The sequence below is a fragment of the Haliotis cracherodii genome, unplaced genomic scaffold (genome assembly GCF_022045235.1).
Source record: "Haliotis cracherodii isolate W230 unplaced genomic scaffold, xgHalCrac1.p SCAF_1, whole genome shotgun sequence".
Lineage (NCBI taxonomy): Eukaryota > Metazoa > Mollusca > Gastropoda > Lepetellida > Haliotidae > Haliotis > Haliotis cracherodii.
The window spans coordinates 73,096,110-73,239,978 of record NW_027266264.1 but is presented as its reverse complement, the minus strand read 5'-3'; the positions used below and the strand labels follow the sequence as shown (position 1 = coordinate 73,239,978).

At 41.8% G+C, this 143,869-nt stretch overlaps 9 protein-coding genes and 1 pseudogene across 10 annotated transcripts; 4 read left to right on the top strand and 6 right to left on the bottom strand.

Moving 5' to 3' along the window:
* Positions 1-9,528: 9,528 nt before the first annotated feature.
* Positions 9,529-13,120, bottom strand: LOC139468363 (vitamin D(3) 25-hydroxylase-like). Its single transcript, XM_071250280.1, has 4 exons — positions 12,549-13,120; positions 11,688-12,206; positions 10,887-11,327; positions 9,529-10,421 (listed from the first exon to the last, which is right to left on the bottom strand). The coding sequence occupies exons 1-4, from the start codon at positions 12,937-12,939 to the stop codon at positions 10,240-10,242; spliced, it is 1,533 nt and encodes a 510-aa protein (XP_071106381.1). The 5' UTR covers positions 12,940-13,120; the 3' UTR covers positions 9,529-10,239.
* A 16,922-nt stretch (positions 13,121-30,042) lies between these two features.
* On the top strand, positions 30,043-31,768 carry LOC139468353 (iduronate 2-sulfatase pseudogene; annotated as a pseudogene).
* A 6,533-nt stretch (positions 31,769-38,301) lies between these two features.
* On the top strand, positions 38,302-68,067 carry LOC139468345 (uncharacterized). Its single transcript, XM_071250257.1, has 19 exons — positions 38,302-38,342; positions 38,954-39,111; positions 40,918-41,029; positions 43,345-43,430; positions 44,070-44,161; positions 45,740-45,851; positions 47,056-47,162; positions 47,681-47,807; positions 48,335-48,455; positions 50,850-50,935; positions 51,678-51,826; positions 52,608-52,667; positions 54,373-54,534; positions 55,670-55,798; positions 56,226-56,340; positions 57,172-57,315; positions 58,178-58,350; positions 63,943-64,037; positions 67,443-68,067. The coding sequence occupies exons 2-19, from the start codon at positions 38,976-38,978 to the stop codon at positions 67,657-67,659; spliced, it is 2,223 nt and encodes a 740-aa protein (XP_071106358.1). The 5' UTR covers positions 38,302-38,342; positions 38,954-38,975; the 3' UTR covers positions 67,660-68,067.
* Positions 68,068-71,526: 3,459 nt separating this feature from the next.
* Positions 71,527-83,516, bottom strand: LOC139470743 (uncharacterized). The gene is made up of 6 exons (XM_071253059.1): positions 83,217-83,516; positions 81,497-81,661; positions 79,324-79,571; positions 74,771-75,041; positions 73,241-73,413; positions 71,527-73,023 (listed from the first exon to the last, which is right to left on the bottom strand). The coding sequence occupies exons 1-5, from the start codon at positions 83,470-83,472 to the stop codon at positions 73,268-73,270; spliced, it is 1,086 nt and encodes a 361-aa protein (XP_071109160.1). The 5' UTR covers positions 83,473-83,516; the 3' UTR covers positions 71,527-73,023; positions 73,241-73,267.
* Positions 83,517-85,351: 1,835 nt separating this feature from the next.
* Positions 85,352-98,170, top strand: LOC139470549 (uncharacterized). 2 transcript variants are annotated; one of them, XM_071252917.1, is made up of 3 exons: positions 85,352-85,691; positions 95,127-95,279; positions 96,120-98,170. In XM_071252917.1, exons 1-3 carry the CDS (start codon positions 85,394-85,396, stop codon positions 96,362-96,364), a joined length of 696 nt encoding a protein of 231 aa, XP_071109018.1. In that variant the 5' UTR covers positions 85,352-85,393; the 3' UTR covers positions 96,365-98,170. The 2 variants fall into 2 exon arrangements, with proteins under 2 accessions (XP_071109018.1, XP_071109042.1); XM_071252941.1 differs by lacking the exon at positions 85,352-85,691 and adding an exon at positions 91,927-92,229.
* Positions 98,171-102,889: 4,719 nt separating this feature from the next.
* On the bottom strand, positions 102,890-106,935 carry LOC139468336 (uncharacterized). Its single transcript, XM_071250244.1, has 3 exons — positions 106,663-106,935; positions 105,126-105,263; positions 102,890-103,701 (listed from the first exon to the last, which is right to left on the bottom strand). The coding sequence occupies exons 1-3, from the start codon at positions 106,928-106,930 to the stop codon at positions 103,496-103,498; spliced, it is 612 nt and encodes a 203-aa protein (XP_071106345.1). The 5' UTR covers positions 106,931-106,935; the 3' UTR covers positions 102,890-103,495.
* A 2,243-nt stretch (positions 106,936-109,178) lies between these two features.
* On the bottom strand, positions 109,179-109,710 carry LOC139457442 (uncharacterized). The gene is made up of 2 exons (XM_071238840.1): positions 109,508-109,710; positions 109,179-109,317 (listed from the first exon to the last, which is right to left on the bottom strand). Exons 1-2 carry the CDS (start codon positions 109,708-109,710, stop codon positions 109,179-109,181), a joined length of 342 nt encoding a protein of 113 aa, XP_071094941.1.
* A 2,288-nt stretch (positions 109,711-111,998) lies between these two features.
* On the top strand, positions 111,999-119,986 carry LOC139457431 (uncharacterized). The gene is made up of 8 exons (XM_071238832.1): positions 111,999-112,038; positions 112,786-112,860; positions 113,306-113,365; positions 113,535-113,594; positions 116,250-116,318; positions 117,042-117,340; positions 118,738-118,842; positions 119,510-119,986. The coding sequence occupies exons 1-8, from the start codon at positions 111,999-112,001 to the stop codon at positions 119,984-119,986; spliced, it is 1,185 nt and encodes a 394-aa protein (XP_071094933.1).
* A 2,205-nt stretch (positions 119,987-122,191) lies between these two features.
* LOC139457421 (putative uncharacterized protein FLJ46204) lies at positions 122,192-122,605 on the bottom strand. Its single transcript, XM_071238824.1, has one exon. The coding sequence runs from the start codon at positions 122,603-122,605 to the stop codon at positions 122,192-122,194; it is 414 nt and encodes a 137-aa protein (XP_071094925.1).
* Positions 122,606-127,986: 5,381 nt separating this feature from the next.
* LOC139457410 (uncharacterized) lies at positions 127,987-137,748 on the bottom strand. Its single transcript, XM_071238814.1, has 8 exons — positions 137,631-137,748; positions 136,808-136,885; positions 135,682-135,741; positions 134,000-134,059; positions 133,756-133,821; positions 131,158-131,456; positions 129,614-129,718; positions 127,987-128,541 (listed from the first exon to the last, which is right to left on the bottom strand). Exons 1-8 carry the CDS (start codon positions 137,746-137,748, stop codon positions 127,987-127,989), a joined length of 1,341 nt encoding a protein of 446 aa, XP_071094915.1.
* Between the last annotated feature and the right edge of the window lie 6,121 nt (positions 137,749-143,869).

Sequence of the window (143,869 nt, the reverse complement as noted above, 5' to 3'; positions counted from 1 at the left end):
TTATAGTGATCAGCATGTCCGATGTCCGTCTGTTATCTGGAGCAACACCTATACCCTTGCTTTTCGGATCAGTCTCGTGGTGCACTGATGCCTTTTGATGATTTTTTTTTTTTTAATTTTTTTTTTTTATGTTTTCATGACAAGTTGGACTTAAACTGAAAATGGGGGTGTTGCTCGTTTCCTTGTTTCATGAACAGGTTGACTCTCAGAAGCAGTGTTCAGTCCTTCTCACGGATGTCCAATGTTGGACTCTTGTTAAAAAAAGTGTAAGCGGTCGGTGTTTATTGAAACCATCACATCAAAAAGGAGTATTTGTTACCACCATAAATGTTTCAGACAAAAGAATATTTCTTGAAGTCATCGATCAATTAGTGATGTCTTAGAAATATTTCGTTACATATTTAAGCCAGAAGAAATCTGCAATTTTGATGATTCCTGTGAGGCCTGAGAATCCATGGTGGAATACTGTAGTCTAATGTTGCGCACACTTCAATCATTGTTCCGGTTGTGGAGCAGGGCATGTCCATTGGTGTTTGCAGAGTTTGAGACAATGTTTGTCCACAAAACTGATAGAAATTCGGATACATGCTGATACATTTTGGGGGGCACGGACGGCCCAGTCGTCTAAGGCGCCACGATTCGCTGTGCAGAGTTGCGTCCCTTGGGCACGCCAGAAACCTATGATTGTGGGTTCGAATCTCGGTTCGCCCCGATTATGTTTCTAGATTTGTCAGCACCATACCCGTACTCGAGGGTTTCACCGAAATGGGAAACGTCTAAGACCTGCATCACTTCGGGCTTCCCTCCCACATTAAGCTGACACGCCGCGATATAACTGGAATACTGTTAAAAGCGGCGTTAAACCCAACTCACTCACTCACTGATACATTTTGGGTGTCATTGTTAGTGTGAGTGATGCTTATTTGGGAGGACCTGTTGAGCATGGCCTTTATCAAACACATACCAGCACAGTCTAGTGTATATCTGAAAGGGTGCCATCTGCTCTTAACTGCGAAGTACCGATACTTAACTATTCTATTTATGACAAACACCTAACAACAATGAGTCTTGTTACTGTGCCAATCTCATTAAAATCAGATATTAGTTCTCGCTACAGGTAAACAAAGATCTGAGGACATCCCATTACGGGTCACGTCAGACCGACCTTGCGCGAACTTGGACCGACCAATGGAATGACCAATCAGAAGGCAGCTTTCTCGTGCTTTACGGCACTAATTTCAAATTGGCGACCACGCTTCGAAACATATTTTGGCAAATTCTCGATTACAAATCTGAAACCTGAACAAAAGAACATTCTGGAGTGGGTAACAGATGGTCTAGATTGTATGGATTCAGTCGTTAAACCCGTAACTATCGTTCCGGGTTAAAGTCTTCGAGGTTGCATGATTAGAAATCACATTACGACTGTCACTTTCATAATCTGGTAAGCGATGCTCTGACTGGTCGGATGAAAGGTCGTTCTGACGTGACCCCTAATGGGATGTCCTCAGATCCTTGTTTAGCGGTAGCGAAAACTGAGGTCTGATTTTAATGAGATTGTTACTGTGCCGTCTTCTTGTCAGTCAACTATTGGGACAACGTCACCTTGACATGAGTGTCTTGGTGGTAATGTTATATAATCATGTCAGAGTTGTAATTTTTTTGTTTGTTTTTTTAAAGCCGCATTCTGCAATATATCTTTTTATTTGTTGTATGTTCATTCAACCAACTTCAGCCACATGAGGTCGGTCTGTAAACCAATTCTGCACCTGACAATCCAGTGATTGACATAATTATTCACCGCAGTTGGGATACGATGACATGCAACTCAGCGAGCCTGATCACCCGATCCCGTTAGTCACCTCTTACAAATTGATTTCTGAAGACCAATGCTAACCCGATCCCGTTAATCGACTCTTACGACAAGCATGGTTTGGTGAAAACCATATTCTCACCCGAATCTACACATTTCGTCATGTGAGTACAAGACCGGGGTAAAATGTCCAGGTATAAACAGTTCCAGTATTGAAACATGCAGATTTAGAGGTCGGTGTATGTTTTAGATATGCGAGTAGCGATTTGTAAACACGTGGATGTTGAGGTCGATGTATGTATTAAATAATGGGTGTAGTGGATGTAAACACGCGGATTTAGAGGTCGATGTATGTTTTAAATAATGCGTGTAGTGGATGTAAACACGTGGATGTTGAGGTCGATGTATGTATTAAATAATGGGTGTAGTGGATGTAAACACGCGGATGTAGAGGTCGATGTATGTTTCAAATAATGCGTGTAGTGGATGTAAACACGTTGATGTAGAGGTTGATGTATGTTTTAAATAATGCGTGTAGTGGATGTAAACACGTGGATTTAGAGGTCGATGTATGTTTTAAATAATGGGTGTAGTGGATGTAAACACGTGGATGTAGAGGTTGATGTATGTTTTAAATAATGCGTGTAGTGGATGTAAACACGTGGATGTAGAGGTCGATGTATGTATTAAATAAGGCGTGTAGTGGATGTAAACACGTGGATGTAGAGGTCGATGTATGTATTAAATAATGGGTGTAGTGGATGTAAACACGTGGATTTAGAGGTTGATGTATGTTTAAATAATGCGTGTAGTGGATGTAAATACGCAGATTTAGAGGTCGATGTATGTATTAAATAATGCGTGTAGTGGATGTAAACACGTGGATTTAGAGGTCGATGTATGTATTAAATAATGCGTGTATTGGATGTAAACACGCGGATTTAGAGGTCGATGTATGTTTTAAATAACGCGTGTAGTGGATGTAAACACGTGGATGTAGAGGTCGATGTATGTATTAAATAATGCGTGTAGTGGATGTAAACACGCGGATGTAGAGGTCGATGTATGTTTCAAATAATGCGTGTAGTGGATGTAAACACGTGGATGTAGAGGTTGATGTATGTTTTAAATAATGCGTGAAGTGGATGTAAACACGTGGATGTAGAGGTAGATGTATGTTTTAAATAATGCGTGTAGTGGATGTAAACACGTGGATGTAGAGGTTGATGTATGTTTCAAATAATGCGTGTAGTGGATGTAAACACGTGGATGTAGAGGTCGATGTATGTATTAAATAATGCGTGTAGTGGATGTAAACACGTGGATTTAGAGGTCGATGTATGTATTAAATAATGGGTGTAGTGGATGTAAACACGCGGATTTAGAGGTCGATGTATGGTATTAAATAATGCGTGTAATGGATGTAAACACGCGGATTTAGAGGTCGATGTATGTTTTAAATAATGCGTGTAGTGGATGTAAACACGCGGATTTAGAGGTCGATGTATGTTTTAAATAATGCGTGTAGTGGATGTAAACACTTGGATGTAAAGGTCGATGTATGTATTAAATAATGCGTGTAGTGGATGTAAACACGTGGATGTAGAGGTCGATGTATGTTTTAAATAATGCGTGTAGTGTATGTAAACACGTGGATTTAGAGGTCGATGTATGTATTAAATAATGCGTGTAGTGGATGTAAACACGTGGATGTAGAGGTCGATGTATGTTTTAAATAATGCGTGTAGTGTATGTAAACACGTGGATTTAGAGGTCGATGTATGTATTAAATAATGCGTGTAGTGGATGTAAACACGTGGATTTAGAGGTCGATGTATGTATTAAATAATGCGTGTAGTGGATGTAAACACGTGGATGTAGAGGTCGATGTATGTATTAAATAATGCGTGTAGTGGATGTAAACACGTGGTGTCAAGTGTCCGATTCCTACTATATCATAAGCATGTGCTTGCTTTTGTATCCCTATCAAATAATGATGATACCAGGTGTTCGCGAATACAATTTATAAATGGATACATGGAAGTAATGTTACATATGTTTCACACTCCGCATTTCTTGTTATCAGTACCTCTCGTTTATATATTAAGGTATGTTATTTGTGTCAAAATGTATACAGCAGTCACCATATAATTGTGCAACTTTGGAGTTTTAGCACGTAATGCACCTGCAAGATTCACGCATTATATAGAATACGTGTTACGTCTGCTATAACTGAAGTGTTTTATAAACCGTCTAAATCCAAGCAATACCAGGAAAACAAAACAAAAATTCGGGATACCTTATAGTGAAACAATAGCTTAGCGGTATGCAATGAATTTAAAGACAACGTTTGAGAGAAAGACCACGTGCAGCAAGCAAACAGAACACCCTTTCATGACCGACCCTGAGTGTGTACAATAGAACCAAATCCGACAGACATTTTTCATCTCTCTTAAAAGCCGTAGAACAAATCTAAAACAACTTTGATCAACAATTTTATGGCTCTTACACACTATCTATGAACTATAGGAAACAGGTGTACAATATATTTTGCCTGCGAACATGTGCTTGAAAACGATATTCATAAAATCAATGTGACACCTGCTGATGAATATATGGCACAAGTCAAAATAAGAAATTGCACCGGACACAATTGTTACTACCGATGCGTCAAATCTCTTCTCTATGTCTACCACAAAATCTTTTGAAATCAAGGCTGAGGCTTTGAATGTGTAAGGGGGCAAGGGCGGCCCAGTCGTCTAAGGCGCCGCGTTTCTGTGTGCAGAGTTGCGTCCCTTGGGCACACCAGAAACCTATGATTGTGGGTTCGAATCCCGGTTCGCCCCAATTATTTTTCTAGGTTTGTCAGCACCATACCCGTGCTCGTGGGTTTCACCGAAGTGGTAAACGTCTAAGACCTGCATCACTTCGGGCTTTCGTCCCACATTAAGCTGACATGCCGCGCTATAACTGGAATAATGTTAAAAGCGACGTTTAACCCAACTCACTCACTTTGAATGTGTAACCATAGACGGACTGTGAGGAAGGCCTGGAACAAATATATTTGAGGAAACATTCCTGTACCGCCACATGTTACATTTGTCCAAAACATGTGGCCGCAAAAGAGAACCCTGCAGGGTATCAATGACGCAACTGTATTAGAGTGAGTGAGTGAGTATGGTTTTACGCCGCTTTTAGCAATATTCCAGCAATATACTCATGTCGGGAATCGAACCCGGGTCTTCGGCGTGACGAGCGAACGCTTTAACCACTAGGCTACCCGACCGCCCCCAACTGTATTAGAAGAGTGACCTTTAAGGGGGAAAACTGTTTTTCCAGCTGTTGTAAAACACTTTCTTAACAAATGTAACATTGCAAATAAGCTTGCCTTATTTCTATCCGATTCACCAGCTGCACGGAAACTATAAACCATATTGGTGCACAATAGCCACCCCAGCACCACCAACAACACGACAGACACCGTTGTGGGGATATCGTGTACAGCAGCTGGGGCAGGCAGACGATAAACTTTGTGAAATTATCACATTTTATGTCGAGAAGACCCTTGGCCATATACAGACGAGTTGGGAATACTCTGGCTACTGAAGACAACAATTTATAAGGCTATTGCCAATGGGTATACATACACTATATCATGTTGTGACTCATTATCAAATATTTGTGTCTTAGAAAATATCCACAGCATATAAATAACTTGCGTGGTTTATCTTGTTCTGAAAACACCCAACCTCCAACACATGCTTCATACTCATAATTCATTATTGCAATCTTACTAAATTGTAGAGCCGCCAGAATGATACTGACACCTGATCATCAGCAGGAACCTAACATTTGTATTTGATGTGCGTGTGTAGTATGTTGCAGGCAGTAAAATTGAGAGAGGACTTTGATATCTAGACCCCTCCCGTTTATAAATGCTGGATCCGCCCTTGATAACCCTTGTCACGAAATTGCCCTTGCTCAGTGTTGACACAGCGCGAACGATATCATTATGCTAGCGAATGAGGTTAAAATGGGGATTGCCTAAATAAAATGTGCACTGTGTGACTTTTCTTTCCAGCGTGAGCAAATTGGATCAGGGGCTGCAAGCATGTTTGCAACAGAAGTGACCTAATTCTAAGCTGACAGCTCTCCCCGACTCTGGCTTGCATTTTTGCACCCGTTTCAAATGTCAGCTGGGAATACGACAGCAGGCAGTGAGTGAGTGAGTGAGTATGGTTTTACGCCGCTTTTAGCAATATTCCAGCAATATCACGGCGGGGGACACCAGAAATGGGCTTCACACATTGTACCCATGTCGGGAATCGAACCCGGGTCTTCGGCGTGACGAGCGAACGCTTTAACCACTAGGCTACCCGACCGCCCCGACAGCAGGCAGATTGCACAATGCCAATTAGTTCAGCTACTCGTCTGGCTTGTACAGAACGGGGTCGGTTGTTAGTCAAAGGGCCGTAAGAATATGGAAACCTATAAGGGACAGAATGAAGTCATGATCAGGAGCAGTTCACATAATGGTCACAGTGGTTTATACCTGATATCTCTGGTGATATGAGCTCAAACGCATTGTATTTGGTTTAAATACATACAGAAAGGAGCTATGCATTACCTTGTAACGTAAGAGGTGGATGCGGTGCTAAGTTACAGTAGAAGTCACTCAGAGACAATACATGGGAGTGGAGCACCAAGGCAATAGTATGATCAGGTCGGGAAACTGAGTGAGTGAGTATGGTTTTACGCCGCTTTAGCAATATTCCAGCAATATCACGGCGGGGGACACCAGAAATGGGCTTCACACATTGTACCCATGTCGGGAATCGAACCCGGGTCTTTGGCGTGACGAGCGAACGCTTTAACCACTAGGCTACCCGACCGCCTCAAGTCGAGAAACTGACTCAGACAGGTTGCTAATCATGTCAACAGTGTCCCTTATTTGTGCCAGGATATGAGGGATCCAGGATTCTTCCCTAGGGTCTGTTTCAGCTCCGTACCCGTTTGATTGTTTCACCAAAGTGGTAAACGCCTACGACTTGTTTCACTTTCGTATCCCTGCTTCATATCATGCCGTAATATAGCAAATATTTACATTTAATCTGTGCAAATAATGCGTCCTGCAAAAAGCTGATGATAGATAGCAAGTACGTTTTAGGACATCTTCCTTTGCAGTTGACGGCAGTGCTTCCTACCACCACAAACACATCACTGATACTGACGATTGCATAGAAATGGATTCATGACTCAATTTGAAATTCTGTAGGAAGCATAGTACTCGATTATTCACTGCACACCAAGCTGTTTGTCCACTAATCACATATATATGTTTAGGAAACTACTGAAAAAGACCCTGATCCAGTTCAGCAAATGCTCCACTGTCAACGTTCAAGGTTCCCCGTCAACAGAGAAGCAGTGAAAGCTTTTGTCTGTAATTGAGTCGAATTGCAGCGGTTGCTGGTCTGAATGTTGACTGAATGTCTAGTTGGCGTCCTCTTTCCTTTGTTCGACTTTGCCCGACATTTGGAGCAAAAGAACTGATCCTGACGAAGCAAAACAACTTTACATTATACTGCATGTCACGTACGGTGCTTAAGGCAAGCCGACTGCACAAGGACACATTGACACATAATGATATAGTGTATGTACACCTATTGAAAATAGCTCTATGAATTGTTGTCTTCAGTAGGAAGAGTATTCCCAACAAGTCTGTATATAGCCACTATACACAATATTTTAAACATACATCGCCCTGTAAATCCAAGTGTTTACATTCACTTCATGCATTATTAAAAACATACATCGACATCTACATCTATGTGTTAACATCCACTTCACGCATTATTTAAAACATATTTCGACCTCACATCCACGTGTTTACATTCACTTCATGCATTATTAAAAACCTACATCGATCTCTACCTCCACGTGTTTACATCAACTACACCTCTTATTAAAAATTTACATCGACCTCTACATCCACTACACGCATAATTTTAAACAGACATCGACCTCTACATCCACGTGTTTACATCCACTACTCCCACTTTACTCCCAACTGACTGACAATTATTTCATGTCAGACGTGTTATTTGACTAGTACATGTGAGCCCTAGTGAAGATCTTGGTAAGAATTGGTCTTCAGTAACCCATGCTTGTCGTAAGAGGAGACTAACGGGATCGGATGGTCAGGCTCGCTAACTTGGTTGATGCATGTTATTATGTCCCAATTCCTTTGATCGATGCTCACGATGTCACTCAACGGATTGTCCAGACTCGAATATTTACGGACCGCCGTCATATATAGCTTGAATATTGCTGAGTGCGGCGTTAAACAACAAACAAACAAACATGAGGGTTGCCCTTTTGCAGATAACGTCTTCAAAGAGATGATATTGTGTTTCAATGAAAGTCATAACGTATGGTAACTTCGTTTTGCACCATTCCTATTTGCAACATATCCACTGGGCGTAGACGTCGATTTTCACCAATCCGTGACATTGCGTGAGCGTTATTTTGGTGAAACAAACGTGTTTTTACGAGCACCTGGCAGCTACATAATCGCATGGACAAACCACGTGTGTGAATATCATGCTCCCAACAAACACGCAAAGATCAAAATTGCAAGCCGTGGATTAACAGCGATATTGTGAACCACGACCTAGACATCGAGGAGATGTCTTCATGAATATGTTTAGAGCGATGGATTATTTAATTTCAGTACCTGAAGAAAAAGTTGTTTATGCTTACGTCACCGTGACTGGATGATTTAATGAACTGGAAAAAATCCCATGACAAATGCAGAAATGAAGGTGATGGGTAAACCCCAAACCAGCGGTTTTGTTCACGCATGTGCAATGCATAAGGTGAGGTGAGGTGACATGGGGTTTAACGTCGCGTCCAAGATTATTGCAATAACATAGCGACGTGCATGCACGTGTGTGTGTGTGTGTGTGTGTGTGTAGACTTGTACTAGTCCATACTGATGCCGATTCATAGTGCTAACTCACTGAGATACCATGCCGCAGTTTAACACGCATACCCCTTCCAGACGAGTCCGAGCCGACCAGACAGGGTAACAACAAGTACCATCTTTTTATGTCTTTTGGTAGGTCGCGGATCGAACCACGGACCTTTCGCTCTCCGGGCGGACGCTCTACCACTAGACCGCGGAGGCAGTATGTGCAATGCATGAAAAGTTACAGTCAATATGTGTATAACATGCTTTATTCATGTGCAACTGAACTGCACTCTGGGTGTTGAAAATGCGACATATTTACATAATTTTATCTCCTCCACCCTTCCACCTCCAACCACCACCGAATGTGTGGACTGTAGTTAGTGCTTGAGCGCATACTGCGACTCGGGACACTTGTTTGTATTACCGGGGTACATCAGGTGACCCAGTGTATTTTACTCGAGCACAACCCTGGGCTTTTTATCATGACTTGCGCACTGGTAAAGTAGGTCACAACAGGCCCCGTACTGAGTCTCAAAGTTCATCTCTCTTTCTCTCTCTGTGTGTGTGTCTCTCTCTCTCTCGCTCTCTCTCTCTCTCTCTGTGTGTCTGTCTGTCTCTCTCTCTCTCTCTCTCTCTCTCCTGGAAGTTACACTACTTCATAACATTTACTTTTCTCTTTATTAAGTTATTACATGCTAAGATACAAGAGACAAGAGAAAGATAGTAAAAGGTTTTAATTTCCGAAATCTTGCGAAATCCAGGCACAGGAAATCTCTGTGGATAAAAGATATTTGTCACAATACTCCTATACGAGATTTGAAAACTACGAAATACCAGGTTGCGACGGGATTTCAGGAGAACACTTTAAAAAGTTCAAAGGATATATCTCATCCATACATGTAACTCTATTTAATGAAATACTCACATCTGGCAAATTTCCTAATGAATAGAATGATGTAAAGCTATAATCTGTCCGTAACACAAAAAAAGGTTCAAAAAGCCCCTAAACAATTACAAAGGAGTTTCTTAACTGAACGTTTTATGTGTCACAGAATGTGTGATTGCCAAATATACTTGTAAAGCCAAGTATACATACACAGAGTAATGGCTTAAATATTTCCGGGGATGATATCTCTTTTAAACCAATAAAAATGAAGCACACATTCTCTTTCATTTTACAATGTGTTAAACCAGGACAGTCGAAGCAAGACATCAGATATTTTTTCCGAACTGACACTGCTCTTATACTGAAATATACACTGATGATTGACATTGTTATCATGACCATCGTTGTGACAAATGTTTTGTCATATAATGCTATATTGTACTTACACGCAGATAAACTACAAAGTTGTCATTTGGACATCTCAAATTTCTCAAATAAAACCAAAATTCGTTTCACATGGAACCATAAGGTGGTAAGCAATGTATCCATTCTAAAACGGTGGCTATCCTCTCAAATGTTCCTTGGAATGGCTTTGCACTTGAAAGGGGGAGCATTATTGGCAATGCCCATTATTCCTATCAGTGGTTGCAGCGTTCCACTCGGAGGGACGAACTTGAACCTCTGAATCAATGTGGTAAGAATGAGGAACAGTTCCATGCGGCCTAGTGACTCCCCAGGACATGCTCGGCGTCCTGCAAACCAGAATAACACGAGGAAAGATCATTAAATGATGTACACGAATGACATATCTTTTGTTTGGCAGAGTTGTGGGTTTTGACTACACATGTATGTTTCATACATTATTAGTTCATGTTGTAATACATGAAGAAAACGAATGATGGTCGACTTTATTGTCTCGGTTAACATGGTAATGTCTATATGCATAGTGTGTGCAATAGGGACAACTTTTCTCAGAAACTACTGCCATTAAACAAAAAACAACCAACCAATCCTTATAGGACTCTTGTTTATAGGTCACTACAATATGAACAAACTCAATTTAACGTGCCATTTGCGGAGGGTAGTGATAACGCTGTTTCCCAGATTTGAATATTGAGTTTGATACATGAGTTCTCACGTTAAATATTCTATTGCTTATTATCATTAAAAACGTTAGGCAGCAAAAAACGTTGATACCATCAGCAAAAGATTCTTACCAAGAGAAAAAGTAACTAATTCATCCCTCTTTCGGTATTTTCCTTCATGGTCAAGAAAGCGGTCAGGTCTGAAATTTTGTGGATCCCCCCACGTTGCCGGATCATGAAGCACAGAGTTCAACATAGGGATAATAGTGACACCCTTGGGGAACGTGTAGCCATTGAACTGGACATCGTGGGGGACTGTGTGTGGCACCCCTGCGGGTACCATGTCTGCGTGTCTCAGGACTTCTGAAAGCGTGGCTTCTACGTAAGGAAGGCTGGTCTTGTCCTTCATGGAGGGTCGTCTGCTTTGCCCGACGTGTTCTTGGATCTCCTGGAAACACTTCTCCTGAACTTCCGGATAATGAAGTAGGTGTAGTAGTGACCATTTGATGCTGTTGGCATTATCAAACGTTCCGGGTGCGAAGATATCAGTCAGAACCATCGATAGGTGACTTTCTAAACAGAAATGATAATGCATTAATTATTAAGACAATGCACAAAATGTATGACGATGGATGGATTCAATGACTTTTTCATTTCTTCAGTTTTTTAAGGTTTTCGCTGATGGATCTTTATGCTTAGTATAAAGGTGCAATCGGAAATTATCTTTAAAAAAGATACAGAATTGTCAAATAAAAGCGATAAAATTCTTAGAGTTTGAAATCCAAAAGGACATTGTATGATTCTGACTAAATCAAAAGCATCAAAGACAGGTGTTTTCTTAAAGCCGTCCATTATACTGAAAATATTTTTTTCCCATTTGCATATAAATGTATACCATAAATACACTAACTCATAATACATAATTCATTTTACCATCAAAAGTCTCGTCTCTTTGCTTGCGGTGTCGCACCTCTTTGAGGAAAGCGGAGGTGAAATCTTCAACGGGTTCATCTTCGTCGTAGTTGTTGACGTGTTCCTCAATGTGTTTAACTACTTCTTTCTCCAGTACTTTGATGTTTCTCATAAGGCGTTTATAGTTAAAGAAATCTCCCGGTAGAAATCTCACAACTGGAAACACATCCAAAACGTTAGCAGCTCCTAAATCAGAAAACGTCTCCTCTAATGCGTCTAGCAGCCTGATGAATCGTGGGTCATTATATTCATAATGCTTTCCGAAACAAAGGTCAGAAACGATATTAGACGTAGCATTATGGAGAAGTCGTTTACAATCAAACTCATTCGAACCTTCATCCTCAAATGCTTTCAAAAGTTTATCCAGTTCTTGCTGTATTTTCTCTTCTATGGTTGACCTTCCCACCCCGAACTCTCTGAGAGTGGTGACAGCGAACTTTCTCATGTCTTTCCATGTAGAACCGTTGGTGCTTAATATTCCTATAATATAAAGCATATTTACATAATGTTATTTGTTGACATCGTCATGGAATGATGAAGCTGTGTGGTTCTTCTGGGTTTTTTTTATATATTTATGATATATACAATATACAATATTGATGGGATCCTTTAAGGCTATACTAGTTGAAGATATACTTCTCGAATTTAATATTTACGAAGTAACCTTCAGATCCCTACTCCCTTCATTGTATTGGAAAAATACCTTGTTCAACACTACATTCCTACGAAGGCTTCCCGCCGTGATATTGCAGGAATAGTGCTAATATCGGCATAAAGTACGCTCACACGCCACTACATACACCAAAATCTACAGTTACCTACCTTTGTTGTGACTAAAGATATCCGATAGGAAGGAGTGAGGCCTGTCTGAGAAAACATCAGCGTTCTTGACAAGGGCCTCTTTGTGGACTTTGTAGCCGTTTAGGACGATGACGGGCTTGTGGAAGATGTACACGCTGAAGATGTCGCCATACTGACGTCGCAGTTTGCTGAAAGCCACTCGGGGATCGGCATCCATTTGAAAAATGTTGCCCACCAGTGGTAGAAGAGGGGGGCCGGGGGGAAGTCCAGGGGCACGCCGCGTTGACAGCCATAGAATTAGTAATACAGTGACAAACACTAGTATCAGAGATGTATTGAACATCAACAGTCCCGCCAGGAGTGCGACAGCAGCCACAATGGCAGCATTGCTTTGATTTAACATGGCTGCCATGTCTAGTTGCCGAATGAATGTAGCTTATGTCGCTGATGCTTTTTGTAACCCAGTGCACCACAGTGTGCCCTCGAACTGACGTCTACTCGGAATTGTTTGGTCGACCGTGTGTCACAACCGATACAGCACTTCTGTCAAATATCAAATATCGAACTTGTGTATAGTTATTCAGATGGTCTTAAATGGTATTTAAAGTAACAGCTCCTGGGTCAGGCCATAAGTGGTAATGGTAGGGGTAATAAATTTAGACTCGTCCATTGAAACTGCCCCTACCAACCCAGGCGATCGCCATGTTTGTTTTCTCTTTCTTTACAATGTGTCATTTATAACACTAAAGCACACATCTCGTTATGCCAGCTTTAGTATGCTACATACATATTGATGTTTAACCTTACAGTATACGTGTGATATGTATGTTTTAATGTCATTTTAATGGATTCAGTAGGGTCCAAGCTTAACAGAACATATATCCACAACGAATATAATGGAGCCTTGTTGAATTAAATAAAACAAATTTCATCACAATTTATACTTAATTAATAGATGCTTACATACTTACTTTATTGCATCCTGTAATGCATTCAACATTTTATAAGCTTCGTCTGTCAGGCATTTAACAATCACGGTATCACAATTTCTACTTGATAAATTTATTACATGCTGCAATCCATTCAACAGTAACACAAGCTTCGTCTGTCAGGCATTTAACAATCACGGTATCACAATTTCTACTTGATTAATTTATTACATGCTGCAAAACATTCAACAGTAACACAAGCTTCGTCTGTCAGGCATTTAACAATCACGGTATCACAATTTCTACTTGATTAATTTATTACATGCTGCAAAACATTCAACAATATTGACAGTAACGGGTGACCTCGCCCAGGTGAACACTCCCAAGTCACCAGTATGTCACGTGATTACGTTGTCAATCGAGCGGAGTCACACAGAACTACTTCAGGGGAATTCCTTATTGTCTAAAAATGACATTAAAAATCATGAGGGACAACTGACTACATCGATTCAGGCTTTGAGGCCAGACAGATCATATTTGTCGAAATGAAGCGTCTATTCGAAGCTATAACAGGGAATGCTCGACTTACCAAAAGAAATCTCTGAGCTCCACACCGCCGTGTATAGCTTCGGGAAATCCAATCGCGCCGCCTCAAGCGGTAATCCCCGTCATCAGCAGCCGTAGTATGACTCAAGCACACGCCCAAAGTTCACAGAACGTTAACATCAATCCATTTTCAGCATCAGCATCCTCTGGATTTCTTTCCAATACTAAATTTTTCTGGGTGCTCATTTCAAGTGACTGAATTTCCGTAGCCGCCATTTTCTACCGTTTGTAAAACCAAGGGATGTCATTCCAAATGGAATGTTTGGGACGGATGACGTCACAACGTCACGGCTCCCCGCGTTGATATGGTTCGCTTTAAATAATTAAAGTTTGACGTTTAATGGATAGTTTTGTTATAAGTTATAACATAGCTTTGCGCATCATGGAAATTGCTAACGTGAGGCACTGTCTTCATCAGCCGATGAACGTCAACAAATACAACTTCAATCCTTAACCAAAACAAGCTTCGCCTTTTAGGCATTTAACAATCACGGTATCACATTTTCTACTTGATCAATTTATTACATGCTGCAATACAGTAAAGATGTTTGAGCTTCCCGTGTTAGGCATTCAACAATGTATTTTCGATGATCTGATTATTCACGTTCCTCATAATAAAGAAGTTGACATACATACCTGATGAAGGAGTAAGTAGAAACTCAGAAACGTTGAGTTCCTGATAATAAAGAAGTTGACATCATACATAACTGATGAAGGAGTAAGTAGATACTCCGAAACGCTGAGTTTCTCATAATAAAGAAGTTGACATCATACATACCTGATGAAGGAGTAAGTAGTTATTCCGAAACGTTGAGTTCCTGATAATAAAGAAGTTGACATCCATACATAACTGATGAAGGAGTAAGTAGATACTCCGAAACGTTGAGTTCCTCATAATAAAGAAGTTGACATCCATATCTTCCTTATGTGTATCACTCCGAAATGCCTTCTGTTGTATCTTGCTTTGGTTGACTGTGTTTCTAGATGTGTATGGAAAGCTACAGTCGTGCAGATAAACAGAACATGCTTGAACCGACACTTCCAGTCCTGCGTTGGGGAGCCGACACTGTACGTGTCAATACCATGGATAATCCAGCATGTGAAGAAATATCTATTTCTGTGGAAAAAATGAAATTGTCTGTCACAAAGATTACATTCTTGCAAGGTTTGTTTTCATAAAGAGAAATATTTAGGCTCATAGTTTTAATTTAAATGTATCTGGTCTATCCCAATTGCGTGAATCGATGCTCATGATATCATTGTCTGGTCAAGACTCGATTATTTACAGACCGCCGTCATATGGCTGGAATATTCCTGATTGCGGCTTTAAGCAACAGACCAACCAACTAACGGGATCGGGTCCGAGTAGTGCAGATCGAAGCTCATGAAATCAATCACTGGATTGTCTGGTCCAGACTCGAGTATTTACAGACAACCGACATATAACTGGAATATTGGTGAGTATGGTGTTTAACAACAAACAATCACACACATATAGAGCATTATATTCTCGGACGCGGAGTTGGTTACTAGCATAGATGATATGTTTGGTCTTACATAAGCTCAGACATAATAATACAACATCTGTCAAGTCATGTGTCACGTTTTACACTTAATCACATACATAGGAATGTAAGCAATAAAATTATTTCAATAATCATAAGAAATATTGAGTCCATTGTACGTTTCCGACTATTTTCATGAGCATGTTTATAAATCACTACAAATTAGTGTTGACACCACGTGATCGCCAAATGGTGATCGTATCCTGCCCCATCAGTGGCACCTGTCACAAACACATGCAAAGGCAAGTCCAACGTTCACCTGAACAACCACGAGAACAAGTAAAATTGCGAAATTGCATCGGACATATTTTTTGTCACTGAAGCATAAAAGTTTGAAATGTCCTCTACATGTCAACCAGAAAAGGTTTTAAAAGATTTACTGAGGACTGGAATTATGTAACCCTGATCAAACAACTGTGAGTAGTATAATGCATTGCCTGAGTCTTGATATAGCTTGCTATAATAGCATTTCTTGAGTCTCGTGTACATAAGATGGTCGGAAGTCGTCTGTTCGGAGTGTTGGTATACCATGCTCATGTTATGGTCGAACGGTATGACCCGTTGAGATTGTTGAGTGGACAAGCCAAAGAGAAACTCAACGATGGCATCAAGTTCATACATCGAAAGAAAATGCAAAGATTGGGACTTTGCTGTCGAACAACTGACCGTAAAGAAAAGGCTAGGAAAATATGTCCACTGCGACAGGACACAAAGACCGTATATATACCAAGCGCAAGCCCGAGTACTGGGACACAGAGCTCCTCAACAACAGAAGATCCACATGATCTGCTATCAACCAGGAGATTACCAGCACGGATGCCGCCTGTATGATCAACCCAAGAGATGTCACCCTCAGACCCTTCGAGGCGAGCTCCACAAACGTGAGTGAATGATTAAGTAGGGTTTAACGCCGCTTTTAACAGTATTCCAGTTATATCACGGCGTATCAGCTTAATGTGGGAGGAAAGCCCGAAAGTGACGCAGATCTCAGACGTTTACCATTTCGGCGAAACCCACGAGCACGGGTATGGTGCTGACAGACAAAATCGGGGCGAACCGGGATTCGAACCCACGATCATGGTTTTCTGGCGTGCCCGAGGGATGCACTGGGAATAACGGCGCCACAGTCAAACGGCTGTCTGAGCAATTTCTATGTAGATAGTTGATATTTGAAAATACATCGAAGACCGAGGGTTGTACACGAACTTTCAATCTGTAAAATCCTGTACACCATGCACGCTACTGGTGCAGTGTATCATTACGTGTTCGAGTTACAAAGACACGCATTTGGTGAAATACTGCCCGTACACCATTGTCCTAGACGTGTAAAACCAGCTGCACTTGGATCTAATTCCGACTGAACTACTCTTCAAAGCGGCGTTAAACACTCTCACTCACTCACCCACTCACTCACTCACTCACTCACTCACTCGAGCTTGTGGACCCTTCATAGATGAATGTAAGGAAATCCAGAACAGTTCTGAAGAGGATGCAATCTGATTGCCTTGTGGGAAGCAGCCATCTGTTAAAGGTTACAGGATGTCGGCTACATATAATATGTTGACGAGAGCAATTTACACCCCGGAGACACATTCGCGCATTTGATGACCTATAGCACCAACTATGACCTATATCACCAACTGTGTACATTACAGTCAAGTGACGCTTGGCGTCAGGGAAGGCATTACAACGCTTGTCATGTGGTAGATGCGTGATCAGGGACAGCAGTTGGAGAATGTGTGGGGTCAAGCCTGCAATGAGTCTTTGCTTTTCTTTGCCGGGCGTTTACTGGTCCAGACATCTTGTCAAATGTCTGTATTGGGCCAGACACATACGTAAACACATGTCAAGGCAAGACAAAACGAACGTGCACAATGAAGGGGGAGAGGGTCTTCAGGTTTAATCTTTTGTCACGTGTACAAGGTGGAGGGGAGAGGGTCTACAGGAAACTCCTTTGTCACGTGTACAATGTGGAGGGGAAGAGGGTCTACAGGTAACTCATTTGTCACGTGTACAATGTGGAGGGGAGAGGGTCTACAGGTAACTCTTTTGTCACGTGTACAATGTGGAGGGAAGAGGGTCTACAGGTAACTCTTTTGTCACGTGTACAATGTGAAGGGGAGGGGGTCTACAGGTAACTCCTTTGTCACGTGTACAATGTGGAGGGAAGAGGGTCTACAGGTAACTCTTTTGTCACGTGTACAATGTGGAGGGGAGGGGGTCTACAGGTAACTCTTTTGTCACGTGTACAATGTGGAGGGGAGAGGGTCTACAGGTAACTCTTTTGTCACGTGTACAATGTGGAGGGGAGAGGGTCTACAGGTAACTCTTTTGTCACGTGTACAATGTGGAGGGAAGAGGGTCTACAGGTAACTCTTTTGTCACGTGTACAATGTGAAGGGGAGTGGGTCTACAGGTAACTCCTTTGTCACGTGTACAATGTGTAGGGGAGAGGGTCTACAGGTAACTCTTTTGTCACGTGTACAATGTGGAGGGGAGAGGGTCTACAGGTAACTCTTTTGTCACGTGTACAATGTGGAGGGGAGAGGGTCTACAGGTAACTCCTTTGTCACGTGTACAATGTGGAGGGAAGAGGGTCTACAGGTAACTCTTTTGTCACGTGTACAATGTGGAGGGGAGGGGGTCTACAGGTAACTCTTTTGTCACGTGTACAATGTGGAGGGGAGAGGGTCTACAGGTAACTCTTTTGTCACGTGTACAATGTGGAGGGGAGAGGGTCTACAGGTAACTCTTTTGTCACGTGTACAATGTGGAGGGAAGAGGGTCTACAGGTAACTCTTTTGTCACGTGTACAATGTGGAGGGGAGGGGGTCTACAGGTAACTCCTTTGTCACGTGTACAATGTGGAGGGGAGAGGGTCTACAGGTAACTCTTTTGTCACGTGTACAATGTGGAGGGAAGAGGGTCTACAGGTAACTCTTTTGTCACGTGTACAATGTGAAGGGGAGGGGGTCTACAGGTAACTCCTTTGTCACGTGTACAATGTGGAGGGAAGAGGGTCTACAGGTAACTCTTTTGTCACGTGTACAATGTGGAGGGGAGGGGGTCTACAGGTAACTCTTTTGTCACGTGTACAATGTGGAGGGGAGAGGGTCTACAGGTAACTCTTTTGTCACGTGTACAATGTGGAGGGGAGAGGGTCTACAGGTAACTCTTTTGTCACGTGTACAATGTGGAGGGAAGAGGGTCTACAGGTAACTCTTTTGTCACGTGTACAATGTGAAGGGGAGGGGGTCTACAGGTAACTCCTTTGTCACGTGTACAATGTGGAGGGGAGAGGGTCTACAGGTAACTCTTTTGTCACGTGTACAATGTGAAGAGGAGGGGGTCTACAGGTAACTCTTTTGTCACGTGTACAATGTGGAGGGGAGAGGGTCTACAGGTAACTCTTTTTTAACTGTAAAGTGTACAATCAGGCGGGGAGAGGATGTGAAGTAAACTGTTATGTCACGTGTACATTGTTGCGGGGAAAGGATGTGAAATAAACTGTTATGTTACGTGTGCAAGGCGGTGGGGAAAGAGTCTACAGTTAACTGTTATGTCACGTGTGCAAGGCGGTGGGGAAAGAGTCTACAGTTAACTGTTATGTCACGTGTGCAAGGCTGTGGGGAAAGAGTCTACAGTTAACTGTTCTGTCACGTGTGCAAGGTGGTGGGGAGAGGGTGTACAGTTAACTGTTATGTCACGTGTGCAAGGCTGTGGGGAGAAGATCTACAGTTAACTGTTATGTCACGTGTACAAGACGGAGGGGAGAGGATGTACAGTTAACTGTTATGTCACGTGTACAAGGCTGTGGGGAAAGGGTGTACAGTTAACTGTTATGTCACGTGAACAAGGCGGTGGGGAGAGGGTGTACAGTTAACTGTTATGTCACGTGTGCAAGGCTGTGGGGAAAGGGTCTACAGTTAACTGTTATGTCACGTGAACAAGGCGGTGGGGAGAGGGTGTACAGTTAACTGTTATGTCACGTGTGCAAGGCTGTGGGGAAAGAGTGTACAGTTAACTGTTCTGTCACCTGTGCAAGGCGGTGGGGAGAGGATGTACAGTTAACTGTTATGTCACGTGAGCAAGGATGTGGGGAAAGGGTCTACAGTTAACTGTTATGTCACGTGTGCAAGGCGGTGGGGAGAGGGTGTACAGTTAACTGTTATCTCACGTGAGCAAGGATGTGGGGAAAGGGTCTACAGTTAACTGTTATGTCACGTGTGCAAGGCGGTGGGGAGAGGATGTACAGTTAACTGTTATGTCATGTGTGCAAGGCGGTGGGGAGAAGATCTACAGTTAACTGTATGTCACGTGTACAAGGCGGTGGGGAGAGGACGTCAGTTAACTGTTATGTCACGTGTACAAGGCGGAGGGAAAAGGATGTACAGTTAACTGTAATGTCACGTGTACTTTGCCATTTTCATCTAGTGCGATTATCATATCATAATATGCTCGTGGATGTCGATGAGACTGCATACCGAAAAGCCAAAACCAAGAACTTATACATCAAGTAAAATATCTACCACAGATGGGATGTCTCCAGTACCACCCAGAGCCACTCGAGCTGAGGTATACTTAGATTTACTTAGATATCGATCTACACAATTCAGGTACAATGACATGCATCAAGCGAGCCTGACCACCTGATCCCGTTAGTCGCCTCTAACGACAAGCATAGTTGCCTTTTACGTCAAGTATGGGTTGCTGAAAACCTATTCTACCCTGATCTTCACGTGGCTCAGTCAGTTCCTGCAATAAGGGGGAGGTCGGGTAGCCTAGTGGTTAAAGCGTTCCATTCGTCACGCCGAAGACCCGGGTTCGATTCCCGACATGGGTACAATGTGTGAAGCCCATTTCTGGTGTCCCTCGCTGTGATATTGCTGGAATATTGCTAAAAGCGGCGTAAAAAACATACTTACTCACTCACTCCTGCAATAGGTTATTGGGTACTGTGTACTTCTGCTGACACTGATTTCCAAAGAGATTTAAATAAAACTGAAAAGATGCATTGAATTTCTCATAACCATTAGAATATTAAAAAACGACAGAATGAATAGCATGTCAACTTATTCTGTTATGGTTTAAGCAAGTCAACATTTGGTGCCCATCTTCTCAAATGCCCCATGGTATGGCTTTAAAGGGCAACTAAAGTCAACACAGCAACTTTGCAGATTTTTGTACTTGAGGACAGACCTTATCACAAATGCTTGACTCAAATTAAATTTGAAATACGGAAATAGCGTGAAACAGACGACAAAAAACTACCGGCGAAATCGTCCCCAAAACAAAATTTTCTTCCACGGCGGGGATTCCCCTTCCTGGAGGTTAAAACGGGTTCCCGGTGTTTGATTTCAATGATGGGACCGGCGCCCATTCACCCGATCGTGGTGATTGGTAATACAATAGGGGATTAAGGAGGGGCATCACACATTTGACACAACTTATTGGTTAATTTCTCACAAAAAATATCGACACAACCTAAATGGTGAACTATATTCACATACACTGTACTGAATGAAAACTTATTTAATATTTATCCATGAGTGAGTGAACATATCAATAATTTAGTACGATTTGGGCAAAAAAGTAATTGCAGACAAGAAACAGTATTTTGTATCGAGATTAGGTGATGAGTGGGTCATTGGGGATTTGAATTATCCCTTACACCCATCCAATACCCTATGTAACACAGGGTTAGAACTGAACTCACAAGGGCTACTTGCCCGGGCAAAGATATATGCCCGTAATTTTAAAACAATGGGGGAATTTGTAACAGCCCGCCGGAATTTGTTACCTCAACTTTTATTTCATTTGAGCATGAGTAAAGTTTTGTGTGGATCTTTGTATGAACTTTGCACAGCCATTTGCCGATCTTACTTGCGTCCCACCGGGCTTGCCATCTTTGGGCAAAAGAGGCTTTGATTTTGCTTCTAACCTCTAGTTTACTGAAGGAAATATGCTGTATCTCCGCTTTGTCTAAAACTAGCCTCGCCAGTGTGTCTGCTTTTTTCATTTTCATGAATTTCTATGTGATATCAACACAGCTCCATCTGTCGCCCTTGGTCCGATAGTTGTGTATATTCGTATTGAATATTAATGACTGTGTTTGGTCTCGAGTTTGAGTTTCTGTCGCTGATGGCTTTAAGTGCTCTTAGTGAGTCTGATAGGATGACTTCCTTTGTTTCCGGTAGTTCCGGTATGAGTTCTAGTGAATCATGAATTGCCTCCAATTCAGCAGTGATAACTGACTGACCATCAGGCAGGTGAACCGAAGGTGTTTGGGGTTTGGAGCTATGGATATGAATCCCGTAACCAGTACTGTTGTTGAAAGGATTCTTGGATCCATCAGTGTATATATGGGCCCCAGTTGTCCCGGGTAGTTACAATTTTAGCGGTAGCTACTGATCGTAGTAGGGTTGGGTTTTCTTTTTTAGTGACTTCTGATGTTCAAGCTGTGTCGATTTTGGGAGTTTCTAAAGTCCCGGGTGGGTGTAACCTTGAGTGACTTTCTGGTGGCTGAATGTCATCACAATTTGACTTCGGGTGAGTTCATGTATTAATATTCAAGAGGCTTTGGTGGGGGATTCTTCCGAGCTAGGGCTTCATCTCGGATGTTTTTGTCTTGCCATTTCGTTTTCACAAATGGGTATGTCCCCAGAATGATAATATTGCCTGCTCTCTTCTCAGTGTCAATTGGAGTTCTCCTGTTCCTACTTGAAGTGCTTCTAGTGAAGTGATCTGATAAGCGATTTGTAGATTTGTAGAGGTCCAGCTGAGTGTCCCTCAAGGTACCCCAAGACGTGCCTGAAATTGCCTGCAATACGTTCAGGTCTTCATGACATCTGCTTTCCACATATTCTATATGTTTGCTCCTAGTGAGGTGTTGATCATTCCTAGGATCACTCCTAGCAAACTTGCGGATTTTTCGAATTTGATTGGTTTGCCTTTTATGGAGAGATGAGGTATCATAGCCTCTTTTCCCCAGCGTTTAAAATTTCCACAGTTTTTTTCACTTGAAAGAATAAACCCCCATTTATTGCACCATTGTACTTCGCCGTCCAGTGCTGCCAGGAGTTTTTTCGGATCTGTGAAACATATATCCAAGGTAGACGTTGGTGCTCTACCGGATATTTCTCTTATGACAACACACAAGTCCGTCTGTGGGTCCACAACGTTTATTCGTGATCTTAATATGTCTATATAACTACATATATAGTAGTATGGCCAAGCAGGATCTCTGAGGCGTAAGAGTGCCAACCTGCCTAGCCGCTGTCCGAGGGTCAAGTCCCCATCACAGAAAGCGTACTATCTTTAACCCTCACTGTCAGACTGCAATGTATCGTGTTACGTTACATACATGGTCAGCCTGCAGTATCCCGCACCTCATCCACAAAGTTCAGCTTCAGTGGCCAACCGGCCATTCTCTGGCATTAATTACAACCCGCTGACCCGCACATGACTCTGTGCTGCTGGCCATGGTAATGATACCCCAGCTGCTGTTATAATTTGTATTGGCAGCACTTTGTTTATTTAACTAGATATAATCAACTTACTTAATTAAGGGAAGATATAAAACGTATATACACTCCCTGTTAAAATATATAGACTCCCGGTTAAAACCTATATACCCTGCCAAACTGCCTATGATACATATCTGTGTTTTCCCACATTGCTCCGTCATCAGCGAATTTAGAAGTTTGGGTTAGAGAGTTGACATGATCAAATAGATCATTGGTCATGATAAACAGGGTTGGGCTAATAATACTGCCTTGTTACGTGCCATTTTCCAGTGACTGTTGATTGATTGTTCCCTGTCTTGCAGGAAGCTGTCGATGAAATTTGTCATGTTCCCTCCTACTCTATGTTGTGCTAGTTTTGTGAGGAGTCCGTCATACCATACCATGTCGATGGCTTTTCTGAAGTGTGATTGTGTGTGTGTGTTTGTGTGTGTGTGTGATTGTGTGTGTGTGTGTGTGATTGTGTGTGTGTGTGTGTGATTGTGTGTGTGTGTGTGTGTGTGTGTGTGTGTGTGTGTGTGTGTGTGTGTGTGTGTGTGTGTGATTGTGTGTGTGTGTGTGTGTGTGTGTGTGTGTGTGTGTGTGTGTGTGTGTGTGTGTGTGTGTGATTGTGTGTGTGTGTGTGTGTGTGTGTGTGTGTGTGTGTGTGTGTGTGTGTGTGTGTGTGTGTGTGTGTGTCCGCAGTTTAACTTGGATTCCCTACTCCGACACAATATAGGATTAGTGTTTTAGGGGCAAAGATGCCTCAGTTTTTTTCACTTGAAAGATAAAAAACAACCATTTATTGCACCATTGTCCTACTTGGCATCTTTTCCCTAAAAAAACCTAATAGTAGGTCAGCAATGAAGGACAACAATATAGCATGCATGTTACTCCCGAGAGCTTTTGATTACCAGAGAAAATGCGACGTGTCCCATGAAACGATGTAATTTATTCGCAGACAGCTGTAAAACACTCATCTGCATTACGTGTAATGTTTATTTCAAATTCGGTTTGCAAAGCGCTCCAATTGTTGTGTTGTATAATCGCCGACAAAGTAGCTAAATAGAGCAACGCATGAAACGTCGGAATTTAAAAGGAATAGTCTTTCTGTTTTCTATGGAAGTGTATTAGTGCCACAGTCTGAAAGTCTAAAAAATATCCTCTACGTAGAGGATACTTACATCTCCGTATAAGATACTTACATCTCCGTAGAGGACACTTACATCTACGTAGATGATACTTACATCTACGTAGATGATACTTACATCTACGTAGATGATACTTACATCTCCGTAGATGATACTTACATCTCCGTAGATGACACTTACATCTACGTAGAGGATACTTACATCTCCGTAGAGGGTACTTACATCTACGTAGAGGATACTTACATCTCCGTAGAGGATACTTACATCTACGTAGAGGATACTTACATCTACGTAGATGATACTTACATCTCCGTAGAGGATACTTACATCTACGTAGATGATGCTTACATCTATGTAGATGATACTTACATCTCCGTAGATAATACTTACATCTCCGTAGATAATACTTACATCTACGTAGAGGATACTTACATCTCCGTAGATGATACTTACATCTCCGTAGATAATACTTACATCTCCGTAGATGACACTTACATCTACGTAGATGATACTTACATCTACGTAGAGGATACTTACATCTCCGTAGATGATACTTACATCTCCGTAGATAATACTTACATCTACGTAGAGAATACTTACATCTCCGTAGATGATACTGTTATCTTCGTAGAAGATACTTTCATCCTTGTCTGTGATATTATAATCGTACGTATCGTTACTCAGACAGTGATATTGTCTTGTGCACTTTCGTCCCCAGTTGGATACAAACATTTATATTTTTAATAAAGGTGATTACTTATTTACAGTTAATTTAATTAAATCTTTGGTAGCTTGTTGGTTGGTGTTTTTTCAACGTGTCAAACTATTAGCGCTAAAATAAAAACACAAACTGCAGAATTGTACCTTAAGTGCTTTATAGGATGATGACGAGTATTGGTTTGATATTGGTTTATAGTATGAATGATTCTCATCCCTTCATTTTGACGTTTTACCTCTTAAACGTAATTTCCGTAATGGATAGAAACATGAGGATCAACATATTCATCCGGCTTTAACCAGGTTGATATATAATTTCGCTGAATAACTTAATAATGACCTATAGCTGTTTATTTGTTTGTAGTTTGGAGAACATTTTGTCCTCTCTTCTCTATATTACGGTTGTAAGAGTGTGTGTCATTCTCCAGTAACCTTCACATATTGAAATGAAGATTTACTTTATGCAATGTTTAGATAATACCTCAGTTAAAACATGTCAAGGTAGGAAGTCAAAGGTAGAGATGGTGTAGACTATCCACGATCATGGTAGTTGCACAGACACACGTTTTTGAGAACGTGGTAGTTGCTCAGTCAGAGACATTATATACATGATCATGCGAAAAATACATGTACATGAATATGAAACTGTCTACTGAACAGGAATGGGTTTTTTTGTGTGACGTAAATCAGTGTGTTGATATACCTAAGATCACTGGGCATTTGGGCGCCATATAGCTGAAATATTGCTGGGTGTGGCGTTAAACAACAATTAAACAAACGAACAAACAAATCATATACATTTATATGCGGAATATGTGTAGGGAGAAGACTCTGTGGCTAAACAAAAATGTATGCATGGTATTGTCATAGTTGTAAAATTGGTCATGTTTTCCTCAATATTTATATAATAGTTAACTGTGGTTATAGTCTTTATTGTGTTATATTAAGTTAAATGTAAGGTGCTGTTTTCAATCAGTCTCACATGTGAAGGTCGCAGCTATCTAGAAAATTACATAACATCCTTGGAGCATGGTCAGTATTATCTATCTGTACGTGTCTCAGCCTCTATCGCAATGAGCGCTTGTCACACGTTTGCTGATACGTCCAACTCATATCAATATTTTCGGACTACTTCATCAATTATTATTCAACTTATGTGGACATCACTTGGTCAAACTTCTTAGGCAAGCCTTAATCCCTATTCTCGGCGCACGAACTCAAATTTTCGTATCAAGCTGATAATTGAACATGCAGTAAATTCGTGACCATTCAAGGTGTCTAGAGTATATATACTGGCTAGCCCCGGGGGTACCTCACTGTCGAGAAATCCCCAATAAAGGAGCTGGCCATAGACACTTTGTTTGGTTTCTTTGAAGGTAAGTCATGTTCACCTTACTATTTCTCTTAAGTTATAAGTTAAATTGTTTTATAATTTGTATCGTATATGGAGCAATATTACCAGCTGTAAAGATGTTTAATCTTATGTTATTGACCGTGTATAAGTGCAAATATATTATAAGTGAGTTGTATCTATTTAACGGACTTATCTGTCAAATGTACGTGCGTTAGGTTTAGACAAAACTATCGTTTAAGTATTAACTCCACAGTATAACATATATTGAATATCAAACATGTTCCGAGTCGGAAATAAGATGTTAACATTCGGGTGTCGTGGTAGCAAGCTGTGTATTTTATCTGCGTATTGATATTTTAGTGTGATTCAGTTATTTTGTATATGTGAAAATGTCGCGTAAATGCAGACGAACTATTTCACTTTGATCAGACCTTTTATATCACACGAGGTATGTACATTATCTTTTAATGTAAGGATTCTATGATGAACCATACATTGCATGTATTACTTGTTCATAAACAGAATCCAGACTGTTTTAAATAATTTTTATATGAGTTATTTGATGGATCTAGCCTGGCAGAAAACGTTAATTTCTGTAGCTAATATATGATGTATTCACATCACAAATATTTATGCTAATAGCACAACTAAGCCAGAGCTAAAATCAGTAATAATATCCATGTAATCATTTAGTTAATCTGTTAGCGATGTCCAAATAAGATAGGTAACGCTCTTGTACTTACATAGGTCTGAGCATAATGCATTTGTAACACAGCTTCAGCAAACATGTCTACATTACGAGCAATGCCTAAAAATATACATATATCCATATATTATACCATTCAGTAATGTGAATGGACATTTGTTAATGGGCCCGTTAACTCAGTGTATGTGGATGCTACCAGATACAGTTTGTTTGCTCCGGTAGTTTAGATGAATTATAGATATGGCCTTCAAGTATAACATATACCAGCATAAAACAATGAATGATATTTGCTCAGAAGTACAGCCAACGCATGTTGTTATTTATATTTAAATCTGCGTACATTCGATACCGATATTGGGTTTAACTAGGTTTATACGTAAATAAGACATACCTTATGGCAGTCCCATTTAGCAAGGCGTAATCATAATTAGGAGTGGCTGAAAATAAGTATCACATAAGATCATGTAAGCTTTGTTCACAGGTATCTTTGTAGACTGACTTTAATATTGTTATTTGTAATTGGTTGTTTTATCACTTAGCCCATGATACATTTGTATATCATGACATTTACACTCTTATGTATAATCATTGTTTAATATCACGCACTATTGTGATAACTGCTTCTTTTATGGAAACTGTAAATGTTCAATATAACTTTGTACTTTATATGTAAAAATATTTCTTATTTTAAATGTGAAATGACTGTCGAGAAATCCCCAATAAAGGAGCTGGCCATAGACACTTTGTTTGGTTTCTTTGAAGGTGGTGCCCGATCCCGAGCTAATTCCCCAAGGCTAATTCTAGATATTGTGACGGTTGGAATACGAAAGTGTCAAACCATCATAGTATAAACCTTCATCGGGCACCGCTGGATATTGCAAACATCGTCGTCACTGAATATATACAATGCATTATACAATATAAGGTACACAAGGAGGACCTGAGACGATGGGAGGGAATATCCAGCCTATTAAACATTACTGTTATATAATGAGTGTTTATGTACGTGATGTAACATCCCCACTGTGTAAACAACTCTGGTCGTTATCAATAACAAGCACTGGCATGGATAACACGTTTTTATTTACTCACATACTTACACCGCAACGCGGGACATGTTCTTCGCCAACAGTGTGAATCGTACAGCTGAGCATCGCCACCGACAAGTTGGTGAAATGTTTATTATTCACTCATTCAGGACATTATCCAGACTCTCTAGATGCTCAAACACACCGATGTCGTGATTGACTGTATTTATGTAGAGAGTATATATCAGAGTTACACTCTCTGATTGTACTACTACTAATTATACACTGGCAAGTTCCATCTATTCTACTGAGATCTCCTTTCTGGTCCAGTGGATAAGTAGAAATTTAAGAGTGTCTGTCGATCCCCGGCCGCGTCACACCAAACTACTTGTTGTTTCCCGGCATTAACGGGTTAAATCAAGAATTGGTCGGCTCGTAGTCAGTATACTTACTTATCTCTCCCTCATGATGAGATCTATTGGTAAGGTAGTTCATATAAGCAGGACTGTTGTGAAGGAAAATTATATTCTAGTAAATGTTTTCTAAATGTAAGGATGTTGTAATGATTAAACGGGCCATTTGCCCGACTTGGAAATATGACCGCACATATAACCACTGTTACCCGTAGGGTGCTGCCGCCTACCTGGTCAGATCAGTCCAGATTGCGAGGTAAGAATAGTTCCCCATTATCCATGCTGGTCCCAGGAGGCGACCCAAGGGATCGGGAGGACAGACTCGGTGACCTGGGTGCCGTTGTACACGACAACCTTAGCGCTACGACTGTCGTAAGTCTATGTTAAGATCGCTTTGTACAACGGCACCCAGGTTGATTTTGATTGTCACCGAACTCCGACCGACCCGATTGTTTCCAGGCCGTCGTCATATATAGAGCTTGAAGATATATTGTCAGATTATGTCTTATATATGATATATAACTTGTATAGATATATTTTCAGGTTATGTCCTGTATATAATATATAACTTGTATAGATATATTGTCAGGTTATGTCCTGTAAATGATACATGTATATGAATTGTTTGGATATATTGTCAGGTTATGTCCTGTATATAATATATAACTTGTATAGATATATTGTCAGGTTATGTCCTGTATATGATACATAACTTGTATAGATATATTGTCAGGTTATGTCCTGTATATGATATGTAACTTGTATAAATATATTGTCAGGTTATGTTCGGTATATGATACATGTATATGAATTGTTTGGATATATTGTCAGGTTATGTCCTGAAAATGATACATGTATATGAATTGTATAGATATATTGTCAGGTTATGTCCTGTATATGATACATGTATATGAATTGTATAGATATATTGTCAGGTTATGTCCTGAACATGATATGTAACTTGTATGGAGGTATTGTCAGTTTCTGTCCTGTATATGATATATGAATTGTATGGATATATTTACAGTTTATGTCCTGTATATGATACATAACTTGTATAGATTAATTGTCAGGTTATGTCCTGTATATAAGACTTATTCAGACATTTTGTCAGGTTATGTCCTGTATATGATATAAGACTTATATAGATATATTGTCAGATTATTTGCTGTACTTGTTAATGATATATTTATTGTATAGATTTCTTGTCAGATTATAACATATTGTCAGATTGTTCTGTATATGATATAGAACTTGTATAGATATCAAGTAACTTGTTCCATCTCGTAATTGATAGTTTCGGGATGTGCGTCTCCATCGCCTGTATTTACACATCAAAGTTAAACTAACACGCACAGTCAATAACACTGCCACCGATAAAAGACCCAAAACAGCTCTGGTAATTCAATTTGCGAGAAAGTTTTATATTTTCAGCACGATCGTAAGCACGGTTCATTGTAAATAATATTCTTAAGAACATTAAATAGTCGATCCTTTCCTTTCAGGCCATCCCTAAGCACACAGGGACATGCACGGCCCATGACGTAAGCAGCCACCACTACTAGAGTTCTCCCCAAAACTGGCGAGCGTAGTACACTCCCGCTGTCCCACTTCATACTGGCCACTGATGGAAGCATGACGAACATATTCCGTCGCTCTTGAACTTATTGAAGTAACACAATTTGAAGAAATGCTACGTTTCATACTCTTGACATTTTTGTGCCAGTCTGTTGCAGAACAACCAAATGTCTTATTTCTGGTAGCAGACGACATGCGCCCAGACATTGAAGCATTCGGCCATGTTGACGGCATTGTCCGTCCCAAGATGCACACCCCTAATTTGGACAAGTTAGCCGGAAGGAGCCTGCTGTTAAAAAAGGCCTATGTCCAGCAAGCCTTGTGTGGACCAAGCAGGACATCACTTCTGACCAGCAGACGACCGGACACAACTCGGGTGTACGACTGTAAAACGTACTGGAGAACCTCAGGCGGTAACTTCACCACTCTCCCGCAATATTTCAAGGACAATGGATACAGAACAGTTGGAATCGGGAAAATATTTCATGGCGGCAAATCATCAAATAATCATGACCCCATGTCCTGGTCGGATCCTTATTTGGACGCACCTGATAAATACAAGAAGGACAAGCTGTTGATGAATGCTGTAAGTCAAGGACGGTTGAACAAACAACCTCTACAAGATACTTTGGTAGCGGACCATGCCATTGGTGTGATACGTGACGTTGCGTCTAAGGCCAAAACTGGTAAGCAGCCATTTTTTCTTGCTGTTGGCTTCCGTAAGCCTCATGTGCCGTGGACATTTCCCGACAGATTTCTGAAATATTACCCACTTGAGGACATTCCGATTCCGGATAATTATTATGCGTCAACTGATATGTCTAAGATTGCATGGCACACATACAAAAACATGGGAAGTTATAAGGACGTCAAAGCCTACAATCTGAAGAAGGTCGGATCATTCAATTTCACGTTTCCTCCAAGGCTAACTCGACGCCTTCGCCAGGCATATTACAGTGCAGTCAGCGCCACAGACTTTGAGCTCGGGCGTGTTATCAATGAACTTGATCGGCTAGGTTTATCAAAGAATACTATCATCTCCTTCTGGGGGGACCATGGCTGGCAGCTCGGGGAACACGCTGAGTGGCAGAAACAGACTAATTTTGACCTGTCGACTCATGCGCCGATGATGCTTCGCATACCAGGGAAAACAGACCGTGGAATAGTGTCAGAGGAGCTGGTGGAGTTTGTTGACCTGTTTCCCACTCTTGTTGATGCTGTGGGAATTCCAAAGCTTAATACATGTCCCAAAAATTCTAATAAGGTTCGACTCTGTACTGAAGGTACTAGTTTTCTACCACTGGTCGACAAACCCAAGCAAGCGTTGAAGAAAGCCGTCTTTTCTCAGTATCCGAGTGAAGGCCGTGGAGTGATGGGCTACACAGTGACAACCAAGAGGTACAGGTACACAGAATGGGTGCCGTTCTTTGGTAATCCCCGGAGACCAAAGTGGTGGAGTGTGAGGGCGGCGGAGCTGTATGATCATCAGGTAGATCCGGCGGAGAATGTGCAGCAAGCTAACAAGCGTTCAAAGAAGAATCTGCGGCTAAGTCTTAGAAGGCAGCTGCGAAAAGGATGGCGGGCAACCACACCACAGTGAAGCAGAATGCAGGCATCCTACTTCTACAGGAGGACATGACTTGATGGAATATTATCATTTGACAAAACGTCTGGATGAGTGTTTGGATATCATTAAAACAGTTAAGTTTGCTAAAGATTTTGTGTGATTTTGTCTAAATACTTAAATGACCATGTTTTGGTTGTTTGTTGTTTAACGCGGGACTCAGCAATACTCCAGCAATATGATGGCGGTCTGTAAATTGTCTGGTCCAGACAATCCAGTGATTAATCTCAGTAGCATCGATATACGCATTTGAAACAGCGTGCCTGACCACCCGATCCTGTTAGTCGTCTCTTACCACAAGCATGGGTAGCTGACAACAATTCTAACTTCAATGTTATAACGACGTCTTAATGTCAGGCAAACAGTTATTTATCTGACTATGTCAATCACAATTTGGTTGTTTCTTAATGATATCTTATTCAATCTTTTATCTATGGTAACCTCTCGGCGTGCAAGCAAATTGTATATTTCAGAGACCTTTCTTAATTCCTAAATTACTTGATAATGTCACCATATAATTACTGTACACTTCCAAGCGTCTGCTTAGGAAATATTTCTCTTACTTGTGCTAGTACCAAAACCGCTGTTCTCTGGAGCGTGATTTTTGTCTCGGTGTAATTGCGTTGTTTGTAAGTAAACTAGTTATGTGATTTCACGATAATTCATACCATATCTCATTGGTCTGGTACATCAGCTTAATGTGGAAGGAAATTTCACATAGGTCTTTATAGGTGACAATCTGACAATAGGTGTTATAACTTGGTGAAACCCACGAGCATGCGCATGGTGCCTACAAACCAAGAACTTGGGTATTCGAACCAACGATCATAGTATCCTGGTACACCTAAGGGACGTTAAAGTGCTCAGCGAATTGCGACGCATTAAAAGACTGTGTCATCATGTGCCCCAAGAATGCATGTCTGCTTAGCCACTGACCTGCACCTACATTATGTGACGATTTATTGAATTCCACTATGAACATAACATTAAGAAATAACTCACGTAGTAACTTGAAACATCAAGGGACATGCTGGGATAAACAAATAAGCTTCAGTCAAATAGACCTCACGCTGTGTAAACTTTGAAGGATTAATGTATGCCATGAATGTTTTTTCAATGGATCAAAGACTTGGTACACACCTACTCGAATTTCATTCAACCCTTAAAAATTACTCTAGAGTGGTTTAATTCACTCTATAATGCTTTCAGCCTAAGCTCAGGTCACCCACCTACTACTAGGCCCAAAGCACTCACTCACTCCGAGCCTCGAATAAACATGTTGCATGTTGGCTGCGGTTGGCGCCACCCAATGAAGTATTGTGTTGTTGGTTATTATTTTATGCTTCTTTGAGTTAAACGAATCAGAAGGTAATCCATTCAGCTTGTAGCGTGCTGCTGTCAATCAAATGTCAGGTCACATCACCATCACTGAAGATGACATCGCTCTTTCTTGTAATGCACGTGATAGTTATGCACGGGTCACACGGACGACCGTTTGTCTGTCTTACAGACACTGATGCAAATACGCGTATATATCAAATACAGCCCATGCAAGTCTATATTGTTTGGCAAGTCTAGATTACTGCAGTGTCTGAAAATGAAGAGTCACTGGGCACACTTTTATTACATTTTTATTAATATACCTGAACAACTTTTTTTTCTGTACGACATGTTCATTTCAGAGCCTAGATGTTAGTCTAGGACGACAGCTGGAGACCGCATGTCATTTTGTTGAGGGATGATGGGATCAAATTTCACACGCACGCACGCACGCACGCACGCACGCACGCACGCACGCACGCACACACACACACGCACGCAAAAATGGAGCCTGGCGAGCCATCGATGTAACCACCAGGCTGCCCATCCTGCCCCCAGTTGCTTTATAAGGAGGATAGAGGGGTTCTAAAGTATAGTTGTGTAATGTGTCTCCACATTACTGGGGCCGGGGGTACTGCCATATCAGCCCGCGGAAACAGTGACAATTTGTGGCGCAAGTAAAATCTCCAACTTCTACCTGTACTTCCAATGCAAAATATTTTACAACACACGAAAACAAAACTAAACTTTAATCACTCTTTTCTTTTGTAGACAGACTTTACAGTCCTTGAACAGGTTCAAATGCGATGTATTTATTACGGTTTGATATTACATAGCAGTAAATGTATTATCCACGATCTTTCCTCTGTTCATTGTTTCCAGTCTAAACATTATGGACGTATTTCTTTTCATCAGTGTAATACTGCACACATCAAAATAAAAAAAAAAAATAATAAAATATAAGAAAAATCTTATGTTTTTTTCGTGTTAAAACAATGGCGCCAAATTAAAAAAAAAATCAGATTGTATATTTTCCAGGATCTACTGAAGACTTCGTGACAAGACACTGGCACTATGGGGACATATAGGTCTCTCTCTTTTAGTCACTTTGTTTTTGGATGTATTAATTCTAAACCGGCAGGTCGATGTAGAAATAGGAAATTGTATTTCAGTAAGTGTTTTACATGATGTGTGAAATGAATGGTCGATCAGGTGAGATGAATAAAAAAGATTCCTTGGACTGACAAGACAAATGGTTAGTGGTTGCGTATATACGATTAGTTTATTTCGGTTAAAAGGTCCTCATGGATAATGGATAACAAATATTATTTGAACTTTGAGTACTACAATGTATCAAAGTAGTTAGAGCTAGGCATGGAGATCGGAGGTTGGAGTCTTGGGTGTATTTAACGTGAGAAGATTGGAACATCCTCGCCAGTCTATCTCTGTGATCAGCACTGTCGTCTTAATATGGGAAGTATTTTAAACGTATGCCTGTACAGATAGGCACGATCTCTCTCTAGTGTTTCCTTGTTTGTTTGTTGTTTAACGCCGCACTCAGTAATATTCAAGCTATATGACGGCGGTCTGTAAATAATCGAGTCTGGACCAGACAATCAAGTGATTGATATCACGAGCATCGATCCACGCAATAGGGATCGATGACATGCATCAACCACGTCAGCGAGCCGGACCACCCGATCCCGTTAGTCGCCTCTAACCACAAGCATAGTCGCCTTTTACGGAAAGCATGGGTTGCTGAAGATCTTCACGGGTCCTCTAGTCTAGTGGATAAAACGTCTGTCGGGAGAGCGGCAATGTGAACGAGTTATTGACAAAACATCTCACAAATGTATGATGAAATAGGACTATATATGTGAAACAGGGACACACAGCTGTGACCTATATCAACTGTGTTTCCTGGATATGTGTATTTCAGTGTTGATGCATGTGGAACTGCTTCCTGGGGAAGACTGTCGGATGGAATATCCTTGTTGGAAACCAGGACAGTGCCTTATGTTTGTATCATCGATACTACATTTAAGAAATCACCGTTATGTACTGCTAGAGATGTACTAGTAGGCTGTGTGTACAGCAACCCAGAAAATTCTCCCTGGTATAATAATAAGTACAGTAACTTACGGTTATAACGAAGTCAAAGGGACAACTAATTTTAAATCGTTATAACCGCAGTTCGTTATAAGCATACATACAGCACATATACAGCAAATAGCCAACAGCCAACAGGACCAAAAAATAAGTTATATCCGTCAGTTCGTTATAAGCGTGTTCGTTAGAAACGTATGGTACTGTACATATAGCCATTGTGGTATGTCATTATTCCGAGGCGACTTAAATGCACGAACAGGAACCGAGATAGATTTTGTAGATGATATACCATGAACAATTTAGAACTTGACGATTGTGACTTTCAAAATGCTACTTAAATATATGCAGTGCTTTTAAATTAACTATTCTTAATGGCCGCTGTGGCTCTGATGCGTCCGTGCCAGACCACACATTCATTTCACCAACAGGAGCCAGTGTTACTGATTATGTAATCACTTCGAGTGATTTAATTGTTTCCATCTTGTTCCGTACCCGTGAAGATCCGGGGTGGAAAAGGTCTTCAACAACCCATGCTTCCCGTAAAAGGCGACTATGCTTGTCGTAAGAAGCGACTAACAGGTTATGGTGGTCAGACTCGCTTAATCAACGTTTGATAAAATCTGTGTAAACTTTTCACTATTAGAGTATTTATTAAAATTAGTAACTTTAAGACTACAGCGATTCAGAAGATCAGCCCTCACATGGTCGTATAAAGGGCAGATAAGTAAAACATGGATCTCGTCTTCCACCTGTCCTGTACAATTAAAGCAATATCTCTCTTCTGGTGGTATGTTTGTGTAACGTCCAGTCTCTATCTTTATTCTCCGCATCTGAATTTAGCTAGAGAGCTCCTATGAGCACGGTTGAGACGATATTCCACGTATTTTTCTGTGCTGTAGATTTTCTTAAACAACCTGGAGCTTCTTTGTTTGTTTCTTCCACGGTTTCCTTTCTCCAACAATAATTTGTCCCTCAATTTAGACTTATATTCAAACATAAGGCGTTCTTGCACCGTTGCAACAAATAACTTTGTTTCAATTTGGGTATTTATGCTTGTCAAATGTCCCAGGTCGATTCTCTCTAGACATGACGTCACTTTTCCATTCCAGGTCCTCTTGCAGTTGTTTGACCACACAAATATCTTCTTAGTTATTCTTCTGTTTGGAGTGTTGACAAGTCTGGCCCAGTGTCTTGAGACTGTTGTCCATGATCTGATATATGGCGGGATCCAACCTACTTCTCCATTTATTGCAATGTTTGGTGCATATTTTCCAAGTCCAAGGAAAATCGAATAATTCGATTGTGGATAGCATTGACAGCAGAATGCTCTGTCGTTCCCCATATTGCCGACCCATAGTTTAAAACCGACCATACCATAGTGTCGTATAGTTTGGTAAAAAGGTTAAAAGGCATACCACCAAGTCCTTTAAATTTAGAAATTAAAAGTCCCAGGAATCTATTTGCGGATTTCGCCGCACATTTAGCCATTGCGTTATAGTCTAGGTGTTCGTTTAATAGCACACCGAGATAATGATACGAATTTTCAATCTCTAAAACGATATCACCACAATAGAATACGGTTGCTGTTCTTGGAATGCTAGGACCTCTAAAGTGGACAATCTTGGATTTTTGTGATTAATATTATCTTATTATCTTCACACTAAGTGTTCAGGGCTGATAAGAGACTTTGCAAGTCTGCTGCATTTTCTGCCAATAGAACGATATCTGCATAAGCTAAAGCAGCAATATTTTCCTCTCCGATTTGAATTCCCTTTCCAAGCTCGTAGATGTTCTTTAGAAAGTCATTAATATACACATTTAAACAACAAAGGTGATAGAGGACATCCCTGTTTCAGTCCTCTGCTCACAGGAAACCACGAAGCACAGAGCATTTCACATTGTCATATAACGACTTCATGGCTTGAAACATTTTCCCTCCTATTCCCGATTCGTTTAACTTTCTCCACAACCGATACCGACCTTTCCTATTCTTCTCCAGAACTCGTCTCTGATTTCGTTACACATATTTACCAGTTCCTTGTGTACCCGACTTCTATAGTGTCTTTTCTCTCGTTGAACACTCTTGCCAAACGCTTTCCTCAAACAGATCGATATATCGGTGTTTTCGTTGTTTATATCTATAGACATACCACTTGCTTCACACCACTCCCTTTCTGCTGAACACATGTCATTCCATTTCACCGTCAGTCTCTCATTCCACCACGCCTGTCGGTGTCGGCGTCTTCTATGTCTCTTTCCCTCGGTTATGAAGACTCTCTTGGGTGGAAACTTATCTGACATTTCCTGGATGATGATATCAACACAGCAGTTCTAAGCGTTATCAATACACGCTTGGTCCTTAACTGAATTTTCAAGTTTGTTTACTACACCTATCAACATTTCTTTTACATCCTCTGACTGTAGGAAATTAGCTGGTATTTCATCTGTTATTGGTTTATCATGAAATTCCGACGAATCCGTTTCACTCCCATTGCCATAAGCAGATAAAAATAATGAAAAGATTTTAGAAAATGACACTTGTTCAACCTGATTTGTGTCTCTAGTTGTAAAATCACCTATATATACGCCAGTGACCCTCAGACGTTACATCAGAGACCATATAATATCTATTATATGATCTCTGGTTATATTTAATAACTATGGCTCCAGCACAGGGCCACGAATAGCCATACTATACTGACTGTACTGATTACATTTAAAAAATGTAATCAGTACAGTCAGTATAGTATGGCTATCCGTGGCCCTGTGGGCTCCAGTGACAATTTAACGACAACTTTAACACATTGTATGAATTCCAGTTCGAATAACTTAAATTGACACTTCAAAATACCATGTCTATGTACAACAAGATATCTGACTCTTTTTGAGAAAAAATGTTTTCGCTGAAGCGATAGAAATAATGTTTCGCTATTTTCTATGACTTTGTACAAGCGCATAACAACAGCAACAATTTCAACAAAGGAAAATCTCAATTTTATTAAATCACGGGGTAAAATGTTTTTAGGATACATGTATATAGTACCTCTCAACCATAAAAACCTAACTTGGAATTGTTTCCGGAAGGAAGGGCAAGAATGAACCCTTTTAAAATCTTGCGGGGAGGAACGTGACAGCCAATCAGAGTCAGTTTCCCTTTAACCCTCGGTCTCATTGCCCCGGAAGTTGATTCATCGAACCCTGAAGCCGGTAAATGTACGTATTCCGGACATCATGACACTAGTGTGGCTGTTGAGCCTGAAATACTCATGACAGTTCAATGTACAAAACAATAATGTTATTTTCGTGATGTTGCTATGATAAATCGATTCTCTAGTTCATTTGCAAATTAAATATTTCGCCACGTTTAATGTTCGGGAAATCGCAATAAGCAGGGGCACGTAACTCTTACCTTCTTAGCACTTCTACTTGAGTTACAAATTTGTTGAAATTCAACTAAAGGATTCAAGTTCCAATGCATCTTCAACATTTTTCTTTTTCAAATAGCGAATTTTTCATCAAATTGACACTTTATTGACCCTATATTGACAGTATACTATTATTACGAAAATGAATGTTTGGCATGTTTTAAACACATTTTAGCCTTACTTATAGCTATATCTATAGAGATATGACAGATAATTCAGTTATTTTATTGGCCCAAAATGCAAGAGTAGAAAAACGGAAAATATTCTTCATAACGTGCATTCAGGACGTTTAGCTTAGTATGTTGTCCGATTTTTACTTGGATCTTTGATAGAACTCTATAAAGTAATGATATGTCTTTTTTATTACATCTAAAGTGTAATATGGCCGTTTTTCCATAGACCTGATGGGAAGATATAAGTGATGTCCCTCATCACCTGCGCCCGAGGGCAGTACTTGTCACAACTGATTGCCAGGAAAATATCAGGTTGCCATAGAAACAAATTTCTGACACAACATAAACACACACTACGTCATGGATCAGCTGATAGTGAAAATGGTATGTATAATGTGACGTTATAATTTTGTTTTATAATTTCCATCGGGGGCATGGTGACCCAATCACCTGCATTTTGCTGTTGAGTTGTGTCCCTTGGGCACGCCAGAAACCTATGATTGTGGGTTCAAATACGATTATGTTTCTAGGTTTGTCAGCACCATACCCATGCTCGTGGGTTTCACCAAAGTGGTAAACATCTGAGACCTGCATCACTTCGGGATTTCCTCCCACTCTAAGCTGACACAACGTGATATAACAGGAATACTGTTAAATACTGCATTAGACCTAACTCACTCACTCACTATAACATTCATCCTACTGGGGAGCATGAGTGGTCTTGGTCTGAGGCAAGGCATTGTTTAAAAGGGGAATCCTTGGGTCCTTGAAGTTTGAACCTATCATATTTGAGGATCCTATGGCTTTCAAACACTGAAGTGCAATTGTCTGTGCAGAGTTGCATCCCTTGGCCATGCCAAGATCTGCTGATTGTTTCTTGGTGTGTGTAATATCTGTAATTGAAACACAGAAGTTTTAAACTAGCTAGTGTATAATATTATGATAGGCCAACAGATGTCCGCTCTTGTAATGTGATTAGTTGCAGGTAAGCGCAATCACGTGCTGTTATGTAACATGCGACAGTCTTGAATAAACGGCCGGTCAAGTGGCAGACTCGTCTCCCGACTCCCGCGTTTGTCATTCCTCCCTGAGAACCCAACAGTTTGTCAGCTTTATATCCATGTTAGTGGTTCTATTTCTAACACTAAAGCGGTGTCACTCCCTCATGTTAGTGGTTCTATTTCTAACTCTAAAGCGGTGTCACTCCCTCATGTTAGTGGTTCTATTTCTAACACTTAAGCGGTGTCACTCCCTCATGTTAGTGGTTCTATTTCTAACACTAAAGCGGTGTTACTCCCTCATGTTAGTGGTTCTATTTCTAACACTAAAGCGGTGTCACTCCCTCATGTTAGTGGTTCTATTTCTAACACTTAAGCGGTGTCACTCCCTCATGTTAGTGGTTCTATTTCTAACACTAAAGCGGTGTCACTCCCTCATGTTAGTGGTGTTATTTCTAACACTTAAGCGGTGTCACTCCCTCATGTTAGTGGTTCTATTTCTAACACTAAAGCGGTGTCACTCCCTCATGTTAGAGGGTTCCACCAAAGTGGGCAACATCTACGACCTGAATCGCTTCTGGATTTCCTACCGCAACAAACAGCCATGCTGTGAAGAAACTGAATCACTGTGGAGCGGGATGTGAAGGTGGCTTCAGACGACAAACTAAAGTTTGCCGATATATGTTTACAAACATAAATTTGTGTATATGGACATTGTGAAAACAGTATGTGAAGTGTCTATTCTCTGCAATATTTTAGACAACATTCTTGTGTTATCAAACTTGAACTTGATGTTTGCATGGTTGTCAAACATGTTGGTGGCTTACAACCATTCAGATACTGCAAAGATATGAAATGATTTTTAATTACTTCTGCTACAAAATGGCATCCTTATTTGAGGGAAATGAAGAGAAATTCAGTAACAAGAACATATAATTTTTGTGTGAAAACACAAGTTGGTAAACTTTGTGATGCTTGCCAACCGATGTTTGCCATCTTATGTTGCCCATATGAAGTTGCCTTTAAAATAAACCCTGCTTTCTCGATTGCTTCAAGAGACGGACAGTCATGACAATGGCCAGCGTAGTCTGAATGCTGCAATAGGCGCCCATGTCTAATATTTGGATAGATAGTCTAAATAGTGGATAGTACAGCTGAATCTGAGTTGAAGACCTCACCATGTTCCTTTCAGGTCTGCTGCAGGTGTCGAAAGAAGTTGATGATGCAATGCATTCTGGGAAAGCTGTGGTTGCCCTGGAGAGCACTATCATAACCCATGGCATGCCTTACCCAGACAATGTGTCGTAAGTAGGAGACTATTTGGTAGAGGTGAAACGATACAGCAAGGTCACTATACGATATACATTACGATACAAAGGTCACGATACGATACATATCGTGTTATGCATAAGTAGGAGACTATTTGGTAGAGGTGAAACGATACAGCAAGGTATACGATACAGATTACGATACAAAGGTCACGATACGATACATATCGTGTTATGCGTAAGTAGGAGACTATTTGGTAGAGGTGAAACGATACAGCAAGGTCACTATACGATACACATTACGATACAAAGGTCACGATACGAAACATATCGTGTCATGCGTATTTATGTCAAATCACAGGGAAATGTCTTGACTATAAATATTTCTGAGCAGGATGAAAAGGGAAAGCTAGCTGTAGACACATGTTCATTGCAGCTGTTTTTAGAAGTGAACTTAATTACAACACAGTTTGCAATTTTTGACTGACAAAAACTCTGGGGTCCTTAAACGAGCTGTAATGTGTTTTAGCAGGTGTATCCTCTTGTAATGATACAGAAAAAAATGTATCGTGTATCACATATGTATTGTGAGGGGGGTCATTATGACCGCTGTCTGTTCTAAAGGGGTCAGGGGCAGTGGGGTAGCCTCATGGGCGGATACACAGGGGGGGTGCGGGGGTGCGCACCCCCCCTTTTTATTTCGAAAAAAATCTTTATTTCTGTATAAATTACCACCAAAGACAATAAATAGATCTTAATTGTGCACCCCCCCCTTTTAAAAAAAAGCTGTATACGCCCATTAGTCTAGTGGTTAAAGTGTTTGCTCTGCACACGCTGAAGACCCGGGTTCGATTCACAACATGGGTACAATGTGTGAAGCCCATTTCTGGTGTCCCCCGCTGTGATATTGCTGGAATATTGCTAAAAGAGGTAGGGAGGTGGGGAATTATGACCACTGCCTGTTCTAAAGGGGGTCAAAGGTGATGAAGGGGGTCATCATTGTCGGAGAATCTATTTTTTACCCATGATACTGATTTTTACATTCTGCACACATTTGAGATTTTAGGTTACAATGAACTGCATACAACACGTATGTATTGTAGATATATACCACTCAACATTTGCTAAGGACCACACATTTGACTAAAGATGATTTTCTTTGTCCTTAGCAAATGGTACGTAGTATAGTTAAACAATAATGTATCAAGGTTTGGACAAGCATTTTCACATTTGTAGCATTTAGCCGAAGTGTTATTAATGTGGCAATACAATTTATTGTTACCTTATACCTATCAAACCTCAATATATTTTTTTGCCACTGTCCAGTTGCACAGGCTACATCATAATTCACTTGTCGCCTCAGTTCAGTTTCTGTCTGGATTTCCAGAAACATGCTAGTCATCATTTTCAGGTGATAAGTAGTAATTCTGAAGTACTTGTCAGTGATATTCAAGTTGTTTAAGAAATTAGTAAAAACAGATCTGACACCGATTGACAGATGAACGATGTATGATCAACCTGGGATTGTTCAATCTCATTAAAATCAGATATTAGTTCTTGCTGACGCTAAACAAAGATTTGAGGACATCCCATAACGGGTCACGTCAGGCCAACCTTTCACGAATTCTGATCGACCAATGGAATTACTGACAAGAGGTCGACATTAGCCAATCAGAAGACAGCTTTCTCATGCTTTACGGCACTAATTTCAAATTGGCGACTACGCTTCAAAACATTTTTGGCAAATTCTCGCTTATAAAATTGAAACCTGAACAAAAGAACATTCTCGAATGGCTAATATATGGTCTAGATTATATAGATTCAGTCGTTAAACCTGTAATTATCTTTCGGAATACCCTGCTTAAAAGTTTTCGAGGTTGCATGATGAGAAATCACATTCCGACTGTGACTTTCATGATCTGGTAAGCGACGATCTGATAGGTCGGATGAAAGGTCGTTCTGACGTGACCCCTAATGGGATGTCCTCAGATCTTTGTTTAGCGGTAGCGAGAACTAAGATCTGATTTTAATGAGATTGGGGATTGTTGAAGTTGAAATGAGGATCATCTGAATACAACTGTTTGTTGTCCAGTTCAAGGGGAAATGTCATTCACCAATTTGAAAGATGGATCAAAAGTATTGTTGTGAAACTTAAATTCCAAAGTGCATCCAAATATATTAAGGAATATTCTGGCACACTTGTAAAAACATTTTTAATTTTATCCCTACACTAAAATACATGGTTATATCTTAGCTGTGCACAGCTCATGCTGAAACATTGTTACAATTTTGTACATCAAAGGTGAATGATGGTCCCTTTTCCAGGAACATTTGCATGTGTTTAATTACAGAACAGCACAGGCAGTGGAAGATATCATACGTCAAAATGGCAGCGTTCCTGCAACAATAGCTGTTATTAAAGGACGGGTTCATGTGGGTGAGTAGCGTTACTCTCCAGATAGTGTTCAGTTTCCATAGGAGTGATCAGGGTAAGAACTGAGCCTGGGCCAGGTAACCACTTTACATAGCACGAGCATCAGTCTATACTGTCGGGGCATGATGACAATAATAGTGGTTTGTTTGGTTGTTTGTTTGGGTGGTTGTTTGGTTGGGTGGTTGTTTGTTTGGTTGGTTGGTTGGTGGGTTGTTTGGTTGGTGGGTTGGTTGGCTGCTTGACTCAGCAATATTCCAGCTATATGATGGTTGACTATTAAAAATCGAGTCAGGACCAGACAATCCATGATTGACAACATAAGCATTAGTCCACACAGTTGGGTTACAGTGACATACATTCAACCAAGTCACCGACACAGATTACCCAATCTGTTTAATAACATCTTATGGCAAGCAAAGAATGCTGGGGACCAATTTCCTTATGTGGATTCCCCAGAGGATGCTGGGGACCTATATTCTTACGTGGAATCCCCACGGGGTGCTGGGCGCCTGTGCTGACATGGTTTGTTTATTTCATGTTTTATGCCACACTGCTCAAAGAAGAACTATATATTAATCGAAATGAAAAAAAACCACATTGAGTTGAAAAGGATTATTTGAAAAGGGTTCATTTTACCTGCAGGGCTGACCAGCAGTGAACTTGAATGGCTGGGATCACAACAACATGGACTTGTGAAAACATCTCGCAGAGACTTTCCAGTCGTTCTCTCTCAGGTAAGGCGTCTTTGTTAAATTCAGGACATTATTATGGACCAGAGCCTTTAGTTCTTTAGTTCAAGGACAAATTTTGATGGGTTGATAGTTTGATCCATCATTACTAGGGCTGGGACAAACCAAATTTACTACATGGATACCCAACCCCCTTTTACCCAGTCCTACCCGGGTACCCGTTGTAGGTCTCAAGAGATGGGTGCAAAATGTCTGAATGGGAATAGTTGGACCGTATCCCTGGCAAAAGGTATTTAGATACATGTATGAAATGATCTGGTCATGCATGCACTGAAGTTGACTGAAGTTTTATCTTTACTCAAACTTATTAAGTCAGGAGGAACACCTGCATAGTCAGAAAGAAATGCAAACATTAGTCACTTATTATGTAACCATAGAGTTCTAGATCATTTTTGTCATTAAAAAATATATCCCGTGACTAACCATGGGTCCGAGTAGTCCGGTGGTCCTAGTCAGTACCCCAGTACCCGACCCCAGTACCCAACCTGACTACAAGACCCCAGTACCCGACCCAAGTACCCAACCTGACTACAAGACCCCAGTACCCAACCTGACTACAAGACCCCAGTACCCAACCCGCGTACAAGACCCCAGTACCCGACCTCAGTAGCCAACCCCAGTACCCAACCCAAGTACCCAACCCCAGTACCCAATCCAAGTACCCAACCCCAGTACCCAACCTCTTTACCTGACCCCAGTACCCAACCCGAGTACAAGACCCCAGTACCCGACCCAAGTACCCAACCTGACTACAAGACCCAAGTACCCAACCTGAGTACAAGACCCCAGTACCCAACCTGAGTACAAGACCCCAGTACCCAACCTGAGTACAAGACCCCAGTACCCGACCCAAGTACCCAACCTGACTACAAGACCCCAGTACCTAACCCAAGTACCCAACCTGACTACAAGACCCCAGTACCCAACCTGAGTACAAGACCCCAGTACCCAACCTGAGTACAAGACCCCAGTACCCGACCTGAGTACCCAACCTGACTACAAGACCCCAGTACCCAACCTGAGTACAAGACCCCAGTACCCAACCTGAGTACAAGACCCCAGTACCCGACCCAAGTACCCAACCTGAGTACAAGACCCCAGTACCTAACCCAAGTACCCAACCTGAGTACAAGACCCCAGTACCTAACCCAAGTACCCAACCTGACTACAAGACCCCAGTACCCGACCCAAGTACCCAACCTGAGTACAAGACCCCAGTACCCAACCTGAGTACAAGACCCCAGTACCCGACCTCAGTACCCAACCCCAGTACCCAACCCAAGTACCCAACCCCAGTACCCAACCTCTTTACCTGACCCCAGTACCCAAGCTACCCGTCCCAGCCCTAATCATTACACCCCTACCACCTGGTATTCTCAAAAAGTATATGTTGTCAGATTTCAATGGAAGCAGTTTTCTGACATTACTGCTACACTTGGTAGATTGACTTTCTAATGTCCTTATGATCACGCCCTTTTGTTATAAATTCTTATTACCTTACATCACTATGGTGTAATGGAATGAACTCTTGATAGTTTACAATAAGTCCTTGTTATTTTCCAGCGACTGAGTGGCGGTACAACAGTCTCAGGGACCATGCTGGTTGCTCACAAAATGGGCATTCCTATTTTTGTTACAGGGGGGATAGGTGGGGTTCACAGAGGAGCTGAAACATGTAAGTAGTTGGACCTATGGACCAATCAGATTCCACCCCTCGTATCACTTGCATTTGCTTCCAACAAAATGGCGCCGCCCATTCAAGACGATCTGATCCATAATCAAGATCTATATTGTGATAAAATGGATCTTACAGCACCTTGATTAAAAACATGAAAAGATTTGGAAAATATCTGTTGACACCGAGTTGGCAGTGCACATGCTTGCAAATCCTGCAATCGACCGAAATCTGCAAGACAGTTTACGAACAGGATTTCGATTTCATTCAGTCCAGCCAAAATCTAACTCCATAATACCAGCCTAGTTCGGCAAGGGTGGAAACAGGACTTTTATAGTCAGTTACCTCCCTTGCCTCGGGAAGATGTAGGAATACCAAACATCCTGTTCTTTAAACAGTATAAATAGTTATTTTGTCCCACTAAACCAAACAGCCGAAACAACTTCATGACAAATAAATTCATAACAATATTTATTTCATATCTTATTTGACAAACCTAACCTAATTGGTTAAAACAATTCTGTAAATAGCATAAAATAAAATAATACACGTGGCTGAACTTCTATTAAAAATGATATCTGTTTACTTACCCCGGTACTTACATCTGACTCATGACTGTTACCATGGTGACAGGTAAATTACCATAGCATGTCCTGTTTATCATGTCTATCTCCCTGTTTCACTGATTTGCGTGGTATATATATGAAGCCATATCTCCCTGTTTCACTGATTCATGTGGTATATATTTGAAGCCATATCTCCCTGTTTCACTGATTCGCCAGGTATATATTTGAAGCCATATCTCCCTGTTTCACTGATTCATGTGGTATATATTTGAAGCCATAGGAAGCAGTATGAAAAAAATATGAAGATATGAGGGTTATTTCATGATATATTTCCTAGAAAATCCAACAAGCCCTCTGATCTAGCTGGTGGCACCAGCGGCCATGTGGTCTAAGATGCTGCAATCTGCTGTACCGAGTTGCATCCCATTAGGCATGCCAGAAACCTGGGATTGGGGGTTTGAATCCCAGATTCTTCCTGATTGTACTTCTATGGTTGTCAGCACCATACCTGAATTGGAAAACCTCTAATACCTGCATCCATTAGGGTTTCCGCCCACATCAAGCTAACATGCCACAATATAACTGATGTACTGTTTAAGGAGATGTTAAACCAAACTCACTCACATCCTCTGTTGCAGCCATGGACGTCAGTGCTGACCTGACCGAGCTGGGCCGCACGCCGATGACTGTTGTGTCTGCAGGAGTCAAGTCAATACTTGACATCGGCCGCACACTCGAGTACCTGGTCAGTCACCCTTCATACCTCCATCACCTCAAATCTTTGTATTACCGCCTCCATGGTCTAGTGGATAGAGTGTCTGCCTGGAGAGGGGAAGGTCTGTGGTCTGATCCCCTGGCCACGTCATACCAAAAGACGTTAAAAGATGGTACTTGTTGTTAACCTGCCTGGCACTTGGCATTAAGGGGATAAAACAAGGGCTGGTTTGCTCAGAGGCAGTATACAGTGTCTGAGTGGGGTATCAATACTTTGGCATCATTGGGTTGGGACCATATAGTTGGCATTAGTCTGGACTAGTACAAGCAGCAACACACATGTGCATGCTATATAAGTGCTATAATTTTGACCACAAATCTTAACCCCATTTCAGCTCACCTGATTAAAGACAGAATTTCCATTGCAAAAGTAAATGTCCTGATCTTGACTTTGTTGTTGGGATTTTATCAGTTCTGTTTCAGGAGATAATGTATTCTATTAGAGTATTCGTGGCCTTGGTATCTAACTTACAGTTATCACTCTTTAAGGAAACGCAAGGAGTTTGCGTAGCTACATTCGGAAGTTCGCGAGATTTCCCAGCATTCTTCACATCAAAGAGTGGCTTCCAGTCACCCTATAATGTGGAAACAGCCATGTCTGCAGCTGGTCTTATAGGTAGGTAGCAAGGACGACAAGAGGTCTTGGAAGATATGCGAGATTTCCCAACTGTAAGCTAAATATAGATTCATCAGGACAATCTGCATTCAGAGACCACTGTCCATCTGCTGTCCTTGGTATTGTTTTGATAGCTCAATATCTAGACTTTTATATGGACAGACGTGTTAGATAGAAATACTCTCACCAAGTTGGACAGGTCATTCTTGAAAAACTTAGATTTGTTCTGCGAGGACTTATCATCTTCTGATGATTCTTGTTAGTTTTCCTCATGATAACAATGGATTCTAACCAAATTCACTTTTCCAGTTTGGAATAAAATTCCTGTACCCCTTGCTTGTAAAAGCTCACTAAAAGGGAAATCATTTATCCAAGCTTGAATCAGCATGAGACAAAAACTTTGACATGTATTATTGGGGCAATTCAAATCGTATATTGGTCTCATTTTAAACGCATCTTTAGTTCTGTAGAATTGGGTTCCTCTATAATTGCTGTTTCATGTAACAAGGTGTTACTTTTTCTATTAGAATCAAATCTACAGCTGGATACAGGGAGTGGCATCCTGATAGCTGTACCTATCCCAGAATCCTTTGCTGCATCAGGGGAGATAATTGAGTCGGCCATTCAGCAAGCTATTCGTGAGGCAAGGTAAAGTACAGAACAGGTTTCTCAGTATGGTATACTTATGAGTGAGTGAGTGAGTATGGTTTAACTCCGCTTTTAGCAATATTCCAGCAATATCAAGGCGGGGGACACCTAAAATAGGCTTCACCCATGTGGGGAATCAAACCTGGGCTTTCAGCATGATGAGCAAATGCTTTAACTACTAGGCTACCCGACCGCCCTTGTATACTTATGAGATATTTTAAGTAGCAACCCCCAATTACTCATTCGAATTAATCCCCATGTGTGATATTTCTTTATCTGAGGAGGTCCCAGAGCCTCATGATGTTGTAAAGGTTGACTACAATGGGGATTGGATGGTCAGACTGTGATTTGTTTAACCGTGTGTCACTATGCTCTGACAACATGGAATGTTGATCACAGTATCAATCATTGGTTTGCCTGGTTCAGCCTCATTTCTGGAGAGGCCACCATAATATAACTGGAATATTGCTGACTGCAGCTGAAACCAATTACAGTGTGTGACCCCTTTTAAATGGGTGGTGACCATGGTGATACAGGGATGAATTTGGATGAAATGTTTTTAGAAGCTTGAAATTTTGTCCAAGCATGTTTCTACATAAGCATCTAAAGAAGGAAAAATTACATAGTGTGAGATAGGATAAGTATATAATATGTCTAGTGAGGTTTTATCTTAAATTTCAAATTTGTATTGACCCAGTTTAATTGTTATGATCTGTAATTACGATGTAATTTTCTTCTGCGGAAGACAAACATGTTTTTATTGCAAATGTAGGGATTGTGTCTGGCTGGCGATGTGCTTCATTCCGATTTGCTTTATAGACGTTTTTGTAGGCTTGAACAGGGGGGTCGCGTTATAGGTGGGGTCACTTTATAGACGGTGATATACGGTATACAATTTAATGTAAAATTTACAATAAAAATTAGCTGCTGGACTATCTTTTAAATCTTAGGTGTCAGTGGCGGAATCCTACACTGTTACATCAACGTAACAAAATACATTATTAGGTTGCAGTTTTGCTACTGTAACCACAACACATGCAGAGCTATTGTATTCCGACCACCATGTAGACTCTGACACTCACCAGGGCCCCGTTTCCCAAAGTGATCTTAGCGCTAAGATGATCTTAACTCCAATACTTCAACATAGGCTTACAATAGTTGTAGTGCTAATATCGCTTTGTGCAAGTGGGCCCAGGGCCCCGTTTTCCAAAGTGATCTTAGCGCTACGACTGTTGTAAGTATGGGCATGACGATCATCTTAGTGCAAAGGTCACTTTGTGAAACTTTGCCCAGCTCCTTAGATGAACCCCACTGTGGAAATCCCTGGTTAGAATAGTCCCACAACCTATGCTTGCCATCCGAAGCGACTGACTGGATTGGGTTTGACTCTCTGACTTGGTTGATTGTGTGTCATTATAGCCAGACGGTGCAGATTGAAGCTCACAAGAGCAACCACTGGATTTGCTGGTCCAGGAGGATGCTCACAGACAGGGCTCCATGTAAGGAACTTGATTAAAATTGCATCTGGTGCATGTTGACTTGGAAACCAAGTTGCACCAACCAGCTTGTGCCTTGGTCCCATAACTTAATCAAAGTTGAAACATGGGCCAGGATGCTTTCAGTGTCCCTTAAATTAATGATACATTGCACATTTTTTGATAATAGGTTGCACGTGTGCATGTTTTACAAGCTAAATAGATCCCTGACAGTCCCCCATACAGCCAGAATGTTACTGACTGCCAATCTTATTAAAATCAGATCTTAGTTCTTGCTATCGCTAAACAAAGATCTGAGGACATCCCATCATAGGTCAGGTCAGAACAACCTTTCATCTGACCAGTCAAATCGTCGCTTACCAGATCATGAGGGTGACAGTCGGAATGTATTTTTGTTTATCATGCAACCTCAAAAACTCTAACACAGGGTATTCCGAACTACAGCTACGGCCCGTACGACTGATTCCGTCTATCGTCTGTCTCTCGCTTCCGTGGGATAAACATTTGAATGGAGGAGGCGTTGCACAGTATGTGGGAAGCAATGCCATACAATCGCAACCATATATTAGACATTCCGGAATGTTTGTTTGTTCAGTTTTCCAAATTTTAATCGAGAACTGTGTCAACATATTTTTCAAATGGAGTCTGAAATGGAAGTCGCCAGGTTAAAACGAGTGCCATAAAGCTCGAGCAAGCTGCTTTCTAATTTGCTTATGTCGACTTCTTGTTAGTTGTTTCAGTGGTCGGTCAAAGTTTGTGAAAGGTCGTTCTGACGTGACCCGTAATGGGATGTCCTCAGATCTTTGTTTAGCAGCAGAGAGAACTTAGATCCGATTTATATCAGATTGACTGACTGCGGACAAACAAACAACTTACCTGAGCCGTGTATTTATTTCAGAGAACAAGGTATCTGTGGGAAAGATGTCACCCCTTTCATCCTGAGTCGTGTCAACGTCCTCACTGAGGGCATCTCCCTACAAGCCAGTATCTTTCTGTTGGAGGAGTAGTGGGAGGAGGGTTCACCCGCAGTGGGCATCAGGATCAGAGGACCAACAGTTGCTTCCAATGTATCAAGCAGTTAGTGATGAAATACTATCTTGACCTGAAAATATTAAAGGAATACTTCACACGTGAAATAACCCAAAGGATCTTCTTCCAGCCTGCCTCACTTCTATGTTGCTATGGTTTCCAACCTGGGATCAGTAAGAAACTCTATGTATAGATTGTGGCACAACATCTCACCTGAAAATTTGACAAGTCCACACTCATCTCGGCCACTCGGCTGTGAAAATATCAATTTCCTGTGTCACTTGATGTCACTTGATGAGACAGACTGTTGTTTTAACAAGAAGAGCCAATTATCCCATATTATTTCTTATCTTGATGCAACATATTGCAATTTCCTTCTTCACTTCAATCATATAACAGAACCTAAAATGTGCCTCTTCTACATCTGGGGTGCTTGTCGCCCTTGGTTGCGCGTCAGTGTTATCTGTCCATGATCCATCACTTTCCTTATATTATTACTTAGACTTCTTAACCAATGAAATACATACTCCGAACCAGCATAACAGGTCAGGGCTCCAAATAATTTTTTAAACCATTGTGTATTTACTCATTAATGATCGTTCATTTTGGGTATTGATTGTTTTCTTTGAGTATTCAGTACGTTTTTAGTTAAAATTAGTTTTGTACTGTAATAGATAATTTTCCTGATGAAATCCAGACATTGCTTTGATAAAGAACAATGCTGAGGTTGGCAGCAGGATAGCCTCAGCACTGAAGGATATACAGTTAAGGGGAGATCACTCTGACTCAGCAACTTTAAAAAGGCCTGAATTCGAAGAAAGAGGCAGAGAAAAGCAATCAAAACCTGTGAGTAGAAATAAACGTCCTGTATTTTTCTCCATGTGAAAAAGTGATAAATTGTAATTTGAAGGAATATTTTGATAATTATTAATGTTTAAATTAGCTTTGAGCCAGAGATATATGCTCAAAGGCAACAGTAACTATCATGTTCTTATTCATAACTCAAAACTCATGTATTTTTCATTGATCATGTTGTTGATTTAAGTGGTATCTAATTGGGCTGAAATTAGGCCCCCATAGGCTTTCTAAAAAGAATTTAATTATATTTATCAAATTCAAATTATTCTTTAGAATTTGTTCATTTTAAGTATAATCGCAAGGGAAGTGTTTATTGTCTCTCCCCTGTAGAGATGTTGAGCAATCTGAAAGGGTTGGCTGTCTTTTTACCTCCGATACTCCTCAAAACAAATCAAGCTAGCCCTGTTTGTGTTTTTTTGTACTCTGTCAAAAGATTAATAAATCTGTAATATTCATAACATAATAATTAAGCAGCAGTTAGATCCGTGACCCTAAGGTTGGTTTAATTTTTGTGTTCTAAATTCAGGTCTGGTTTCACATTTTAGAGTTATTTTCCATCATGAAGTTGCACTTTTTGGATGAACTCGTTCTGATGACCAGCAATGACGTATTTTGCAAATCAGGATCTTCTATTCAGTACGATTGTGGAGTTAGGTTGGTTGGGGTGGTTGGGAAATCTAAATGTCATTTTTGGTACAGGTAAAAGTTTCATTATGTGGCCTGCCATTCACCTTTGTAGGTGACAGTTAACCTGACATGATGTTGACAGGTGGTGGTAGGTGGCGTGGTGGTGGACTTCTATGCTCAGCTGGGACAAAAACATGTACAGGTATGTTTGTTATTGTGTGTAGTGTATGTTACATAGAGGATAATCAGGTCTTTGAAAGGCGTTTAGAAGTGATACACATAAGGAAGTGAATATATGGATCTCAACTTCTGTATTATGAGGAACACAACATTTCGGAGTATATCAGGTGAATGAATGCCATGAGGCAGAGAGCATATGTATGTACATGTAAGGACAACAAAATTAATGAGATAACAAAAGGTGGAAAATAACAAGGGTACAAGCTAACAAAGGAAGCCAACAGATGATTGGCGCTGATAGGTGATTAGCAATAGACAATGGAAGCCATTTGGTTGCAATTTCGTGTGTTTGGACAACCTGCAAACCAAGAAATGAAAGAAGTCTATGGCAAAAGTCAAGTCAAATAAACAAAGATGGCGGATGCAGTAAAATTTCAAAGTGAAATCAGTACTTTTAAAAAATCAACCATAGCTTCCGCGCACCCGCCGGGTCTGGGAGCAATACTGCCATAAACTTCACCCCCCATCCCCCAGACACAAGGACAACTGTCACAAGCCTGCAGTGTCTGACCCTTACCCCATGTTGAAGCATATTTGATAAAAAACTTACCTTGTACTTACCTTGAAAAAAAACCAAACAACAAACACAAGACATTAATACAACATATATCCCTGTGTTATGGGGTTTCGAACACTGAAGAAACATTCATAGTTTTATCGCTAATCACATGAAAAACAGTAAAAAAAAGTTTCCGTATAGATTTCACATCCCTGATTATGTTATCCTAGTGTTTATTATGGTATCCTACAGTGATTATTATGTTATCCTAGTGTTAATTATGGTATCCTGTAGTGATTATTATGGTATCCTAGTGTTTATTATAGTATCCTGGTGTTTATTATGGTATCCTGTGTTTATTATGGTATCCTGGTGTTTATTATGTTATCCTTGTGTTTATTATGAGATCTTTGTGCTTATTATGGTATCCTAGTGTTTAATATGTTATCCTGGTGTTTATTATGGTATCCTGGTCTTAATTATGGTATCCTGGTGTTTATTATGGTATCCTGGTGTTTATTATGTTACCATTGTGTATATTATGGTATCCTTGTGTTTATTATGTTCTCCTTGTGTTTATTATGTTATCCTTGTATATATTATGGTATCCTAGTGTATATTATGTTATACTTGTGTTTATTATGATATCCTGGTGTTTACTATGTTATCCTTGTGTTTTATTTGTTATCCTTGTGTTTATTATGATATCCTGGTGTTTATTATGTTATCCTATTGTTTATTATGGTATCCTGGTGTTTATTATGTGATCCTATTGTTTATTATGGTATCCTGGTGTTTATTATGTTATCCTACTGTTATTATCGTATCCTGGTGTTTATTATGTGATCCTATTGTTTATTATGGTATCCTGGTGTTTATCATGTTATCTTTGTGTTTATTATGGTATCCTGGTGTTTATTATGTTATCCTATTGTATATTATGGTATCCTGGTGTTTATTATGTTATCCTAGTGTTTATTATGGTATCCTGTTGGTTAACAGGTCACCTATTCCTTCAGTTCCCAACATAGGTACAATGTATGAAGTGGTGGCTGTGACTATGATGTTGCTGCAGTACTGCTGAATTTCTTATGAGATTGTGTCCTGTTCATCTTTCGTTATCAAAATGTTCTGTGTATAGATGTTCTTATTCTGTGAAACATTTCAGTCTAATGGCGCTACATATCCTGGTAGTCTGAGGCAGTCATTTGGTGGTGTGGGGCGCAACATCGCAGACTGTCTTTCTCTTCTTGGATCACAACCGCTGCTTGTGTCAGCTGTAGGAAGGGGCTCCCACACAGGGGCCCTGCAGGCTTCCTGTCAGCACATGGTGAGTGTCAGGGGAGAGAGGGTTAATATGGGGAGTGTCTGGGTAGAGAGGTGGAGGAAGAGAGAGGCTCCCACACAGGGGCCCTGCAGGCTTCCTGTCAACACATGGTGAGTGTCAGGGTTGAGAGGGTTAATATTGGGAGTGTCTGGGTAGAGAGGGTTAACATGGTGGAGGAAGAGAGAGGCTCCCACACAGGGGCCCTGCAGGCTTCCTGTCAGCACATGGTGAGTGTCAGGGGAGAGAGGGTTAATGTGGTGAGTGTCTGGGTAGAGAGGGTTAACATGGTGGAGGAAGAGAGAGGCTCCCACACAGGGGCCCTGCAGGCTTCCGCCAGCACATGGTGAGTGTCAGGGGAGAGAGGGTTAATGTGGTGGAGGAAGAGAGAGGCTCCCACACAGGGGCCCTGCAGGCTTCCGCCAGCACATGGTGAGTGTCAGGGGAGAGAGGGTTAAAGTGGTGGAGGAAGAGAGAGGCTCCCACACAGGGGCCCTGCAGGCTTCCTGTTAACACATGGTGAGTGTCAGGGGAGAGAGGGTTAATGTGGGGAGCGTCTGGGTAGAGAGGGTTAACATGGTGGAGGAAGAGAGAGGCTCCCACACAGGGGCCCTGCAGGCTTCCTGTCAACACATGGTGAGTGTCAGGGGAGAGAGGGTTAATATGGAGAGTGTCTGGGTAGAGAGGGTTAACATGGTGGAAGAAGAGAGAGGCTCACACACAGGGTCCCTGCAAGCTTCCTGTCAGCACATGGTGAGGGTCTGGGGAAGGAGGGTTAACATGGTGGAGGAAGAGAGAGGCTCCCACACAGGGGCCCTGCAGGCTTCCTGTCAGCACATGGTGAGTGTCAGGGAAGAGAGGGTTAATGTGGTGAGAGTCAGGGTAGATGGGGTTAATGTGGTGAGTGTCAGGATAAAGAGGGTTAATATGGGCAGTGTCATGGTGGCGAAAGGGTGAGATTGACACATAGGTGGTCTGCTGGCTTATAGTCAATACAGCGTTATTTCACAAAACGTTTTGTTTGGTCATCAGTTGATAGTGAATGAAGAGATGTAACTAGGAGAGTAATGGTAGTTTACTGTTGTATGTGTGATGTAGAGGCTGCCTGCACGCATCTAACTGAGCTAGGCTTGTTTTGCAGGACCTGTCCGGGGTGAGGGAGCTAGAGGGGCGGTGTACGGCGGCGTACTGTGGGGTGCTGCAGCAGTGTGGGGAGATGATGTTCGGGGTGGGGGACATGGAGATCATGTCTCACATCACACCACACCTGGTCAGTATCTCCAGCCTCTGTTGTGGGGAGGACATGTTTAGTGTCTGTGAAACAAGAAAACAACAGTGTCATTGATAACCCATCAGATTCCCTGTGCAGTGAAGTGTGTTGCAATCCACATCCTAATAACCCCGTAGGGATTCCCAATGTGTCTCCAGCAGCCTGTGCTGGTTGTAAGAAGCGACCACATGGATCAGATGGTCATGTGTGGTGACTGCATTGAATTGCTGTCATTGTAACTTGACGGTGTGGATCGATTGTCACAATATCGATCACTGGATTGTCTGGTCCAGAGTCGATTATTTACTAGCCGCCATCAAATAGCTGGAATATTGCTGAGTGCAGCGTTAAACAACAAACAAACAAACAAGGAAATGCCTGACGCTTTTTCAGAGATTGACTGTAGTAACTGATTGCTGTTTCACAGGTGTCCCAGTTCTCTGAAAGTCTCACACAAGCCCCGTTAGTGTGTGTCGATGGCAACATCCCAGCTGAGACAATAGAGTACATCTGTGATATATGTAGTCAAAACAAGGTGCCAGGTACGTAGCATTTATGTGACAGAGGCAAAGTAACAGGTCAATAGAGTCAAGAGTCATATTAATGAGGAGTCCTTTAAGTCCTTTAACAATTTTAGACCATATTTGTTAAGGATTCCAGACAATTGTCCCTGTAGGGATTCGGAGTTTGAATAAATTCCGAGCAGCCTATGCTAGTCGTAAGAGTACCCAGTGGCGTGGTACATTGCTCTCGACATCAACCACTGGTTGTCTGGTCCAGATTCGAGTTGTTGCAAATTGCTGTAATACAAACCTTTGTTTGTTTTTAACGCTGCAGCAATATACCAGGGCCCATTTCTCAAAGTGACCATAGCACTATGACTGTCGTAAGTCTATGTTAAGATATGGGAGTTACCTTAGTCATAGCGTTACTACTGTCTTAAGTCTATGCTAAAATATGGGAATTACTATAGTCTTAACGTTACTACTGTGGTAAGTCTATGTTAAAATATGGGAGCTACTAAAGTCCTAACGTTACTACTGTCTTAAGTCTATGTTAAGATATAGGAGTTCTATAGTCGTAATGTTACTACTGTCATAAGTCTATGTTAAAATATTCGAGTTACTTTAGTCATAGCATTACTACTGCTGTAAATCTATGTTAAAATATGGGAGTCTCTATTGTCTAGGCAGTACTACTGTCGTAAGTCTATGTTAAAATATAGGACTTGTAGTGCTACAATCGCTTTGTGAAATGGAGCCTGAAATATTGCTGCAGCATTAAGTTAACACACAAGATAATGAAATTTGAGTTAGTGCCTCTGTATAGTGATGTTATCACTATTGTTACTATATCCTGTGTTTCCCCTCAAGTATGGTTTGAGCCGGCAGACAGCCACAAGGCGCCAAAGCCTTTCTCTACTACGGCCCGAGATCACATAACCTACACGTCACCGAATGTAGCGGAGCTGATGCAGATGTGGGCCGCCTTCAGGGGAAAACCCTCAACTGATGTTGGTAAGCTCTGAAACACCGACCTCAGTGGTAATGAAGATGAGGATGTCAGTTGTAGCTGGAAATGCCTGAGGGGATTATTACTTGTTGGTGTTTCAAGAAGGCGTTAAAGTTATCTTTTGGGATTTTTCTTCAAATTTAGGATTTGACTTTTTATCAATCTAATTTACAAAGTTGGCTATTGATGGCAGTAATTTGGATTGTTTTAAACATTGCCATGTTGTTATGTTGGGGTTTCTAAGTTTGGAGAGTTTTCATTTCGACCAATGTTTCATGACTATGGCAACTGACTTTAAGGTGCGCAGTCAATATTATTCCGTAGTGTATTTTCTATCAGTCTTTGAAAGGCATTTAGAAGTGATACTCACAAGGAAGAGAATCTATGGATGTCAACTTGTTTATTATGATAAAGGAGTAAACATAAACTCCGAAAAGTTGTGTTCCTCATAATAAAGAAGTTAAAATCCGCCAATAGTGTTGGCTGGTTATTAGCGGTACGGAAGACTCCCCAAGTTAGCTCCCTTGTCTTCACTCTCCTGTTCCGCCTTTTGTTCTCGCCTCGTGGTTATCGAAAATAAAACCTCTCGCAACCAAAAAGCCTCTCCATCTTGTGTCCCAATCGTCAGTGGTCTAAGAGTGTCCATCAAACCTTACTGGCAATCCATAAATTCTCTTCCTTATTTTATTCAACTCGTTAATTGGATTGTGTTGGTGCCATGCTCCAGTGGTTTCAAATAATGTTTTTACTTCAGAAATGTTTAAGCTGTCAGATACAATACAGTTTTCTGTTATTTTATCCCAGGACATTTATCTCAATAGATAAAATCAGAAATATTTAGAGTTAATTGTCCCTTCTTTATTTCAGAGACAATCTCTCTTGACACTCCCAGGGCAGAGGATGTTATAGATGCATGTCTTCCATACTGCTGTGATCTTGTTGACAGCATACCTGTTGTCATGGTAACACTTGGTTGTCATGGAGTTCTGCTGTGCCACAGGCTGGGAGACAAGCCTGTGTTCCCAACCAAACACAACCAGGTGGGTAGTTATGATGCTGTACCAATACATACTTCTAATTACAGGGAGTAATCTCAACTTGATGTACGGAAGCCAAACCCTTGCCCCCACTGCTTGCAGAGGGAAAGCATCAAAGCCTAACATGTTAACCTGAATAACCTTCTCATTGTACTGTCATGTGGATGAATGTGACCTGCGCACAGGGACCCCCACAGGAACCCCCATGTGAACCACCATGTGAAACTCCTCATGAACCCCCATGTGAACCACCACAACCACATGAACCCCCCATGTGAACCACCACAACCACATGAACCCCCCATGTGAACCAAGACAACCACATGAACCCCCCATGTGAACCACCACAACCACATGAACCCCCCATGTGAACCACCACAACCACATGAACCCCCCATGTGAACCACCGCAACCACATGACCCCCCCCCCCCCCCCCCATGTGAACCACCACAACCACATGAACCCCCCATGTGAACAACCACAACCACATGAACCCCCCCATGTGAACCACCGCAAACACATGAACCCCCCATGTGAACCACCACAACCACATGAACCCCCCATGTGAACCACCACAACCACATGAACCCCCCATGTGAACCACCACAACCACATGAACCCCCCATGTGAACCACCACAACCACATGAACCCCCATGTGAACCACCACCACATGAACCCCCATGTGAACCCCCACCACATGAACCCCCATGGATACCACCACCACATGAACCCCCATGGGAACCACCACATGAACCCCCATGTGAACCACCACCACATGATCCCCCATGTGAACCACCACCACATGAACCCCCATGTAAACCACCACCACATGAACCCCCATGTAAACCACCACCACATGAACCCCCATGTGAACCACCACCACATGAACCCCCATGTAAACCACCACCACATGAACCCCCATGTAAACCACCACCACATGAACCCCCATGGGAACCACCACCACATGATCCCCCATGTGAACCACCACCACATGAACCCCCATGTAAACCCCCACTACATGAACCCCCACCACCACATGAACCCCCATGTGAACCACCACCACATGATCCCCCACCACCACATGAACCCCCACGTGAACCACCACCACATGATCCCCCACCACCACATGAACCCCCATGTGAACCACCACCACATGAACCCCCACGTGAACCACCACCACATGATCCCCCACCACCACATGAACCCCCATGTGAACCACCACCACATGATCCCCCACCACCACATGAACCCCCATGGGAACCACCACCACATGAACCCCCATGTGAACCACCACCACATGATCCCCCATGTGAACCACCACCACATGAACCCCCATGGGAACCACCACCACATGAACCCCCATGGGAACCACCACCACATGAACCCCCATGTAAACCACCACTACATGAACCCCCATGTGAACCACCACCACATGATCCCCCATGTGAACCACCACCACATGAACCCCCATGGGAACCACCACCACATGAACCCCATCGGAACCACCACCACATGATCCCCCATGGGAACCACCACCACATGAACCCCCATGTGAACCACCACCACATGAACCCCCATGTGAACCACCACCACATGAACCCCCATGGGAACCACCACCACATGATCCCCCATGTGAACCACCACCACATGAACCCCCATGGGAACCACCACCACATGATCCCCCATGTAAACCACCACCACATGAACCCCCATGTAAACCACCACCACATGAACCCCCATGTAAACCACCACCACATGATCCCCCATGTGAACCACCACCACATGAACCCCCATGGGAACCACCACCACATGAACCCCATCGGAACCACCACCACATGATCCCCCATGGGAACCACCACCACATGAACCCCCATGTGAACCACCACCACATGAACCCCCATGGGAACCACCACCACATGAACCCCCATGGGAACCACCACCACATGATCCCCCATGTGAACCACCACCACATGATCCCCCATGTGAACCACCACCACATTAACCCCCATGTGAACCACCACCACATGAACCCCCATGGGAACCACCACCACATGATCCCCCATGTGAACCACCACCACATGAACCCCCATGGGAACCACCACCACATGATCCCCCATGTAAACCACCACCACATGAAGCCCCATGTAAACCACCACTACATGAACCCCCATGTAAACCACCACCACATGATCCCCCATGTAAACCACCACCACATGAACCCCCATGTAAACCACCACTACATGAACCCCCATGTGGACCCCCATCACATGAACCCCCAGGGGTCCATTTCACAAAGAGATCGTAGCACCAAGGCAGTCGTAAGTCTATGTTATGGTAGTCGTAGTGCTACGGTCGCTTTGTGAAACAAGCACCAGGTTTCTACTCTTCTCAGTGTTGGCTTGAGTAGTAGGGATGGGCATTATAGAGCTTGTGTTCTCATCAATATTGCCCACAGACTCTATACAGCCCACATACTTCCAGCATGCTAAAGTCATTTACTTTGGATGGTTGTTTTCGAATTGTTTGGCGATGTCATACTGCCCAGGGGTAAACATTGCATTAGTAGCTGTGAGACCCAAGAAGATTCCGGGGTAGAATAGGTCTTCAGCAACCCATTCTTGCCGTAAAAGGTGACTATGCTTGTCGTAAAAGGCGACTAACGGGATCGGGTGGTCAGGCTCGCTGACTTGGTTGATGCATGTCATCTGTCCCAATTGCGTGGATCGATGCTCATGATATCAATCACTGGATTGTCTGGTCCATACTCGATTATTTACAGACCGCTGTCATATAGCTGGAATATTGATGAGTGTGGCGTTATACAACAAACCACCACCACCACTAGTAGCTGTGCCCCCTGTGAAGATCGGGGTTAGATCATGCTTGTTGTAAGAGGCGACTAACAGGATTGAGTGGTCAGGCTCGCTGACTTGGTTGATGCATGTCATTATATCATGTTTGTGAAGTTTGATGCTCATGAATTACTGTCTGGTCCAGACTATGGTATTTTCCAACCACAGTCATATAGCTGAAATATTGCTGAAGGCAGCATTAAACAACAAACAAAACAAACAAACAAACACGTTGTCATGCCTGTTTGCGGGCTGTCCTCTTTCTCTCGGTGCCAGCTGAGATCAGACCGGCAAGGGATGAGTTTCAAAGTTGGACATATGAACACACAATGCCATCAAGAAAGTGGTCAAATGTAACAAATGTTATATTTGGGAAAACACTTTCTTCGTAAGTTCTAAAATCTGTACTTTACTAGAGGGCCTGTCACACACTACCGATGTACCTCGCTGGGACTAAACTGGACCAAAAACTAACAATGGCGAGACAATCAGCGGAGCTCCTGTGAGAAGGCACTTGAAAAATCAAAATTGACCGTAGCAATATCGATGTTGTGCTGACGTTCCAGTTGTGATACTGTTGTCCTACCGATATAAGACCCGATGTGCTACCAAATACTACCGATGTGACGTGGAGCTCCGGTATCACATCGGCAGAGCATCAGTACTACTTCAGTGGTATTCGGTAGTACTACGGTATCACATCGGTACCAGTGCGGTACACATTGAGGCCACCGGAGATCCATTACGGGGCACTACCGGTGCTCTACCGACATTTACAAAGCCATGCCGGAGTACTGCCGTTGTAGTCCCATTGTACTGCCATTGTACTACCATTGTAGTCCTGTTGTACTGCCGTTGTAGTCCCATTGAACTGCCGTTGTAGTCCTATTGTACTGCCGTTGTAGTCCCGTTGTACTGCCGTTGTACTACCATTGTAGTCCTGTTGTACTGATGTTGTAGTCCCGTTGTACTGCCGTTGTACTACCATTGTAGTCCTGTTGTACTGCCGTTGTAGTCCCGTTGTACTGCCGTTGTACTACCATTGTAGTCCTGTTGTACTGCCGTTGTAGTCCCATTGTACTGCCGTTGTACTGCCGTTGTAGTCCTGTTGTACTGCCGTTGTAGTCCCGTTGTACTGCCATTGTACTACCATTGTAGTCCTGTTGTACTGCCGTTGTACTACCATTGTAGTCCTGTTGTACTGCCGTTGTAGTACCATTGTACTGCCATTGTAGTCCTGTTGTACTGCCGTTGTAGTCCCGTTGTACTGCCGTTGTAGTCCCATTGTAGTCCTGTTGTACTACCATTGTAGTCCTGTTGATGTACTGCCGTTGTAGTCCCATTGTACTGCCGTTGTACTGCCGTTGTACTACCATTGTAGTCCTGTTGTACTGCCATTGTAGTCCCGTTGTACTGCCGTTTTAGTCCCGTTGCTTGCTCCGACAGCACTACGGCAGACATTTTTGAGCACATTAAAAAATTTCTACAGTCGCCTGCTGTTGCTCAATTTTTTGCCCATGTTCTGACGATGTCCTGTTGATGTACTACCGTTCTTCGCGATGTGATACCATTGTGCTGCTGTACTAGTACCGATCCCCGAAAATTGCCAAATTTGTGGTCCAGTATAGCTCCCACGACCCAAATCGCCTAGGTTTGACAGGCCCTTAAGAAAGCGCTATCCCAAATATAACATTTGTTACATTTGACCACTTTATGAATGGCATTGTCTATTCATAGCGTTCGGCCATGGACACTGTGGCAATTAACACTTGTCAGAAGGGTACTCAAAGTACGTGATCTGGACTACCAGTTATCAGACTTTCGTTTTTATGGAAGCCTCGGTGGCGGATTGGGTTAGATTGTTACATTCTTACCTGCTCCCTTAACGTCAAGGGAGTGGGTCATGTCACATCATGTCCTGTTTGTTCTTGTAACTATTCAGTAACTGTATGTTAAAAGATTGACCTTCTCGTCCTTATCCAGTTTGTGTCCAGTCAATGCTCTGTGCAATGGGCCAGGATGCACTGGTGTTCCAGTCGCAGTCTAAGGGTTAAAAAAAATAATAGTATTGGTTCTCAGGCACCGCCCGCATCATCATAAAGTTCACTGCATGTTTCGTTTTTATTTCCATTTTAAAAATTTTTTCTTAAATATTCCCAGCCCAACAGTAGTCAAATAATGTATTCCAATATATTTCTCATCAAAGAATACATTTATGTAGGGAGTCCCTTTGCCTGAGAACCAGTTCTTTTACGTTTTTAAGCCTAAGGCCTCACAATTTGCAGCGTAGGATTTCGTCTCCTCATCAAATCCGATGATCTTGTGGTTCATCGTCCGTGGTCTAGTGCATAGAGCGGAAGGTTTGTGGATCAATAGCCTCTCCGCGTCATACCAAAAGATGTCAAACGATGGTACTTATTGTTACCCTGTCTTGCGTTCAGCCTTGAGGGGCTAAAACAAGGACTGGTCATCTAGAGTCAGTATACAGTGTCTGAGTGGGGTATCCATGTTAAACTGCTGTATGGTATCTTAATGAGCTAGCACTATTAAACCGGGGTAGTTCAAGCAGTCTCACACACTGCATGCACGTTGCTATATAAGTGCATAAATGTGGAATCTAGAACACAATGTTTAACCCCATTTTACCTCACCTTGTGGGCAGTTAGCATTAAAAAACAGCTCCTGTCTCTGTACCTGCCAACTCTCACCCCTCAAACCCCCCAATGTTTCCATTGTTGTAGACGTACAGCGATGATGTGAGCGTTGTTCACTACCCCGCCTGCAGCCTCGCCCAGATGCCCAGCACCACCGTCAGTGTGTCAGGAGGTGGGGATTGGTATGTACATTACTCTACCATGCATATGAGGAGTTCACGCAGGCACATAAGGCCTTGAACTTTTACCTCACCTGACTGAAAGTCAAGTGAGCTCTATTCATGGCCTGCTTGTCCGGTGTATGTTTGTCATCCAAGTGTGTACACATCTTCTCCTCTAAAACCACAACCGCCTCCGTGGTCTAATGGTAGAGCATCCGCCCGGAGAGCAGAAGGTCCGGGGTTCGATCCCCAGCTGCGTCATACCAAAAGACGTTAAAAGATGGTACTTGTTGTTACCCTGTCTGGCACTCGGCTTTAGGGGCTAATCAAGGACTGGTCGGCTCGGAGTCAGTATAGTGTGTCTGAGTGGGGTATTCATGTTAAACTGCGGCATGGTATCTCAGTGTGCTAGCACTATAAATCGGTATCAGTCCGGACTAGTACAAGCAGCCACGCACACATACACATGCATGCACGTCGCTATATAAGTGCAATAATCTTGGACGCGACGTTAAACCCAATTTCACCTCACCACACCTAAAACCACATGCTGAAATTTCACGTGCTACATCCCACCAATGATGACACTTGAATTTGTTCAGAAGGTTTGCATCTGATTTTCGATGTGGCCACCATGGCAGCGATATTGTAAGAGTTATTTATGGCCATTATTCAATCATTTTTGTTCAAAATGAAATTTTGTATGTGTGTACCTAGCCGTGTGGCCATGTGGCTTTTATCACTATTACTCAGATGTTTTCTTTCCCCATGTAATGAAATTTGGTGTGTATATTTAATAGAAGGACTCAACACTATTCCAAGCCATGACTTAAAAATTGTTCACTGTTTTTCGAAGAAACTTTGCATATACATTGCTTATCAGCTTTTGCTATTTTGAAATTTTTCAAAATTTTGTTTTTATTTATGTCTCGAAGAAAACATTTTGGACTTATGGTGCAGCCGTTTCGTAAAAAAATTTGCACTTTGTGATAAGAGCATGAAACGTGGCACAGTTGTGTTGCAATGGCATTCTAAATATTTTCAGATATGCGGCCACCACAAAAGTCCAATATGAATATGAAATTCTAATATTTCTCGTATGAACATGACCCACAACCAAATTGTATTATGAAAAAGGAACATTTTAGAATGTTCTTACCCAACACTACATCTTATCACTATGTTTTAGTAGACTATTTGTTTGATTTAAGTGAAATAAAATATGCATTTCCTTCTTCTTCAGCATATCTTTACAACATACGGTTAACTATGGTTATAACAAACTCAAAGGGACCACTAATTTTAGTTTGTTATAACCATAGTTCGTATTAAGCAGATATACAGCATATGTACAACAAATGTCCGGGACTATAAATTAAGTTTGTTATATCGGTCAGTTCTTATAAGCGTGTTCGTTATAACCGTAGTTTACTGTACATTATTAAAGCCAATAGACTTTACCAATATTGTATACTCATAAGATAAATTACAGCATATTTAAAGATAAAAATTGTATTTATTGAAATATCCTTGTAAATGGCTAATGTTTTGGGTGTCTAGTGACAATTAAATGTTATCACATTTGCAAAGTAGTGTAATGATTAAATGTGCCACATTACAGTCACATCTTGCTCTGCACCCCCTCTCAGACTTACAACTACATCCCAGAAGCTCTTGGCGGGACTTACAAGCTTGTGGTAGTGTAGTCCACAAAGGCCCATATGCCATGTGCTACTGATGTTACCCATCCTCTCTCAGTCGGCCTCCAGACTTCATCCCCAACACTGGCCAGCTTGAAATTCTGCTCTTTTGACATGTTGGTACAATGAGGCTGATGTAGGAGGAACGGAATCCATTGCTCTACCTTTCTTTGTGAATGAATCTTTGGGTGCCTCATCAACTCTTGTACAGATACTGGACTGATTATTCATTCAGACATTTCTGAGAATTGACAAGAACAAGATGGATGAACAGGCTATGTCATTAGAATGTGGGGATAATCATTTTATAAGCACTTACGGCAAACAGGTTCTGTGCGACAAAGGGTTAGATGTTGTCAATGATATGCCGAAGAAGAAGAAATGCTTATTGTTTTTCACACTTTAGATTACCTAAATCAAGGTAAATAGTCTACTCTGATAAGGTTATTTATTTAACAGATGTAGAGTTGGGTAAATACATCGTAAATGTTCATTTTTCCTCAATATATATAATTAGGTTGTCGGCCATGTTGAAATCATCCTCCATATCTCCAGGCTAGCATTTCAGTAACCTACACTAACCCCTGGACCTATTCTTGTGTTTCTTGCATTCTCAAATTATCAGCCCTTGATTTCCTTTAGTCAATTTGATTGGCTACGCTACTAGGTTTAACGTGCCAATCAGAATGTGAGTTACAAGCAAGCACCAATGTTGGGTTTGTGACATCAGCAACATAACGGCCATCCTCACTGATTACGATAGTATTTCATGAGATTCAACTTTGAGAAACTGACTGACATGCAAGAGAAAGGCCTCTAAAATCCTTGTGGTGGAAAGGATGTCTTCATGTCCATCAAAAATGGTGTTGGCTTTGGTTTCAAGGCAATACAAGTTACCTCCCTTACCGTTTGTTTTCCTGGCCATAACTTAAAACCTTTCAACATTTTTCAACAAAACTTGGCATATGCATTGTTTATCAGCTTAACTCATGCCTTTTGCTATTTTGAAAATTTTCTAAATTATATTTTATTATGTTTCCATGGAAACAATTTGGACAACTTTGGACATTGTTTCGAAGCCATACCTCCAAAACTAATGACTATTTTTGCATGAAACTGTACATGTGCAATGACCTCAAGCTGAACTATTGCCTTTTCATATTATTGAACATTAATCATTTTAACTTATCCTGCTTAACTTAGTGCACATTGCTCTTACTGCGAAGTCTTAACTAGAGTGAGTGAGTGAGTTGGGTTTAACGCCGCTTCTAACAGTATTCCAGTTATATCATTGCGAGTCAGCTTAATGTGGGAGGAAAGCCCAAAGTGACGCAGATCTCAGGTCCCACGAGCACGGGTATGGTGCTGACAAACCTAGGTACATAATCAGGGCAAACCGGGATTCAAACACACAATCATAGGTTTCTGGCATGCCCAAGGGACGTAACTCTGCACAGCGAATTGCGACGCCTTAAATGACTGGGCCACTTGGGCCACCACTTGAATTTGAACTCTTGAAAAGGCCTTGAAAATGATTTTTCTTGATTTTTCTAACCCACGCCACATCTCACAAACATGCACTTCTGAACGTGTGTGCAACATGCTTCTCAGTAACAGCTTTGTGTGGTGTTGGAACATGGTGGTGGTGGTGTAATCATCTTGTTGTCAAAGAATTGAATCTCTACAATGATATCATTTGTTGCTTAAATCCAATTTTTGTTTCCAGCTTGGCAGCCGGGGTGATCGATGCAATCGTTAAAGGTCATGACCTTGACCTTTGCATAAAGGCTGGTTTAATGGCAGCCCAGTTATCTCTTCAGTCCCATCATGCAGTGCCAAACACGATACGACCCGAAGCATTCACCACTGACAGAGTCAAACAGTGGGCTCCGTGGAAACCAAGACTTATTAAAATAGGAAGTAAGAAGAAAATGCGGTTTTGATTTAGAGGGCTTTATTACATTGGGCACAAATCACAGAAGCAATTTACACTTCTTAGGGCACAGACATGAAAGGGGGGCTCATCATTGACGTCAGGACATGATGTTTTTGCTCTTACGGCCAGACCATGTTCAACAACAATCAAATATATACATATCTTTAAAATCTCTGTTGGTTTTTAAGGACGTGAAAGATACTTTTGTTATATTTTCTTGAAAAATGTTAAAGAAGATAAAACCAAAGATACCAAAAATAGGGTTTTAACTATGACATGGTGCTAATATTTGTGCTAATTTTCTAAAATCAGGGTTGACTTATCTTGTAAGATAATGAAGATTTGGTGGTGCCTTTGATATTCATTATCATAGCAATATAATTATGGTAGGCTGTAGATTTTATCGTTTAATGCAAGTGATTTGTTTCTTATCTGAGATCAGATGTACTCCCAACAATTGCTGGGCATCAAATTGTATTAAATGTATTTGTGAACTATATTTTTTAATTGATATGTACATGAATAGTTTTAATGAATCCTACTCATGTGTGAAACTACAAACATGTTTCCTGCTGACTGAAAGGGTTTTCCAGTGATATGTATTATGAACTCAGTGATGTGTTTTGATAACATGAGCATTATTGAAATACGTCCAGCATTTATCATGTTATAAATATTTTGTAGTATTATTAAACAAAATATGTCGTTATGTGTACTGTAACGCTATCCTGATATTGTGAAATCTCATTCAAATCAGATCGTAAAGCTTTGTGTAGCGGTAGGGAGCATGAAGGTCTGATTTTAATGAGATTTGGTATTCTATTGTGACTTGTGTGTTTCAGCCCTGGCTGTGTACATTGAAGGTTACTTTGTATGACTTGAAATCCAAAGTTTTGGCAACTATCATTTTTATCCCAATATAATCCTACAAGTACTCAAGTCATGTTTCAGATATGATTGATCAACCTGACTTGTTGATAAGATGCTATATTGACAGCCTAAAGAAACTTCACCATGTTTACAAGCTTTCAACTTTATTGGAAAAGGGCACACATTTAAAATCACTCAAGTTCAATGACACATGACATTAATGGCATGTATGACCACCCCCTGCTTCAAGACACACAAAAACTCTCCGATGCACAGAAAATGTCAGCAGTCTGATGACGTCATGTGGGATATGATGCCATTCTTCTTGGAGGGCCTGGATCTCTTCTTGTCTGCTGGCTAGAGTATGTGGTCGCTGTCGAACACTGGTCCATGACATCCCAGAGGTGTTCTGTAGGGGACAAGTCTTGGGAGTGTACAGTGAGTCCTGTATGATTCAAGCTGTCAAATGTCTGTTAACGATGACCAGCGGTGTTCTCTCCTGCCCCCAATTTCCTTCCCACAGCATAACACCCTTCACTCAGCTCTGAACCGTCAGAACCATCTTTCATCAGTGATGATGACCCTCTGCCAGTCACATTGTGCCAACAACGTACAGTCTGGCCCCTTCTCATTCCTGACGATGATATTGCGCTGTCAATAACTGTCCTCTGTTCGGCCTGTAAGACCTAATCCCTTGAGCACTGAGTTGCCTGGCCACTGTCTATCGACTAACCATATGCCCTAAGGCATTTGTCACTGGTGATGTCACTGTCAGGAATGATTCTGGAGATGCAAAGTATGCAAGTACTGGTCTTCATTGGGCATAGTTACCCGGGGTCTGGCTGTTCTGGGCCTGTCTAATATCTGCCCGGTCTGTCTGTAACAGCGCATCGAGTTAGTTACAGCAACACAGGAGCAAGGTTTTTACTTTTTTGCATTTTCTACAAAAACGTGCGGTGAAAGTGTATCACTTTCTCTATTGAGCATTGTTGTGATTGGGCGATGTGTTTTTCATTGATTTAGTTTGAACTTATATTTCTTTGCGATTTCATTTTTAAAGTGGTAAAGTTCCTGATGGCCGTCAGTTTAGCACTGCGTGTGTTTTTGTTGTATAACGTGGCAGACAGCAATATACACATGGGCGGGAGGGGATTCTAATCCTGACAATCATGGCAAATCTTAAGTCAACTATTGACTCACACATGGCACTGTGAACGCAATTACATGTATTTTACAGTTGTGATGAGTTTACATATTCAGGGGACCAGAGTGTATTATTTTTGTTATACAATGTATCATTTTGTACCAGAAATCACATGATCTGCACATACATTTCTTTGAATTCAAATGGAATTTTAATAAACCATTATTTTCAAGATATGTTGTCATTCTTTTTCTTTAAGCGATTATGTCACACTTTTTATTGCTGCAGTTGATTCTGAGCAATTCACTGGCCATTGTGAAGTAAAATTGACACAACTTTTGGTCACTGGCACAATTATAGAGAAGTTATACATCGACCATAACACGGAAATCACCCCAGGCATGTAAATTCTACTTTTAGATGTTTTTTAAAAATTCTCTTATGAGACCTAGGTGAGCTCATCAGTGGATAGAACTAGGGCTGAGACGTGTAACTTGGGTACTTGTGTCGGGTGGGTACTGGGGTGATTTAACTACCTGCGTGAGAGCTTGAAGGTTCTGCACGTCTGTTGGCAAAACACTGGTTTGATACTGATGTTTTTTGCTGCCTTTACTGGAAATATTTCAGCAATATCCCAGCAGGTGAATGAGCTTCACACGTAGAACACAGATCTTCTGTATATTGAGGTTAGGTGAAAGTGTTTAGTATCACGGTTAATATTATTTCACATGTATAACGATGTGCATGCGAGCCTGGACATGCCTGTTTTAGAGGGTTAGCTTACTCAGATGCTATGCCGCAGTTTAACATTGACACCCCACTGCACAGTGTTCTGACTCTGAAGGGGGCGCAGGTGGTCCAGTCGTCTAATTCGCTGTGCAGAGTTGCGTCCCTTGGGCACCCAAGAAACTTATGATCGTTGGTCCGAATCCCGGTTCGCCCCGATTATATTTCTAGCTTTGTCAGCACCATACCCATGCTCGTGGGTTTCACCGAAGTGGTAAACGTCTGAGACCTGCATCACTACGGGCTTTGCTCCCACATTAAGCGATATAACTGAAATACTGATAAGCCCAACTCACTCACTCTGACTCTGAAACAACCAGTAGGATGAGATGGTTGTTAACTTTCTAACGCCTAACAGCCAGCTTGGGTTGTATACACCCCAGTGAGCTGAAAATGATTCTTGAGAGCACATTGATCCATTGACCAGGAAAATAATATTGCTTTCAGCATGCCCCTGAGTAATGTGGAAATATGCGCAATATAAATAGGCCATTATTATTAGTCCTTTGTTTAATGCTCTTCATGCCGAGCACAAGGCAGGGTAACATCAAGTACCACCTGGTAAAATCGTTTGCTATGACCACCACACTTCCTCTCTCCGGGAAGATGCTCTTCTTACAAGGTCATGGAAGCGGTCTTCTGTATGATGAGCATACCCACCAAGCTACCCAACCATTTCCTTATGGCGAGTGACAGCTTTTGGCTCAGAAATGAGAATAATAATTCCCTAATTGTCCCAGACATCATTCAGTAGTACCGGTACATAGGCAGCTGCTATATCAGACTACAGGTAACTTATCTATGTCCGTGTCAGCCAACAACTATTCAAGTCCTCAGTCAGAGTAAATGAGTATGGTTTAACGCCGTGTTTAGTAATATTCCAGCAATATCGCAGCAGGGACACCAGAAATGGACTTCACACATTTTACCCATGTGGAATATCAAACCCAGGTCATTAGCATGATGAGCGAATGATTTACCTTCTAGGCTACCATACCCCCTTCTCAGTCTGAAAACAGTATCATTAAAACACAAACAATGTGACTTATCTTTGCAAATTTTATTATGCAAAAATATACATAGTTATATAAAAAAATTACATGGTACAAATCATACTATTGCTAGTCTTTAAAAGAAATGTAGTTATTGTACAGAATGATTAAAAAATGACAATGGTATTTACAATGCATGTTATCATGAATGTATCACTTATAATTTGTTGTCATCTTTTCATCTGAGCAATTTTACAGCATCAAGTTTCTTCAAGAAATCAAGAACGTGTTCAGGTTTTTAATCATGTTACTGGTTCCAATACACTAACTACACTCAGTCGGCATCACTGTCTAATACTGAGTATTGAATACCTTGACGTGTTTACATTTTCACATCCTTAATCAAACCTAGTAGAAAGAGCAACATGGTTCTATCAACCAAGGGAGATAATGTGAACAAGGGAGGTAACTTCCACTAAACAAATAAACAGGAGAGAGGAAACGGATCTCAAGCAAATGAGTTCTAATGAAATAAGGCAAAACAAACCTTTGAATCAATATATTGATTTCAGAGCTCCAGATAAGCTACTAATTACCATTACCCAATTAATGTGCAAATATGCATTAAGAAATTTGCTAACCCAATAGTATAAGAACAGTGTTCGCAATTACCCAACTTGGCTTTTCAGATATATCTACACAGATCTTCTGTTAAAGACTGAATGCAGCATCATGTATATACATGAACTCTACTGCAGTGAATACTGCACAGATGCACAACATCTCGCTTATTGTAACTTAGACATGTATATCACTTCTAAGGTTATGCGACATGTGACTGACTTGAAGCAGCCCACGAACACATGATATTTACAAGTTACGTGCACAGCACAGAAGTAAATTATTGTTCAAAAAGTTACAAAACCCAATAGACTGGACCGAGGAGAGTAAAAAAAATATTGAATACTCAAAGAAACTATCAATACTAATGTGAACAATAACATGCCAAATATTCAATGGATCAAATACGTCTCTGGAGCCCTGTTGGTTTGTTTGTCTTCTTGTGATGGTCGAATGTTGTTGAATCAATATCTTCAGCATTATAGGCACATTGGGATTATAGGGGATTCTTGGCAGAAACAAGCAAATTTGTATTGTTTTCACATTAAATGGAGAGATTCACAGCAGGTTTGAAAGAGCAAAGAAGACCTGAAATGATATTTATACCTATAACATGAAACACATAAAGATTATCCTGCATGTACAGCACAAATATCATGGTTGAAGATGAACCTGACTATGCATTTTATCAATAAAATCTGCAACAACACATAATATTTGATCTTTACATTTTGAAGTTTTTTCCTAAAAGCAGTAGGTAATTACAACTGAAACGTATAAATGAGAAATAATTGTACCATCAGTTGGCAAGGAGATATTGGACTTTCTAAAATTCTGATGGAGTGTTGTATTGATCATGTCTATTTATCATGTTGGTTTCAGTATGTTAAAAAATGAGCTATTTACAATGGCAACCTGTCCTCTCACTTGCATCCTCTTGCGGACATTTTTCAGGACACTGAAAGCATAAAAAACATGATAAATATGTTTTAACTATAATGAAAAAATATTTGTGTGTTCTCATGTCTAACATACATTTATTTGTATCAGTGCCTGTTTCAATGAAGTTTGTCAAAGAGAAGATTGAACATTGTATCCATAAATTGATTTCCAAAAGATCACTGATTTGCAACTCTATCTTAAAGTGTCTACAAGGAACATGACTTCTTGCTTACCAGTTCTAGCACCTGAGGCTTGGTCCTCTACACGACCGATTCGTCCACTTTCCCCCGGCTACCAGCATTACTGCTATCACTTCCTGTCCGGACTGTGTAACCTTGGTCTATCTTGGGTGGTCCATGGCGGTAGTGGGCCCCTCTTGGCCCGCCATAGGCCATCCTCTGGTGTGCTAAAGACATAGTGGTCATCGTTAAAGTTGATGTATACAAGAATGTGCAGCATTTATTACTCGCTTACTTGCATTTCTGTCTGTGCAGTTGATTTAATCATGTTAAGCGTATTATAATGTGTTTCAATTTGTGTGATGTTCCAGCCAATACTACAATGTTTCAGCTCATAGTAAAATGTTTCACCTATAAATAGTACAATGTCTTAGTCATTAATACAGTTTCAGCCAATAGTACAATGTCTCAGTCAATACTACAATGTTTCAGCTAATAGTACAATGTGTCTGCAAGTTGTTCAGTGTTTCAACCAATAATATAGTGTTTCAGTCAATACTACAATGTTTCAGGACAAAATTTCAGCAAGTAGTATACATGGTATAGTGTTTCAGCAAGTTGTACAATGTTTCAGCAAGCAGTAGCGTGTTTCTGCCAACAGTACAATGTCTCAGTCGCTAATACAATGTTTCAGTCAATAGTACAACACAACACAACACACCTGGTCAGTAAATAACTCATAACGTGGGGATGTTGGGTAACAATATAACCACACTCAGCAATATTCCAGCTATAAAACAGCGTTTGGTAAATAACTGAGTCAGGGCAGGACAGTCTAGTGATAAACATCATGAGCCTCGATCTACGCAAATGGCATGCATCAACCATGTCAGAGAGTCTGACCACGTTAGTCGCCTCGACGACAAGCATGAGTTGCTGAAGGCCAATTCTAACAAGGCAGTGGAAACAAGAAAATAAAGATAATGAAAGCAATGATCCAAGACTTTGGGGAATGATGATTGATTGGTTGGTTTGTTGTTTAAAGCCGCACTCAGCAATATTCCAGCTATATGACGGCGGTCTGTAAATAATCGAGTCTGGACCAGACAATCCAGTGTATTAATATCATGAGCATTGATCCACGCAATTGGGATCGATGACATGCATCAACCAAGTCAGCGAGCCTGACCACCCGATCCCGTTAGTCGCCTTTTACGACAAGCATAGTCACCCTTTACGGCAAGCATGGGTTGCTAAAGACCTATTCTACCCCGGAATCTTCACGGGTCCAAATGGCATGCATCAACCATGTCAGAGAGTCTGACCATGTTAGTCGCCTCTACGACAAGCATGGGTTGTGAAGGCCAATTCTAACAAGGCAGTGGGAACAAGAAAATAAAGATAATGAAAGCAATGATCCAAGACTTTGGGGTATGATGACACACTATCAATTAGGTCACCCAGACTGACCACACGATCCATTTGGTCACCTCTGACAGCCAGCATGGATTGCTGGGGACCTATTCTAACCTGGAATCCCCCCTGGGGTCTTCAACATGATTATTTAGTGTCTTATTGTCTCACCTTCAGGGTACGGCCTTGGTTTCTCATCACGGTAACTACTGGCCATGGAACCGCTGTCATATTCTTTCTGTTGTCTATAGTCTTCACGGTAACCTCCAACGCTGGGTGGACCCCCGACACTGTGGTCGCGGTAACCCCCTGGTGGCGCAGACGGATATCCTGTTGATGGGTAACCACTTGATGGGTAGCCCATGCTGGGGTCGCGGTAACCTGGCACAGGTTCGGAGCCACCATACGATGGTGGTGGACCATTAGCCGCTCGATTTCGAGCCTGAACAAAGAGAGTGAATTGATTTTGTTTTTTGCAGAAACTGCATAAAGGTCAACAGAGAACATAGGTAGACTTGTTGTACAGTAAACAATCAAATACAATGTTCAGATCAATTTTGAAAAAAATAGTAACAAGAAATCAGAATATTGTTTGGACAATGTGACTTAATAATAAGGGTACAATGTTTATCTTGCTCAACAAAGGTTTCAATTTACTTTGACACAATGCTACTAATACATGTACATGTAAAAGGCATGAAAAGTAGAGGTTTGAAACAGTCTGTTCAATCAAAGTTAGAATCTTTATTTCTTTTGAGTCATTGTATATAGCATATCTCAAAACAGTACTTTACTTAGTGATATGTAAATTTTACATTAAATTGTATATCTATATACTTATCCTATCTCATACTATGCATTTCTTCCTTCTTCTTTCAATCATTATGTGGAAACATGCTTGAACAAAGTTTCCAGCTTCTAAAAACAATTCACCTGAACACATCCCAGCATCACCATGATCCCCACCCAAACAAATGGGTCACGCACTGTAAACCCTGTGCCTTGTGAACTTACATGACATAATCACCTGACTACCCGTCATATCATTCTCTTTCTTAGAACTGACAGGCTAGAGGAGCTATGATGAGGGGATGGTCGGGCATGTGAGATTGGATAGGTATATAAACATACAATTAAATTTAAAATTTACACATCTTTAAACTTATCCTATCTCACACCGTGCATTTATCCCACTGTTGGACGGTGGGGTGCAGATACCCTAGCCTGTATAGACTATAACCATGAGACATACATGACGAAGCTGGTGCTAAACAGTGATACACATAAAAGAATCTATACCACTGCCTAGTGTAGCAAAGACAAGAAGTCGTGAGTGGGTAAAAACACCACAACAGGCAATGCGACCCCTTTATGCCAGTCGGACATAACATGAAAATGGGCATAATAGATGGCACATGTTTTCCCTTAGAACATCATTATGCGAAAGACTGATGCTTTGAAAAGAGTTCTATTCAGCGTACGACTAATAACTGTTCCGGAGGGGGTCTCCAGGCTATCAGTTCTACAAGACAAGCCTCACCACTATCTCTGACAGACAATAGGTTGAGCCAGCTTGGCATCTCATTTCATGCTTCGTCAAAGCTATCAATCACACAAAGGATTAACGCATGCTAAGACAAGAAGAGGAACATGTGACAACATCCACAAGAGGATCATCAATCCAACAGTGAGACATCACATGCCTAAAGCAAGGTGAGAAGGTATGGTTTTGGCAGCGCCTTGTGGCGACATTGATTTTGAAGACCGGAGTCTCAACAGACAAGGTTGCTCAACCTCCACTGGGTACTCAGTCTAGGAACCCGAATGATGAAGACAATAAACACAGGGGCAATAATTACTCTGTATATACAGGATACAGAGCACTGGGCAGCAGAAGTGAGTAAAAGTATCGTCTATTTGCGCTGATTTGCGGCCATCAATTGTTGTGCCAGGACCAAAGGACCAATCGGGGGGAGGCAGTGAATGTCGGTGAAGGAGATCTTGCTTGTTTGTTTGTTGTTTAACACAGCAACACAGCAGCATTCCAGCTATATGACAGCTGTCGGTAAATAATCGAGTCTGGACCAGACAATCCAGTGACTGACATCATGTGCATTGATCTACGCAATTGGGATGCGAGGATGCATCATCCAAGTCAGCGAGCCTGACCACCCGATCCGGTTAGTCGCCTCTTACAACAAGCATATTCCCCTTTTACATGTCACATAGATAGTGGAAAGTGAAGACAATATCAGACTTCCAAAAGCATCCCTCCATGATGGCGGACAGGGTGCACTTGCTGAAGGCCATGGTAGAGGTGACGGATCTAGTCTCATGTGGATTGGACGTCACAATCCAGCAAAGGCGTGGGCCAGCAGGACAGTCGAGTGAAGTCAAAAGGAGACTGAAGTACGGGAGACTTTTGTGATGGCAACCGTGAAAAGTGGGATGAAGTCTCTTTCGGGTATGCTAAAGTGGGCGCACAGACTCGAGGATGTCTTTATGGTCATTTGGGCTCAGGATGGATGCCAGCGATGGGATGGTAAACAAATGGTCTGGCTGTCCCGTATGCTTAATCTTCATGATGAAGTCCCAGTCAAGACCCAGAAAGATCTTCCAATTCTGTTTTCTCCCACATTGGACCCTGTTAACATCATACTCTGCAGGAGTCAAATGGTGTAGGATGACGTTAAGATCCCAAGTGGGTAGGTGGAGTCGAGAGAGACCAGTCAGCCAGCTTGTAGGACTGAATGAGGGACTGAAGCTCAGTGAACATGGAAATCTTCGATCTGGTTTCAGTAGCAATGAGAGAGTTGATGCCGCGAGAGAGATATCCAAAGTGCACCCTTTGAGCTTCCAAGTGGATCTCAGATGTTGCAGATACTCTGCAACTTGTTGAGGAGAAGCTTGACAGTAGGCTCAGAAGGCTTTCCATTTATAGTTGTATAAGGCCTTAGTGGAGGAACGGTGAGCCTCAGTGGTGGTAATGGCTACTCTCTTCGAATTTTGGGGCCAATAACTGTTCTTGACACAGTGCAACAGAACCTCTAACAAGGGAGCTTTCGCATATGACACAGAAGCAGCGATGGCTTTTGTTGCTGACAGGATTTTAGAAATAAGCGGGAGCGGGAGCTGGATGGTAGTATCCAAGTGGATGGGATCGCGTTTCTCCATAGGAGAAGTAGTAGCAGAGCGCTTGGGGCAGAGAATAGCAATGTCACCATCCAAGGCATATGACGATAGAAGTCAGCACGAGAGTGATAGTCACGATAAGGCGATGCATATGGGTAGACACACATATGATGATACGGATCCAGATGTGGGGGGTATCGATCCTTGAAGTCGTTATGCTGAAGGTGATCCCTGGATGAAGTCTTGTTGAGGAGGGTTCGTGGAGTAGGAACGGGGATTATCCCCCCAATGCCGATGATCTGAATAAATTGTAGAAGTCAACAACCGATCAGCAAAATCTGAATAGGAATTATCCTTTGAATGACAGCAATTGTCATGTCGAGCAGGAGCTCCTGTTCGATCAGTAGAGCGACACTCCTAATCTGGTGAGTGTTGAGTGTAGAGAGGGGCAACTCGTAGATCTGGAACATCAATCCTTGAAATGTTGATAATTTGACAAATGATCCCGAGAGCATGGATTAATGGAACGGCGACTCTCTGAGGAAGCACGACAATCCTTGTCTGAGGTGTGAGAGCAATCCCATCACCATCGGTCTTTAGTATGTTCAACGTCCTTGGACTTCGACAAGTGGTCAACATCACGCTTGTGGCATTTGCGTAGGAACATATTGAAAGCTTCCTTGGTGAGGTTGGAACACTGTCTTCATAACAATGGCCGCAACACTCACAACAATGATCATGAGGATCAGTAGTTTATGTCTGCAGGCTGGGTGTTTTTCATGTTCTGTACCCTTTGCCTCTTCAAGTTAGTGTTATAAAAGTTGACAGAATTGAGGACGTGGCCTACAAAAAAAAATGTATTCTCAAAAACTCAATACCCGTCTCCACAGGGTGGTGATGAGATAGAGAATGATGTGGCAGAAGTATTACATTGTATGAGCCATTTGTTTGGGTGGTGACCATGGTGATGCTGGGATGTGTTCAGGTGAATTGTTTTTAGAAGTTGGAAACTTTGTTCAAGCCCATTTCTGCATAAGGATTGAAAGAAGAAGGAAGATATGCATAGTGTGAGATAGGATAAGTTCTGTCATATCAATGTTACAGGAAAGCCCAAAATAACAGATTACAATTGTTTACAACTTTGACCAAAAAAACAAGCACAAATGTCAGGATCATAATCAGGTTGAATCTAGGATTCAAGTAAGTTAAATAAAGTCACATCAGCAATATTTCAGCAGGATTCACCCCCAGCCAGTGGATCTTCGCATGACTAAGGGATAAACGCTGCACATGAAGCACCTCATTTAGGTGCCCTTAGTCACCAGTTTGTTTATTTGATCTAAAACACTGCAGTCAGCAATATTCCAGCCAGGCCACGGCAGTCTGTAAATAAGCAAGTGATAAACCAGTGGTTGACAATAATAGCAACGTCCCGTCCCGAGAGTTGGGAAAGCAATCAAGTAATTGAGCCTGATAACCCTAATCATTTAGTCACCTTTTACGACAAGCATAGGATACAAGGAATATTCCATCCTAGAATCCCGGGAGACAGCACTACTTAATAAGGAGGCTGTAAAGTTTTCAGGCCATACCTCGATCTCCTTCTGCTTCATCTTCTCCAGTCGAGTGTCCAGTGTGTCGCTGCCGATGATGCCGCGCTCCTTGTCCCTGAAGATGAGGCCCATGATGAAGGTGAACATGCCAGCGAAGGCGGAAAAGAAGCCGGACAGGACACACAGACCGTAGCTCCAGGACAGGTAGTTCATCCACGGTCTCGGCATCCAGGTCGGGTCATTGGACATCTCCGCAAACACCAGGGCGATGAGGAACACCAGAAATGCTGCAATGGGAGATCATTATATCAGACCTATGGGTGTCTATTGGAGTCGATGAGGAACACCAGAAATGCTGCAATGGGAGATTGTTAGATCAGACCTATGGGTGTCTATTGGACGCGATGAGGAACATCAGAAATGCTGCAATGGGAGATCTTAGATCAGACCTATGGGTGTCTATTGGACGCGATGAGGAACATCAGAAATGCTGCAATGGGAGATCTTAGATCAGACCTATGGGTGTCTATTGGATGCGATGAGGAACATCAGAAATGCTGCAATGGGAGATTGTTAAATCAGACCTATGAGTGTCTATTGGAGGCGATGAGGAACACCAGAAATGCTGCAATGGGAGATTGTTATATCAGACCTATGAGTGTCTATTGGAGGCGATGAGGAACACCAGAAATGCTGCAATGGGAGATTGTTAAATAAGACCTATTGGTGTCTATTGGGGGCGATGAGGAACACCAGAAATGCTGCAATGGGAGATTGTTAAATAAGACCTATGGGTGTCTATTGGGGGCGATGAGGAACACCAGAAATGCTGCAATGGGAGATTGTTAGATGAGACCTATGGGTGTCTATTGGTGGCATCTTGACTATGCAAAAGTATTGCAATAATGTAAAGTGTACCATTCCCACAATGTAGAGTTTCTGGCATTATAAAACATGTCATGCCCTAGCATGTTCACCTTCTCCTTGGTTCAGAGATTGCAAAGACACAAGGGGGAATAGGCCTGATTCCTCTTTCAGTACGATATAATTATGACAATGCAGTAGCGTGGTAAAACTGGTGTAAATTACTGGCAATGGTTTCAAAATTCATAACGTATATCACATACTTGATCATAATGATTCCACCCAAATCATAACGGTTGGCACCTCTGAGAGTTGTTGAGTTAACTTTGCAATTGTCATCAGACTTTAAAGTTCTAATTACATGCTGATGTTTGATGGCAATCGGCGGATTGCGACACAGCAAAGGGAGGAAACCTTTCATACTGAGTGAGATGTTTAACACTGCTGTGAACAGTATTTCAGTTACCAGTATATCATGGACATCTTTTGGTTTATTTTGTTTGCTGTTTAACACTGCACTCACCATTATTCCAGCTACATGACGGCAGTCTGTAAATAACAGAGCCTGGACCAGACAATCCAGTGATTGACATAATGAGCATCAGCCCACACAATTCGGATACGATGACATGCATCAACCAAGTCAGCGAACCTGACCACCCAATCCTTGCCTCTTACAACAAGCATAGTCGCTTTTTATTGCAAGCATGGGTTGCTGAAGACCTATTCTACCCAATCCTTGCCTCTTACAACAAGCATAGTCGCTTTTTATTGCAAGCATGGGTTGCTGAAGACCTATTCTACCCCGGATCTTCACAGGTCTCAAGGACATCTGCAAGGCTTACATCACTTTGAGCTTTCTTTCCCCATCATGGACATCTGCTTGATGGGGAACGAAAGCTCAAAGTGAAGTAAGCCTTAGACGTTTAGGTTGATATAGAACTGGAAACCAAGAATCATTACTAAGGTAAATCTGGGATTGGACCCATAATCTTAGGTTACTTGAATCCTAAGGGACACAACTCAGCACAGCAAATTGTAGCACCTTAGATGATTGGGCCACCAGTGCCACCCATAGCAAATGAAATGCTTATAGACTATTGAGCCTTGTTTAGACAAAACACAGTAAGGGAAGAGAATATATGGATGTCAACTTCTTTATTATGAAAGTTCTTTATAGTGTAACGGGGGCTTTATGATAAAGGAGTAAGCATATACTCCGAAAAGTTGTGTTCCTCATAATAAAGAAGTTGACATCCATATATTCTCTTCCTTTTGTGAATCACTTCTAAATGCCTTTCAAAGACCTGATACGAAAACACAGGTAGTTAGTAAGAGTGGTGTATACCTGCAATTAACTCCATGATGCTTCCAGCAAAGAGGATGCTCACTCTGCGTCCGGCGTACAACTTCTTGTACATGATGTCCGGCAGGTAAAACAACAGCAGGAGGCCTCCCACCAGGTCTGCTACCAGTGTGAAGATGGACAGAGCTTGGATTCCACGAAACCATGCTGCAAGGTAGGAGAAGAAAGCCATCATAAGACTTCTTTGTTAAAAGTACACCAAATTCCTGTATGCAGTACCAGTTGTGTTCAGCGTCCCAACTTTGTAAACTACACATGTGTGAATATGCTACAGGAACAAATCCATTTTAATAAAACAAAACTTTTCTTTTACTTAGGGACTGCTCATGGAGGGTGAGCGAGTGAGTGAGTGAGTGAGTGAGTGAGTATAGGTCAAAAGGTTTACGTCTCGTTTAGCAATATTACAGCAATATCATGGTGGGGAACACCCGAATTGGGATTCTACCCATTTAGGGAATCAAATCCGAGTCTTCGGTGTGACCAGCTAACGCTTTGACTACAGGGCTACCCCACCACCCCCTGTATGTAAGTTGAATTACCAGTCCGTTATGAAGAGAAAGGTTATATTTGTATGTTTGTTGTTTAATGCCGCACTCAGCAATATTCCAGCTATATGACGGTGGTCTATAAATAATTGAGTCTGGACCAGACAATCCAGAGATTGACATACATGACATAGGTGAGGTAAAATGGGGTTTAATGTTGCGTTGCGTATTGAACTTATATGTGTGTTTGTGTGGCTGCTTGTGTTAGTTCTGACTAATGCCAATTTTTTATTCCTAGCCCACTGAAATACCTTGCCACAGTTTAACATGAATACCCCACTCAGTACACTGACTCAAAACTGACCAGTCCTTTTTTTTGCCCCTTAAGGCTGTGCGCCAGGCAGGGTAACAACGAGTACCAGATTTTAACGTCTTTTGGTATGATCAAATCCAGGACATTCTGCTCACTGGGTGGACACTCTACCACTAGACCATGGAGGCGGTCAAACCCGTGAAGATCTGGGGTGGAATAAGTCTTCAGCAACTCATGCTTGCCTTAAAGGGCGATTATGCTTGCCGAAAGAGGCAACTAATGGGATCGGGTGAATGTCATCTTATCCCAATTGCGTTGATCAATGCTCGTGATGTCAATCACAGGATTGTCTTGCCCAAGTTCGATTATATACAGACCGCCATCATATAGCTGGAATATTGGTGACTGCGGCGTTAAACAACAAACTAAACAGAAACGGTCGATTGAGGTTATAGTTATTGAGTGAGTGTGTGTTGGTTTATGTTGGTTTATGCCAGTAATCAAGATTGAAGCTATCACCATGATCACCAGTAGGCTATAAAAAACATGTTCTGTCTAGACAAACCAAGCAGTGGTTGATAACATGAGCCTACAGCATGATCGCCTAAAAGTATCCCTTTGACTGGCAGGCTTTTCATGCTAATTTATATTAATTACGGCATGCCGTACAAGTACTACCCCAATATATCTTAGATGTTTAATTATCAACATTGGGCCCGCTGTATTTCACGGACATACTATAATCATGATAATCAGTGTCACTAACTTCAAAACCGGAAGTTACCTGCACAGGTAAACATTGTGAAAATGCCTTTATCTGTTGATTACAGGTGTAATCATGAAGATCGCCGATTAGTGTTACACGAATAAACATATATGTCGTTATAACTGTAAGAATACTTACATGGTTGAATTTGATTAGCGACTTGGCTGAACTCGGAGGAGTGGATCCACCAACAGCCGACATAGGACTTCATGTTGGGGTCCTTGGGCTGGATGTACCCTGCAAGACAAACGTGCCATAACCCGATGTTGGAGAACGGACTGTGAACACGGGTCCATGATTTGTACCAATATGGTGTAGCAAAGGCCAGAAACATCAACAGGAAGGCTGTAATAGCACAGAAGAAGCCAACTTTGAAAAGCGTTTGAGTCGCCATCTTGGCGAGTGTGTCTCACCTGGACGAGTCTACTGCGACAGGTGCGCGGGGGTGTCACATTCTAATCTGTATGACAGGTCTTATCCTCGTGAACTGGTAAAATAGATACAAACTTGATTGTCGCAGTGGAGTGTATTCAACTGTGAATTATGTTTTCGTGTAATATTTCATATGGTGGTAAAAATGTTGTAATGGTTGCCGTTTTTAATAGTTGTCTTTAGGACACATTCCATTTGCATTGCTAATCGCGGATGACCTCATTCAGTCCATATGTAGCATTTACAATCTTTACAACCGCGCGTTGCGTTGTCGCATGTCGGCCATAAACAGGCTTTGTCCGATCCACATCTGCAATAATAATATTATTTGGTTCCATATATACTACAGTTGACGACTTGATTATGTCATCGTCTCTCAATGTAATTAATCACAGGTCCATGCAGCACGATATAGATATTACTGAAACACTGGACCCATATACACAGAGATATCACTGATACACTGGACCCATAGAGATATCACTGACACACTGGACCCATATACAATGAAGGATATTACTGACACACTGGACCCATAGAGATATCACTGACACACTGGACCCATATACAATGAGATATTACTGAAACACTGGACCCATAGAGATATCACTGAAACATTGGATCCATATACATAGAGATATTACTGACACACTGGACCCACAGAGATATCACTGACACACACTGGACCAATCGAGATATAACTGAAACATTGGACCCATAGAGATATCACTGACACACTGAACCCATATACAATGAGATATTACTGAAACACTAGATATATGTTGAGATATTACTGATACACTAGATCCATATACGTTGAGATATTACTGAAACATTGGATCCATATACATAGAGATGTTACTGAAACACTGGACCCATAGAGATATTACTGACACACTGGACCCATATACATTGAGATATTACTGAAAAACTAGATCCATATATGTTTAGATATTACTGATACACTAGATCCATATACGTTGAGATATTACTGACGCACTGGACCCAACACTGGACCCCTATACACAGAGATATTACTGACACACTGGACCCATAGAGATATCACTGACACACTGGACCCCTATACACTGAGATATTACTGACACACTTGGCGCATAGAGATATTACTGAAACATTGGATCCATATACATTGAGATATTACTGACACACTGGACCTACATACATTGAGATATTACTGAAACACTGGACCCATATACACAGAGATATTACTGAAACACTGGACCTATATACATTGAGATATTCCTGAAACACTGGACCTATATACATTGAGATATTCCTGAAACACTGGACCTATATACATTGAGATATTACTGAAACACTGGACCTATATACATTGAGATATTCCTGAAACACTGGACCCATAGATACATTACTGAAACACTGGACCTATACACATTGAGATATTACTGAAACACTGGACCCATAGAGATATTACTGAAACACTGGACCCATAGAGATATTACTGAAACACTGGACCCATATATACAGAGATATTCCTGAAACACTGGACCCATAGAGATATTACTGAAACACTGGACCCATAGAGATATTACTGAAACACTGGACCCATATATACAGAGATATTACTGAAACACTGGACCCATATACATTCGGGATACTTAAAAAGTACACTTATATTATTTAGTAATAAAAAAACCCATGAAAGTTAAAATGGTCTCATATTTTCATATTCAACAGGTGATAACCCGCTTGCCTACCACACATGAACTGTCCCGTCGCTGTTGATCTGAACAGTAAACTTGAAACACCTTTACCTTGACACCCCTATTGCGGGCAATCGACTCTTCCCCTCACCTTGATTAGTGTCACCGCTTTGAAATTCCTACCAAGCGTCAACCAAAATGGCGGACGAAGACAAGGCGAAGAAATCAGCGACACACAGGGTTAAATCCCTGGTGTCGTTGTTCGGGCTGATATTCACAGTCATCACATTTGTCTGTTTCATGATCGGCTTCTCCAGCCCAAACTGGATCGAGCATTTTAACAAGTACACCGAACGCCAGTTTGTGAAGATGGGACTGTGGGAAGTATGTTTCAAGCAGTGGAGCTATTACAAGGACTATCTCGGCAAGAAGTACAACGGTTGCTGGTGGATATTCTCGTTTGAATATCGCCCAGTGTGGTCCTGGTTGAACCCACGTAAGTATATCTATCTACCTAACGCTGGGGGTAATTACAGGTGTTTGTTTATGTCAGGTGAGAGGCACAGGTAAAAATAACATGGCGAACCGGAAGTAGGGAATTTAGCACCCGTGTATATAAGTTTACTTGTGTTTTGAAACTATTTAAAAAATGTCATGAGATATTTTCACGTTGATGAAACCATTTGACAGATCGATGAGTAGCATGAAGTGAATACCATGTCGCGGCGCTCCCTTTACTTTCGGACATTGTCTTGTTACTATTTGACAACACATGCATCTAACAGTAGGCTAAATGTGGTTCGGTGGGGTAAGCATTGTGGTTATGCAGGGTCGTTCCCCACATAGGTACAACGTGTGAAGCCATTTCTTGTGTTCCCGCTGTGGTATTGCTGGAATATTGCTAAAGCGGCATAAAACTATACTCAATCACCACAAAAGGGAGTTAGGTTGGCCGTAGGATTGGTCTTAGGACTGTGATTGAGTGTCATACCTAAAGAATATTTCCAAATTTCAAGTAATTTGCAACCAAGTTTTAATGCTTTTGGCATGTGTAATATGATGACCCCCAAGCATGCCAATTAAGCATGCGAGGAGTCCCATGCTGAATGATTTGAGTCCGATTGTTTGATAATATGATGATAAGTATATGTGGATGCTTCTTTCACATACATATAAACCTTAAATTGCTTATGGCTTCTTGAGATAGTGTACCCTTTACTAATTGATGAGAAGCTTGTACAACATGACAATTGTTTAAATCAAAAGGCATCACAAGTCAAGGCAGATTGCTACAAATATGCATGCTAGTTGTTTTGTCTTCAGTTTCCATAACTAACTGAATGATGATCGAGAGAGAGTGAGTGAGTGAATGAGACACTAGCCTGGCCTGTCAGGCACACTAAAGGATGATAGCATGAACAACAACCCCCGTGGTCTTGGTAAGTTCGAACAGAATGAGCCTAGTGACACATTCACCTCCAGTCCTCATCTAGTCGGCCACGGAGCAAGATGTACTGGGCACTTGACATCCCCCAGAATCCCCAACAGGAGACCAGCAAGATGTACTGGGCACTTACATCCCTCAGAATCCCCACAGGGAGACCAGCAAGATGTACTGGGGACTTACATCCCTCAGAATCCCCACAGGGAGACCAGCAAGATGTACTGGGGACTTACATCCCTCAGAATCCCCACAGGGAGACCAGCAAGATGTACTGGGGACTTACATCCCTCAGAATCCCCACAGGGAGACCAGCAAGATGTACTGGGGACTTACATCCCTCAGAATCCCCACAGGGAGACCAGCAAGATGTACTGGGCACTTACATCTCTCAGAATCCCCACAGGGAGACCAGCAAGATGTACTGGGGACTTACATCCCTCAGAATCCCCACAGGGAGACCAGCAAGATGTACTGGGGACTTACATCCCTCAGAATCCCCACAGGGAGACTAGCAAGATGTACTGGGGACTTACATCCCTCAGAATCCCCACAGGGAGACCAGCAAGATGTACTGGGGACTTACATCCCTCAGAATCCCCACAGGGAGACCAGCAAGATGTACTGGGGACTTACATCCCTCAGAATCCCCACAGGGAGACCAGCAAGATGTACTGGGCACTTACCATCCCTCAGAATCCCCACAGGGAGACCAGCAAGATGTACTGGGCACTTAATATCCCTCAGAATCCCCACAGGGAGACCAGCAAGATGTACTGGGCACTTACCATCCCTCAGAATCCCCACAGGGAGACCAGCAAGATGTACTGGGGACTTACATCCCTCAGAATCCCCACAGGGAGACCAGCAAGATGTACTGGGCACTTACCATCCCTCAGAATCCCCACAGGGAGACCAGCAAGATGTACTGGGCACTTACCATCCCTCAGAATCCCCACAGGGAGACCAGCAAGATGTACTGGGCACTTACCATCCCTCAGAATCCCCACAGGGAGACCAGCAAGATGTACTGAGCACTTACCATCCCTCAGAATCCCCACAGGGAGACCAGCAAGATGTACTGGGCACTTAATATCCCTCAGAATCCCCACAGGGAGACCAGCAAGATGTACTGGGCACTTACCATCCCTCAGAATCCCCACAGGGAGACCAGCAAGATGTACTGGGCACTTACCATCCCTCAGAATCCCCACAGGGAGACCAGCAAGATGTACTGGGCACTTAATATCCCTCAGAATCCCTACAGGGAGACCAGCAAGATGTGCTGGGGACTTAGACCCCTGAAGATCCTGGGTAGAATAGGTCTTCAGCAACCCATGCTTGGTGTAAAAGGCCACAATGCTTGTTGTAAGAGGCGACTAATGGGATCGGGTGGTCAGACTCGCTGACTTGGTTGATGCATGTCATCGATCCCACTTGCGTGGATCGATGCTCATGATATTAATCACTGGATTGTCTGGTCCAGACGCGATTATTGACAGACTGCCATCATATAGCTGGAATATTGCGGAGTGCAGCGTTAACCCAACCAACCAACTACTGGACACTTAACATCCCTCAGAATCCTCAGATTGAGGAGTGCTGGTGCCCAGCATGTACTGGAATGTCCCTCAGAGGAAAGAGATGCGGGGGACTTATGATCACCCAGACTCTCCATACAAGAGGTAGTCTTCCAAAATTCCCAAGGGGGAAACTGTGAACCTTTTCAGACAAGAAATGTCCAGGGGGATGATGGACCTTTGTTTTCAAAATTATAATCAGTTTTAACAGAAACAGAATAATTGGGGATTCCTGTGGTTTATTAGCAAGCTTACGCTGCAGACGTTCACAAAAGCCTGGTTAGACCAGAACATCAGAAGTCACAACTGAGTTCAATGCAAATACAGTTCTTTGTATAGTTTCCAGGCTGCCTGAACATGCAGAGGGGATCTACAACTCAGTTCTATATACAATGTATACTAACACTGTTCTTCATATTACCATAGTTCATCTGTCATGGCATGACCTATTAACTATTGTAACATGAAAGAATTGGGGTTCTTTAACTTTTTTGAGTAGTATATTAATAAACAATTATAACACAAGAAGGAGGCTGTCCCAGTTATGCATATCCTGAACTCTAATGTCTAAGGGACATAGATTAGTGTAGACTATTCTCCACTATATAAACTAGACTTTTTTATTGCAAGTCCCTAAATGTCTGAACCAATTTTGAGTGGTTGAGGAAGTGTGTCCTCATGTCAATTAAGGGGTCAAACCCTTTGATTTCATGCCAGTGGTTAAAATGCCCATCACTACTTCCATAAATGTGGAATCAAACATGACAAACCCTTTTGAATTTTGTTGAGAGAAATGACTATAACAATTAAAAGGTGTGTGAGGTTCACAATAGGCATGGAGGTAGATCTAAATTTTGTTTGTTCAATGCGGCACTCGGCAGTATTCCAGCTATATGGTTGTGGTCTCTAAATAATTGTGTCTGGACCAGACAATCCAGTGATTGACATCATGAGCATCGATCCACGCAATTGGGATACGATGACAAGCATCAACCAAGTTACTGAGCCTGACCACCCGATCCCATCCTTATAGTCGATTCTTATGGCAAGAATAGTCGCCTCTTACCACAAGCATAATTGCCTTTAAAGACAAGCATGGGTTACTGAAGACCAATTTTAACCCCTCACAGGCCTCATCTAAGTTGTGGGTCTGCGGGGCATCTTACATTGCTTTAGAACCTGTTGTAAAACGCTTAAATTATTACTTCTATGATAGTTTTGCTGACGTTGATAACAGTGTAACTGTTTGTTGGTTATTTATAAGTAAGGGTTTATGTCAAACAGCTGCATCACCTGGGCTTCCACCCCATATTAACCTGATACGTGATGTAACTGAAATACTGTTCAAAGTTGTGTTAAACCAAACTCACTCACTGTACACTGATCGTGGACATGTGGACATGTTCAACGCGACACGCTTCTAATGCTCCTAGGCCGCCTATATGGCGATAGAATCTCATTTTTCCAACCTAACATAGAAATCTTTATATTCACAATTAAAACGTTGCCATAGTCAGACATGGTTATGATTCACGATCTGGAAACTGGCGACAAGTTACACACAGTGAAGTCTGAGGGCAATCGGCATCAGTAACACTCCACCATTATAGAGTGCAAAGAATAACTAACACTATCCGTCGTTCCTGAGCAGTTTGTGAAGCATGGTATAATTGTCTGTGACATCTTCGCCTTTTGCCATTCACTTGTTTGCATGTAAACTTTCCACTGCAAACACCGGGAGTATTCCGTGGTGACATCCAGGTGTTCCCGCTGACTGAAGAAACAGACCTGACGTGATGGCGCGCTCGGGCAGCAGCTTCTACCTGACGCGAAACGCTATTTACAATGAAGAACCTTTGCATCAGTGTATACAGAAATGTATTTATGGCATTACGTGAGCATCAACAGAGAGCTGCTCTTCATAAAGTGTTACAAACCAACTTACCGCAACAGTTAAGGAAGCCAGGCTGTTTGTGACTCGTGATACTCTCTTTGTTTTAGTCTTGGAAAAATATAAGATCACAATCATAATTTTCTTTTAGTATTGATTGTATAATTCTCTACCTTGCTTGTATCTAATGCATGCAGTGGTTGCTCCCTTGATGTACAGATAGTTTTTGAGTCGACGTCATGATAGGACCCGTGAAGATCCGTGGTAGAATAGCTCTTCAGCAACCCATGCGAAATACTTTGCGTTGAAAAGGCGACAAACTGGATCGGGTGGTCAGACTCGCTGAATTTGTTGAAGCATGCCATCAATCCCAATTGCGTGGATCGATGCTCATGATCTCAATCACTGGAGTGTCTGGTTCAGCTGAAATATTGGTCATTATGGCGTTAAGCAAGAAACGTATATCACTGACAAAGATAACCAGGTAAAAAATGTACTCATTTAAAAAACCCAATTGGAGCACGTGTTTTGGTAAATACTGATACAAACGATTATCACGAGACAAGCTCACAGCAGTTGCAGAACGTGTAACTTTGGCTGGCCTGTTGGGGATCCCGTCTGAGTTGGCGTTCGAATGGGTGTTCAAAATCCACTTGTGCATACTCTACCCAATCTGATAACGGTGGCAATACTGTACACCAAGCCTCTTCCAAGTAAACAGTTATCCCTTCGTCGTATGTTAACAAAATGAGTGTAAACGTGTTTGGATTATATATGGATTAGTAACTGGAAGTAAATTTCGGAACTTGTGGTTCGAATGCGGATGTATACAGACTTATATTTTACGATGCTTTCCAGGATTAATGATTTTGTATGCATAAAGCTGAGACCCAGGCCATATATCTAGGACATGCTCTGTAGAGCTGGTAGCTAACAAGGAAGGTAGGGTAGCCTAGTGGTTAAATCGAAAGGCCTGGGTTCGATTTCCAATATGGTTACAATGTGTGAAGCCCGTGATATTGCTAAAAGCGGCGTAAAACTCTACTCATTCATTGGGGACTAAGAAGCGATAATAAAAATGGGCCAAATTTTTCGTAAGGCGTTAAAGTAATTGAGCAGGAGTAGACAGTCCTTAACGTTGTAAATGATGTAGGATGTCCTACAATAATGTGTTGTAACAGCAATAAAAGTGTTCGCCTACTCCTTTTAGAGAAAATATAACTCTCTTAAAGAAAATCACCGATTTTCAATTTGCCCTGTTCGAAAGATTATATCCTTTTGTGAATAAGCCTCATGAGAGGCAGTACGCGTGTTCGCGTGTCATTTAAGGTCGTTTGTCTGTTTGTTGTTTAACGCCGCACTCAGCAATATTACAGCTATATGACGGCGGTCTGTAAATGATCGAGTCTGGACCAGACAATCCAGTGATTGACAACATGAGCATCGATCCACGCAATTGGGGTTATTTAAGTGGAAATACTGTTAATATGCACCGTTCCAATGCAGGCAATGTATGTTAATTACAAATAATACAAAGTAAATGTGAAAAAAAATTCCCGTGTCGATTTCGCTCTATGGGCAGCTGTGGAAGTGCATATCATGGAATAGCACGTGTTTGTATGTTTAGCTGATGGTTGTTTAGGGGCGACTAACGAACAAACGTTTACCAGGATTATTTCTAGTATAAGCACAGGTCGATATGTGTAAGTATAATAGAACATTCACCAAGTCAGATTTACAACCGCACAGTCGCAATGAGCAATATATCGACATAGCTGCTGAGTCACACCTGAGCACCCCTAAAAAGCAGTGGATTCGCCCAGGTAGGTTGTCGCCATCAGGTTTGAACTAATCAAGATGGCGTCTCGGGGTCGGACGAAAATAGCGATATGTGGATTAGTACTAACAAGTCTAGCACTTCTGTTTTTGATCGTGTCCATGTGTACACCGAACTGGTTAGAAGCCTTACAGGAAAGAAGGACAGGTTTCGGAAAGTTGGGAATATGGGAGGCGTGTTTTAACAACTATGTCAACGAGAAAGACAGTCTCGGGAAGCGATACAATGGTTGCCACAGCCTGATGTCGTTCGAATACAGGAGTATATTCGAATGGCTAAATCCGAGTAAGCGTTACATTCTGACAACAGTATACGTGTGCTCAGTACACTTATAGTTTGTTTTTTCTCCACCCTTTTGATCACACCTGATGTGTCTTTCTTTGATGCATAACGGCACAGGTAAGATACGTGACGTCACAGGTACAACAATATAAACAAAATGGCGATGCTTACAGTTGGTGTCAAGAGGAACCTGTGAATAAATTTTTGATAGTTTCCAGCTGATATGTTTTAAAATTGTTAGTTTTAGACACACATATGTATATAGATGTATCACGTGTGTTTGTTCCAAAATACTCCACACCTGAATCATGTTGAAAATATCGACTACATAGTGAAAGTCATTTCCGGTTTTAGATTTGAGGAATTCCACGAAAAGGAATGATAATTCATAATATATTTGGTTATAACAGGAGCGCGTTATACTCTTGATTATTAACATATGATATTTTGTTAAACAAAATTATTTTGTTTTAAAATAGGCTTTGAAACTTTTCAATTGTTTATTTTATCGATGTCGTTCTGTATATATTCAATCTATAATATCACCTGAAATGTAGCACGCTGGCTCGGGTATTATATGGCTATAACGGCACCTTGTATTAAATAATTAGCCTCGCTCTGGTTACAAGGAACCGCTAAACAGTTGTTTTCCTCTGAGGTGTTTATTTTACAAGTGGGTGTTAAATGTCAAATGGGAAGCGATGCCTGCGTCTGTTTATATATTTGTGTTGTAGATTACATTGGACACTTTCGTGTCACGTTTTTATATTCAAAATAAACAAAAAAGGTTCAAAGTTAAAACTTTAGAGCTTCGTGATGGATTGTGATAAAGCCCCATGTGGAGCCTGTTACGACACCAGAGATTTTACTTACACAGATCCGAAGTTTAATTTTTTCGATGCGTCAGGAGCACAATTTAGTTAGAAACTACATCTGAATATTCTTGGTAGATACTAAAGAACCAGACTGCAACTATGGGGTGTAACACGTACAGATTGAATAAATACACATTCTCTCATGGTAAGACTTTTTTTAAACTTTGTTTACGAATCCCCGACTCAAATATTTGAAATGTGAATAAATAAATTGGAAAGCAGTGTTTGTTATATTCCTCCAACCTCAAGTAAGTAGTAATTAAACCGTTTAAAAAGTCTAACTTACTGCCTCTATCCATGTAAATAAATTATTTAAAATATTATTATTATAACCTGTTGAAAATTTGAAACCTCAAAACGCAACTATTTATGATGTATCTATTTGAAATTGGAATGGTTTTTTTTCCACCTACCCACCTGAATGTTGGGGATGAAAATCCATAAACCGACCGAAACAATGGCTGGCTCTACCAGTCATCAGTTACAAACTGGATCCAGTTAAAAAATTTCAGTGTAGAATTAGAATATAATTAAGGTTAGAGACATAACCCCTCCCCCATCGCTTGGGCACGCCAGAAACCTATGATTGTGGGTTCGAATACCGGTTCGCCCTGGTTATGTGTCGTGGGTTTCACCGAAGTGGTAAACATTTGAGTCCTGCTTCACTTCAAGCCTCCCCCATACATTAAGCTGACACGTCGTGATATAACTGGAATACTCAGATATTTATATTGAGATTTGGAGCATGTCAAGATGACTTCTGTTTCCATACTTGTCTCTATGCGAACTGGACCGCCTCCGTGGTCTAGCGGTAGGGCGTCAGCCCGGATAGCGGTTGTTCGGTCGCGTCATACCAAAAGACGTTATTAGATGGTACTTGTTGTTACCCTGTCTGGCACTCGGCACTAAGGGGTTAAAACAAGGAGCGGTCGTCTCGAAATTAGTATACTGTCTGAGTGGGGTATTCATGTTAAACTGCAAGAAAGTATCTCAGTGGGCGAGCACTATATAATCGGCATTAGTCCGAACTAGCACAAGCAGCCACGTAGGTGAATGCACGTCGATGGATTATCAGTGCAATAATCTTGAAAAACCCATTTTATCTCAATTATACGGACTGTGGAAATGCTTTCGGTCTCTCAAATTGTGTGTCACTGAACACAGCATTAAACCTGAACATGTACAACATCGCCTGGTGACCCACATATGGGAAACCATGTTGACTTTGTATGAGTCAAGCATGGCTGGCGCTGTATGCTGTGAATAATGTGATATCATTGGACCATGGTGACACTGAACACGAACCAGAGGTTTTTGGTCGCAAGATTCGTATAGTCACGATTCCATGTTGGTATTTTCAATGTGCATTATACTCTAGGTATGGATACTCGTAAACCCTTTTGCTAGAATGGAATTAAAATGAGGATTTGGTGTTTCGTATATGCAAAGCTGACACAACATACTAATTTAAAGCGTCTATTCCACAGAAGAGCTTACCGTTTGCATAACATTCAGTCCTTGACGCTTGGTCTCCTTAAAGTTTGATACGCAAGACCGGGTCTTCAGCAACCCATGCTTGCTGTAAAAGGCGACTAACGGGATAGGGTGGTCAGGCTCGCTGACTTGGTTGATGCATGTCATCGATCCCAATTGCGTTGATCGATGCTCCTGATGTCAATCAGTTGATTGTCTGGTCCAGACTCGATCATTTACAGATCGCCTTCATATAGCTGTACTATTGTTGAGTGCGGCCTTAAACAACTACAAACAAAGCTATCTTAGTGCTACGACTGTCGTAAGTCTATGCTTAAATGTTTGAGTTACAGGCATCTTCGCCCTACGTTCTCTTTGAGAATCGAACCCATTATGCATTTCCTTTGTTCGAGACACGAGTATGTAGAAATTCCTAACTAATATTCTGCTGCATTCATATAATTTGTATTTACGTGTAAATATGTTTGTTTTCAAGTCAAGCGAGGTTCCCTCGTATGTGGACGCGAGTATTCACCGGCTCTTCTGTTTCAGCATGGCTCCTTGTCATCCAAGTGCTGATGGTGCTTACGCTGATAATAATGATGGTGTGTCTTGTCTTCGTCATCATGTACTTCGTCAAGTGCTGCCCGGCAAACAAGGAGAAACGATACGTCATGTTCAGCTACATCCTCAACTTCACAGCAGGTGGGTAGTTCACGTCACTCAAGAGCCAGGTTCGAATTCACACATGGTGATAATTTGAGAAGCCCACCCATAAATTCCGTCGGGATGTTGCTGCAAGGAAACCAAACCCATCCTATGGCCATCGATACACGGAGTTGGTGGGAATGAAAGAGAATATTCTACACATTTAACTCTGCTGATTGTTAAAAGATGGTACTTGTTTGGTTACCCTGTCTGGCGCTCGGCATTAAGGGACTAAAACAAGGACTGGTCGGCTCGGAGTCAGTATACTGTGTCTGAGTGGGGTATTCATGTTAAACTGCGGCATGGTGTCTCAGTGAGCTAGCACTACAAATCGGCATCAGTCCGGACTAGTACAAGCAGCCACACACACGTGCATGCACATCGCTTTATAAGTGTAATAATCTTGGACGCGACGTTAAACCCCATTTCACCTCACAACCTCACGCTTAGTAGCCAGCCAGGAACGTCCCCTCCTTCACACCTGCAGAGTCACTGTGCCCTGTCTGTCATAAACATTTAACAAAGCAACAATGACTCTGGTGTTGGTTTCAGGGTCATGGTATCCGAATAGGTATTTGATGAAAATACTCAAAGCAAATTTCCGTTATTTATGTTAAAATTCATAATGACCTGTATACTCACGATGCTTATAATATAAAAATATGTAGATTGACAGAACGAGGTTTGTATGACAGCCACGAAATATAGTATTCAACCTCTTTGATGTCAATAACATATCACAAAGGCAAAGCATGGCCGTAAAACATGTACACGAATAGAAGTCAATATTTGTCTTAATCTTCCGGAATATGCAATAATAATCTTGATCTTTTTCAGGTGCGTTTATCGGCGTCAGTGTTATTACGTTCGGTATCAAGGCTGATACTGACCGCCAATGGCTGCCTCACCCCGATTCAAACTTCCTCTCCTGGTCGTTTGGTTTTGCCGTCCTATCTGCGTTTTTCGCCCTCTTTGGTGGAATGTGTCTGCTGGTCGAGTGGATGAGACTGAACCAGGAAGACAACAACAGGGCCCGAAGACAGAACATGTCTCTCACGTCCAAGCCCGCTACAAGATACTAAAGAAGCAGACGACACAACTGCAGGAGCAGACGACATGAACTGAACCAGCAGACGTTGACAATAAGAACTGTGGATGGAGATATATGTGACAATACCCTCCCGCCACCTCATTGTGGTCTGCCGTTTAGAGTGTAACAAATTAGCCAATCAACACTCTGGCACCAGATTACAGATTTCTGTCACCTTGAGAAATCAGTGAAATCATCCAGGACTTAAATGCTCATGGAAATGAAATAATTAATCGTTTTCTATATTTTGATGGTTATTCGTGATCTAATCATGATCTTATATCAGGGCCTTTGAAATCATATCACCTATAGAGGCAGCTCTTTCAACAAAACACAGGTTGGTAAATATGTAGGTTCGAATATATATTTTTGGGTTTTGCAGATTTTACCTTATTGTGCTTGATGTAGTCCTTGATGGGCACTTACTGAACTGGCTATTTTATGCAATGTCATTTGCTAAGCATGTTTTTCAGTGTCTGCTTCTATAGAAACAACTGAAGCTCAGGATATATAATTACGCGCTGATGCGCGAGATACATTTTGCTTTGGTTAGTCAAAGTATTTTCAGTTCCAATAGTATTGTATGAATAAAGGGAAGCAACTCTTGCCAGGGACCTTTCCGCTGTAGTTATGTACGTTAAGCTCCAAAACACCTGCCAAGGTAGCAGTCACTGACAAACTGTGTGAATGCTGCAGGCCATGTTTATAAGAAAAATAATAAGTACAGTAATATGAATAACAATTATAAGGCTCTGAGTACTATACTTAGGAGGAAATCTCAATGATGTTTCATTAACATAGTATGGCTATAACGCTTTTCCATATATATGTGGATCGTTTTGTACATTTGTATAATATCTCATCATTCGCTGCAGAATAGAAGAATATGCATCATTGTACATACCATATGTTTTGTATATTCCAAAAGATTATGTCCTTGTTTTAGTTTAGTTTTAGTTACAAATAGCTTAACTGCAATAATTTGACACTGATTATAGCATTGTTTCTAGTTATCATTTTTTGGCGTTCAAAAACACTTTTAATCTTTACATATTTATTTAATCTGAGAAATCTGACTAATAAAGTAGTGTCATCGTTACTACCTGCGTAGTGGATGACGTATTGATTGGTTACCTACTGAGTTATAGTGATGATCACGTTGATACTCGTTTGATTCCGTGAAACTTGGTAATGGAGGAAGAAGCCTGGCCGGAATCAGCCGAGGATATTCCTATTGTCCATCAGCATAATCGATCTGCCCCTTACCTCAGTGCTTCAATTTTCTAATTCAAATTTACAGCAGTTGCAATATTCATCTTTCATAACTAAGAACAATGTTTCCACTGAAATAGGTTATCAATGTACTGAATAATGGTTTTACTTTTACCTTTCCATACAACTTCGAATAAAAATAAATCCACTTTGTACGATAAGGGGAAGTAACTCCTTCCAAATTAACTATTGTATCTCTGAAATCTATTTTCTAGAAAATACCAACTCCTGTAAATATCACTTCATGACCATTGTGATTGAGGTATTAGCGTTAAGTCTTTGTCCTTTGTATGTTATATTACTTTTGAAAATGGTGATTATGCCCTATTTGATAATGCCACTTTGAATTTTAAGAGGAGCATTTCTAGCCTGAAATTTCAAGGAGCATTTCAATATACCTGTCTGCATGTTTATCCTATCGTGCTTCTCCCCATACCCAGTCGATGTATATATCATTTCTTTATTTCCCTAATCATACCTATTTTTGTAAGATGACAAAATCGTTTACAATAAAATATCAAATGGATCACAATCCTTTTATCATTTTCTTCCCGCTGGAAAACAAGCATGTATTGAGGCAACTCGTCCTGAAAAGCTGAAAAAGCTGACAAGGCCTGAAACGACACTTTCCTCTCCACAACAAACTTGGGTTTGAATCTCAGATTCCCCATGACTCTTGTTTGGTGGATCCGCGCTGATGCTCAAGTGACGAGTGTTCAACATAAATAGACCGTCTCCGTGGTCTTGTGGAAGAGCGGAAGGTCCGGGGTTCCATCCCCGGCTGCGTCATGCCCCTCTTTTGGGGCACGGGTGGCCAAGTCGTCTAAGGCGCCGCGATTCGCTGTGCAGAGTTGCGTCCCTTGGGCACACCAGAAACCTATGATTGTGGGTTCGAATCCCGGTTCGCCCCGATTATGTTTCTAGGTTTGTCAGCACCATACCCGTGCTCGTGGGTTTCACCGAAGTAGTACACGTCTGAGACCTGCATCACTTCGGGCTTTCCTCCCACATTAAGCTGACACGCCGTGATATAACTGGAATACTGTTAAAAGCGGCGTTAAAACCAACTCACTCACTCATACCAAAAGATGTTGAAAGATGGTACTTGTTGTTACCCTGCCTGGCGCTCGACATTAAGTGGCTAAAACAAGGACTGGTCGGTTTACTGTGTCTGAGTGGGGTATTCATGTTAAACTGTGGTATGGTATTTCAGTGGGATAGCACTATAAATCTGCATCAATCCGGACTAGTACCAACAGCCACACACACGTACATGCACGTCTCCATATAAGTGCAATAATCTTGGACGCGTAAACCCCATTTCATCTCACCTCAACATCAACAACCTGCAACCAACGTACGCTCCCGTCCCACATATAACTGAAATACAACGTAAAACCCACTTCACTCACTCATGTTTTAGACGGGTGTCAATTCAGTGTCCTATATACTCGTGTGCTGTCAACCTCAGCGTGAATCCATACTCACTTTATCTACCACTGTTTCCGTGTTCCACATCGTGTGATTGCAGACATGTAAACCTTTATTGGAACATCCCAGTGCGACCCGTGAAGATTCCGGGGTAGAATAGGTCTTCAGCAACCCATGCTTGCCGTAAAAGGTGACTATGCTTGTCGTAAAAGGCGACTAACGGGATCGGGTGGTCAGGCTCGCTGACTTGGTTGATGCATGTCATCGATCCCAATTGCGTGGATCGATGCTCATGATCTTAATCACTGGATTGTCTGGCCCAGACTCGATTATTTACAGAGCGCCGTCATTTAGCTGGAATATTGCTGAGTGCGGCGTTAAACAACAAACCTAACCAACCAACCAACATCCCAGTGCTCTTGACTGAACAGGTAACATCTACGACCTTCGTCACTGGGGATATTCCTTCGCGACACGCCGTGATATAACTGGAATACAGTTTAAACCTGCGTGACACCAGCTCCCTCACCAGCTACTACTGGTCAAGAGCGGACTTCGGTTGACATGACAATAACGTTTACCAGGCATCTTTAACATAGCTTGGTATATTCTACAGCTATCAAGGCTGACGATGTAATAGTACAAGACGATAATTTTAGACAAATATATTTATTCACAGATGATAGTGTCATATTCACAAATGAGAGTTGATCACAATGGTTAACAATCAAAAGTACGTGTTAGCAGATCGTCTTTAAACTGGCATGTTGTATCTTACTTCCAATAACTTCTCATAAGTGGTCCTCAACATTTCACAAGTGATACAATACGCACTCTCCAATTTGGTCTGGAGATAGTTTCAACCCTATTTTAAACAGAACTAAATAAAAAAACAATGTTCTAAATACAACAATAAGATATATATAGTCATTGTTAGCAAGACAAGGCAAATATATCAATCAACTTTCACAGAACAACACCAGATATGAAATCCCGAAGAGAGGTCATTTTGTAACTCAATCTATACAGTAGCACTCCAGTGTCTCCTGGACTACACTAAACAGTGGCTTTGATTTTGAACACGGATTAACTGTAACAGCTACGACACCAAATACATCTAAAAGCGTAAAACCCGTGAACACAAGTAATATAGAAGAATAAACTGAAACTGACATCGTATAAAGAAATATTGAAATTAGTTTTTTTTATCAACTTTCCAATTGATGTTAACGATCGTGTATATACCTTCACTAGTGGATCATTATGTCGAGTTTCTCCCTTGTTCGTCTTCATGTTATCCTGACACTCTTTTGTTCATCTATTTTAGAAATCAAACTTAAAATCAAAGAACATTTTGATATTGCCAAATCTTAATTTTCGCAAGACGCTACCCGCCTGTTTGCAGACGAGTGAGTGAGTGAGTGAGTGAGTATGGTTTTACGCCGCTTTTAGCAATATTCCAGCAATATCACGGCGGGTGACACCAGAAATGGGCTTCACACATTGTACCAATGTCGGGAATCGAACCCGGGTCTTCGGCGTGACGAGCGAACGCTTTAACCACTAGGCTACCCGACCGCCCCTTGTGTGCAGACAAGTTGACATATGTGCACAGACAACTCAAACACGGTGACCCATGTCGTGGAACTCTGCAAAGTCAGATGGTTATAGATTGTCTCTTCATACGACTAAACAACAAATTGGTTGCGTGGCACGTATACCGATAAACCAGGTATATTCATATTTTTCTGAGTTCTCCGTGTCTTCCCGGCCCTAGAAGTGAATCATTTTTTTTTAAACGCCGGGTTGCGTTTTGGTTCCAGAATCGTATTATTTTATTAAAATTTATTCATTGGTGATAAAATACACAAAGCTTCAAACTGATCTTCAGGGATAGTTTCAATCCTCTTTATAACATAAAGTAATAAAAAACAAGAATCAATGTTGTTAGTGTAACATGTCAACATGTCATTCGTAGCAAGAAACCAAACAAATAACAAACGTGACCCACCGTGATAAAAGGAACCTTATGGGTGCGGGGATACAATTGTGCTATGACGTCATAAAGACGTGTGATGTCATGTATCTATGTAATACATATGAATTGAAGCTTGCGAATTGTATTTTTTGTGTTTCGAAGATGCTGTTGTTTTTAAAATATAATGAAAAGTCACAATGTGATTTTTCACCCATGAGGTCCCTTATCTCATGGTTGGTCACAAATAATCAACTCTAAAAACGGGGCACAATACATGATCGAAGCACATGACGAGCAACATCTGGACTAGACACTGGCTTGACTTAATCAGTCGACCCCACCCACCCCCACCCTTACCCTTGATGAACAGAGAGTGGCCACACAGATCACGTTATTAAGAAACTGCTGCATTTATACAGTTCTCGATGTTCTCATTAATACGATGAATTAAATGGAAATACATAATAAAAATGTTTGTATCCCTGAATTCCTTGGTTAAACAAGTGTTACGGTATTGGTATCAATGCAACTAGCGGCCCTTGGGGTATTCCTTGTATTATCAGTGGCACTGGTATCAATTTAACCATGGACCCTTTACATATTACTTAGATTAACAAGGGTATTGTTATCAATTCAGCCATGGACCCCTTACATATTACTTAGATTAACAAGGGTATTGTTATCAATTCAGCCATGGACCCCTTACATATTACTTAGATTAACAAGGGTATTGTTATCAATTCAGCCATGAACCCCTTACATATTACTTAGATTAACAAGGGTATTGTTATCAATTCAGCCATGGACGCCTTACATATTACTTAGATTAACAAGGGTATTGTTATCAATTCAGCCATCCCTGACGAATTCCTTGGATTAACAAGGGTATTGGTATCAATGCAACTAGCGATCCCTGGCGAATGACTTGGATTAACAGATGAATTAGTATCAATGCAACTGGCACCTGTGTAATTGTGTGATGTACCCTTTAACCTTGCTACACGTCAATACTGAATGTTTGTCCATCATATAACCGTGTTATATATAATCTAAATAGGACCATCGCCATACAGAAGATATATCCTCACCGGTGGAACCCTGACATGACACAAATTGTGTTGATGCATCCGATTCAAGGGTTTTTACGGCAGTCTGTCTGTCTGCAGCGAACAGACACAGTGATGTCTGGTTCAAACGCATCATACTGCATCAGAAATAATCCATACAATTTCGGTAAAACATACAATAAACACAACCCGGAAATGCCCGCTGAACATCTACAGTGACGACCTTCACTGCCCTGCATCTACAGTGACGACCTTCACTGTCCTGCATATACAGTGACGACCTTCACTGTTCTGCATCTACAGTGACGACCTTCACTGTCCTGCATCTACAGTGACGACCTTCGCTACCCTGCATCTACAGTGACGACCTTCACTGTCCTGCATCTACAGTGACGACCTTCACTGTCCTGCATCTACAGTGACGACCTTCGCTACCCTGCATCTACAGTGACGACCTTCACTGTCCTGCATATACAGTGACGACCTTCACTGCCCTGCATCTACAGTGACGACCTTCACTTCCCTGCATCTACAGTGACGACCTTCACTGTCCTGCATCTACAGTGACGACCTTCACTGCCCTGCATCTACAGTGACGACCTTCACTGCCCTGCATATACAGTGACGACCTTCACTGCCCTGCATATACAGTGACGACCTTCACTGCCCTGCATATACAGTGACGACCTTCACTGTCCTGCATATACAGTGACGACCTTCACTGCCCTGCATCTACGGTGACGACCTTCACTGTCCTGCATCTACAGTGACGACCTTCACTGCCCTGCATCTACGGTGACGACCTTCACTGTCCTGCATCTACAGTCACGACCTTCACTGCCCTGCATCTACAGTGACGAAATGTCCATTTCTGTCCTGCATCTTCCACAGTGTTCGAAATGAGCGCCTGTGCGTAGGTCTGTGATTTGTAGATCTCGTGTCGGGCCCATAGTGTCAAATTTATGTGGGTCCTTATGGCCCGCAGTAAATCTATCTCTCTATTTATTTATCACAAAAAGTTGCAGCTTTGTAATGTGGGCCTGCATCTTCTAAAGTCGGTGGGTCCTGATGGCAGACTGGCACTTTTTATTTCTAACACTGCTGTTCTGCATCTACAATGACGGTCTTGACTGTTCTGCATCTACAGCGACGATCTTCAATGCTCTGAATCTGCAGTGTTCTGTTGCATGTTTCTTCACCCTGATGTTTTCTGGGTCATTTTCCCTTAAAAATACTATTCAAATACCACAAAATAATTCGGTAGAAAAACGATCACGCCTGTCATGAAGTAAGAAATATAGGGAAATTATGCGTGTTAATTGTCTCCCCAAAGGTCCAGACAATATCTGGACAACACTGCTTCCTCTTGTCCCGGTTAGTATTTCCGCATTGACTTTTCCCTACTGCAGCACAGAAGCAAGGCCTGTATCCCGTGCATGCTGGAACCAATCATCATGATGAATATGGTAGCCACGCTTGTGTAGTAGGACCAATCTAACTGGTTGGAATCAGGAAGCGGAAGCCAGTAGGGGTCGTTCGAGCTGTACCTGTACAAGGACGTTCCACACGATATCATGACCGCTGAAACAGACACCATGAGCGAGTGAGTGAGTGAGTATGGTTTTAAGCCGCTTTTAGCAATATTCAAGCAATATCACGGCGGGGGACACCAGAAATGGGCTTCACACATTGTACCCATGTCGGGAATCGAGCCCGGGTCTTCGGCGAGACGAGCGAACGCTTTAACCACTAGGCTACCCGACCGCCCCTACAGACACCATGAAGAGTAAACAGAGGAACGCAGGGCGTTTGATAGGACCCCTCCCTTTATGTCCCTCCCTTGTACTAGTAACATTTTAAGGACTTGTCTTATACTCGTACAATTGTAAGGACATTATTAGGTCTTGTCTTGTACTCGTACACTTGTATGGACATTATTATGTCTTGTCTTGTACTCGTAACATTTTAAGGTTGGTTGGCTGGTTTGTTGTTTAACGCCGCACTCAGCAATATTCCAGCTGTATGACGGCGGTCTGTAAATAATCGAACCTGGACCAGACAATCCAGTGATTGACCTCATGAGCATCGATCCACGCTATTTGGATCGATGACATGCATCGACCACTCGATCCAGTTAGTCGCCTCTTACGACAAGCATAGTCGCCTTTTACAGCAAGCATGGGTTGTTGAAGACCTAGTCTACCCCGGATCTTCACGGGTCAAACTTTTAAGGACATTGTTAGGTCTTGTCTTATACTCGTACAATTGTAAGGACATTATTAGGTCTTGTCTGGTACTCGTACACTTGTATGGACATTATTATGTCTTGTCTTGTACTCGTAACATTTTAAGGTTGGTTGGCTGGTTTGTTGTTTAACGCCGCACTCAGCAATATTCCAGCTGTATGACGGCGGTCTGTAAATAATCGAGCCTGGACCAGACAATCCAGTGATTGACCTCATGAGCATCGATCCACGCTATTTGGATCGATGACATGCATCGACCACTCGATCCAGTTAGTCGCCTCTTACGACAAGCATAGTCGCCTTTTACAGCAAGCATGGGTTGTTGAAGACCTAGTCTACCCCGGATCTTCACGGGTCAAACTTTTAAGGACATTGTTAGGTCTTGTCTTATACTCGTACAATTGTAAGGACATGATTATGTCTTGTCTTGTACTCGTAACATCTTAAGGACATTATTAGGTCTCAACCCCACAGTGATTATTTTCCAACACTTCTGAATTGGCGTGTCAAAGGTTTTATGACTGCGGGATTGGGTGGTACAATTGGGGTGCATTGACTGAAATGTATATACTTTGCTTATCGGAGAGTGATATACATGTACATAAAAGTCTTATTGACGACCGTGTATCCTAGTGTAAACTCATTGCAACTATTACAAACGCATCACGGACAGACTATTTGATATTTAAAAAAAAAAAAATGCATGGCTTGGTAGCTGTAGGATCAGGAGTTGTGAAAACTCAGGAGGATGGAGCTTACTTGATATGCTGCCTAGGACAGTGATGGGGATGAGGAGATGTGCCCTCCCCTGAACCAGGTAGAAGGCCGAGGAGAACAGGTTGAAGACGTTGAAGAACAGAGACATCACCAACATGCCCTTGACTGCCTTCAGCCACACTAAAACAAAGAGACATCATATAGACTTGAAAACAGCGGTCAATCCAAATATGGACAACGGGCATATTTACCAAAGTATAACTGACAGATATTGATACGGAATAAATACACGGAAATGCAGTGAAATGCGATGCCAACTTTGAACATATTCATGGACTATTGATAATGTTATACTTACAGATGAGTGGCCAAGAGGCTTTTGAAATACAAACTACAAATACATTGCTACAAATGTTTCGGTAGCAACTTGAAGCTGGGCGACAGAAGGTCAATGTAACGGAGCCATATAGCAAGCTTCAGATAAATGATGTAAAAAGCGTTAAATTGGGTGACCATTATAAATAATTGTAATAAGATAAAATAGAAATAACCATTTTGTTTTGTTATTCAGGAATTGTCAGGATAAAAAAAAGTTTGAATATTGTTTATTTGTATCCTTAGAGATAAGGGTTTCCGTCTCCGTGCATCGAGTATTATCAGAAATGTAAGCTACATCCTGGTTAATTACACACTGACGAGGCAGGTCAAGTACTATCCTCCCATTCCCGAGTATGGCTGCATCATTCCCCGAAAGCAAGTTGTATTGTTGAAAATGGCCTATGACGATAACAACGCTAACATTCCTCCCGCATCATAACAGCAATGCGTAGACTGAATTGGTGTATGACAGTCAACACACGAGCTTGACCTCATGACAAGATTATCCATAACGTAAACAAACAATGTGAAAGTCTGTTATGAACACTGTCCTCACATTCAAGCAGAGTCATAGCAGCGGTTCCAAAGTGATTTGATTCGAAACAACTTGTTCAAAATAAAAAAGGGTTTAAAACTTAGAATTATATGTAACTATGTAACATACATAGGTTACAATTAGGAACCAAATACATATTTTACCGCGGTTATTTAAGTTAGAAAGAAGCTTGTTGGAATGAACAACTCATTATTACGACATTATGACCACGATCATCATGATAAATGGTATTTTGTGGTTGGTTTGTTGTTTAACGCCGCACTCAGCTGTATTCAAGCTATATGACGGCGGTCTGTAAATAATCGGGTCTGGACCAGACAATCCAGTGATTGACATCATGAGCATCGATCCACGTAATTTGGATCCGATGACATTCATCAACCATGTCAGCGAGCCTGACCACCCTATCCCGTTAGTCGCATCTTACGACAAGCACAGTCGCCTTTTACGGCAAGCATGGGTTGCTGAAGACCTATTCCAGCCTGGATCTTCGAGGTTCGGTATTTTTGTAACGATTTCTGTGTTGACGTTACCGGAAATAGGATATAAGGTATCTGACATACATTAGAAACACAGCAATATCAATAGAGTGTTACTGCCAAGTGTTTATAAATTACAGTATGAAATATTTAGTCTTATACTTACTGGGGTGTATCCAATCCTGAACATCATAGAAAATTGGGTCGGCAAAACTGTAACACCCAACTAAGCCTTTAGGGGTCTGTACATTTCTATGTATGACGTAGTTAACCAGACAGATCTTCCATAAACCTGCCTTCTGGAATCCGGACCCCTCCACAGGGGACTGTATCCAATTGTCCGTGAACACAGCAACCATTAAGGTAATCGTAGCCGTCGCGATGATCAACGTTCCCAGGCCATGGAGCAGGAGATTTGTCCGCTCGCCCGCCATTTTGAATTTTGTTGACTCACGCGTTGCAAAGCGAGATAGTGTTATCGAGAACGCCACCGCATTGCTTGATAAGTGACAGGTAGGCAACGCTGGCATGTGTACTCATAAGTTGCCATTTTTGCAAACACATGATAAAACAACTGATTTGACCTGTGATTTTAAATTATCAGACAGCATTTGCATAACATTAGTAACACAGCGTTTGACACTCCTGTAAAAAAAATTCGAATTAAATATTATTATTTGATTTTATGAACTTCACGATATTTCATTAGATACGTGTAAGTTTACCGTGTACACTGCCATGTGAGTACCTGCTGGATCATGCTGAAAACATATTTCTGAATTCTAAAACGCTGCTGTTTTTTGTCGATAGAGGAGTGCATATAGACCCTGTTTTCAAAGCAGGCTTAGTTTCAGTTAAACATAACATCAACCTCATGTCGCACGCTGTATTATATTATATCTTCAAACTGATGAATATTTATACGCTTATCTATGCCATTTTAAGTCCCAACTAAATGTGAGCCACAAATTAACCGAGGCTGACACTCATAAATATAATTGTATATTTGCAATGATTCCATCGGGTGTTCCCAAAACAGTTGGGCATGTTCTTCGTTGACGTTAGCGAAGGTCAAGGTCACAAAGCCAAGGCATGCAAAACATGTCATCTACATGAAATTAAAACAGTCACTACGGTGATTCTATGGTGGCCGAGAGGAGCCATCAATTCCGGCCGCGAGAAAGCGATAACGCGATAACACGAGACGAGAAAGCGATAACACGTGACGAGAAAGCGATAGCACCATTCGAGAAAGCAATAAAGTGAGAAAGCGATAGAACGAGGGGAGAAAGCGATAAAACGATATGAGAAAGCGATATTTCCCATAAACCCGTACATTAAAACAGTTTTTTGCTGATATTCAGTTATCCATTCCTATAATTTCCACCGGTATTTTGCCTTTTATACCAAGAATTTTTCAACGTATTATAGTAAATAAATTTGTTAGATATAGATACAGAATGGTATCTCGTTTCCTTTGAATACATGCATGAGTTTACTTTCTTGTATCCTAGCAAGTAAGAAAGATTCACATACACAAGGGAAAAGTCTTTCAGTTTTACTTTATTTCGCCAAAGCTCCACAAAGTCCGCGGATAATTTGCGATATTTTGCGAAACATAATTGTCCCTTTCATGAGAGTTACTAGTTTTATGCCGAAATGCGTGAAGCCTGTTTATGGGCTCACTAACAGCGGTGTTTATCATTTAATATATGCAAGTACATATACATGTGGATTCGTACAAGGCAAGAGATACAATACAAGTTGATCAGAAATCAATGTCAAAAATGATATTTACGGACAGTAATTTAGCATTCACACTGTCACATCATATACTACTCAAATCAAATTAATGAACACCCACATTTATTAGACTGTGGTTTGCAATACAATCAGCCATGACTGATTAACCATAGTCATATGAAAAACTCTTTAACTTCTTTTGTATAGTATATATTGAGATTTTAACCCGACCTATTCAGAGAGTATTGCCATGACCTGCCACCCACTGACGGCGTGATGGTCCCATAGCTCACCTTTGTTTGTTTGTTGTTTAACGCTACACTCAGCAATATTCCAGCTTAATGACGGCGCTCTGTAAACAATCGAGTCTGGACCAGACAATCCAGTGATTGACACCATGAGCATCGATCCACGCAATTGTCATTCGATGACATGCTTCAACCAAGTCAGCGAGCCTGACCACCAGATCCCATTACTCGCCTCTTACAACAAGCATAGTCGCCTTTTACAGCAAGCATTGGTTGTGTGTGTGTGTGTGTGTGTGTGTGTGTGTTATCCAGATTGTAGCCAAGAAAGTACCGTACTCGACGTACAATGTATTGTAGACGTTTGGTAACACTACATATTCAAGATGTTGTTGTGGTCAATATTATGTATACTTCATTAAGAACTGATTTTCACTTTGTGTGGCGTCATTGAATTTTGAACCTTCAAAAAGTGAGAGCTAAACTGTATGAATGTCGGCGTTTGTCAGTGAAGCTGTATCGCTTAAGTGTAACTCATCACCGATCACTTGGCCGATAATTCTGAGTTTATTATGAAGATGTGTGGAATAGACACTGATGTAATTCATCTATTACTGCTGAGTGTTGCTGACAGTCACTGCGAATCGAGTCGATAGTTTTTGCAGTCAAACAGTTTGACATTTTCATCTTTCCATCACACCACCTGTCTCTCCACACCCTTCTCAAGTACACCATCTGTCTTCTCCACACTGCCCTCACCCTTCTCCATCTCACCATCTGTCTTCTCCACACTACCCTCATCCTTCTCCATCTCACCATCTGTCTTCTCCACACTGCCCCACCCTTCTCCATCTCACATCTGTCTTCTCCACACTGCCCTCACCCTTCTCCATCTCACCATCTGTCTTCTCCAGACTGCCCTCACCCTTCTCCATCTCACCACCTGTCTTCTCCACACTGCCCCACCCTTCTCCATCTCACCATCTGTCTTCTCCACACTGCCCTCACCCTTCTCCATCTCACCATCTGTCTTCTCCACACTGCCCCACCCTTCTCCATCTCACCATCTGTCTTCTCCACACTGCCCTCACCCTTCTCCATCTCACCATCTGTCTTCTCCACACTGCCCCACCCTTCTCCATCTCACCATCTGTCTTCTCCACACTGCCCTCACCCTTCTCCATCTCACCACCTGTCTTCTCCACACTGCCCTCACCCTTCTCCATTTCACAACCTGCCTCTCCACACTGCCACATCCTTCTCCATCTCACCACCTGTCTTCTCCACACTGCCCTCACCCTTCTCAACCTCCCCACCTGTCTTCTCCACACTGCCCTCACCCTTCTCCATCTCACCATCTGTCTTCCCCCTCCATACTGCCCTCACCTTTCTCCATCTCACCATCTGTCTTCCCCCTCCATACTGCCCCATCCTTCTCAAGTACACCACCTGTCTTCTCCACACTGCCCCCACCCTTCTCCATTTCACCACCTGCCTCTCCACACTGGCCTCACCCTTCTCCATTTCACCACCTGCCTCTCCACACTGCCCCTTCCTTCTCCATTTCACCACCTGTCTTCTCCACACTGCCCTCACCCTTCTCCATCTCACCATCTGTCTTCTCCACACTGCCCACACCCTTCTCCATCTCACCATCTGTCTTCTCCACACTGCCCTCACCCTTCTCAACCTCCCCACCTGTCTTCTCCACACTGCCCCTTCCTTCTCCATTTCACCACCTGTCTTCTCCACACTGCCCTCACCCTTCTCCATCTCACCATCTGTCTTCTCCACACTGCCCACACCCTTCTCCATCTCACCACCTGTCTTCTCCACACTGCCCTCACCCTTCTCAACCTCCCCACCTGTCTTCTCCACACTGCCCTCACCCTTCTCCATCTCACCATCTGTCTTCCCCCTCCATACTGCCCTCACCTTTCTCCATCTCACCATCTGTCTTCCCCCTCCATACTGCCCCATCCTTCTCAAGTACACCACCTGTCTTCTCCACACTGCCCCCACCCTTCTCCATTTCACCACCTGCCTCTCCACACTGGCCTCACCCTTCTCCATTTCACCACCTGCCTCTCCACACTGCCCCTTCCTTCTCCATTTCACCACCTGTCTTCTCCACACTGCCTCATCCTTCTCTATTTCACCACCTGCTTCTCCACACTGCCCTCACCTTTCTCCATATGACCACCTGTCTCCACATTGCTCTCGTTTCTATTCTCACAAATTATAACATTGATTTCCGTAGTGATGATTTCCTCGATGCTAAGCAAAGCACTGGGGTTTTTTCTCGCCTGGACCTGTATCTTCTCTGCTTCTCTATTGCTGAAAGAGCCGTCTTAATCTGAAAAAGACCAAAATGTTGCATGCTTAACCTTGCTTTGTCAGTATTAAAGAAGTTGTTATCCATAACATTGTGTCTACCTTGTCATCCGTCAACGTCTAAGTAAGTAATGCCTATCAAACAATTTATAACCTCTTGAATGTCTGTGTTATTCCAAGAGGAATTATTTGAGTTATTATGGTAATTATACAACTGATTGGTAAAGTTTGAAATGAAAATGTAAGGTGAGGATAAGTCTGTGCTGTTACCAGGGAATGTCTGAGCTGTTACCACCAGTGTCTGTCCATGTTTGAAGGTAATAGCACAGACACTTACATTATAGACAAATTGACATTAATAACAATTTTGTTTAATGTGTACTCCCTTGAATTGTTGAGACCAGTTTATATTTTCTAATATTCTGATAAAATGGTTGTGGAAAGACATTTGTTTCGTCCTAAATGCAGTACAGACACTGGAAATAAACGTATTATTGTCCAACGTCTTCTCTCACTTGAAGGGCACTGCTGCCATTATAGTTCAGGAAGTAAGGAGTATTTCTGTTATTTGGCATTCTGGGAATATTGAAGGATCATACGTTTTTCAGTTTTGATTCATCTCGGTACCAGGACAGACATTTTTTCATGTTAAAGTGTATCTTTAAAAAAATCACTGTATTTCATAAGCTAGAACGGTAACGCACAATATATTTCTTAAACATTTTTTACAAAATATTTTTGTTTTGTTTTTTGCAACATAAAACAAAATTGATGGGAAAACTTAGGGTTTCAGACATCCCATTTAGCTCCACTTAACGCCAATCAAATAGTTTAACTAAAATAAAGTGCATAATAAGGAATTATTGAAACTACTGTCAGATACTATGGTATGTTCTGCGTAACACTGGTGTTACAAATGTCTAATATACATATTTTAATTGTTATTCAACTAGGAGTTGAATATGACTTTTTTAGTTGACCCAGGGCGAGCTAGTATCGGGGATGACACGACCACTGAGATGTCATTCGAACTCCGAGTTAGCGCGGTGAACAGTTAAACCTTCAACACAAACAAAGGAGTCACTACCGGATGGTGTTACAACAGCTGAACCTTGCACCTGCGGATAAGGAAACTCGCTGAGGTGAGATCTGAATACACTTTATCGACACATACTTCAACATGGGAGGACGTTGCCCGGCGCGGCACAGGAAAAAAGCAGGCAAGTATATTTCGTTGATGTTATTAACCTCACAATGGCAGCGATGTCACGGTTTAGGAAATCTCGTAAGGTTCATACCATACCACAGAGTTTCAGAGATGTGTAGGCAAAGTTGGTAGTGTCTTAAACGAGCTATCCATTTTGAATCACGTTCACTCGCTATTTTCATGAAACGGTCAGAGTATATTAAAGAATGTTGAGTATAATATAGCGTATGCTGAACACTCAAGAGATTCCAAGGCAGACATTTCTATTTTATCCACACACACAAAACGCCACAGAACATGAGTATATCCTTGATAGTACAGCTTTTGCGGTGAAGATGTCATGGCGGTCCTAAACGACAGAATTTATAAAATATTCATACATGATATGCTAGCACGACTTTTAATTTTTGCATTCGGAGATCTCCGATTATTTCGGTTTCAAGATACAAAAATAAGATATGCTTGTGTGAATGCTTTGCTCACTCGTATCGAGAATTGTGAAGCCTCGACGCCCATTGCCTGATTAGAAAATTCACCTGACGTGACTTATGGAGGTCCGCGAATCTCCAAGAGTTTTCGTATAGGAGTAAACGTTCTAATTTTAATAAAACTGTGAATAGCATTACTTAAATTTGAAATGTAAAATATCGCCATAGCCTTGTTATTGAACGACACCTGAAAAGAAGATGGAAATAAATAGTATGGCCTTAGTATGTTATCATAACATTATGGTGAACAAATCCAAATGAAACTGTTACAGCTCTGGTCATCGTGGTGCTCTTCATTGTCAGCGTCTTCGAGACGAAGATCCCAGCTTATATATCCGGCCTGGTCTGTAAGTAGCGATGAATCACGGACCTTCTTAGAATCGATTTCGTCGAAATGCACAATCTTAGCTATGAAAACATTCAACTCGACCATTTGATCGTCGGTTTTGAAGAAGGCGGCTGAGCCTGGGAATTTTAATTCGTTCCAGAGAGTAAAGGGACATATGCATTTTTGTACGGCTTAGTATACATTAGTCATATTATGATATGATAGCAAGGTTTTTTAAGGGTTCATTTAAGGTTCTGTGCCTCCTAACATGTTGTGCCGCTATCGCATACAGTTTGAAGTAGGAAAAGTAGGAATGTAAATGAGCACGAGACTGGATATTGGACTGTTATAATGGAAATTCAAGGTATGCAGTTAAGAGTTAAAAACACTTGTGTTTAAAGCTTATGTTGTTATGATGGTATTATTACTATGTGACAGGGTGACCAAACATTATTTCGTTCCAGTTGGAAGAGGGCTATTTGACTTTTCCCACCTGGAAGATTTAGTGGACCTCATACAACCAGGTAAAATATATTTTTAGATCATGTAACTGCAGACATTCTGATATAAAATTTCAAATTCATGCAGGCAGGTACGGACAGACTGACACGTTCTTGCACTCGCACCCACCTGACACTGCTGATGAAATGTTAGGATATTGAGATTCGACTTACATAATACTCTATGTTCCAGTTCCCCTCCAGAAGGTCAGGTTTGATGTTTTGCTGAAGGATTACACAAGGAAAATACAAGGTACGGAATATGGTTGCGCTTTGGTAAAAAACAGACCCCAATAGTGTCCTGGGGATTGAGGATCTTATTTACCACATCTGGCAAATTTCACGGCATATTTTACCATATATAATTATGATTAGCATAACAAGGCTGTCCAGTTTACATACACAGTTAATTCACAAGGCCCACGCCTAAGAACAACTAGTCTCGAATATCTGCTGAAACAGTTTCCAGGTGTAAAAATGCAAAATCCTGATGCAAATGTTAGGAATTGATCATAAAAAATCAAGTGTTCGCGAAAAGGGTACGCATGTCCTAGTCTGTCGGTAGCAGCCACAACTCACACAAACTTATAACAAAGTAAGTGCAAATGAGAAAGGAGATGTGAAAACGCCATGAAAAGGTTGGTGGGCGACGGGTCATATTTAGTAAATTCATGTGAATATCTGCCATAATATTTCTGGAATGGCTTAAACAGGCATTTCATGGAGAATGTTGATTGAGAAGCTTAATAATAAGCAAACTGTGTCTTTCTTTGACATTTAAATAAAATGTAGAGGCTTTCGATTGGAAAATCGAAATCATCCAACTGGACCTACAGCTTGGTCATTTGGAATTTCTATGCACAGACACTAAATGTTATATCTTCGTAATCAAGGCTTATAATTCATTAGATGTTTTCGGTTTAAAGCATTGCCCTGGCAGGTTTAGCCATTTCTATGTTGTTGTTTTTTATTTATTTATTTATTTATTTTTTTATTAATTTGTTTAAAAAAAAATTATTATTTTTTTTGGGTGGTGGTGTTTATATTGAAATGTAATGTATCCTATTTTACTATCCTATTTCAAGTTAGTATATGGATTTTGAATAAACAATATCACACACAGAAAGAGGCACATTGTTTTCTGCACACTGCTTACGGAGCTCTTAGGAGATAAAATGTCTACTCCTCCTGCTTTTGAACGTCTGTAATGGCCTGTGATAGTGAACAGCTACGAGGGTCGTTAACGCTGTATATAAATGCTCAATTGGAATTGTCGATTTCACATCCAGGGAGAGTAATATGTGTGGCCTTGTTCAGTGATATTTTAAATAAAAACAGTTGTGGGTATGTCTGGAATACTCGACAAGTTTCCAATAAAATAGGTTTTCTTGTTTCTTTTAAGAAACAGATAGACGTGGAAGCAAAACTTGACCTCATTAAGTGACACAAGGATGTACTGGCACATGGAAATATATGTGACAAAAACCTTTCCATAATCATAAGAAACCTCTGCTAAGGTTCCATTGAACGATTCCGATGATATCATAAGCATATTTCTTTTATGAATCACTACTAAATAATGATGATATCAGGTCGCAAAAATGTTTTCCTGCCCCATCGGTGACACCTGCCACAAACACATGCAAAGGCAAGTCAATTGTTCAGCTAACCATGACGCTTTTTGAAAGCTTACTAAGGCCTTGAATGTAGTAACCCTAATCAAAGAACTGTTGAGCAAGAGTTATATGAGCTCTTAACAACTCTACTACATCCAATGAATATGCAATGGAAAATATTTGGAATAAAGGTCCTTTTGATTAGATTAATTAATTTCTCTTTCAGTTTATCACGAGTGATAGATGTGTAAAGGTTGGACAAATCAAAAGGTTTAAACTTGAAAATGTGTTCCTGGTCTGAGATTGAATAACGTCAAATAAATCTGTTGAAAGTTCTAGTTCCAAATGTGATTAACTCCACTTGTCTCATATACTTTCTCACACTATTTGATTAGACCTTGCTTTTCGCAAACACCTGGTGTCATCTTTGATTTTCAATATGTTTCGGTGGATAACCAAGACTGGTCATTCTCTTGACGTTTTATATATGTTGAATGTTGTAAGAATGATTTGTTGTTAAAAGCTTTGACGAGGATTTGGTGGTAGATTTGCAGGACCCTTTTTGGATTCTAATGAAATTGAGGAATCAAGGATAAAGCTAAGAACAATTTATTCTCAGGTGGTGTACATAACTTATTTGAGTATTCATTATCTTTTACTAGAGTACTTCAACGATAATCTTCTCTTTCAAAACACAATAATTTTCTGGCTGTTCAATAGCGATCTGTGCAATTTAAGAAATTTGAAACAATATGACTGTAGTTTGGCATCTTTAAGGCATATTCAATCATATTTGGTATTGGAGTGGGTGAGTGAGTAAGTTTAACGCCCATTTGAACCGTATGTCAGTTATATCACGGCATGTCAGCTTGATTTTTAAGGAAATTTCACAAAGCTAAAATTATTAGGTTATAACATCAATGAATGCGTGAGTGATGTGAAAAAGTCACATCGGCAGTAAAAGAATCATACATTAATATTAATGAATTACTTAGTATATTAAAATATGCCAACGCTAGGCAGTATATCATCTTTTTATTTTTAAAACTAATTTGAAACGTTTACAAGAGGAAACTATTACTCCACAACCTAGGCTGCAAAAAGCCCGTCATTTGGCTAGAATATTAATGAGTGAGTCCTTGAACAAAAAAGAAAGATTATGATATACAACATATCAAGTTTCTTTCAAAATGTCTGGCGTAGAAAAACTGCATTTGAAAAGTTTGTCTTTTGGCTCCCCCAACCGCCACAATCGTTCATAAGCAGCTGATGACGTTCTTGTATTGTAACAGCATTGCAAGCACATGGCCTGTGGAAGAAAACTGCCGTGAAGTTATGTGAAGAGGAGGAGGATCACCCAGGTTCGTGTCTCCTCCTCAGCTCTGTCGCTTGTGTCAGTGTCTTATGACAAGAACCCATCCAGGAGCATGTCCTATAGCCAGATCTATGACTCACCAAGTGAGTGAGTGAGTGAGGTGTGTGTAACGCCGCTTTTAACAGTATTCCAGTCATATCACGGAGTGTCAGCTTAATGTGGGAGGAAAGCCCGAAGTGATGCAGGTCTTAGACGTTTACCACTTCGGTGAAACCCACGAGCACGGGTATGGTGCCGACAAACCTAGAAGCATAATCGGGGGGAACCGGGATTCGAACCCACAATCATAGATTTCTGGCGTACCCAAGAGACGCAACTCTGCACAGCTAATTGCGGCGCCTTAGACGACTGGGCCACCCGTGTCCTATATGACTGAAGGAAGACTAGGTTCGGGCTAAGTTGCAGTTCCAGCAAATATATTCAAGTCAGTCGAAACGTACTTTGCATGTCTGTAAACCAAAACATTACATGCAAAGTGTGTGTCAACCTCGTAGTTGATAATTATCCTCATTACACACAAACAATGTCTCAGTTTTAAACTAATCATTAATTGTAACCTCTAGATGTAAACCGGAAAATGTTACGCTCCTTGTTCCATGTTCTTGTTCCCAGGCTAACATGTGTTGTCATTCACGTGTTCTGATGCATGCCATTCGTGATTCCAAATGTGTACCAGTTAGTAAGTACATTCGTCTCGCTTTGTCCCCAGGCTGGGCTTGTGTTGAGTCCTCCTGTCCTCGACCCCGGCCTACAACACCAGAGGACAACCTGAGAAGTGTCTTGTCCACCATGTCGGACCTCAACCACCAGCATCTCAGCCTCATGCTGGGGCTATTCCCAGAACCCCCCTCGGGGAAGAGAGTCATGTTTGCCACCGCAGCTTCCGATAACCACTTCAACGAATCTCAGGGGCTCATCCAGAATCTCCATCAGAATGTCTTCCCCCTCATCAGTAACTACACGTTTGTGTACTATGATCTGGGACTGTTACCATGGCAACGAAAAAAGGTGAATAAAACAGATAGATTAAGCAATGTACTCCTACTCCGAGAAGTGTACAATGGTAACCAACATTACTAGAGAGAGGTTGAGACTATCCCAAAATAAGGAAGAACGCCGAAGCTTATTGTATGACGTCAGTCGGGACACACAAAACTCTAGTCTCGATCTTGTAGGGGCGCCCTCGTTTTACAATTACAAGATGAGAATTTGCCTGATGGTTAACTGGTGTAAATGCAATACACTTTGTGCCGGCCATGTGATATACCAGGGGATGGGGGAGTCGAAATTTCAGCTATACATATTGAAGAACTAAATGACACTATTTAGGGACGGTGGGGTAGCTTGGTGGTTAAAAGGTTGGCTCGTCACGCCGGAGACCCGAGTTCGATTGGATTCGCGTGAAGACAATTAAATATTATTTATCACAATCTGCACGAACCAGTGCATTTCTAATCTGCATTTATACATAACTATATGCACTACTTATCGCATTACAATGTGGGCATAAAACAAAAAACAATGCACTGCTAACATAATTTTGCACATTCTAATCAATACACTAACGATACATGTTCCCCAGTTTCCGCAGCAGTAACAAAGCGATCTTGAAGATGCTGTCGCACAATCTGACGATCCTTACGTCGGTGGGTGACCCTTGGTCTTTCACTACGTGGTCGGTCATCTGTAGTGTTGGTGGTCTGGTACCGTTGCTGGACCCTGTATATGGTCCTTACGTGGACTTGAAATGCTTTGGCTACTTGCCGGGCGGTTAGTAAAGCTTGCAATCGTCCAAGGGCTTGGTGTCGCTGATTTCTTGTCAATCTGGGCATGTGGTAGCAATTCAATAACGCATGAATGTTATCCGATCTGGGTGGATTTTTATAGGGCAAGAAATGGGGAAACGCATATGCATTTCAATTTGCACCGAACTCCCATGCATCGGGTTACCATGGCCGTTGCCGTGATGCGTTTGGGCGATTGGTTATATTGTCATCTGCTTTGTTTTTTATCATCAACTTTCATTTTTCCGGACAATGTTAAAATTTAGAAACTTTGACAAAAATTACCCAGCTATCTAAATGACAATTTTCATGCAATGACGTTTATTTTGCGGTTCAGTATATATAATTTAATACCGAATAATCATTATCATCTTTACCTAACGGTGCGTTTCTTATCAATATGTGCATTTAAAATAACTGTGCAGTACCAATTACTGATTGAACACATCATATATGCATTACCAAATGCACTTAACAATGCATTACCAATCACTTTCTGCACATAACTATGCTTACACTTACATACGTAATCACTATCTGCATTAAATAATGGATACATTTCGCTGATAACAATAAGCCCTCAAACGTCTGTCTCTATTTTAACTGTACTTGCAACAACAGCTGATGAGAGATTGTCGTTGTGAACTGAGGCGCTTCCCGGTGGAGTTGATGCCTCCGAAGCTGCAGGATTTACAGTGCTACGCCTGGAAATCTTTCATCATACAGGTATGCTCTGTGATGAATGATATTACATGGAGGTACGTGTTACGCTTGAGCGTTCTACCATCAGTTGAGGCAGTTTCTGTACCTAGCAATCATCCATAATACATGGAGGTGTATTCGAGGTGTGGAGACAGCGTGGTTGGCTTAAGAATGCCTGATGATCTACTTTGCGCAGAGACAAGACAAACCGCAGACATCATTAACACTGTGTTTGTATCCGTTCTATCACGGCGTTACAGCCTAGTGTGGGTGGAAATCCACCAGTGACGTTATCATTTTGGTGGGAACCCCGAGCACGTGTCAGACCAGGGATTATGACCGGGGTAAACCTGGGATTCAAATCTATGCTCTCCCGAATAACTAAGGGCCTAAATCTGCACAATGGATTGCTGCACTTAAGACCACAAGGTCTCACTGTCTACAAATGCGAAACGTTATTTATGATCATTATGAAACATCGCAATTACAAAAGTCACACGAGCCCAGGTGAGACTTATCTTAGTGACAAATATCTTTTGGGTTAATTTATACAACATCCAAGTCCTATGTAATGAATAATCTAAACAGTGTAACTCATTAAAGAGGCTTACAGCTACATAATTTCATTTATAGATGGTTTGTATACCGACCTTCAAAAATCAGTTTTTTCTCACTCACATGCTTTTCTCAGGCTAACCTCCCAAAGACGGATATCTTGGTGTGGGTGGACTCCTCTGTGAGGTTCTGGAACAAAACCATGCCCCAGCTGCTGGATGACGTGGAGAGACGAGGCATTGTCACCTACGCTGATGTCCACTCGGTGGGACAACATACTCTGATGGAGACAATGATCTACATGAAGGAAGACGTGTGTGCTCTAGCTCCAGTCGCTGAAGACCACGGTGGCTTCCTGTTGCTTCACAACGAGCGGTGGATACGTGAGGCCGTCATTAAACCATTGGTGGCTTGTGCCATGAGCCCTAAGTGCATGTGTCCGCGAAACCCAATGGACGTCATTATCTGTGACACTGGCATACACAAGTACAATAAATGTCATCGCTTTGATCAATCTGCAATCAACATCATTCTCAGTAAGCTGTTTAGGGATCACAAAAGCAGCTTTTACTCGCCATTCAACGAGTATCCAAATGTCACATTGGCCAGGTGAACATGCTTAATACTAGATAATCTGTGGAATTAAGATCAGTTCATATAACAATTCATCAATAAATACTTATCTTCATATAATTATGCATTAATAAAAACTATCTTCATATAAACTGTGCATTACAAAATGATTATAGTCATAAAACAATGCATCAATAAATACATATTTTCATATACCAATGCATCATTAAATACCTATCTTCATATAACAATACATTATTTAATACCGATCTTCATATAACAATGCATCATTAAATACCTATCTTCATATAACAATACATTATTTAATACCGATCTTCATATAACAATGCATCATTAAATACCTATCTTCATATAACAATGCATCATTTAATACCTATCTTCATATAACAATGCATCATTAAATACCTATCTTCATATAACAATGCATCATTAAATACCTATCTTCATATAACAAAGCATCATTTGATACCGATCTTCATATAACAATGCATCATTAAATACCTATCTTCATATAACAATGCATCATTTAATACCGATCTTCATATAACAATGCATTAATAAACACCTATACTCATATAACAATACATCATTAAATACCTATCTTCATATAACAATGCATCATTTAATACCGATCTTCATATAACAATGCATTAATAATTACCTATCTTCATATAACAATGCATCATTTAATACCGATCTTCATATAACAATGCATTAATAATTACCTATCTTCATATAACAATGCATTATTTAATACCGATCTTCATATAACAATGCATCATTAAATACCTATCTTCATATAAGAATGCATCATTAAATACCTATCTTCATATAACAAAGCATCATTTGATACCGATCTTCATATAACAATGCATCATTAAATACCTATCTTCATATAACAATGCATCATTTAATACCGATCTTCATGTAACAATGCATCATTAAATACCTATCTTCATATAACAATGCATTAATAAACACTTATACTCATATAACAATACATCATTAAATACCTATCTTCATACAACAATGCATCATTTAATACCGATCTTCATATAACAATGCATTAATAATTACCTATCTTCATATAACAATACATTATTAAATACCTATCTTCATATAACTAAGCATTAATAAATACCTATACTCATATAACAATTAATACCGATCTTCATATAACAATGCATCATTAAATACCTATCTTCATATAACAATGCATCATTTAATACCTATCTTCACATAAAAATGCATTAATAATCACAATATGCACATGAGTAGTTATCATTTGATAACTTGTTGCACGTCAAAATAGATTAGGAAATACCTGTATACATATAGATTAGTATATAATCGTATGGTTGGTTTGTTGTTTAACGCCGCACTCAGCAATATTCCAACTGATTGACATCATGAGCATCGATCCACGCAATTGGGATCGATGACATGCATCAACCAAGTCAGCGAGCCTGACCACCCGATCCCGTTAGTCGCCTTTTCCGACAAGCATAGTCACCTTTAACGGCAAGCATGGGTTGCTGAAGACCTATTGTACCCCGGAATCTTCACGGGTCTAATATAAATGGAACACTGGTCAAAGCGATGTTAAACACAAGTCGCTCGTGTGTTGAACAATGTGAGTACCGTCCCACTGAACAGAAACAACATGGGAGTGCGTGTGTGTACAACAGTCGTCGTGTGCAGAGATAATAACATCTCTAAGGTAAGCCCACACATTCTGAACAAACAATTCTGAATACATGATATCCACATTCCCACTCAACACCCAGACTGCTTTCAAAATATGTTTAATTCAACCCCTGTCCCAATATGTGCACTTTACAATGCTACGAGTCACACCTGTTTGCTCTCCAAAACAGAGCCAGACATTCACATCACACTCGGCACGATGACTAAGTAGGACCAAGGGGACCAATCGTCTAATGGTGGCGTCCCCAATAGGCATATACATAATATATTTCCAGTCGTACCTTATGTTCAACATAAATATGTCAAATACATAATTATATTGGTTTAGATACTCACACACGAGACTCTCCTCATGGAATTATGGGCGGGCGAGTGCGAGGGTGAGAGTGAGGATAAAGGCGAGGGCGAGGGCAAAAGTGAGGATGAGGGCGAGGGCGAGGGCGAGGGCGAGAGTAGGGTGAGGGCGATGGCCAGGATAAGGTCGAGAGCAGGGTGAGGTCCAGGATAAGGACGAGGGCTAGGGTGAGGGCGAAGGTGAGGGCGGGGGCGAGAGTAGGGTGAGGGCGAGGATAAGGACGAGGGCAAGAGTGACGGTAAGGGCGACGGTTGGGGCGAAGGCGAGGGCGAGGATAAGGGCGTGGGCGACGGCGAGGGCGAGGGTGAGGGTTAGGGTGAGGGCGTGGGTGAGGGTATGGGCGCGGGTGAGGGTGTGGGTGAGGGCGTGGGTGAGGGCGAGGGCGTGGGTGATGGCATGGGTGAGGGTGAGGGTCAGGGTCAGGGTTAGGGCGTGGGTGAGGGTGAAGGTGCCGGCCAGGGTGAGGATGAGGGCGAAGGCGTGGGCGAGGGCGTGGGTTAGGGCGAGGGAGAAAGTGAGGGTGAGAGTGAGGGCCAGGGATAGGGCGAGGCCGACTAGGGCACTTGTGGAAGTCATATACTTAGGCTTCACCTAAGTGTATTGTATATTATGTTATGCATTGTAAATTGTGTCCAATGTAATTGTTATTTGTATAGTTTGGCTTTACTCAGTTCTTTAACTTGGAAGTGTTGTTTGTCAAGGCGGCAACAAAGGTACATAATTAGACACTTACATTAGTATATTGTTGACGATGAAATTGCCTGTTTGACCTGACATTTATCCGATACATTTAACGTAAACGTCGCTGAACCAGCCTTCAATATCTACAGAAACAGATTCCATTGGGTGTAAAAGACAATATAGTTTTGGAAAACCGACAATCGACGATGACACTCACACTAATTTCATTACAAAAGTAAGTACCAGTGAGAACTGGAGGTGTGAACTCAATGTGGAGGTCGCGGTGACAAGTGTCATATGCAATAATTACCCCTGAATGCCTACCATTAAATGAATTTAACCAGCAGTTTAAGTTAAGTTGTAAGTGTGTCTTTCCTAGAAAATGGAATACAATGAACAGGCTCTAAAGCACCTTTGGGACTAGGGTTGTGGGAAGGAGGTCTGGGATTTTATAAAAAAAAGTAAAATGTCCCAGAAAAGTATTGAAAAAATATTATTATGCTTCAGACTGTTGAAATAAAACTTGTCTGCCACAAAGAATTACATGCACTATGTTTACGAAGAGATAATTCTTACTGGAGAAAATACGCTTTTCATAGCCACAAGACATTTCTGCAAAAGGCAGAGTGCGACTCCGACTATAGCATGACTGACTGACTGAGTATTGTTTTACGCCGCTTTAAGCAATATTCCAGCAATATCACGGCGGGGGACACCAGAAATGGGCTTCACACATTGTACCCATGTCGGGAATCGAACCCGGGTCTTCAGTGTGACGAGCGAACGCTTTAACCACTAGGCTACCCGACCGCCCCGACTATATCATGAGCATGTGTTTATGAATCATTTTCAAATTGTGATGACATCAGGTGTTCGCGAAAAGATGAGTGTATATTGCCCCACCAGTGGCATCAGCCACAAACACACGTGAGGCAGTCAATTATTCGCCTGAAAAACACACACGGAACAATTGGTTCAAAATAGGGAACTGCAGCAGACATCATTTTTGTCACTGCTGTCAAATTTGGAAATTTCCTCCACATGTCTACCATAAAAAAATATTTTTTTACCGAGGCCTTGAATGTTGTAACCCTGATCAAACACCTTCTGAGCTCTTTGAAATCTGCGTATCTCTAAAGAGCATGCTCGAATGTATCGCGAGAGTTGTGAAATATAAACACCAAGGGCTGGAAGTGCAGGAATGTTGCTCGACATAAAGGTAAAGCTGACGTTTGGAAAGTTGAAGTCATCCCTCTTGTCAACAGTCTTGTTTATCTTTATGCATATATCTAAATATGAAACATATGAGACGTTCTCACTGGTCTCCTATATTTCTAGTTTAGGTGAGAAAACAGTGGAAGGGAATTGGCCAATTAATGGTTATTGAACGACATCATAACCATCGAAATACCTGAAGCTAAGCCAAACGTTTTGGCCAATTTCCGATTCATATGCATAAAGAAACAGCTCAGAAGGAATGGGAGCACGCTGGGATGACTATTTCATGCCTAAATATGGAAGTCCAGCATTTCACATATTATTTTCTCAGCGAACTTGAGATGCCATTTGCTTTCTTTTTAGACAAATTGACCTGAAGCTTTTAGATGGAAATGTAACATATCTATGGTCACCACGTTTTGTAACAAAAGCCCCACGGCTCAAGGAATGGAGTTTTCCCTTAAGTTTGTCAATTGGGATAGTGGTTTACGAAGTTGAAAAATCAAATATTTTGACAGAATTGAACTGTCCAGTCAAGCAAATCCTTTGGGTTTTTGAGAATCGACGTGGTATTAATTCCACTTTTCTCAACTACGTGGGAAGACGCCTTGGCGGGCTCAGACTCTCATTTTAACAGTTGGTGTTCAAGCGTCCTACGACCAGTTTCTGGCTGTTTTAGAAAAAAATAAACTACAATGTATTTACATCAGTGTCATAGTACATGAAGAAAGTATTCACCAGGCACAACTTCTAACGAACTTTCAACTTCCTGAGAATGAACACATAACTAATTTAATATAACAACTAATTTCTTATAAAATAAAACAAACTCTGTTACAGATGGGGAGCATTCATTTGTTTCTAAGATCTAAGACGGGAGGGGAGAGATTCATTAAATGAATGGTATATTCAGTAATATGCCCAAAATGTTTAGTTTGTTGGCACTAGTGAAAACAATGAAAAGTTTGTTTTGTGGAAATTACCCAATCGTCACATTTTTGTTTAAATAGTGAAAATGAACAGATCGTTTGTTGAGTTTGTTGGATTCAGCTGGGAAAAAAACACCCCCAAACCCAACAATCCCCATAGAAACGGAAAGGGTTCTCCATGACTATATTTTTAGGCAAAGAAACCATGTTATATCTCGATTAATGTAGGTATGGTTGGTTGGTTGGTTGTTTAACGCTTCTCTCAGCAATATTCAAGCTATATGACGGCTGTCTGTAAATAATCGTGTCTGGACCAGACAACCCAGTGATTAATATCATGAGCATAGATCCACGCAATTGGGATCGATAACATGCATCAACCAAGTACGCGAGGCTGACCACCCGATCCCGTTAGTCGCCTTTTACGACAAGCATAGTCGCCTTTTACTTCAAGCATGGGTTGCTGAAGACCTATTTTACCCCGGATCTTCAGGGGTCAATGTAGGCATGTTTTATCCACCCATTCGCTTATCACTCTCACCCTCGGGGGTTATTTAGAGAGTTGCTTTTTGCACTGATGAACTCCTTGGGCGCGATCAACAAAGTGTTTGTAGCACTGGGATAGTCCTACGCCTAAGTAACTACATGGTTAAGAAGGCTCGTAACGGTACGAACGCTTTATTGATCGGAACCTTCAAAATGACATCTAAAAAACAAAAAATATACTACAAATGCTGGTTAATATCATCCTTTCCTAAACCAGGCATAATTCATGTGATCAGTTTTGACGTAAGTTTTTTAATAATGCCATAGGTGGATAATGTGGATTTAGATATGCTTTAGAGGCGTTATTAATGACAAACCTCAGGTTGTCAATGACGACACTTGCACTTTTGTTAAACATGTGATGGTTGAGAGTGTACCCGTGAATAAAGAAATTAATGGTCCCATGATAACGGGCATTCTGCGTCTCACCTTGTCTATGCTTGCGTCGCACCATTGCACGGAAGTTTGTCATGATGTAACAGTTGGTTATGTCCCCAACGTACGACACGAGACTTCACAGCAATATTCCGAATCCTCTGCACTGTACAACAAGGTCCGCCGACTTGTGTAAACTTGCACATTTGACCTGTTTACAAATAACTCACAACATGACAAGCTGTGATATATCAGTTGTGAAATATGTATTTTATACAAATTTCAACATTCCCAGTCTATATTTCATGAAGTAGATGGCGAATTGTCTAGGTGACAATTGTGTTCTTGTAAAAGTTGGCGGGATCAGTTTTGTATGGCGGTCCCCTTGTTTGAAAGCACCGCTACCGCCTTGGCATCTATTGTTGGAGGTACATGTTGATATCATATTATACTTGTCTCTGCGTCCATTGCCGAACTGGATGACCGTGATATACCTGAAGCTGACCGACCTGAACTGCATTAGGTGTATTATTCTTTTTGTCCCGGTGGCACCTCACTGCGCGTATGTTGACATAGATCGCGTTGAACATTATGTCCTCGAAAAGTGCAGTTAATTGGCGCCGACTGTGAATAGACAACAGAACAAACGCCGCACTCAGCAATATTCCAGCCATATGACGGCGGTCTGTACATAATCGAGCCTGGACCACACAACCCAATGATTGATATCATGAGCATCGATCCACGCAATTGGGATACGATGACATGCATCAACCAAGACAGCCAGCCTGTCCACCCGATCATCATCATCATCATCATCACATTGGAGTTTTTACGTGCGCCTTCCGACTATTAGCGTATTGCACACGGGGTTGCACTTATACTATTGGGGAAAAAAAGCGTAATGAACAAATAAAGAAGTGCAACCCCCAAAAATATAAATTTTACTGACCTAATTTAATAAAGCTAAGGGGGGTGGGGGTTTGGCTGGGTGGGAGTAGATGATAAAAGAATATACAATAATGTGGAAGGGTTTGGGCATGGGTGGTGGTGGTGGGGGGGGGGGGGGGGGGGGGGGTCAAGCGTTGGAAGGCACGGCGTCAGCTGGCGAGCATGTGTGGCTAGAAGTCTAGCGGCGGTATCCTTGAAGTAGTCTCTTGGTCAGCTTCACTTCCTGGAGAGACTCTTGGCAAGGAGGGCGGCGGTAATGGCGATGAAGTGGTACGCCATTACTCTGGAAGAAGTAGTACAAGTCTGTGAAGCTTGTCGTACTCGATGTTCTGTCCCTCCCCCCCCCCCCCCCCCTTGTGCACAATGATCAAAGGGACTCCTTTGGCGTAGAGCTGTTCCATCTGTATCTCATTATGTGATAAAATGTATCGGCTTGAGATGAGTGTATAATTTTAGAAGGATATTTATAGTAAATGATTGAATTCACTTCGAATGAATTTGGTGTGTTCATCTTGTGGCTGCTAATGTTTTTGTTACAATCCCCTGTAGTGTCTCTTAAGGTCAACCTACAAGCGTTATACCACAACATCTAGCAATTAAACAAAGTTTGGGTGAAATCGATAACATTTTAATGTTGGTTTAACTTCACGCGTTGTACCAGTTAGGGGAAATCGAAACCTTTGGTGACAAGGGAGCTATTTAACACTAGACTAGCCCACGGGCCCCGCCTACGGATGTTTCAACAGAGTGAGTGAGCGAGTTGGGTTTTACGCCGCTTCGACCAGTATTTCAGCCATGTCACTGCGTGTCAGCTTAATATGGGAGGAAATCCCGAAGTAATGCAGTTCTTAGACGTTTACCACTTTGTTGAAACCTTCGGGTCTGGTGCTGACAAACCACATAATCAGGGCGAACCCGGAATTCGAACCCACGATCATGTGTTTGCTCGCGTGCCCAAGGGACGCAACTCTTCCACGACAGGGCCACCCAAGCCCCTATGAAACATCAAGTCACAGAACCCTGGACAAGTACTGCTTTCCGCTCAGAGCTTAATAACAACAATATAACAAAGAGCAAAAAATATACACATGCCGTCAAACGTAATTAACTAATATAACGGTGAAAAATCATCATCTCTGCGAATAAAAAATAATCATACAATGTCAATAATGTCAATAACAAAAAATCAAATTAAAATTGGTCCTAAAATACTGGTCCTTAAACTAAACAATGCAGTAAGGCTGATGCACCTGAACTTTAACATCCACTGATTCCCAGTGTTTTACAAAAGATGTGTGAAGATCTGTCAAGTTCCCCAAAATAGTCATCATCCCCTCCACGTGCAAGCGTCACATTTGGACGCTCGTTGAATGGGGAGTACAAACTACTTCCGTGCCCGCGAAACAGTTTGTGTAGTATGATGTTGATTACCGACTGGTCAAAACGATGACACTTATTGTACTTTCGGACTTTGACGTTGCATCTTTTCATGTGACCTGAACGTCGAGGGCACATGCACTTGGAACTCATAGCACATGCTACCCAGGGTTTGATAACTGCCTCTCGTATCCACTGCTCGTTGTGGAATAGCAGGAACCCTCCCTGATCCTCTGTGACGGGAGCCAGACTGCAAGTATCTTCCTTCATGTAGGCGACCGTTTCCTTCATTGTGTGTTGGGCAACGGAGTAGTTGCTGCCGAAGGTGACAATGCCTCGTCTCTCCACGTCCTTCAGCAGGTGGGGAACGGTCTTGTTCCAGAACCTGACGCACGAGTCGACCCACACCAATATTTCTGTCTTTGGGAGGTTAGCCTAAAATATCGGTATGAATTGTTATTGAGTGAATAAGTGAGTATGGTTTTACGCCGTTTTTAGCAATATTCCAATGGCTGAATTTGGTTTAACGCTGCTTTGAACAATATTCTAGTTATATCAGGGAGGGTCATCTTAATGTAGGAGGATAGCCTGAAGTGATTCAGGCCTTAGGCGTGTACAACTTTGGAGAAACCCACAAGAACGGGTGTGGCGTTGACCAACCTAGAACCATAATCGGGGCGAAAAGGGAGTCGAACCCACAATCATAAACAAAAGTGTTTTCGCATGCCTAAGGGACGCAACTCTGCACAGTGAATTGCAGCGTTGTAGACGACTGGGTCACCTGGGTCACCTGGGTCACCTGGGTCACCCATGTCCCTGGATGATAAATCTGCATTAGAATCGTTCAGTATGGAATGGGGGAATTCTTGTGAAGGTTCTCTATCAAAATGCTGTACTCGTATTTGATACCATTAATCTAGTCTAAAGTGCAGGGCAAAAGAAAACATACAGATGATGATGACCAAAATAATTACAAAACGTTACTAGGCTTACTCGTTATGAGATACTAATTGATGTGATGCATGTAATATCGCCTATGATAACCATATCAAATACAAGACCAACGAATAACCATTTACTTTTTCATATTTTGCTTCCATAAAAGAATGGTGTATATCATCTTTGGTCCGGCTGTATAGAATATAATAAAATCGTGGGGTGTTTTGTCTCTGAAAAACATAGGCCATCCATCTTACAGTGTAATATGAGAATGCATGTTCAGTTATATCGACTGCCTCCCAATACAAACTGTCATTTCAGCATTTGCTGTCACAGACGCATTATTTCTGTGCCGATTGCCGTCAACTCTTGAATGATCCACTCATTATTGTGCCGACTGCTGTCAGCTATATGAAGGCCGGAGTGAGTAGACCAATGTTGTTTAACGCCGCAGTCAGCAATATTTCATCTGTGTTAGGTGTAAATGTTCGAATAAGATCCTGGCAAACCGGCAAACCAGCAAACCAGAGCTACGATCCCATTAATCGGGCACCACAAGTTATAGTACCTGTATAATGAACGGCTTCCACGCGAAACAGCCTAGGTTCTGGAGTCTGAGCGGTATATACTTCTGTGGGAACTTCCGAACTTCACAACGACAATGTTTTTCAATCTGAAAAAGATTTAAGGAACACAACTGAAACAGCAATATATTTCGGTTGAACCTCGTGATTTAGAAACATCTTTCTGTCCTTTCTCGTCATCTTCGTATTAATAGGCGAGGTGAGGTGAAATTGGATATAACGGCGCGTCTAAGCTTATTCCACTTATATAGCGACGTGCATGCACGTGTGTGTGTTTGGCTGCTTGACTCATGCCGATTTATAGTGCTAGCTCACTGAGATACTATGCCGCAGTTTAACATGAATACCCCACTCAGACACAGTATACTGACTCCGAGCCGACCAGTCTTTGTTTAGCCCCTCAATGCCGAGCGCCAGACAGGGTTACAACAAGTACCATTTTTTAACGTCTTTTGGTATGACGCGGTCGGGTATCGAATCCCGGACCTTCCGCTCTCCGGGCGCACGCTCTACCACTAGACCACGGAGGCGGTCTCCTTCGTATTAATAAATTCACACAACTAAACGGATGAGAGGCGCGTGGGCGTTGTCAAAAATAAAAGCGATGCCATCTGAACATAACTGAGCAAACAGTCGTGAAATGCTGGACTTCCCACAGATAACATCTCTGTGAAATGGCAGTGCATCGCAATGCGCGTCAATTGTGTTCCCCTCCATGCTGATGTGGTTCTGTATGCATATGTTAATCGGAATAATTGCTTGGATTCAATTTGGCAAATTGAAAACACAGGAATTGGGCCAAGAAGTTTAACTTATGCTTTAGAGTGAGTGAGTGAGTATGGTTTTACGCCGCTTTTAGCAATGTTCCAGCAATATCACGGCGGGGGACACCAGAAATGGACTTCACACATTGTACCCATGTCGGGAATCGAACCTGGATCTTCGGCGTGACGAGCAAACGCTTTAACCACTAGGGTACCCGACAGCCCCCTATACTTTAGATATATGGCCGATATGATATGTAGTTGAATAATTGTCCAATGTCCACGTCTTTTGAGATACAATCGCGTAAACTCTCTCCACGAAGATTGCGATGAGCGTCATGCGACTCTCAACCATACGTTATTTGATCAGGGTAACAGCATTCAAGACCCTTGCAAGACTTTCAAAACTTTGTGTGATAGACACGTGGGGGATATTTATGTTCACACATCACTGGCCACATGCAATTTCCCATTTTGACCTGTACCACCATGTGTCCTTGTGTGTTCAGGTAGCCCCTTGCCTTGCCTTTCCATGTGTTTGTGACGGGTGCCACTGATGGCACAGGATAAGCTCACGTGTTCGTGAACACCGGGTGTCACGAATAATTCACTATTTGATCACATATTGGTTAATTGTTTCAGCGTGCATTTCAAGGCGTCCTGGAGATATAGTTTTCACCGGTGTCCATAATACTTAACACAATACAAACATCTGAATGGTCCCTACAATCAGACCTTTCTTGAAGATCCATTGATATTTTCACCTTTTTACGTTGCCCCGGCAACAGTCCAAGATCGTAATACACGAATGTGTAGTTGCTGATGTAGGGGAAGACGTTCTGATGGAGATTCCTCATCAGACCCTGTAACTCATTGTAGTGGTTTTTGGACGCTGCACTGACGAACATGACTCTTTTGCCCGAGGGGGGTTCTGGGAATAGCCCCAGAATTAGGCTGAGATGCTGGTGGTTGAGGTCCGACATGGTGGACAAGACACTTCTAAGATTGTCCTCGGGTGTTGTAGGCTGGGGTCGAGGACAGGAGGACTCAACACAAGCCCAGCCTGGGGACATAGCGAGATGAACGTACTTACACACCGGTTTAACTAATACAGATTGGGATACACGTTACTGAACATAGAGCGAGCGACAGATTATGCCCCTAAATCATTGAATTGGTACCAAATTCCCCCGAGCGTTGCCTATGGTGATATGTGAGGGTCACATCACCGCCATCAACAATACCCGAGCAATTTCAAACCATGATATGCTGTCGTACAATAAGTGTCCTGTTATACTATGAGAGCTGTTATACCTTACCGGTTCAGTCGTACAGGGATAGATCTGTCATGCCATAAGACCGTCACATGTGGATGGTTCTGTCATACCTTCATTGTTCTGTCCTGTTATGAGAGTTATGTCGTACCGTTAGAGATGTGTCCTGCCATGAGATGTGTCCTGCCATGAGATGTGTCCTGCCATGAGATGTGTCCTGCCATGAGATGCTGACAGGCCATGAGATGTGTCCTGCCATGAGATGCTGACAGGCCATGCGGTGCTGTCGTAAGATGAGGTTGTGTCGTACATGGATGCATCTGTCATACAATGAGGTTGTGTCGTACATGGATGCATCTGTCATACAATGAGGTTCTGTCGTACATGGATGCATCTGTCATACAATGAGGTTGTGTCGTACATGGATGCATCTGCCATACAATGAGGTGCTGTCGTACATGGATGCATGTCATACAATGAGGTTCTGTCGTACATGGATGCATCTGTCATACAATGAGGTGCTGTCGTACATGGATGCATGTCATACAATGAGGTTGTGTCGTACATGGATGCATCTGTCATACAATGAGGTTCTGTCGTACATGAATGCATCTGTCATACAATGAGGTTGTGTCGTACATGGATGCATCTGTCATACAATGATGTGCTGTCGTACATGGATGCATCTGTCTTACAATGAGGTTCTGTCGTACATGGATCCATCTGTCATACAATGAGGTTGTGTCGTACATGGATGCATCTGTCATACAATGAGGTTCTGTCGTACATGGATGCATCTGTCATACAATGAGGTTTTGTCTTACATGGATGCATCTGTCTTACAATGAGGTTGTGTCGTGCATGGATGCATCTGTCATACAATGAGGTTTTGTCGTACATGGATGCATCTGTCATACAATGATGTGCTGTCGTACATGGATGCATTTGTCATACAATGAGGTTCTGTCGTACATGGATGCATCTGTCATACAATGATGTGCTGTCGTACATGGATGCATCTGTCATACAATGAGGTTCTGTCGTACATGGATGCATCTGTCATACAATGATGTGCTGTCGTACATGGATGCATCTGTCATACAATGAGGTTCTGTCGTACATGGATGCATCTGTCATACAATGAGGTTCTGTCGTACATGGATGCATCTGTCATACAATGATGTGCTGTCGTACACGGATGCATCTGTCATACAGTGAGGTTCTGTCGTACATGGATGCATCTGTCTTACAATGAGGTTCTGTCGTACACGGATGCATCTGTCAGACAATGAGGTTGTGTCGTACATGGATGCATCTGTCATACAGTGAGGTTCTGTCGTACATGGATGCATCTGTCTTACAATGAGGTTCTGTCGTACATGGATGCATCTGTCTTACAATGATGTGCTGTCGTACACGGATGCATCTGTCATACAATGAGGTTCTGTCGTACATGGATGCATCTGTCTTACAATGAGGTTCTGTCGTACATGGATGCATCTGTCATACAATGATGTGCTGTCGTACACGGATGCATCTGTCATACAATGAGGTTCTGTCGTACATGGATGCATCTGTCATACAATGATGTTCTGTCGTACACGGATGCATCTGTCATACAATGAGGTTCTGTCGTACACGGATGCATCTGTCTTACAATGAGGTTGTGTCGTACATGGATGCATCTGTCATACAATGAGGTTGTGTCGTACATGGATGCATCTGTCTTACAATGAGGTTCTGTCGAACACGGATGCATCTGTCATACAATGAGGTTCTGTCGTACATAGATGCATCTGTCATACAATGAGGTTCTGTCGTACACGGATGCATCTGTCATACAATGAGGTTCTGTCGTACATGGATGCATCTGTCATACAATGAGGTTCTGTCGTACACGGATGCATCTGTCATACAATGAGGTTCTGTCGTACATGGATGCATCTGTCATACAATGAGGTTCTGTCGTACATGGATGCATCTGTCTTACCACGAGGTGCAGTCGTACCATGTGAATTTTGTCAAACAATGTTCGTTCTGTGATACATGCAGGGTTCTTTCATACTGTGGGGGTTCTGCGTGATGTACCTGGATGTATCTCTTCATCGCATGGTTTCACTATATTCTTTCTCCACAGCCCTGAAGTTTGTATATCTGCAACAACAACACAGGAAAATAACTGCAAGTACTCTTCGAAAAAGCTGGTGTTTAGGTGTCACTGAATTTTTAGGTCGTTTCACGGTCGTTAGTTTACTTTATTTTAGTTAAATGTTAAGACTAAGATCGCCTCATTCAGATAGTTGTTGAAGTTCATTATGGCTTCATGCATTACCTTTCAATTTCTTTGTGTAGTCTTTTAGCAGAGCTTCAAAAGTGACGGTTTCTAGGGCAACTGAAACATTATAATATTGTAAATACATCTTTTGTTTACATTATTATTATTATTATTATTATTATTATTATTTTCAGATTAAAATTAAAAAATGCAGCAAAAAGGGTTTACTCATCATCAGCCCAGGGCCCTTGTCCCTTCTACACGCAGCCCAGACAGCGAATGGGATTTCTCCCAGGAAGCGCTGCCTAGACAAACCAACCCAGAACCTTTCGGAGAATGTGAAGACTCCCCAACACTGCAGCTTTCTGCATTACTCAGATCGTCAGAAGGGCTGTATTCCTGGTAGCAAACCCAGGTACTCTCCCAATGTCAGTCAACAGATTGGGAGGAACCAAACTCTACGGCACCGAGAACAATGGGGAATCGGACTACTTCTCTTGGGATACAAGCGTAACATTCAAATAATACAAATGATAAGGACAAGATCAGATTTTTGGGCCTGGATAGGTCTGAGGCTGTATACGGACCTATTCCAAAGAATTGTTGCATTTATCATTTTCCATGACGCACTCTACATATTCTGGGTCGTACCATGGATCGACCTCTGTGTCAAAACCACAAGCATGGCGAAGACGGTAATAAAATGATCGAGCCATTCCATCATGTCGCTTAATATACTGTGTTTTTTGCCAAGCTGGGCATCCTCTGACATATGCTATATTTCAAATTTACGTTTTGATGCAAAATCACACAACTTCTCAACACACTGTACGTAATTTCGAAAATCCTTGAAAATCCTTTAGTCTGGGCAGATTTGATATGGTACTTCGCTTGGTTGACACTCATTTCTGTACCAGCCAGTAGTACAGAACCATCAACAAAATCAACATAGACATTATGTCCTACATCCTTGGCTCGTTTAAGAAAACTGTGGAATACCTTGTTTTCATCATGAGTTTTGACATGCTTCACAAAGACATGTCATCAGACAAATAAATGTGTGTAAAGGTGAACAATACGAAGAGCCGCCCCTTTAATCAAACCACACCCTCCTATTATAACTGGTAAATACAAACGTGCGTTGTTTAACACCGCCCTCAGCAATATTGGAGGTAGATGACGGCGACCTATAAATAATCGAGTCTCGATCAGACTATCCAATGACTGGTAATATGAGCAACAATCCACGCCGTCTTGGTGTGAGGACCAACTTTCAGCCTAATCACGTGGTCTGTTTGCTCTCACGACCAGCCAATGCTGCTGGGACAATAACGTTTCACACTGATGGCATATAAGCATGGCATTTCTAAGGTGAGGTGAAATGGGGGGTCAACGTCGCGTTCAAGATTATTGCATGTAGATAGCTGTACTAGTAAGATCGGTAATAATGCTAGCCCACTGAGATAACATGCAGCAGTATAACATAGATAGCCTACTCAGACAGTGTCCTGACTCAGAACCGACCAGTCCTTGTTTCATACCCTTAATGCCAAGGGCAACAACAAGTACCATCTCTTAACATCTTTAGGAATGAGTCGACCGGGGATCGAAACACCAACCTTCCGCTCCCTCTACAGGCGCTCTATTCACAAAACCACATATAATTGGTTATATATATTGTTTGCGCAAAGATATTAATTTTTTTCATAATATTCAAAATCAACATCGCATGTACCTACCTGGTCTTAATGGTTCCCACAGTATTTCACGGTTGGACAATTCCACGGTGTCCGAAAACGCTGTAAGGTACATGTAGGCCTGAACTCATTACAGAATGTCTGTGATTGCGATAAGTATTGAGTGGTCGCAGAATGTTGTTTAACGCTGGTGTTATCAGTCCAGCTAAATAATGGCAGCCAGGGTCTGGCAAACCAGAAGAATCACAAGCAATGATCTAAACCATCGGGGCACGACGACCATATCAGGTCAAACAATGAGGCCATCCAATCCCCAATTCAGTCGGCTTTACAAACAACCAGAGACACTGTGGATATGTTAGTGCGTGAAGAAATGAGTGTGGTTTAACGCCCTTTTCAGTTGTTTGTTTGTTGTTTAACGCCGCACTCAGCAATATTCCAGTTATATGACGGCGGTCTGTAAATAATGGAGTCTGAGATAATCCAGTGATTGATATCATGAGCAGCTATCCACGCAACTGGTGTACGACAACATGCATTAACCAAGGCAGCGATCACCCGATCCCATTAGTCATCTCTTACGACAAGCATGGGTTGCTGAAGACCAATTCTAACCACGGGTATATTTTTCAGTTATGATGTGGGAGGAAAGCCCAGTGTGTTGCAGTGTGATAAATGAATGAGTGAGTGAGTATGGTTTTACGCCGCTTTTAGCAATATTCCAGCAATGTCACGGCGGGGGGCACCAGAAATGGGCTTCACATATTGTACCCATGTTGGGAATCGAACCCGGGTCTTCAGCGTGACGAGCGAACGCTTTAACCACAAGGCTACCCGACAGCCCCTGCAGTGTGATGAAGCCCACTAACAAACCTGAATGTAAGAGTCAGCATGGATTTACGCCGTTTTTGGCAATATCACTGTATCATTACAACGGGGACACCAGAAATGGGCTTCACACATTGTACCAATGTCAGCCGCATGACGAGCTACCACCAGGCTATTCCACCGCCCGGTACAAACCTGACAAACCTATAAAAATAATCTGGGATTCGAAACCCACGATTATAGGTGTCTGGAATGCCCAAGGAGCGCACATGAGACTAGGCCACCCGGGTCATCGGGGAGATGCAAGGTAGACATGTGGAGATGTGTTCCAGATACTTACTAACATATGGAGTTATTTGAGTCCAGATGTGCTCCTGGATGATCATATAAAGCGTCAGGATCATCACGACGACAGAAGCTGAAAGAGTGACTGAGTGAGTGAACGAGGTTTTAGACCGTAGTTAGTAGGCATCAGCCGAAGCGGCGACATGCAAAGTGATAAACGGTCCCAGGCCAAAACGAACAACAGATAACAGATACCCAACCGCCGGCACGCCTTATGATCGCAACAATGCCAATCGAATAACTGTTATTTCAACTTTAGTTTGTCTTCATTTCATTAAATCGTACTTTGTCAGTCTAAGAATGGTCTATTGTGTAAAGACAATAGCACAACGCGCAGATACCGAGGAACCATCCGATGATATAGTATTGTGCAGATGTGAGTGAGTGAGTTGGGTTTAACGCCGCTTTTAACGCTATTCCAGTTATATCGCGGCGTAGGAGGAAAGCCCGAAGTGATGCAGGTCTCAGACGTTTACCACTTCGGTGAAACCCACGAGCACGGGTATGGTACTGACAAACCTAGAAACATAATCGGGGCGAACCGGGATTCGAACCCACAATCATAGGTTTCTGGCTTGCCCAAGGGACGCAACTCTGCACAGCGAATCGCGGCGCCTTAGACGACTGGGCCACCCGTGCCCCCTGTGCAGAGGTGAAATGCGATAATCGATAAATACTGTTTACATACAACACATTGAGAGAGGACATATCTTGCCCATGCAAGAATGCAGTGAAACTGAAATATAGTAGACAAAGCAAATCATGAAATATTAACATCTTCATCGTGAATTGCAACGACACCGATGAAAGTCCTTCACCTGCTTTTGTCTTGAATGCCACCATCCTCAACTCGTGTATAGTGTAACAACACTGTTTAAACACAGCCACCTGTAAACTTGAAACATAAATACCTGAAGTATCATTGTGGAAATACATGTTTACCAGGAGATTTACGTTGTTATTAATATCCGGTGTGTACAGACAGTTATTTCCCCTGGATACAATTTACTGTTGTAGTGTGAAAGGGACATGTTACTTTGAGTCGGGTTTTTTAACGACCCAACTCAAGCGTGCTATGAACAGTATTATTTGCTTCTAGCAGAAAAATCATGAAACTCTGCTTCCGGAATCAAGAGATTCGAGTAATTTCTCTGACTAAAACCATGTTGAGGATTATATATAATTTCTCTGCTGATCTATAGCTGTGTCAGATTTACTTGTTAAAATGCTAGTTCAGAAAAGCCAGTGAATTATCGGCTCTGAAAACAACAAAAGCGTGGCGTCATCTTCATGGTTGAAAGGAAGGGTGAGCGGCGGAAATGGATAATAAGTGAGTGAGTATGGTTTTACGCCGCTTTTAGCAATCTTCCAGTAATGTAACGGGGACACCAGAATTTGGCTTCACACATTGTACCCATGTCGTTAATCGAACTCGGGTCTTCGGATTATGACAGATCATCGACCAAACATAGAAAGGATAGGCGTACATGAAGAGAAAAGCAAGACAACGTGTCAAATTGCTAATATTGTAAATGTTATATCCATAACGCAATGTAACTATGAAACGCACTACCGGTAGCACCGCCACTCGCACATTTGTATAACAATATATGTGTAACAAGTATGTCGTTGTGCATTTCCAAACTAAATTGTGTATTCGTCAAATCAATAAGTTTAACAATACTCACCAAGTATATGTTTCCTGTAAATGTTAACGCTTAAAAGGAAACCAAACAGTGAAAGTCGATATCGCGAATTGTGTTTTCAGGGCCCGACAAGACACAACACGATTCTCATCTCGTAGCAGCTGACGTGGCATTGAAGAGGCAAACAACACGTGCAGCTCGTGCAGCTCGTGCAGCTTCTGCCGCACGTGCTCTCTCGCTTGACAAGTTTGCAGCCTGTGGTTACGATTTAGATAACAGTATCTTATCAGGCAAATTAAATGCATCATGTATCAGACGGAGATCATTGGAAACGTTTTGTTTGTTTGTTGTTTAACGCCGCACTCAGCAATATTCCAGCAATATGACGGCGTAAATAATCGAGACTGGACAAGACAATCCAGTGATTGGCATCATGAACATGGATCCAAGCAATTGGGAACGATGACATGCATCAACCAAGTCAGCGAGCTTGACCACCCGATCCCTTTAGTCGCCTCTTACGACAAGCATTGTCGCCTTTTATGGCAAGCATCGGTTGCTGAAGACCTATTCTGTTTTCTTACATACGTCCTTCGTACATGGTTCACAAGGTGACTATAGACACCTTTAAAAACCCTTCTTCCTATATCTTCATTGCCTGTTTTGCGATACTTGTCCATCGTCCTTCTTGTCAAAGAATCCAGAGGTAATTAAGTGATTGCCAAGTTGCATGCTCTCTGAAACGTTTGGTTTAAACTTTTGATAAATTTATTTAGAGACAGAAAAAAAAACAATCGCATCAGTTCATGTTATTATAGTAGAACCATCAATGCAAGAAACAGCCGTGTCAGTTACATTTTTTCAGCAGTTTCAGGGGTAAAGATCGACTTTCACAAAACACAACATATTGACAAAATTGAAGTACATGGTCTTCGTGCAAAGCACAAATCAAGGTCAGTTCACAATATCAAACAAAAACTTAACTAAACAATTGCGTTGTGCCCCACTAAACAACACACTACATTAACACACATATACTCAATTTAATGACAGTTTGGAAAGAAGGGGATTTTCAATATGGCTGCCGTGACGGCCATGTGTCATTTTTGCTTCTAGGAACAAGTACTGCACTGGTCCAAAAACGGTTCGGTAGTTAATAAGGGCAAGATGTTTACTGACGCCGCCGGGAAAACATATTATTACCGATCCGACAGTTATGTTCTACCTGCTCTTCAGGTTTACAGGACTCGAGTGGGAGGATGGGTGCCACAGTTGTGACGTACCTCAACACATTACCTGATATGCTCATCTATACCTAAAACATAGAAAAATTCTTATGTACTGTGATGGAGCTTTGTACTTCTCTCCGCGCGATGCATCAATTCTTAGCTGCGCTAGAAGTTTCATTCCTTCAAACGTAATATTGATTCGCCCAGAAGTATTGATACCTCATATTTATCAAAGTAGAACCTGGGTCAATCAAAACGGACATAAAATATTTACGAGTGAGTGAGTGAGTGAGGTTTTACGCCGCTTTTAGCAATATTCCAGCAATATCACGGCGGGGGACACCAGAAATGGGCTTCAAGCATTGTACCCATGTCGGGAATCGAACCCGGGTCTTCGGCGTGACGAGCGAACGCTTTAACCACTAGGCTACCCGACAGCCCCATTTACAAGACAACGTTCACAAATGTACTGAACGCCAAAAGCACCGCAAATAAAAAAGTTTCTTACAAAGTACAAATTTGGGAATCAACTTTGTTTAACACCGTTTTGAATAGTATTTCAGTAATGCCTAGTATACAAACATGTTTTGGTACATTATGTCTCTCAATTGCTTCCAGTCGCTCAATCGACCCGTGAAGATCCGGGGTAGAATAGGTCTTCAGCAACTCATGCTTGCCGTAAAAGGCGACTATGCTTGTCGTAAAAGGCGACTATCGGGATCGGGTGGTCTGGCTCGCTGTCTTGGTTGATGCATGTCATCGATCTAAATTGCGCGGATCGATGCTCATGATGTCAATGACTGAATTGTCTGTAGGTTGTTTATACCTCGTATGGTAGTAGGGTGTCGCTAGATTGTCTGTACCAGACATGGGTACTACGGTGTCGCTAGATTGTCTGTACAACATATGTGTAGTCAGGTGTCGCTAGATTGTCTGTACCACACATGGGTAGTAGGGTGTCGCTAGATTGTACCACATATGGGTAGTGGGATGTCGCTAGATTTACCATATATAGGTAGTGGGGTGTCGCTAGATTGTCTGTACCGCACATGGGTAGTAGAGTGTCGCTAGATTATACCGCACATGGGTAGTAGAGTGTCGCTAGATTATACCGCATATGGGTAGTAAGGTGTCGCTAGATTATACCACACATGGGTAGTAAGGTGAAGCTAGATTGTACCACATATGGGTAGTGGGGTGTCGCTAGATTTACCATATATAGGTAGTGGGGTGTCGCTAGATTGTCTGTACCAGACATGGGTAGTAGAGTGTCGCTAGATTGTACCACATATGGGTAGTAGGGTGTCGCTAGATTGTCTATACCGCACATGGGTAGTAGAGTGTCGCTAGATTATACAGCACATGGGTAGTGGGTTGTCGCTAGATTGTACCACATATGGGTAGTAGGGTGTCGCTAGATTGTCTGTACAGCACATGGGTAGTACGGTGTCGCTAGATTGTCTGTACCCCATATGGGTAGTAGGGTGCCGCTAGATTATACAGCACATGGGTAGTAGGGTGTCGCTAGATTATACAGCACATGGGTAGTGGGTTGTCGCTAGATTGTACCCCATATGGGTAGTAGGGTGTCGCTAGATTATACCGCACATGGGTAGTAAGGTGTCACTAGGTTGTATCCCATATGGGTAGTAGAGTGTCGCTAGATTGTACCACATATGGGCAGTAGGGTGTCGCTAGATTATACCGCACATGGGTAGTGGGTTGTCGCTAGATTGTACCCCATATGGGTAGTAGGGTGTCGCTAGATTATACCGCACATGGGTAGTAAGGTGTCACTAGGTTGTACCCCATATGGGTAGTAGAGTGTCGCTAGATTGTACCACATATGGGCAGTAGGGTGTCGCTAGATTATACCGCACATGGGTAGTAGGGTGTCGCTAGATTATACCGCACATGGGTAGTAGGGTGTCGCTAGATTGTCTGTACCGCACATGGGTAGTAGAGTGTCGCTAGATTATACCACACATGGGTAGTGGGATGTCGCTAGATTGTACCACACATGGGTAGTAAGGTGACGCTAGATTTTACCACATATGGGTAGTAGGGTGTCGCTAGATTATACAGCACATGGATAGTAAGGTGTCGCTAGATTGTACCACATATGGGTAGTAGGGTGTCGCTAGATTGTCTGTACCACATATGGGTAGTAGAGTGTCGCTAGATTATACCACACATGGGTAGTAAGGTGACGCTAGATTGTACCACATATGGGTAGTAGAGTGTCGCTAGATTGTACCCCATATGGGTAGTAGAGTGTCGCTAGATTATACCACACATGGGTAGTAAGGTGACGCTAGATTATACCACACATGGGTAGTAGGGGGTCGCTAGATTATACCACACATGGGTAGTAAGGTGACGCTAGATTGTACCACATATGGGTAGTAGAGTGTCGCTAGATTATACCGCACATGGGTAGTAGGGTGTCGCTAGATTGTCTGTATCACATATGGGTAGTAGAGTGTCGCTAGATTATACCACACATGGGTAGTATGGTGACGCTAGATTGTACCACATATGGGTAGTAGAGTGTCACTAGATTGTCTGTACCACATATAGGTAGTAAGGTGTCGCTAGATTATACCACACATGGGTAGTAGGGTGTCGCTAGATTATACCACACATGGGTAGTAAGGTGACGCTAGATTGTACCACATATGGGTAGTAGAGTGTCGCTAGATTGTCTGTACCACATATAGGTAGTAAGGTGTCGCTAGATTATACCACACATGGGTAGTAGGGTGTCGCTAGATTATACCACACATGGGTAGTAAGGTGACGCTAGATTGTACCACATATGGGTAGTAGAGTGTCGCTAGATTGTCTGTACCACATATAGGTAGTAAGGTGTCGCTAGATTATACCACACATGGGTAGTAGGGTGTCGCTAGATTATACCACACATGGGTAGTAAGGTGACGCTAGATTATACCACATATGGGTAGTAAGGTGACGCTAGATTATACCACACATGGGTAGTAGGGTGTCGCTAGATTATACCGCACATGGGTAGTGGGTTGTCGCTAGATTGTACCACATATGGGTAGTGGGGTGTCGCTAGATTATACCGCACATGGGTAGTAGGGTGTCGCTAGATTATACAGCACATGGGTAGTGGGTTGTCGCTAGATTATACCACATATGGGTAGTAGAGTGTCGCTAGATTATACCGCACATGGGTAGTAAGGTGAAGCTAGATTGTCTGTACCCCATATGGGTAGTAGAGTGTCGCTAGATTATACCGCATATGGGTAGTAGGGCGTCGCTAGATTATACCGCACATGGGTAGTAGGGTGTCGCTAGATTATACAGCACATGGGTAGTGGGTTGTCGCTAGATTATACCACATATGGGTAGTAGGGTGTCGCTAGATTATACCGCACATGGGTAGTACGGTGTCGCTAGATTGTCTGTACCACATATGGGTAGTAGAGTGTCGCTAGATTATACCACACATGGGTAGTAAGGTGTCGCTAGGTTGTACTCCATATGGGTAGTAGAGTGTCGCTAGATTATACCGCACATGGGTAGTAGGGTGTCGCTAGATTGTCTGTACCACATATGGGTAGTAGAGTGTCGCTAGATTATACCACACATGGGTAGTATGGTGACGCTAGATTGTACCACATATGGGTAGTAGAGTGTCGCTAGATTGTCTGTACCACATATAGGTAGTAAGGTGTCGCTAGATTATACCGCACATGGGTAGTAGGGTGTTGCTAGATTATACCACACATGGGTAGTAAGGTGACGCTAGATTGTACCACATATGGGTAGTAAGGTGACGCTAGATTATACCACACATGGGTAGTAGTGTGTCGCTAGATTATACCACACATGGGTAGTAAGGTGACGCTAGATTGTACCACATATGGGTAGTAGGGTGTCGCTAGATTATACCGCACATGGGTAGTAAGGTGACGCTAGATTATACCACATATGGTTAGTAGGGTGTCGCTAGATTGTCTGTACCACATATGGGTAGTAGAGTGTCGCTAGATTATACCACACATGGGTAGTAAGATGTCGCTAGATTGTACCACATATGGGTAGTAGGGTGTCGCTAGATTGTCTGTACCACATATGGGTAGTAGAGTGTCGCTAGATTATACCACACATGGGTAGTAAGGTGACGCTAGATTGTACCACATATGGGTAGTG

Coding starts and splice junctions, on each gene's coding strand:
- LOC139468363 (XM_071250280.1), bottom strand. CDS start 12,939: ATGGCAGCCATGTTAAATCAAAGCAATGCTGCCATTGTGGCTGCTGTC. Junction 12,207..12,548: donor TATCTTTAGTCACAACAAAG/GTAGGTAACTGT, acceptor TTTATATTATAG/GAATATTAAGCACCAACGGT. Junction 10,422..10,886: donor ATTAGTTACTTTTTCTCTTG/GTAAGAATCTTT, acceptor TCTGGTTTGCAG/GACGCCGAGCATGTCCTGGG.
- LOC139468345 (XM_071250257.1), top strand. CDS start 38,976: ATGTCCCTCATCACCTGCGCCCGAGGGCAGTACTTGTCACAACTGATT. Junction 43,431..44,069: donor TAAAGGACGGGTTCATGTGG/GTGAGTAGCGTT, acceptor TTTTACCTGCAG/GGCTGACCAGCAGTGAACTT. Junction 47,808..48,334: donor GTCTGCAGCTGGTCTTATAG/GTAGGTAGCAAG, acceptor TTTTTCTATTAG/AATCAAATCTACAGCTGGAT.
- LOC139470743 (XM_071253059.1), bottom strand. CDS start 83,472: ATGGCGACTCAAACGCTTTTCAAAGTTGGCTTCTTCTGTGCTATTACA. Junction 81,662..83,216: donor CGCTAATCAAATTCAACCAT/GTAAGTATTCTT, acceptor CCTACCTTGCAG/CATGGTTTCGTGGAATCCAA. Junction 79,572..81,496: donor CATCATGGAGTTAATTGCAG/GTATACACCACT, acceptor CTCCCATTGCAG/CATTTCTGGTGTTCCTCATC.
- LOC139470549 (XM_071252917.1), top strand. CDS start 85,394: ATGGCGGACGAAGACAAGGCGAAGAAATCAGCGACACACAGGGTTAAA. Junction 85,692..95,126: donor GTGGTCCTGGTTGAACCCAC/GTAAGTATATCT, acceptor CTTCTGTTTCAG/CATGGCTCCTTGTCATCCAA. Junction 95,280..96,119: donor CATCCTCAACTTCACAGCAG/GTGGGTAGTTCA, acceptor GATCTTTTTCAG/GTGCGTTTATCGGCGTCAGT.
- LOC139468336 (XM_071250244.1), bottom strand. CDS start 106,930: ATGGCGGGCGAGCGGACAAATCTCCTGCTCCATGGCCTGGGAACGTTG. Junction 105,264..106,662: donor TCAGGATTGGATACACCCCA/GTAAGTATAAGA, acceptor TCTTTGTTTTAG/TGTGGCTGAAGGCAGTCAAG. Junction 103,702..105,125: donor TGTCCTAGGCAGCATATCAA/GTAAGCTCCATC, acceptor TGTCTGTTTCAG/CGGTCATGATATCGTGTGGA.
- LOC139457442 (XM_071238840.1), bottom strand. CDS start 109,710: ATGGAGAAGGGTGAGGGCAGTGTGGAGAAGACAGGTGGTGAGATGGAG. Junction 109,318..109,507: donor CAGTGTGGAGAAGACAGATG/GTGAGATGGAGA, acceptor AGGGTGGGGCAG/TGTGGAGAAGACAGATGGTG.
- LOC139457431 (XM_071238832.1), top strand. CDS start 111,999: ATGGGAGGACGTTGCCCGGCGCGGCACAGGAAAAAAGCAG. Junction 112,039..112,785: donor GCGGCACAGGAAAAAAGCAG/GCAAGTATATTT, acceptor AAACTGTTACAG/CTCTGGTCATCGTGGTGCTC. Junction 117,341..118,737: donor TACCATGGCAACGAAAAAAG/GTGAATAAAACA, acceptor TTGCAACAACAG/CTGATGAGAGATTGTCGTTG.
- LOC139457421 (XM_071238824.1), bottom strand. CDS start 122,605: ATGACTTCCACAAGTGCCCTAGTCGGCCTCGCCCTATCCCTGGCCCTC.
- LOC139457410 (XM_071238814.1), bottom strand. CDS start 137,748: ATGTATTTCCACAATGATACTTCAGGTATTTATGTTTCAAGTTTACAG. Junction 135,742..136,807: donor TCAAATAACTCCATATGTTA/GTAAGTATCTGG, acceptor TGTACCTTACAG/CGTTTTCGGACACCGTGGAA. Junction 131,457..133,755: donor CGATGAAGAGATACATCCAG/GTACATCACGCA, acceptor CTATGTCCCCAG/GCTGGGCTTGTGTTGAGTCC.